The following is a 121,896-nucleotide window of genomic DNA, read 5'->3' as shown; positions in this document are numbered from 1 at the left end:
CTACCTCTTGCGGTGGTGCGGAAACGAGCATATGTAAGTTACCCAATTTCACTAAATTTCTTAATAACCATGATTTGTTTTTATTTTCGTAGTTTAGGTTGTAGTTGTGTAAATTTATTTAACCAATGTACAAAGCTTATGAATCATTTTTTATACATTTGATTTCATTTGTTTCGACCACTACAGTAGTTGCCCTCCGTTACAGTAATAATCATTCTCTCTATTACTCACTGCTTACGTGACGGTAAGTACGACAGAGTCGGGATCTGTAACCGAAATGAGTCTTACCATCCAGTTATGTTGAACATTAGTTCCACAAATATATTTCGTGTCAGAGAGCGCTAAGAAATTGGGGACGCGAAAAATGCGAGCGTGAGTTCTCTAGGCTTATCTCTGTTCGAAATGATTCACTATTTGTCTATTTACATTCAATAATAGTTATCAAAATTTACAGTGCTCAGCTCAAGACTTATCACGCTAAACTTAGAACAGTCGGAACTTTTACCCATTGAACAACAGCCATACGCTGAACGTGATTGAATGATTCATTATTGAAAGTTATCCATCTTTCGGTTCCTCACGAAACTGACTTTCGAATGCGTCCTACAAATAACTAGTCAGCTGATCCACACCGGTTGATTATTATTGTTCTGAGAGCCACGACTTGCAGGTTACTTGTCACTTCCAACAAAGGTTTGATACATTCACCACTTTTTACGCCTAATCTAAATTCTAAGTTACCTTCCTAGCATCTATCGCACTTATATGCTAAATCACATTATCGTATAAATTGTAGAACGTGATAATTTCGCTATGAAACGCTTGAATAACGATTCAATTCCAGCTGACACATTCCGTGCAGGTCATCGGTTATTGACCTCCGAAATAAGCATAAAAATGTCTTTCTTAGTCTTTTTTCTGCCCAGAGTGGTTTTAATGTGCAGCTGGAAGCAGCATACGGTTAGAATTCTTGCAAATATTATTTCGAACCTGCAAAACTGCTGATTATTATAGCTTGTTATTAAATAGTAAGTGTAAAATATTCACTGCAATCTTTTTCAAATCGTACCGGTTGTACATTATTAATATGCCTGCATGTTTCTTATCAGCAACAGCCAAGATAAGCGGTCAATAACATGTTTTTATCTGCTTATAACAACCTACTTTTCATCTCTCCATTTCACACTGACTTTTATGTCAGTTTCAAAACACGATTAACAGATTGACTTTTTCATTGCATACTGCAGTCGAGACTAGAGGACAACGAAGTCAATTTCAATTTTGTTGAAGACTTTACAGCTGCCTTATAAACGGTATGTGTGGAAAACGTATTTTTAAATATTCCTTTTTTAAACAGAATGTAAATGACAAATAAAAAGCAAATTTGTATTCTGAATAATAATGTAGATTAAAATACTTTATCTTCTTCAAATTTTCCAGAACTGCTAAAAATGCGTTTGGTAATTTGTGACACAGTTGACTACGTGGCCGAGTGGTCGGCTAAATATGTCATGAAAAGAATCAAAGACTTTAATCCTAATGAGAATAAGTATTTTGTAATGGGATTGCCCACAGGTATGTCAGAGTTAACGATGTGTGATTTTTATGAAAGTCTGATTATAAAAAGAATAGAACGGTTCATTGTTTGTAAGTATTTGATTTTAATAACTTTTTGAATAAAAACTATGCTTGCTTTTCAGGGGGCACACCGCTTGGTATGTACAAAAAATTGATAGAGTATTACAAGGCTGGAAAAATATCTTTCAAGTATGTCAAAACTTTTAACATGGACGAGTACGTTGATTTACCCAGAGATCATCCCGAGTCTTATCATTATTACATGTACAACAATTTCTTCAAGCACATAGACATCGATCCTAAAAATGCACACATATTAGATGGCAATGCGCCAGACTTGGTAGCCGAATGCGAGGAGTATGAGAGAAAAATCAAGGAAGCTGGAGGCATTGAACTTTTTATCGGAGGTAAAAATCCACTTTATCATCTTATAGATTCGTTCCTTCCACCTTTGTATTTGACTATTTTGAAAAGTTGATTTCCCATTTGCAAAATGAAAACTTACGACTTTGTTTGTTTTTATTCCGTAACAGTAACCATTAATTCAATACATTTATGGTTTTTCTGTACAATTCAACTCAGGTATCGGTCCTGACGGACATATTGCGTTCAACGAGCCTGGATCATCCTTGGTATCTAGAACCAGAGTAAAGACTCTTGCTCAGGATACTCTAGAGGCAAATGCTAGGTTTTTTGGTAACGACATAAACAAAGTTCCAAAGCAGGCGTTAACAGTCGGAGTTGGTACTGTCATGGATGCCGTTGAAGTGATGATTGTTATTACCGGATCTCACAAGGCGTTTGCTCTCTACAAAGCCATAGAAGAAGGCGTTAATCACATGTGGACAGTATCGGCTTTTCAACAGCATCCTCGTACCCTAATTATTTGCGACGAAGATGCGACCTTAGAGCTTCGGGTTAAGACTGTGAAATATTTTAAGGTAAAAGTCATGCTTCCTCATAATATGAGGGTCAATTTTTTTTCTACCTGTTCGTAAATCTGCACTGGGATTAACAACTTCATTTGTTGAGACAATTTGACTTTGGAATAAATCCATTGAATAATCTCTTTCTAATGCCGGATGAAGCCTTTACGAGCATTTCTTCAGAGCTATTTTCATTTGGTGTGTTTTTACGCTTATTGAAGTAGTCCTTGTAACTGGCACCATATTGTTTAGGCTCTGAGCGCGGTTCATCGCAAATTGATCGAAGAAGATGGAGCTGTGTTCCCTCGCCGATCTTTGAACGATGTCTAAAACGGTAGTTACTTATATCTATAATAATTTAACAATCAACAAACAATCCTGTAATAGATAAACACTTTTTGAAAAATATAAGTAATTTGCAATTGTCAATATTCAAGACAACGCCACTTCAGGGCACTGTTAACGATCACTGGTCATTAGTGTTTTTCATCTACCAGTCAAAATTTATATCAAGATATGTTGCAGAAGCTAGTTTGAAATTTGTGTTGTTCATTCCACGTTGAGTGCAATGGTAATTCCTAAACTTTTGATTTTAACGGTATATTTGTTTTTATTATTTCAGAATTTGTGGGGCATTCACAGTAAGTTGGTAGAGGAGGCCTCCATATTACCTGACTGAAAAAAATTTGATATTCCGACCTTCTTGGCAATGAAAAAAATAGACTGACCACGACATCTCTTTTAAATATGTACGGTATTGAAGATATACCGATTCTTGCCTCTGATCCAGCAAGCGAAAACTCAACGAATTGTTACGGATAACGAGACTGTGAGTCGAATCTATGGCAGTAGTTTATAACAAGTTTCAAAGATGGGATAGAAATTGGCCGTTTGTTTGTAAGAAATTGATAATTTTCACTGAAACTCTGAAAAGTATACAATTCTCAGTACTTCTATAGTTCTATATCGGCAGTATATCGTGCTCAATATAACTATTTTCTTCCAATAAAAAAGCCTCATAACTGGCATGTTACTCGCAAAATTTTTTTATTATCAACTATTACCATTGGATTCAGTCCTCGCTTTTGTGAAAACGATGAACAGAAAAAGAAGTAATTATACCTACTGTGTATAATGAGCAATACCAGTATGATCAGGTATAAAAAATACATACCTGTAAATATATCAGAAATTATATTATATTTTCAGATTTTTATCAGTTATATAAGCTTATATATATATAAGCAACGTATAATTTTTCGTTATTTTTATTGAATCATACTATATTATAATGATATATAATGTATAGTAACTATTTTAATGTTAACATTTTGTACGCGGTTATGTGTTCTTCTGGAATTAAAATATGAGATTTGCAAAAAATTTCAATCCTTGGAAAGTTTCCGGCACAACAGCTTTGTCTCCACCCCTTTCTCCTTCTGCCTATGTCTATATTCAAGTCCCAGTTTTTAGTGAGTAGAAGCATGAGAAAATCACAAGCTAACGACGCGTCAATATCCTCCAACAGTCATAAGCCACTTGCGGTAATGAGGCAAAGTGAAACTTGTGAAAAAAGCAGCGGACAACTGGAGCTACAGGAGGGGGAAAAGAGAAAGAACATACCGCGAACGAAGTTGCAGCACAGTGTAAGTTGCGAATGCGCAATGCGGCCAGCTACGTGCGACCATCAACCCGTACAATGTACCCTGCCTTTCTGCGTACGTCACGCGTTGCGTGAGCACGTGGATACCAGTGTGTATAAACAGGTGGAACTTCGTTTTGAACCATCCATATTAGCTCACAGTGGGCATTTCATTGATAAATAAGAGAATTTTCCCAGCTTCGCCGAAACCCTGCGCTCACTGTTCATCGTATGAACTAGCGATGTCTGATGAAGTAGCGAAACTTTGCCACGAGAAAATCGATGTCGTCCTACGTGATCTCGACGCTCTTCTACGGAAAAAATTCGGGGATGACCTCGTTGTCGACAGTTTTACAACGAGTAATCTAGTTCCTCCAGGAGAAAACTATGGAAGCTCGATGTTTAAGGTTGAGGCGATTGTCAGACGCGGTGGGCCGGGCTCGGAGCAGGAGAAATTGTCTCTTGTTGCTAAAATGGTGCCGCCGACGGAGTTCCAGAAGAAGATGTTCGACAGTCCGTTCACCTTCCGCAAGGAGATTTCCATGTTCAAGGTCATCGGACCGGCCTACCAAGCCTTGGAACGCGAATCCGGCATCCCCGAATCCGAAGTTTTCGACATACTGCCAAATTTCTACGGTGCAAGACTGTCGCTGAATGATACGGAGGACACGTTCGATCACGATGCGGTGATCCTGATGGAGAATCTCAAGATGAAGAACTACGCCTGCCTGGACAGAATGGTCGGCGTTGACTTGGCTCATTCGAAATTTCTCGTTGAAGCCCTGGCGCGATTTCACGCCTTGGGTGTCGCCATGAAGTTGAAAAAACCGGACTTGTTCAAGGTTCTCAAAGAGCGTGCAAAGTCGGTGGAATGCGACGAAGAAATGCCTGACGAGGATGAGACTGAATCGGTATTGGCTATTTTGAAGAAGACTTCTCTTCTAGTCCCACATCTCGACAGGATTGAAAAGGCGTTGCGTACTTTTGACACGGAGGCATGGACCAAGGAACCAGACGAGCCTTGGGGTACGATAGCGCATACAGACCTCTGGGTAAACAACGTCATGTTCCGTGACGATGCGGATGGCAATCCCGAAGACGTCAAGTTCGTTGACTTTCAGAATTATCTCTATCTGAATCCGATGTTGGATCTCGTATTTTTCATCGTCTCGAGTTGCGAGAAGAACGTACAGGATATTCACATGGACGAACTGGTTGATTTTTACTATGAAAAGTTCGTATCTCATCTTGTGAGATTAGAATGTGACGTGGCGTTGTTCTCCAGGGAGTCTTTCGATGAGCAATTCGAGGCCGCCGCCAAAGTCGAGTATCCGCACTGCATGTTTATGACCAGAGTTGTAAATGCAGATACTCGGAAAGACCTTAACATGAGTAGTCCTGAGCAATTGTTCAGCAATGAGATTACTGATGAGTGTGGGAAACGAATGACCGAGATCACGATCCAGTTTGTTGAAAGAAATTGGTTGTGAGCTATTATTATCGTTGCGAAAATTGGAATAGCTGCGTTTAGAGATTCGAGAAAATTTATCGAACCTTCGGCTTCACAGACACTATATTAGCTTTCAGCTCACGTGGTTAATGATCTCGTGGTGAAATCCGCAGAGCGAGGATTACGTGCATCTGATCATCATTTTACTGAAGAATCTAAAGAAAGAATTGCAAAATTGTATACCATCTGTTTGGTTTATTAACGTTGAACTTTGCACTGATAAACCGTTTTTATAATTCTGTCGAGATTTTTAAGTAGCCTAATCTCTTGAAGCTACATTTTTGATTCACCCTTGACTAGCTACGGAACATAATATATCAATTCATTTATGCAGTACTGCTGCATATAATATTTCTCATACTTAGATCGATTGGTGTTGGAGAAAAATTTCATGTATTCCCGTAAATCTATTTTATCACACAATATTTGTAAGAAATTTTACGCCTGTGCATATTTTATGTCCAATAAAATATAAACTTCGGACGGTTATCTGAGAAGCTTTTACTTTTCCCAAATTAACAAGTCAGCTCGCTGCAACTTGGCCAGCAAACGAGATATTTTGCGATTATAGAAAATTTGGTAAAGGTTTCGTATCCCTGCTAGTGAAATTTATAAAGTCAAGTACGGGGATTTAACAGGGAATAAAACATCAACCAGCAGTGTAATGTAAAGTATAATCTTGAATTTCAATTTATGAGGAGTGACTGTGAAATAGGTACAACCACATTCTGGGGCGAATAAGATCAGAGCCTCATGTTATATTCATGGTTAATTACCTGAAAACTACGTGTAAATTCCTTGGCATAAGAAATTAATGAGTGCAAGAGCATTATCGTGTAAAAAATGTGTCTCATTGTTGCACAATCTGTTTCGTAAGTAATTTAAAGTGGCATTCGTTAGGTACCAGAAGTTGATATTATTCAAAAAAGTCTAATATGAGGGAAACTGTTGACGTGTTGTGAGAGGAGCTGAAATGATTTGCGAAAACCTACTTAGAATGAATATTGTTTGGTGATCTTGATGCTTTTTTGCAGAAACAAATTGAGGGTGTATGATCTACTTGTCCTTGGTTTTATAACGAATACTTGGTACTTCCGGGTTAGAACTATATATGCACGAGAGTGACTTACCGGCATATCCTGGAATAATGCGTCAGGACAATATTTGAATTTTGAGTGTAATCAATATGATCTGTGGGTGGTATATTTTTTTTTTGTATACAAGTGGTTTGGATTTTCCAAGTTTTTCAGCCATTTGAAAATTGCCAGGTGACCGTTTCGCTCGCAACTTTCCGTATTTATTCCTGAAAATTAATATTCTAATCCATCATTCTGATGTTCATAAAACAGTCGATATTGTATTGTGCAATAAACGAGTGACGAGAAGAGAGGGAACTTGCAAGGTCGTCGAACGTTGAGAGTGGGAGGAGAAAAATAGCCGGATAAATTGGAAGCGTGGTGTTGGATTTAGACGCGGCTAGTGTGCGGCTTAGTGACGTCTGACGCTCTCGAGAACGTTAAGCTTTTCGCATTGGATAATAATATTCGCGAATTCAATGTAGATAGGACCGTGGTGATTTCAAAAGATAATCAGTTTTTGCCAAACAAGCCTCGATTGTTAATTAAAGGTAACAACATTGTGTACAGTTGGAAAGTAACGGGGCTAAGTCACGCGCACGCGCAACGCAAGTTTACGTAGATAATTACATCAGTCGGACACAACTAAGTTGATTATACAATCACGTGATACACATTGGCAGGATGACAAGTGGATACGTGCGATAGTTGGTCGAACCGAGGATATCAATTGATTTGATAATTACAAGGACGCCTGGACGTAGATAGACTGATATTACTTCTCGTTATTTGTTCCACTTTAACTTGAGTAAACGATGAAGGATGAATTGGCACAGTTTTCTCAGGGGAAAATCGATGTCGTTTTGCGCGACCTTGACGTTCTTTTACGGAAAAAATTCGGGGGTAGTTTAACTGTCGACCATTTTACAACGAGCAGTCTCATCCCGCCAGGAGAAAACTATGGAAGCTCGATGCTTAAGGTCGAAGCGATTGTCAGACGCGATGGGCCGGGCTCGGAGCAGGAGAAATTGTCTCTTGTTGCTAAAATGATACCGCCGACTGAGTTCCAGATGATGATGTTCGACAGTCCGTTCACCTTCCGGAAGGAGATTTCCATGTTCAAGGTCATCGGACCGGCCTACCAAGCCTTGGAACGCGAATCCGGCATCCCCGAATCAGAAGTACTCGACATACTTCCAAATTTCTACGGTGCAAGACTGTCGCTGAATGATACGGAGGACACGTTCGATCACAATGCGGTGATCCTGATGGAGAATCTCAAGGCCAAGAACTACGCCTGCCTGGACAGAATGGTCGGCGTTGATCTGCCGCATGCGAAATTTCTCGTTGAAGCACTGGCGCGGTTTCACGCCGTGGGTGTCGCCATGAAGTTGAAAAAACCAGAATTGTTCAAAATGTTCAGAGCGCATGCCAAGTCGATGTCAATAAACAACGACGGATTTGACGATATAATAAAATCGATGTTGACGGCCTTGAAGAAGGCTTCCGTTGTCCTTCCGGAAATTGGTAAGGCCGAAAAAGCGCTGCTTAATGCAAACGTCGATCTGGACTGGCTCAAGGAACCGGTCGAGCCCTGGGGTGCAATAGCCCATATGGATCTCTGGGTGAACAACGTTATGTTTCGAGATGACGCGAATGGCAATCCGGAAGACGTTAAGTTCGTTGACTTTCAGAATTATCTCTACCTAAACCCGATGCGGGATCTCGTATTCTTCATAATTACAAGCTGCGAGAAAGAAGTTCAGGATACGCGGATGCGTGATCTGGTCGATTTGTACTACAAAAAGTTTATATCTCATCTGGCGAGATTGGAATGTGACGTGACATCCTTCTCCAGGGAGGCTTTCGATGAACAGCTCGAGGAAGCCGGAAAAATTGAGTATCTGCATTGCTTGTTTATGACCAAAATTGTCACTGCAGATACTGAAAAAAACCCCAGTGCTGCAGATTTCAAGGATGTGTTCGGCACTAAGATTACGGACGAGTGTGGCAAACGAATGGCCGAGATCACCTTGAAATTTGCCAAAGAAAAGTGGATATAAGCTAGTGTTATTGGTATTAACACCCATTAGACTTGGCGGCTAAAAAGCATATTGCATTCGTTGACGATCTGATCGGTTGACCTTTGAAACAAGACTCCGGTCTTTTTTTTTCTATCAGTCATTCGAATGCAGTATTATAACATTTGCTGGCACCTCTTTGATTATATTTTTGCTTGTTATACGTGATGATTCCTTTACATTTTATTACGGTCCTGAAATAGATGACCATCTTACAGTTTCAGTTACTTCTTTCCGTACAAAACGAAATATGAATACCAAGGATACAACTTTTCCGTAGATTTAAACAAACGGCACCACAACATGCCTTATATGTATAAATCACCGAGTAATAAAGAATACAAACATGCTCTAAATAACGTTGAAACTGAGAGATATTGACGAAACGCAGACAAACTAAACGAGATATAATAAAAATAGTTTTCGTCCTTCACTGCCAGAAATGTGGATGATATGTTTTTAACATATATCATGGTAGCAAATATATGTATCAGCACAGTATTTGTGTTATAATTACAAACATTTTTATATTTTTTTATAAATGCAATAATTGTATTTATTAAATGTCTACCACTTGTAACAATCAACTTTCTTCCCTCGAATTCATACCTGATGAGCATTTCCAACGAGGGTGTTAATTAAACAGATCTTGTTGATGTTTCCTTAAATAATAATTTCGATTAGTAATCGTGACGTTAACCGCATATTTATTCAGATTCCTCGTCGATTTTTGACTGTACGGTGGAACTGTTTTTTTTTTTTTTCTTCACAACAACGCACGTTGCACACGGTTTATTTTTACTATTTCGTGCAGTAGGTGGTTGTCGAATTTTCCCTTACATGTGACTTATTATACGCACAAATAAACTGTGCTCGCAATTATAACGACTGCAGGAGCTTTTCCTCGAGACGCTCTCGTACGGTAGATAAGAACTCCGTAACGCACGAGTGTGAATTTAAACCTTAGACCCAGAAAAAAATTATGAATTATTTTCACGTGTAATTCAGCATGTCTCTCACAATCCGTTTCATATACGAGGTAAGTTTAAAGATAAAACGTATAATGTAGCTCGTGTACTCGCAGAACTACTTTATTACGCAATATCCGCATGAAATAGGGCTACTGTTATAATAAAAGAAAAACAAAGCTTGTATACAATAATCTAACAATCTCTTACTCGCACAAGTTACGACTTGGCCAGCGAGTAAAAAATTTAACTATTATGTGATGGATAACACAGGTCTACAACCATATCCTGGAATAAATTCTTAGCTGTAAGTAAAACACAAAAATATAAAATTGGTTGTTCGTTCAACGTTGTTTTCTACGTACAATCATCTTTCAATCATTTCAAACGGCGGTTGTACAATCTCTAAAACAATTCACAGTAGTATTTTTAAAGCTCAACGTGTAACGCGATTTGCCTATAAACAGGCGGATCCATGTTGTCTTTCAATCGTTTTTCACCTACCAAACGTCCCGGTATCTCCGCAGGTATAATCTGTACAGCTGCAGAGTATTTGCTTGCGTGAAAACAAAAATTGTTGATATGCAGAGCAGGTGAAGTACGCGTATTTGCTCTGTCCAGTTATCGGCTTGCTGAATACGAAGATCAAATTCGTCCTACCTTGCCAAAGCTTGCGTTATAATTTCACCTGTCCGTATAATCACCATTATCTGGGCGAGGTGAATTCGAATTCTAGTTTTACGAAAAACTGCTACTTGCCTGTAGTAGTCAGTAAACTATGGGATTTGCGGTACTGTGATTTTAAAAATTTGATGAAGTTTTTATATTTCTGGTAATCGCGTTTATTGAGGAAATATGAGATAAAAAGATTATCCATGTACATATATTTATAATCCCACAGAAGCATTACGTTGCAGTTTTGGTAATTACATAATAATTGAGTACAAATTACTTGGTATAAGAAATTCATGTTGTTGCATGAGCATGACGGCGTAAGAATTGTGTCTAACGGTTGCGTAATCTGAACTGTAAATCATTTCTGGTAGCATTTGTGATGTTCGAGAATAGAAGTTGATGTTATTTGAAGAGGTGAGAAAAACCCTTTGTTTGTCGTGTGATGAGCTGGAATGATTTGCGAAAACGTATCAAACATACATACCGCTTATTTGTAAATTAGCGGTGGATGTAAACGTAGAATTTTCATACCCCGACATGTTTGCCAACTAGTGTACACTATCAAGAGTGTTTTTTATCTACCGGTACGTCATACAACGGTGTGGTTTACAGAGGGGACTTGTGCAATAAATATGGGAACATACTTCGTTAACAAAATTAGTCGTCACTTCGCTTTTTGACGGCAGACCTTAGACGTCGTTGTCATTCGTGCGTGATACGTTACCGTCATGGGTGATGCAGAAGTGAAGTTTCCAGAGGGAAGAATCGAAGTCGAATTGCGTGATCTCGACATCCTTTTGCGGAAAAAATTTGGAGACAGTCTGATCGTTGACAGTTTTACAACGTGTAACCTTGTGCCTCCGGGAGAGAATTATGGAAGTTCGATGCTCGGCGTTGAAGTCGTCGTTAGACGCGACGGGCAAAGCTCGGAACCTGAGGAGCTGTCGCTAATCGCAAAGATGACACCGCCGACTGAGTTCCAGAAGATGATGTTCGACAGTCCGTTCACCTTCCGGAAGGAGATGAACATGTTCAAGGTAATCGGACCGGCCTACCAAGCCTTGGAACGCGAATGCGGCATCCCCGAATCAGAAGTACTCGACATACTTCCAAATTTCTACGGTGGAAGACTGTCGCTGAATGAGACGGAGGACACGTTCGATCACGATGCGGTGATCCTGATGGAAAACCTCAAGGCCAAGAACTACGCCTGCCTGGACAGAATGGTCGGCATTGATCTGCCGCATGCGAAATTCGCAATCGAAGAGCTGGCTCGGTTCCACGCCGTGAGTATCGCGGTGAAGTTGAAAAAGCCGGACGTCTTTGAAGAGCTTAAAGAGAACGCTAAGCTCCGCAACTTCGAGGCGGAGATGCTCATGGAGTTCATTACGTACCTGATCAATATCGTCAAGGATGTTCCAGTTTTGCATCCATACCTATCCAGGATCGAGAAAGCCCTTTCACGACCTGTTTCCGATATTTGGAACATGATACCGGAGGAACCTTGGGGTGCGATAGTTCACACCGACCTCTGGACGAACAACTTGATGTTCCGCGATGACGCTAACGGCAAACCGGAGAGCGTTAAGTTCGTCGACTTTCAGACGTACATGTACCTCAACCCGATGCGGGACCTCGTGTTCTTCGTCATCTCGAGCTGCCAGTCGGAAGTTGTCTCTCTGCACATGGCAGAACTCGTCGATTTTTACTACGAGAAGTTCCTCTCTCATCTGGCGAGGCTCGACTGTGACGTCAATTTGTTCCCCAGGCATTCTTTCGACGCTCAGTTCGCCGCTGCTGCTAGTTTAGAGCTCTTTCACTGCATGTTCATGGCAAGAATTATCTGTGCGGATGCCAAGAATGACCCCAGCGCCGCTAATCCGGAATTAATGCTCCAAGTTGAGCCTACCGATGAGTTTCGCAGACGATTAACCGAGATTACTTTAAAATACGTTAATGAGAATTGGATATAAATTGTCGGACTGTTGTTGCATTGAGGTATGAACAGGTCTCTGATTAATCGTTAGAAAATTTTACTGGCACTCAAGCCACGTAAGTCTTGCGGACCATTCAACGTCTGACGGCGTGAAGGACCATTGAGCGTTCAATAAGGAGGTAAAGCATGGAATAAAGCTCTTGTTCCGTTGACGACTCGAAAATGGAAAATCGTCATAAATTATTACAAGTACGCAGTTCTTCGCTGTGCGTTGTTTTATCAGTGTGAACATAATTTCTAAGGTTCCGTGCAGCTCTCAGCGAGATGTTTATCTCTCAAAGTTTCACATACTGTTTATTTATCCTTTAAGACTTTTTAATGTAATCGTGATTTGTTATCACTGCTGTTCTCGATGTCTAATGCTTATAGTTATATAGATCTGAGACTATACAACATACCTATGAGATATTATGTAAATAAACTTTTCGCCGAATGATGTTTACAAATTTACATGGCCCTGTATTTTATTCACTGAATGTAGTAGAATGGGTCTATCGTCGTCTGAATCAACGTTGGTGATGCGTAGGCTTGCAGAGTAGTCAAAATAAGTGACACGTACAGACGACAGAAATAAAGTTTTATTTCTCGATATCGACGATTTTCATGACCTCGTTAGAACCTATTACTCAGAAATCATCGACTCCCAAAGGGTTCACGAAATCTTAATAAGAAATTCGTAGAACTCATGCCGTTTCTTTGTATCTGCGTCAAATTAAAATGCATAAGAGTTTTTTTTTCCAAATTCAATCGAAAATGAGCGGCTGGTCGAACATTATGATTAATTCCGTGAGAATTGCATTGGTACGTGACGGGATTACTTGAGGAAAAAAAAAAGTTATGGACGCGACAGAAATTTCAGTTGACTTACCAGTCAGAAAAAAAGCACAGCTCAGTTAATATCTTGGATCATTTCAATATCGTTCACTTGCCGTTGTACGTCCCGAGATTGGACTTAGTCAAGCCTTAAGATTGTTTGTTAATTAATTGTTTAATTTCACGATTTCCCGCCGACCATAAGTTCGAGAGATATGATATCTGTAAAGCCAAACCATTTCAACCCGAAAGAATAAAGATAATGCACAAAAGGCAGCAGCCTTGGTGATGTACGTCCTGAGACGATTTGCAGTTTGGCAGATAAATTCAAGGTCCGTTAGGTTTGTCGCCTGCAAACGAAGTCCGTATTAGATTTTTTGCGTGTCACAAAGTCGCAATAAATTTCGCTGGGTACATGAAATTACGACTACAGTATAAATCAGTATCACGATGTAATCGTATGCGGCTTCATTCGCTTACTGATATTGAAAGTACATAAAGATATAATAACAAAATGAAGAAATTGAAACTACAATCAACTGTAAATCTTATTCCAGGCCCTGAAATCACAAATTTCAAACTCAAACCATTCAATTACAATTGTACCTACTTATATATTCGTAGCTCGATTCTCTACATCGTAAATTATAATTCCACAAGTATTCTTCGCGTTATCACTGAATAATGTGGTCAGATTTCAATTTCACAGTCTTCATCTCGGAACTCTGCTCGTAACAAGCAGTCGTGCTTTTTATTTATTGCCTAGAAGTACGTTGACGTCATCCACAAGTTAAACACGAAATATGTACAGCGATTTGATTGATTGGTTATACCTATGCAGTTTCACCTTTGCCTCGTACAAAATTCAAAATCCTCAATCAGAATTCCTCATACAGTACAAGTACAGTACAGTCGAAAGGGACCGTCTACTGAGCTTCGATTAACGACTTTACGGAATTTTAACAAAATTTTCACCTTCTGGCGAGAATAATATTTATTTCATTTTCTTTTTGCTATTCTTACATGCAGTACACGCATTAACTGAGTTGTACAATGACTGTTAAGACATTTTTCACGTTGCACTGTATTACGCTCCCGTGAATATTTATATTGAAATCAAGACGATCGACCGAGTGACAGCAAACGAATGAAATTTTTGCAATTTTTAAATTCAACACCTGTACTCTTGGATCTGCAGTTGCTAAAATCGCTCACCTGTACGTACGTAGATCAAGTATTGTCGTTATGTGGATGGCGATAAGTGCAGATAAAATGCAGGCAGTGATAATAATGTAATATACTGGCGTTATCCAACATTTACTTGTGATAATCTTGATATCTCAGCGTAGTACCAAGAATTTTCGGATCCTTTTCTCCCTTGAATACGTGATTTTTTTTTATATCGTTAAAATTTTCTCGACAAATTGGATTACTTTTTTTGTCAAGATTTTTTTCTAATAATTTACATTGCACAGCCGTTTCCACGGTCGAAATTTTTTTCTCCACATCGGTATATGATCAAGCGAAATCATTGGCTTTCACATAAAACTGTGGGCATAGAATATATTCCACGGATTTTGACTGATTGTGAGCTTTTCTATGGAATTACAGCTGCTGTTTCGTTCGTAACAATTATAGGCTGTTTCTGAACGAAAATACGCGGATAATATTAATTTACATCCGAATTGGCCTGAATAGCGTCCGATTTTCTTGATTTCGAGTAAGTTTTTAAATAGTATGTAGAGCCTATGAAAAAATTCATGGACTGGAAGTTCAAATCCTTTCCGAGAATAAAAATCAAAACCAGCCAAAATCGTATCAAGAGTCAGAAATGTTATATAATCTCAGTTGAATTCGTTAAGAATATCTGACAGACACTTGCAATCCTAATAGTTCTGAAATGTTGAAAACAAAAAAATTCGGAATTCTCCAACGCACGAGAGAAAAATATCTCTGCAACCTTGTGACCAAGAATTGCTGTTTAAACAAATCAGAGTCATCAGAATCACAATTGTTAAGGCCATAAAGATTGTAAATTTTTCTGTCGATTAACCCGTTGGTTTTTTTGTACACTACAGTGTACAATCTTAATTTTTTGTTTTCTCGAGATATACTGCATTTTAAATAATTATTAAATGTATAAAACAGTGATCAAGTGTTCTGACAAATCTATAGCCAATATTCATTTTGTAGAACTATTCTCACATTGCGAGGAAATCGCAAATTTTGAATAAAATACTCATTTTCCGAAACATGTCAAAATTGCCCAAAAAGTGTTTATGCGCTCAAATAAAGACGTTCCGAGTCAATATTTTCAGTTTCAAGTGAATGGGTAAAGATGATAATCTGGCAAATTATTCAACATTCATATGCTCGACAAAGACCGGAACGCAGAAACAATGACTGAGGCTCATTTTTTTGCATCCCAAAGTACGGCACTGTTCTATGCGGAAGATAAAGAAAATCTGACTAAAGTCACTCGCGTCGGGTGAGCCTCACTAGTGCATATATAGGAGTCTAAGCCGAATTTTACAATTGCCTGATTGTCAGTCGGCAGGTTTGTGCAACGCCACTTGGAACTGTCCAAGAATTCTCATCACCACGTCTATAATTTATTGGAGTGTATAAGAATTACGTGCAACGGCCATTGCACCCGATAATTTGATACCTTCAAGGCAAGGTCGACTGTATCTTAAGATATCTGGGATTGGAATAACTGCGTAGCCATTGTAAATTACGCAGGAATCTATAATTGGCCGGTTCAAGTGCAGAGTAATTGAATTAGACGACGCTGAATTTTTTACGATGGGAGTCGAAAGGGTGCAAACACCTCAGGAGAGCGAGTAATTAATCATCAGTTATTACTATTATTTAGCCTAGTTGCAATTCTCCTCCTGTTTCTGAAATAATTCCAGTAATGTGTTTGATCGCAGTGACTAATGATTCGATCGTTATTTATTTTCCAATATCATTTGAAATGAATATTTTCGCTGGTCACCTGGCATAGAGAAACCCATCCTGTGCTTTTTTAACTGCCGTCAGACTTTCTTGGCAGCGTTTACTGACTGATCCTTACTTATTCAGACAAGACAATGACGAGTGGATCGCGGCGAAGGAAATCGTGAGAAACTCGGCCGAGCGATTGAGGAAAGTCATAAAAAGCCTGTTCGAACGAGACTACGGTGAAAATGTAATGGTGGACGACTTTGAGGCAAAGATGTTGACACCCCCGGGTTCGAACTACGGCAGCGTGCTGCTCGCTGTGAAGGTGACGGTACGGAGGAACAAGTTCGCCACGCCGAAGGTGGTGAACGTCGTCGCGAAGATGCTGCCGAGCGAGTTCTTCCAGGACGTTTTCAACAGCGCCGTAACGTTCCCAAAGGAAGTCGCCGCCTACGAAGAGATACTGCCGGCGTATCAGATGCTTCAGCTGGAGAACGGAATCCCGAAATCCAAGGTATTCAACCACTTTCCCAGGTTCTTCGGCGCCAGGATACCCGATGATCTGAAGACCAAGGCCGCCGACGACGACGCCGTCATACTCCTGGAAAACCTCGTCGCAGCTGGTTACAAATGTGGGAACAGGTGGAAGGGCTTGGATCGGGCTCAGTCGGAGATGACGGTCCGCACTTTGGCGACCTTTCACGGCCTCGGGATCGCCTTGAGAAAAAAGAAACCCGAAGTATTTGCCAAGTTCGTGAAGAAGGCGGTTACCTTCAGCCATCCGTGGACCTCCATATTTCGTGCGGTTAAAAATTGCAAGAACATGGTCATGGAGAACGAGAGGCTCAATCCGTTTTACGCTCGGATAGCCAATGCTTTGGACAACGGCGTCAATACTATCAACACGCCGCCGACGAATCAGTTTGGGACCATATGCCACACCGACTTCTCGATTAACAACATGTTGTTCCGTGACGACAGCGAAGGTAACGTCGAGGCGGTGAAGTTCATCGATTTTCAGACTTACAGCCATCTCAGTCCGGTGAGGGATCTTCTCTATTTCCTAATCGCCAGCACCGCGGAAAACGTTTTGATATGCCACTTTGATCACCTGGTGAACATGTACCATGATCGGCTTGTCAGAACCCTGGAGGAGCTTAACTGTGACGTTGGTAACTTTGGGAGAAGCCACTTCTTGGCCGAGTGCAAAGAATGGGTTGGCGCCGAGGCCCTTCACTGCTGCTTGATGGTTAAAATCATTCTGTTGCCGGAGGCTGAGGCTGGAATCGAGGGGAACGGTCCTGAAATACAATCTGTCGACTATTTTGACAACCTTGATTTCGAAGCGTACAGGCAAAGGCTGACGATCATGTTTCAAAGTTTCTTGGAAAGAGACTGGATATGAAACTGTATTTGTTTTTACTCTATTCTAATCGCCAGTTTCATTCTACATGCAGATCATGTTATTTCATACTCAAAAAACTGCAATCCAGCAACTCAGTCTTGTCGTGCTACTTGTGTCAACAATATCGATCTATAAGGCATACGTGGATTATCTAAAAGTACGTTTTAACGATGGTAAGAATCTTTTGATTTAATTGTCTTCGTAGAGTTTTTTTTATTTTTTTTTTTATTTCAATCAAGTTGTACGAATTTTAGTGATTCGCGTAATTTACACATTGAACTTTTCAAATACTTGGATATCAAGCGTGCGTAATAATGTTAAGACAAGTTAGGTAACGTTTTGATAGAATCGAAAATTTCAGTAGAAAATGTTGGGTTTGAAACGTGAAAAAAAGATAATGAAAAAAATAAACGTACTTCGGCATTGCGATCTGCATACGAAATTATTCTACTTTGGTCTCGAGATTAAGATATCGTAATCATTTCAGTATACGGTTGCAATAAAATGGTGAATTTCTCCGGTCGGAATTTAATTACATCCCGGAAAAATATTAGTTAAGCTGAAAACCAGTTTTTTTATGTGCGTAAAAATTTGTTCGCCGATTAACGCAGTGTCTAATTGTAAAGAAAATGCTATCCCTTGCATACGCAGAGTGTAAGACTATCTTTACTTGCGATGAAAATCCAGAACTGGTACTTGGTACGGTATGCTTGAATAAATTTCGTCTGAGTGTAAAAGCAGCTTTCAGCAAACAGCCACATGCCATTTATTTCTGCCCGTTTTTCTCTATTATGATCGTAAGAATTTATTTTATTTACGCAACTGCGTTTTGTATAAGTCTGAGGAATGGTATTTCCTTTACCTGAGATAATATTTATCGTCAAACGCTAGCCTTAAATACAAGAATTTCGACGTATTAATACATCGGAATAAGTGAGCACGATTTTGCGAAAGCATTTTCGTAATATACATTTTTTCATCTCAATTTGAGCCTGCGGGTAGAGTAGTGATGTTGAAATATATCGTATAGCCACTTGCTGATAAGGTATGCACAATATAACCAGGCCTACAAATTGAAATAAGCTAATTACCTGATTTGAAGTACCAAAGATACGCATCCTTCTAATTAATCTACTATATCTGAAAGGGGCATACCGGGACATTAGGCGGATGCACACCATAAAAACCGATCTTATGTGAGCAGCTTCGAGTTTCGCCGGGGCGACATCGGAGTGCATGTGTACCCTGGATTACCTATAATTAGAGGTCCTTATCGTGCGCGTATATTTGCACTTATAGATTGTTCTTACATAATTCGGGCGTAAAGTGAATCACGTTTATTTGTCTTCCTGCCCCCCTCCCCCCTTCCCTTACCCTTTTTTGAGAAGCACTATCTATGTACTAAAGAAAGACTTTGTCTGGTACGAAGATTTAAACAAATTACTACGGTAGATAAAAATTCGATACGACAACCAACAGATTGTATGAATTTTGACCAATTCCGGCATGACCGAAATGGGAAGGAAAAAATACGCCTTTACGGTTTCAATCCTCATTAGCGAAGGTAAATACGTTGAAGTGGAATTACTCAGTCAGCAACCGGTGTATCTATGGTTAATCAAAATCGAATTCGCCAAGTGCGGTGCATAAGTAGATTGAAACAATATTCTGTGCGCGCACTGCTGCGCCTGATGAGGGTAAAACGGCAACCCAACACGCAGCGCGATGACGTCGCGGGTCCGATGTTCGCGCAGACTTCTGGCGCTTTTGGCAGAGTGCGCAGCCTCCGTAATCTTGCGGGCAGGGCTGTCAGGTGACGCATGGCGCGATAGTCGTCGTGGTGGTCGCGGAAATATGTCGGCTGTGTTACAAATGGTCGAAATCTAACCATGTGAAAATGCACTGATCCTGAAAAATTTTACTAATACCCATTCGAAAATGGTGTCAATAATTAAAAACCAGTTGTTGAAACACCTGTCGAGGTATGTTGGCTGTTTTCCTTCCTATCCGACAAATTCACCCCTGCGTCTGCATGTTCTTGGATATTTTCTAGTCACCAAGTTTTAATATTGCGCACCGCCCATGACATGAGCAGAGAATAATCACGTACATATGTCGTATGGCATATTTCACATCTATTTTAGAGACTTTCAACGTCAAATGTGCGAATACTCTTTCCATTAATAAAGAACAGGTTGAATTTCGAAAATATCTCATCCCTTGCCCGACGCATTCTTATCGTCATTACGCTAATTGCAGTTCGATCACGTCTACCGATCTTTTCTTACGTTGCAACCTGTCAAAACACTCTTTGTCCTTTTGATTATATTTATGCCCGCGATTAGATTGTGATATTTATTTAATAAACCTACAAGATCGAATGCATTTTGATTGAGCATTCATGCGTTTTTAATCTCATTACATGTATCTTAATTGTCGTTTTATCACGTATACGATTACGGAAATATCAGAGCAGGTCAAGAATACAGATCTATGTTTGACAATGCGATAACTCGTATCAATTCCCAGAAAAATTCAGATCCCTGATGATTACTGGTGAACTTTTATCCCTGAAATTGATTTAAAAAAAAAAAAGCCTCATCCAAAGTTCTTATCCTATAATCTATAATTATTATCATTATTTTACAAAGGTTCACCAAGAATTTATCCGCCGATAAAATTAATCTGAGCACGTTCAAGGGTGAGGGAGAACTCACTAACTTGGAACTCGATGAAATTGTACTAACAGACCTACTGGAGCTGCCTTCTTGGTTGCGACTCACAAGCGCCTGGTGCAATAGAGTCACTTTTAGAATACAATGGACCAAGCTCAAAAGTGTTCCTATATTCTTGGTAAGGGATTACCTTCGCCCTTTGTTTTCTACTCTTACGCGTGGCAGAAACTATTTGAATTTCTCATGGAAGGCTAAACTATGTTCAGACAGAATGAGAATTTGAAATTTGGTTTCATTATAGAGCTTGGACGAGGTTCATATCGAAGTAGAGACATGCGAGGACTTGAGGAGCATGTCAACGCCTCAAGGATTATCTTCCTATGCAGGACCTGCAAAGTATTCCTTCATTCACAAGGTGATCGACGGAATGACTGTTGCTGTTAATACAGTTTCTGTCACTTTCAAAAGCCCAGCGTTTATTGCCTCTGTTCAGGTACTAACTTTTCAATGATATCTATCAGTTTCTTTGCTTGGCATCATATATTTGTCCTATGGTAACCGACCAAATCTTATACAGATGTCTCGTATCATGGTGGAGTCTAAATCTCCTGAGTGGCAGCGATGCGATCTCAGAATGACACGCCTGAAAGATCCTGATAGAGGACAATTACTCATATTTAAGGAACTGGAATGGCAGACTGTTAGGATAGAGGCTTGTAGTACTAAAGATAAAGAACTAACACCACTGCGGCTGCTTACCAATCAAGCTAGGTGTCGAATAACTATTAAAAAGAGAATATCTGGTGAGCAGATCAGGAATAAAATACTTACTTTCAGTTGTTTATAAGAGATGGAGATAATTCATCTAAGCATATTTCAGAAATTGTTCGTAACAATGAATGTGTATTACAGATTGTTTTGTAATGGGATGTAGGCTGGTTGTTATACTTGATGATCTTTTGTGGGTTTTAACGGATTCCCAATTGAAAGCGGCGCTCCACTTTCTTGACTCTCTTGGTGGACTTGTTGAAAAGGCTACTGTGTTGGAGAGAAAGACGAAAGCTGCTAGAAAGCTAGAGGTACAGTACATGTCTATTTCTTATTTGGTCAATTGAAAAACTTCTCCTGTTTACAGGTTTTGCCAGAGTATCAAGCACAAATTTCTCAGCAATCCAGGACAAAGACTCAAGCCCATACTGCAATATCTAGACTTTTCACAAGATTTGACGTTGTCGAAACCTCCTATCACTTTCTATCTCAGAGAATTGACTTACATTTATGCGACGATCCAGGGCGTAAGTTTTGATGCATAATTTCATGTTTCAACGGCTAATTCTCTTCCTCTCTGGCACATGATGGAACTACATCATTTTTTTATTTCAATGTTCACAGCTGGCAGATCTTCATATCCAGAGCTCAGCGATGGTGGTGCACTCCAAGTATCTTTGGTCAAGTTTCAAATCGATTATTATCCGTATCATCTGGCTATGGCGGACAGGAAACATTGGGCCAAGTACAGGGAAGGGGCAACGCCGCACAACCAGTGGCTGCAGCAGTCTTTAAATGCCTTTCGCAGCCAGTTTATGGATCTCATTGACTCGACAAGGACGCAGCATTCACCTCTGACTAGAAGTCAAGCTAATGTTACAGGTAGATAACAAAATAGGTATAGATAATTTTTTATAAAGGCTTTATAAAGGAAAAATCAGTTTGTCTTACTCTGACGAGATCATGCATTTTTTTAAATACTTATATGTGGTTTTTAAAAACTTCAATTACTGATCTACAAACAGGTAACTCCGCTAAGGGCAGTTCGGATAATCTTGAAAAAAGTGCCCAACAACAAACGCAATCTGCCAGTGTCCAGGAACAAAAAAAGACTTTGAATCAACCCAGTGGTAATCCAGTGAAAAATTATGTGCTGGAACAATTGGCCAAGCTTATGACAACTTGTGTGATCATTAGAATAGACGATTTTACGCTTTATAAGGTGACAACGTCTGCTCGGAAACCTGTGCCAAAAGAATTCATCGCAGGTAATATATCTTGACAATTTTCAAAGAACATAAGAAAAATATATACTTATTTATATGGTATTTTCTATTTATTGTTCTGACGATTTCTTTGATAATATTTTTCGTTGGGTATACGTAGCTCAAACAAGGAAGAGGCATACTGCAGGTATAATTGAAAAATAGCTGTCTTATGCTTGTTCATAAATGTAGTGGTTACCATTTTTATTATATGTTGACGAATAATGAGAGAGTGGCCCAAGTAGATAATAGAAATGTACAAAGTTATCTTGATAAAGTCATTAGCCACCTTTGATTATAAGTATATACACGTAATAAGTATGGTTTTATGTTGACGATTGTCTGGTAGCCTTTAATGTTTGTGGAGTGTTTAGAAAATGCTGATTACGAAACACTTAGATAAAAACATTCATCAGTATTGCCCGTTGAAAGATAATGAAATGACGTTTTCTGAAACTCAAAAAACATTGTCTATGTAGATGTCCTGTTTTCAGTTGGTTTTCATCACAAGTGTGATGTATAAATCATACAATGGATAGAAATTCTTGTCTTGATGATAAATATCTGAGAATTTAGAGCAGTAGTCATTGTTTTAGGTCTACAATAGTTTGTGTGATCTTCCAGGCGTCTGTCGTTGAACACAGCAACATAAATCGAATAAAGAATTTTCAGGACATTTTCTATATGTGTACGTATACGAACGTGTGTTGATTGAACGAATTCAACCGAAAATCATCATTATAAAGTATTTTTCAGTAGCATGTCATTGGCACTTGTAGAAATTTTCTGAACACTGATCTCCTTATAGTTTTATTTTATATTAGGGGATCGAGACCGATTTTGCTTTCCGGAGGACGTGACTATTCTGCATGCGGAATTCACCTACTACTACTATCCAGGAGACATACCATTTCCACGTAGGTCATCATGTGCAATTTTGAATTTACAGTTTGCACAAACAATGGAATGATATACTTTAATTTGCATTTTTTCCAGTGCCACCACCGAAATTTTACGTACAACTCAATCCTGTTCAAATTAACTTTGATATTTCTTCCTGTTTGTGGTTCAACTCGTTTGCTTTGAATCTACATCATTCTCTGATAAACAGAAGCGAAGAAGCTCCTCCTGCTTCACCCAACTTGATGTACTTTGACGTTAAAATAGAAGCAATCCTTCCCAGGGTGAGTATTTGAAAGTGAAACCAATTCACAATGTGACAATTCACATAGAATAATTCGTTTGCACACAAGTATGCAATTAAAATGTGAATAAACATATGAATAGGTTATATTTGAAAGTCAACAAGACCACCCAAATCAAAGAGATCGTCCTAAGTCTCTTCATATCCAAACATCCAGAGCATCTATTACGAACGTAAGATCGACTGAGCGTTCTTCCAGAGCAGATTTGGCCCAGTGCCTGAATGCTTTTCAAATGGGTCAAATGTTTTTTGGTGCTGAATTTCCTAGTCAACCTGGAGACTACCATGTAGTTACCGACAAATTCCTTCGTCACTGTGCAGGTACTATCAGTTATTCAAATTGGGAATATGATGATTGTAAATTTTTGCTTGGGTGTCTTGGAAAATTTAAATTCTCATTTATCTGTCTTAAAAATTGTCTGGATGGTCTGCTAAGTCGAGTGCAAAAAGAATTGGAAGAAAACGACAATCTGAAATGGGCCGTAATCTTTCAAACAATATTCCTTAGACAGAATATTGTGCATTCGTGTTTATATTATCAATACTATTTCATATCAGAGCTAAGATCCTCCATTATTTGGTTTAGGTACGGATGGCATCAGGAATCCACCTCAGAATTTCAGTAGTAATTCTATTAATGAAATGGTTCGTCAGCTCAGCAGAGAGCTTCTCTGGATCGAAGCTAAAGACGTTTGGTGTTGTCACTTGGAGCCAGTTTGGGGTGATTTTCTTGGTGCTAGAGCCGTTGGTCAGAATCGGGCAGTTCCATTCCTGGATGCATTTCCTCTTACGCTTTGGTTACACATGAAAGTGAAATCGTCACCTGATGTTGAAGCTCCTCCCACTGCAGATATTCATGGACTTGCTTATATCAGCAATTTAGTTAGCGTACAAATTAATCATTATCAATACCTGTTCCTGTTGAGACTGGCTGAGATTGTGTCCGAAATGGCAACGTTTTTAGCAGTCGATTCAAATAAGATATTAAAAGTAGAGTCGGGAGGATCGTTAGTTATTGGCGCGCTGATACCGCAACTAGAGGTTACTTTCGTAATGCCGTCACAAACACCTGGAAAAGAAAACTCTGGGGGAGATTTGGAATCCGTTGTTCCCGACTCATCCAGTATAGCGGATGATCTCGGCGGATCTGGTCCGTGGCAGAATAGCGCTGTGAATCATAGAGTGGATTTTAGCGCTAAACGAATGAACACGTCGAATGATGTGGAAACTCCGCAAAGCGAAGTCTCCTCATCTTTATCCATGGACTTTCCACGAACTGATATTGTCACGCAACCTGTAGTTACCTTTAAACAAAATGGTACTGAATCTATCAAGTCTCATTCCGTACCCATTGAACAACAACTTATATCAATTGAAGCCCAACCAATAGCTACGAGTTTCCGAGTTCACGATCGTCGGAAAACCGAGGCGCAGACCGAACATCCACTGCCTAAACCCATACTAATCGCTTCTACCCCACCATTTATGCCAAATAATTTTAATGCTGGATTCTCATCGATGAAAAAAGGATTCAGCAATTTAATGACTTCAATTGATTCTGCCCTGAAACCTTCACCAGAGGATGGAAGTAGCGACACAGTTTCAATGCGAAGTGATGTCAGTTCGGATAGTGAAAACTATGTTGTTGTTAGCTTAGAGGAACAGGAAAGGCTCGACGCGGCGTTTGCCGTGGACAATACAATTCGAATCACTACCGTTGAAGAAGCAAGTGAAGTCGTAGAGGAAACTCCGGATACGCAGAGTGAACGTTCCATGGATAGTGTATGCCGAAGAAGAGATCTGGTAAATTACATTTTCTATTCGTGTTACATTGTATCAGAGTTATGTTTTTCACCCAATTTCCAGCACTGTGTTCGATATTGCATAGATGTCTCTTTGAGCTTCGGTACTTATTGCTTTTTATAAAAAATTACACATTCTTAAAAAGATATAATTGTGATTTACACAGGTCTCCATTGCCACGTTCAAACTTTCAAAAGTAGAATTCATCCAGCAGTCATCTGGTTTCGCGTCGGCAATCAAAGTTCAAGTGTTGAATGTAGGTAGCGAGGAATGCCCGTCGATACCATGGGATGAATTTCAGGTGAGACTATTTCTTGTAATTATAATTGCAATTAAACCGTTATAAAACAGGTACAGTTTTTTTCCAGTTATTTACAAAAATCAATTCTCTTATACTAAGAGCTTTACAAACTAACGCAATGGGAAGGTACATGTCACTAGCCAAACAACTTTTTATACTCGAGCTTGTTCAAATAACATTCATTCTACATCTACTTCGGAACTACATAACTGCTTTGACTACAAATTGTGTGATAATTCCGAAAAATGAGTCTGAATTGGAAGATTCGTTTAGTCGAGTGCATGCATTGGTGTATCCGTTCCTACATGATATACCGTTGCATTTTGAAATAATTTTCAAAGTAGTTATGTGGTAATGTTTGCGTCAAATCAAACTAATACTAATTTATAAGACCATACATATATATTTATACAAATTTTTGTCTCTTGACTTTTTTGCATGCCTTCTCCCGCGTCTCTCCCTCTCTTGTGAATGTTTTTGTGTGGCACTTGTGGCAGGCCAAGAGAAAGGTATTGGCAAATCATTTTATATTTTTACCTACCTTAAGCATATAAGCAATATTGCATGTGGTAGAACGGTTTTACAGATTAATATATCTTAATTAGAATCAGGAGTCTATTGTACATGGTAGTCCACCGCAAACTGATAACGACTCACTGATTTAATAATCACTATCCACTTATCTCATACTTTTGCTATAATTATAACGCAAAAGAAAGCCTCAGTTATACATCTTAGGCATCGAAGAAGTGCTTTACAGTGTCAGAAAATCTATTTAATTTCAAAGGTTCATTAACGACTTTTCGGAAGTTCATTGTTATCCGTATCATATTTAAATATTTCAGTTGACACTGATAATTAGTAGAGAATCAAAATTATCACAATTATTGTTAAAAATGGCCCATAGTAATCGTTAGGTCGGCATGCTTCATGGATTGGCATGTAACCATAGTAGTGCTCATTACAACAAGAGGCACAAGCTTAATCCGCAAACTCACACCACATATGGGCTATATAGCTTGTATAATAATTGCATGTCAGTTCCCTGGCTGAGCGAATAACATTGCAGAGGCGAATAATAATTTGCATGGGTTTCCCTTACTTTTTAAATTTGTCTCAAGTTATTAAATACGAATTTGCAGATTGATTTACCTACAATGTACATACATACAAAGGAAACATCGTTTGTTTAATCTCCCCCCATTTAGTGTTTTGTACCTTGTATGTAATTGTCGTAAGATAAATAATATGCTTGTTTGTAAATTTTTTAAAATCATCAATTACTGAAGTATTTTGAAATCTTGTCAAGGACTGCTATAATCAGCTCTGATAAAGAATTATTTGAATTATACGCGCGATACGATAAGGTTTTTGAGGTTTTTAAGAAACTAGGACTTGGTAGCGTAATTTTACCTACTTCAAAGGATATCCCGATAGTTCTGCTATTAATGTATTTTATCAAACAGACCAAGTTCAGCTCTCGGTCTCGGGGATGGATTGAATTACCCTGTGACTCTGACTGTAGATCACGTATAAAAGTTCGATTGGAACACGGTTTGAAAAATAAAGAAGACTATCGCAGACTTTCACGAGCCAGTCAAAGTACCAGCGGAAGCAGCAGACGATCCTCAAAGGATCGAAATGCACCTTTGGAACCTCAAGTATCTAGTGACAATATAGATATGCAGGACAAAGCAAACGTGATGGCATTGTTCGAAGATAGATTAGAAGTTAAAGTGGCGGATGTTCCACTGACGTTATCCATGAGCTCGGTTACTGGCCTGACTGACTTGGCAGAAGACGAAGTTATACCAAAGCCAATATCTATGCAGGTAAATTGACCACTTGGTTTTAGCTTGCCAAATACTAAGGATTTCTATTTTACATTACTCAGATATACTTGGAAAATATCTCGTTGCATCTAAACGAAGATCGTCCACCAAATAACATAACATCACCTGGACCGATTCCAATAGATTTGGATATCTCTAGACTGAGAATCTCGCGGGACAGCAGTGGAGTCTTCCATATTGAACCTATTGGTAAGTTGAGAGAAAAGACTTTGAATTTTCATTAGTGTCTACTTGTCGTGAAAGCCCTTGAGCATATAGTGGTAATGACGGTCCAGTAATTACTAAAACTTTTCTTAAACAAGGTGTGAAGGTAGCATTCACTCTTAATTTCAATTCAATTCTAAATCTTAGCTCTCATTTATGTCGTGGTTTTATGTTGAAACAGTATTTATACGTGTTTTCACATTGTTTATGTATTACATGTAATAGTGTAAAAGTAAGTTAATTTTGGAACCTCTGAAACTGATATGTACATATTATTGTAACCATGCGAACTATGACAAATAGTGATCTTCTCTGCCATATTCGCCATATCAAGTGGCATTTTCATTTGCAGTTATTGGTAATAAATGTTGCATTATTGTCCTGTGCACTCAGAAGGCCTCTCGAATGTGAGCATTGGAAAAACACACATTTAGCAATTTATAGCTATTTAGATGTAGAGCTTTCTTCGGCACAAATTCAGCAGCATTGTTGGGTCGTATTCAAACTTTTGCTGCTATCTGAATATTCTAGTGCATGTTGTTTTATGTCATCACCTTTTGCGAAATTTAGCGATAATAATAAAGTCCTCGTTTTTCGGTCATCTAGGATCGAATGGCAGCAAAAAATTAGTGCAGATTGAACGATAATACAACAGTTAAAATCGCGATACTCTAGCTATTTGCCGAGGACTTTCATCAGCTTTTGGATAGCTGTCAAAATTTCAAACTTATTTTCTAAATCGAAGGAGAATTTAACTATTATTGCACAGGACTTGAAGAAATTCACTGAAAAATATTCTCTAGCACGAAATTGTTTTAAAATGTTATAATCAATTTTACCAAGCAGTGATAGAGCAAGCATGGCATACGAGACTTTAGTATAATAGCTGTGCTGGGTCAGTGTGTTTTTTGTAGCTATTAGTTGCTTTTCGTTATAAACCGGACATTCCATCCAACAGTTGGTACTCTAGTGGAAAGCAGCTCGGCAGCTACGATATCGAATGGGAATATTCAAAGCGCCAAAGAGATAGAAACCGAATCGGAGTTGAGCAGTTTGCGGCAATTCACCCAACAACTTAAGTCTGATAATGAAGAATTGAAGCGTAGACTGGCTACGTTCGAGCGCTTATCCGCAGAAAATTCCAAATTGCGTCGTACCAAAGAAGAATCAGAAGTTTTGCGTTCATGTCTGAATGCTGCCCAAGAAGACGTCAGCGTTTTGCTGGAAGAAAAAAGACGTCTTCAAGAAACAGTGAGGGATCTCCAAAGTCAACTCGATCAAGGAACGGCTGGAAACAGTAACAGAACATCCTGGTCCATCAAAAGATAGCACACCGGCTGCTTTGACTGTTCCAAGTGCTGCAGTGCTGATAAATCGTAACGATTAGATAGTTCATCATTTGCCAAGTCGCACAATACGCAGCTGACCACTGACGTTTGGTAACTGTAGATTAAAAAAGATTCAACTCCGCGTATCCTAAAATACCATGTGCTTTTCCGATATTGAGAATATCATCCGGCTTTAAAATAAAATAAAAGAGTCCATTAATATTGAATGGGTGTACATTTGAATCAAGGAAAAATGAAAAGTACAAACGAAAGATGGTCCTCTCGTTACTTTTTAAACCAATAATTGACATTGCAATGACGAGTGACCATGTGGTCCCTGTATTTAGATGATATTAGCAAAGAAGAAAAAAAATAACAGGTAGAATATTATTTTTCAATATTGCGTACATAATGCTTGCAACATTTGTTGATGATATTACAATTGAATTTTTCGTGTAAATATAAACATACATGTACGTAGTTTTATAAGTAAGTGTAACGATAAGCAATCAAAATTAAGGCGCAACAGCAAATAATCAATCGACTTCGATAATTCTATCCTATAATTTCTCAGCCGTCCCGTTCCTATTTTGCGATTGACTTTTTCCCATTAGGTGATCAATGTAAAAAAGCATCTGTTACATTACACACCTTGTCTAAGGGTGCTGTTATTTATTTTCGAGCAAAGATGATAATCCTGCTAGTCTCAAATTCAATTTAGAAGTTTTTACTACCAATAATTGATCTTTTTGCTTTTGAGACATGCCAAAATCGGTATTGCACTTCAGCCATTGGTATTTTCAGGATCTGAAAACTGAATCTTTCTTAAATACAATCAGAATTAGTTAGTATCTATCTTCTACATGCTATAATTACCAAGTTAGTGACTACAAGGTAGATCTTTCACCTTTTAATGTTAACAGCGTGTTTGGGTTGTGCATTGCTAAATAATATATAATTGTTGTTGAATTCTGTGTTATAGGAAACTGAAAAGCGGCAATTAAGCGCAATAGTGATTTCTATCAATATATTTACTTGTTGAATAACTTCGTGGAGAAATTGAGAATAACAAGCCAAGACGTATTAGTTGAACAATATATGAAAATTTCATTTGCAGATTGTGCATGTTGGATATAAGAATTCCAGAGATGTGTGTTGAGATATAACATTTTCGTACATACATTGGATCTACTCCCTTTTTACAGAATATATTGAAAGGATATAGTGTATGAAAAATATATTTAAAAGACAAAAAATAGGATATATTTAGCTAACATTTATTGAGAAATTTGAGTTGCATCCAGAGCGTAGACAGAAAAAAAAAAAAATATGTGTAATCATTTTGGGGTTACTCATGTTCACTTTATTTCCTTAACTATTAGCTATTGGAATTGGGCTGTTGTAAAGCGTGAATTGAATCCACTAATTGTATATAAAAGAATGATTTAAGAATAGATTATACCTGTATGAGCGTAGATCATCATATGAAAAACTTTAAGAATAATAGAAATTAAACATGTTCACTATTTTACCTCTAAAAACTCCAGTATATTTGTGAAACATTAGAGGTAACTTCAAGCATGCCTTTGGTGGCATCATCTTGTTTGTAACTTGAACAAGTGGGCTACTGCCATTACAGAGAGAAGTGATGTGACATATTTACTTGCTTTGTCTTATTGCATTTAAATTTCATTACGTATAACAACGTATTGTTTGGCCATGATCAGTGACGTGGCTTGTGAGTTGAGACATTTCATTGCTAAAAGTTAATGTTTACATCAGATCATTATATCCTGGCTATTTTAACATTTTTTAATATTTTAGCAAACCATTGCAGTTACAGTTTTACATTTGTGTTGCTAGAATATGCACGCGGTAAGTTTTGCGACGAACTGATAGTGGATAACGAATATCGTGCAAGGACTATAGATCTTCTGTCGAATTGCAGTGGCGGTGAATTCTTTTTTATAATGAATACTTTAGGGAGTTTTCCTTCATATCATAAACTAAAAACTGAATATTTAATTAACTGACACAGTGTGTTATTTTTTAATACGGGAATAATATGTATGTGAATGCGAGGTATTTGTCGGGTTGTTTTTAAAAATGTTTTAAAACCTATTTAGGTAATCGGTTTTCTAAACTCATTTTTTAGAAGTTTACTTCTACATCGACTGAGTAGGCACAACGGGGCGTAGATTTATCAGGGAGAAAAAATTGTTATAAAAAAAAAAAATTAATAACCATTAGTTAAGAGAATACTTCCGATTAAACTCTAGTACGATTTTTCTTCAAATATTATCTATATCATAAAATATGCTTAAATATTCATATTTCGTATCCTAAATCTAGGCCGATATCACATATCTTCTTACAAATGATCACTTTTTTTTTTTACATCGTACAACTTAAAGGCCCTTTTCTAAATTCGTTACCCGTACTTGGATTTTTATATTCAATCTAATAAAATGGTTTTATAGGTATGTATAAGTGTAATATTTTCTTACGTAACAAATTTGTACTGTATTCGTACTGATATTCTTGTTTTGCCAAAGACATTGGAATTTTGTGATTATAATATTTTTAGGTCTGCAATTACTTTCAGTTATGGTTGTGTTGAAGGCAGTGGAGAGAGATCGAAGATATCAATTAAAAAAGAGTTAATATCAGATAACACAAAGTTTTTAATTACCTTGAAAAGACTATCGCTTTATTTGTCTTGTACATATAGTACTATAGCATTACTTCCTATCGTGTACTCTTTTGATCTTTTGTGTGTTTTATAAATCATTCTAAATACTTTTCAGTTTCAAATGCTAAGGAAAATTATTCGGTTTTCCTGTATGAGGTACCTTCCCTTTATTAGTTTCACCAGCAACCAAATATTTATATATAAGAATTTTTTAGGATAAAATGAGTTGAGCACATTAAAATCCAACCCAGATACTCTCTGTACGGTTCATTTGTATTCTACTTTTTTTCCATTTGCCGCAATAAGTCGTTTTACCATGATTGTTGAAAGTAGAAGAGAATTTGAGATGGGGTGGTAAAGAGATAACGCGCAGTTAAGCGATGCTGCTAAAGCAGTGATTATTATTTAAAGCATCACAGTTGACAATTAGTATTTTATTATTATCGATAATTGTACAAATTGTTAAAATTTGAAACATACGCTTTGTAGACAATTTATCATTTGGAAAAGCGAAACGGTTGTTATCAAGCGCATTTAATTTTACACAATTGATTCCTTATTACGCAGCGCTTCTTAGACGAGAAAATTTGTATCTATGTTTTATTTATAAGACTAATTACATAGAAATTCTGTATGGTATTTTTTTTATATAATATACATGATAACTACCTATACACCATGTTTTATAGGCTGTGAACTATTTATTCTTCTTCTTGTCCATATTGTGATAACTTTTTGTTTGTTTTTCGTAAGCATATCAATTGTGCGAAGATATATGAGCGTTATAACATACTGAATAAAATTGTGAGTAAAATCTGTTGACTGCATTTAAAAAAAAAAATACATTTTCACGTCTCATTGTAGGTGTACAACGAACAATCTCTTTTGCCGGTTCATTACAGTATATCAGGCAATTATTAATGATCGTGCATGTTTAATTAATTGACCAAATCGACAGGAAATATCGGTAATTCAATACCTCACGCATAATTGCTCACGCATTTATGACCATTTTACTTTTACGCTCGTTTCAAAAGTTCCCGCGTCGAAATTCTTTCAGTCTTCCCAACAACGCGGCCTCGGCTTGGCGAAAATTCGCGAACGTCAATTCGGTTCTTCGCCGTCCGAGTTCGTGTATTTTCGTGAACGCAGACGCCAGACGGGTATTCTCAGGCAAAGTGAGAGGGCAGAGAGAAGCAAAAAAAGAAGACATCACCCGACGCATCACGACTGGACGTAAGTAGATAAATATGACATATTCATAATATTGGTAATAAAAAATTGTCCTCAAGCTATCCCCTATCGTTTGCAATGAGTTTTTCGTTCGTTTACCCCACGAAATTCGGTACGAATTTCCAGTATAAATTTGACCGTTCCGAAGCGAAGCACGGGGAGTTGAAAATCACGATCATGTTTAGGACGAAATGGTAACTTTTTCATCACATATATCAATACCAAACGTAACGTTCGGCAGTTCGCAGGATAATACCGGGGTGGAAAGCCACAAAAGTTTCCGCATATTTTATCATTTTTCTTCTCTTTTACAGCAAGGAACACGACCACTCATCTTTTTACCAATTCTTGCAGATGGAGCACAGTCAAAAAAATACCGACTGCTACTTTTTCTACTATTCGACATGTTTAAAGGTAATATTTAATTAATAACGGCAACAATTATTATCTCCTTCATCATTCTACGAGCTATCGTACCCTGACGTTTTTGACACGCGCGATTCCATATTGCGTGAGCCAAACGAATTGTAAGGTTAGGTCGGCCATGTTGTAGCCATGTCGTATGTTTCGCTCTTGATCCCCTTTCACTTGTAACAAGAGAGTAAACGCCGGAATACTTTCGGCGCGTACGAAATATTTGTTGAAATTGGTATTATCTGATGTTGAAATTTTTGCTTTTAAATTCCACCGCCATTTACACTTGTCCTTAATTTTTTCCATCCGGAAATATTATTCTCCTCTATTTTATTAAAGATATTGACGAGATTTTCCCGTTTTGCACTCTTGTTCTGATTTTTATTCAGACACTGAAGCTAAATTTAGATTTTCTTCAATCCAACTCCACTTTGACTGAGCCTCGGTCAGTTCTTTCGCTTTTTACTTCTAGTCACTACCATCAGTTATAATTAATAACTAGTTTACAGCAATCCAAATTATGAAGTCACATACTTGCCAATTTTACATAGATATTTGATCAAAATGGTACCTGTTTCTACTCCCTCAGGGTGACGCTTGTGCATTTAGACATGAGCCCTCTGCCTTGGGTTGTGAGACGATGTGCTCGTACTGGCAATCGGGGAACTGTCTCAACGAGCATTGCAACTTCAGACACATGGAACTTAAGGTATCAATGATCGCACAAATTTTATAATAGGTTTTCAGTATTTTTTCGCCTAATTTCTTGATGCCTTGTAGTATCAAGGACTTTGCACAATTATCAAGCCTGTAAGCTTAATCAAAAGCGAAATTTTGTTCCAGAAAAATCGCAAATCGATTGCATGCTACTGGGAGACGCAACCGGGTGGATGTAGAAAACCTCATTGCTGTTTCATGCACAAGAATGCTCGCGGCCCAGCAACAGCCGAGCCAATTAATCCTGGCAGAAACAATGAGCTGACTGCAAAGCCTGTTAATCAAGAATGGTCCAACCGTCAGGGTATACAAATTATCAGCCCAAATCGATTTCCAATTAATTCATCTGAGTAATATACTCACTGTGTCCAGTCATAATGGAAATTCTCGAATTCTCGAATTATTATGGAGATTCCTCAAAAATAAATAAAAATACCTGGCAATATCAGGAAATTTGATTCCCGTGTCTCAGTTTTATTGTAACGTGAGCCTCAATTTATATGTCCATCATAGAATTTGAAAAAGTTACCTTCAACTTTGTGATAAATAAACTTTAACTTATGCATCCGACCGTATAGTGCATTTTTTTTCTTGTGCTGTTGAACATGATCTAAAGAAGTAGTTTGTTATTTTTACCTGTCAATCTGAAATTTCTGTGTAACTGTCGTGGAATTATTAGTCTCGATCCAACTGGACACTGTGAGGCTGTCATAAACATGTTAACAGTTCGTTCACAACTAATTGGTAATCTGAATGTGCGTGAGGTGTGACATTAAACAACACTCTATTGATGCAAATCAGAATTTGCAGCTTTGTGAAATGTAATAGTATTATTTTTATTAAAAATGAAGTGGGTATTTGTAACAGCTACAACAGGTCAAAACTTAAGTAGTTGGTAAAAGAAATGTGTACACAAAACTCATTTTTCCACTGTTATTAATACTTTCTGTATCCAACAGATGATGGCAAGTACGATTCGGATCCACGCACTACGCTCGATGGAAGCAGCACTGAATCTGATCAAGGCCGCGGAGGCAGCGAAGCTGGAAGCTTCATTGGCAGTCCGGCTGTCGACCCTCTTGTCGTCAACTTCGAGGAAGGTATGCGGCTTTACTAGCCCCCCCGCCCATCTTTCGACGTACACTACCTCGCGCCACGCGCCCTCTCCCTACCGCATAATCTACAAGCTAATATAAATCTGTCAAATCTGTCAACCCTGTCGAATTTACCAACTCTACCAAGCCTTTCAAACTCCCTTGGGATCCCTGGGATCCCAGGACTACCCGCCAATGTGCTGAATATTCAAAACAGCTCGACCAACGTTGGGGGAAATTTTAACATCCCGCGAGGTTCTGCCGCTCAGGCACAGGGAGGATGTCCTCCTCGTGTTTTGTCTTTTGCTCGTCGCTCAAATCTGCGTTCGTATAATCAAGGACAGTCATTTGCATCCTTGCAAAACGCCACCACGTCGTCGCTACTCCAGCGGCCTCCGTATACTTCGTCTCTTCGCCTGCAACAGTCGCAGCAGCATCAGACGCAAGCACCAACGCAAATTCAAACACCAACACAGACACAAACACAAACGCAAACACCAAGGTTTCCGTTTCCCTTCCTAGGCTTTGCGTCATATGGAAGGTTTTAAATGTTACTATATAATTCACGAGCTGAGCGGTGGGAAATTATTCACATTGAACTGCAAATATCATATTGTCTTTTGAGGGCGGAGTTTGAGGTAATGGTTACTCGTTAAAAACGATGTTACTGGTACTTGGTTGCGCAGATAAAACAGCGGTAGATATCTATGAGAGCACCGTTGCACTAAATTTACTTATTTTTTTTCAATTTTGTCTTTCCACCTCTGCAGGCAAATACTCTTTTTAGAGTTGAGACAGCGTTCCTAATTGTTATCCTTATTTGTTGGAAATGTAACGTGATCTCTAAATGGTAAAAATTATTGAGAAAACAATTACCTGTAGCCTGTAGTTTCCTGTTTCTACTTTCAGAAGAATATGATTTGAATATCAATTTAAATAACAACCAAGTCGAAAGTAAGGGGCGAAATGTTCGTATCTTTTTAATTCGTTGATTACTTGATGAAAAGATGCTGATAGCATAAAGTAATAGGAAGAAAAATGGCGTTGGATGTTGTATTAGTGGAGTGGACATAGTGGTAAATTTTAAGAATTCTATAGATACGAATCAATTTTTTCTTTTCCTTTTTTAGTGTCCTGCGTTTCAATTGTTTTAAACCGTACGTTCAGTTTCATTATTAAGAAGATGTATATAACGTTAATTATTATTATTATTAATATTATTATTCATATTCACATTCATATTACTGGCAACTAATAACCAAACATTGCAGAACTAGAATGCGCATTAAAATATTATGGTACATAATTATTCAATCGTATCAACTGTCACATGCAGCTTTTCGCAGCTAAATCGGTTTTATTAGCTTTACGAGTAATAACTGAAAGTATTCACGTAGAAAGTCTGTGGTCAGAGCAATGTGTACCATGCATGACACAGATGTTACATAGGGTGAAGATAGAAATTTATTAAAGAATGAAGATGAATGATTTGGCAAAAGCAAAATAAGAGAAAAAGAACAATCATTAAAATTGTTACACACATGCGGTGGTAACTAATTATTATATGCACGTCGGTTCGAGTCTGTGTTGTCAGGAAGAATAATTGAGCTCTGAAATCGTGTAGCATTTTTTGGAGAGCCATTATATGTAAAATTTACTCGATGTCCGGTACTTGGACGTGTAAATTTGGCTTATACGTTTAATACGAAAAACGTTCGATACATATTTTTTTTTCTCCTAAAATCCGTAAATCGAGAGTTTTTTTATCTTCTATTTTCCATGGCTCCGTCTATTGGCAATATTTATACATTTTTTTTTTTTTGTGTTTTTTTTCATATCTCGTTTCTTCCATTTTCATATTTTATAAGATCTGTTGGAAATAGTTCCGTTCTTGATAACCAACTTGATCTTGAGTTCGAAATTTTTTTTTTCTCCATTTTATTGTATTCGTTCTGTGTTTCAAACATTATGAAGAAACCTACGAAATATTCGGTAGCTGATTTTCTTTGAATTATGTTATATTAGTTCGATTGTTTTTAGAACTTTATTCTGTTATTACGATAAGTTTAATTAATTGTAAAAGGAAAATAAGGGGTCAAAGAGAGACACTCTTTAACTTGCAACTTCGTCTAGATCCTTCATTTCACAGCTAAAATTGTGAAGCTGCATGCTCTTTTGGAATTTTTTCATCATCTTTGCTTAAGGCGAAACTTTGTCCTGTATTGTTTCCGAACTACCTAAATGTTGGAATTTGACGGTCAAAACTTGTCGTACCCTCTTCTTGCATGCGTCTATATCGAAGTTAAAGCAGTACTCTCGTTCAGTGGTTGATAACCACCAAGGGCAAACTAAATTAGGTCTTTATCAATTAAAGTAGATTATCAAGCTTACTGTTCATTCTTCGTATTTGCAAGATCGATGGGATAGATTAATTAAACGTCACGCGCAAATATTGCGGCTGCATTATCATAGCAACATGGTACGTGGGATAAAATATCGAAAATCATTCTTCCCAGTTAGTCAGATTTTTGTTTCTACCAAAGCAATGCAAAAATCATTTCATATTCAGGGGGTAGAGAACGGATGAAAACAAAAACTAGATGTTCTATGGACAAGTATAGATATAATATAGACCGCTTGATGTGTAGCCGACAACCGTTGTCGTCATAGTTTAAGTAATGCACTAAAGGAAAGAAGAAGAAGGCATTAAACAAACGTTTATTTAAATTTTTTAGAATGCTTGAGACTCGATCGATTTCTAATCGCTCACCGTCTTTGCTACAAAGCATAATAAAACTGGTCATTTTTAATTAATTCTTCGTTAAAAAAAAATATCTATTCAAGAACCATTCTGGTTTTGTCACTCTGATTGGTCGAGTTTCAAGCCTGCACATGCGTGCGATCAGAACATCACACCTGTCAATATCACTCTAATTATTTAGGTCGCAATGTCGTTTCTTCTAAGCATGTTGAACAACGGCGAACTGTCCAACCATGTTTCAAGTTGTTTGAGAACAAATATTTACTAGACCCCAGCCTCTTTCATATATGTATATATATATACACATATACATATCTCTATGCGTCGATATATGTGTGTCTTTATATGCACAGTATCATATGTATACGCATCCACATATATAGCTGCGTATACGCGCTTGTGTGTGTATATTTATATACAAATAAATGCCTTCATATGTTTTGGCTTTTGACAAATTCTATACTCCGGCTTGGGATCGATACGAGCTAAATTTTTGTGTGCGGCATTGCGAAAGTTTTTCTCTATGTATTCGTAGATATATCGTATATCTCCCGTATATGATGATATAAAATGATGGAAAAAAAATAACAAAAAAAAAAAAAAAACGAAAAAAAAAACAAAACAAGTGAACAAAAACCAAATTGTAATTATAGAATTGTAATTGAAAAAGGTACGAGCATAAACGATTCTATAAATGTGTAGTCGTTAAAACTCGGTGAGAAGTAGAATTTACAACGTTTTTAGGCTTTAGTAGATAATAAATGAATGATAAACAAAAAAAAAAGAAAAGAAAGCAAGAATGAAAAGAAAATAGTCAACTATAAATATTAATTTGAAATTATTGAACTTTTAATATGAAATTTCTGATGCAATACGTTTTGCGAGTTTGACAGGCAGGTAGATACCGGAAAAAGGCATGCGGCATCGCGATATATATATATATATATATATCTATATACATATATATATATGCATACAGACATGTGTTAGTGGAAAATTGGAAATAGTCGAGATAGGTAATTATATAAGAATCTGTAAATTCGAACGCCGATTTATGTTTATATTTATTTGAATATTTCTGTTATATATTATTATTATTAATAATATTATGGACATTATTATTATTATTATTATTATTATTATTATTGTTCACAGTATATATTTGGAAAATTTTATTTACGCTGTAAGCAATTGAAGATCAGAAATGTTTTAGGCTATGCAACAATCAATAATCAGGTTTTGGGCGTGAATCGCGTTAAGCATTTTCATTTTTTATAAAATTGCGTTTAATTGCATTTCATTTAGTTGGTTAAAAGAAAGAAAAAAAACGATCTTTGCCCATTTCAATTAACTTTTTCCTCATTGCTTTCTGTTGCGTAAATGAGAAATAAATATTGATTATATTCAGTAGTTGCGGAATGAAGTATAGATTATAGCGAAGAAAATTAACAAAAAAGAAAAGTTTTTCTTTTCTCTTACGATACAAAAATAGCGTTCTGCGGTATACTGGTAAATTAATACCAGAGTTGTTGATTCTTGAGCTTTGTATTCATCATCGTTATACAATAACATTAGTATTGTTATGCCTCCAATGAGAGTATAACGCTTGTAACGTTACATAGTAAACAAGCTCAGGTGAATATGAATTCGAAATTTTTAATTCGGAGTCAGCACCTCAGGTCAGAACACCTATAATACGAAATAAGTAATGAAAAGAAAATTTGAAAGAAAAGGAAAACTAACAGAAAAAACGGAAAAAAACCATAAGTATATAAAAAAACAAAAAAAAAAAAAAAAAAGTAATGACAGAACTAGATTAGCCTGAAAGGAAATGGCCAACTACTATGTATATGTATATACATACATTATGTGTTTATATGCATGTACAGATAGCGTACACACTCAAACACATGTATGCACACGCATAGAATTTAAGAAAACCATACGCAACGGAGATACATTCATACAAAGACATTTTCGCAGACACAATCTTACAACACCACATAGGTAAAGTAATCATCTTAAATGCGAGGCGTATTAAGCATAACGAAATATTATATTTAATTATTAATAATATTTATATAACAAAGAAGAAACAAAATACGAATAAATCAATATTGATTATTACTAAAGCGATGCAACCAGGATAATCACTGAGAAACATTAACAACACATTTATTATTATCCATAGTCTCTTATCATAATTATTCAATCTTTAAACTTTAACATTTCATTTTCGTAACGTGATTACGCGTTGTGTTGTTGTGAAAAACGCATTGTGAATATCCTGGAATGAATCTGAGAAAAATTCAGACAGTAGATAGAGTCGCATCGAATCGAATTGAATCAAATAATATCGAGCCACCTGCAGTTAAATGACCAGATTTGATTGAAGAAATTGAACTTATTCGTTATATTCGAATCGTGCGATTCTATCTTTTGAAATATTTCATATTGGAAATGAAAAAGTTGGTAGTAGGTAGTGAAGCGAATCGTGTGATGATGCAGGTGTTGTATTTAATAATGCCCTATCAGCATAACTGTAGAATACATACCTATGCATACGTACGTAGTTATCATAAGTATGTGTGTATGTACGATACATAATGATTTATTAATACGCCCGTGTCTGTCATTTGCGTGGTTCAGATAAATCTACGTACGTAAACAGAAGCTTGTATTATACATATTATTGAATATAATAACGAGTAACCATAATAGGTATTTAAAACATTAACCAATCGAAGAGAAGTGATGGAGATGATATAAAAAAAAAAAAGGAATCATAGTTGGTCGAATTTCTGTACATAAATATAACATATATTGTATAACTATACGATTATCGAAGCATTTTGCGGCTTATCAGATTGCTTGGTTGGTTCATTGCGAGGCACGCAGGGATGATTACGTGTTGAAAGGTTATAGCGTATTTTTCTTTTTTTTTTTCTTCTCTTTTTCTTTGGAAGCGCCAAACATATTCGAAGAATTTACAAGTTGTAACTTACTGTCATATTTTCAATGACTCGATGCTATTCGACGATCTCTTGAAACATTTGTATGAATTGAAGTTTTTTCATTTTGTAATTTTTCTATTATTTTTGTCAGCAAACGTTTTGGTAAACGTCGTGACGATCTGGACTTGTTAAAAAACAAAAACAACAAACAATTTATCTTCCACATTATTTGATTTCACTCAGCTGAGAGTGTAAATACTCCGATAAAGAATAATTAGACATGCTTTATAATCTGCTAGAATTTTAACACGTAACATCCCAGGGAGCTCGCAAAATGCAATACGTAGTTTGCAAACTGTAGTTAGTAATCTTATCGTATTGCAAAAAGATCTTGTATATTTCAAACGCAATTTATCGCATATAAAAATAGAGAGAAAAAAAAAAGATTCAAAAAGAAACAAGAGAGATAAAAATATGGCTGCCAGTAGCATTAACCCGATTCTATGTCTAGGCAATGTCAATCCAATAGTTTGATTTCAGTTAACGATGACTTGAAAAACAAAAATTTAGAGTATGTAAATTCAGCTATCAATTTGTTTCTTTTTTTTTTGTTTTTCTTTTTTCGTTTTTTGTTCTGCCTTTTGATGACTGCGACGAACGAAAGGGTTATTAATGCTACCATGACAAATCTAGGCCTGTAGTTAGATAATATAAAGACTTTTTTTGTTCCAGTTTATTTTCTGCTTTCAAAATCGTTGGCATTTGTTGTTATTGTTTGTACTATTTGTATCTATTCCATATTACTTGTCATTATTTATTTTTTTTTTCTTCTTTCGATTCTCTAAATACGTGTAGCGTCATTCTCTTTTGTTTTTCCCTAAAAATTTTTATTTTCTTGCTCATTCTACAGTGTCGTCATTTTGGGTTCGACGACACGTTGTAATGATTTTCTTCCTGATATAATGGTTTTCGATATTTCTTTCTTCCCATTTAATTTTATTTATTTAATTTTTTGTTTCATTCTATATGATCTAGTGTTGGTTTATAAATTTTTTAATTCACTATCTATGTGACTGTTAGCGATGTTATACAAGTGTACATCAAAAGCATTGTACAACTCTGGTATTATCAATTGTATTTGCTTTTTACCCGGTGAGAAAGCTATCATTTTCTATATAATTAGCGTTTTTGTGTTTTTGGTAATAATTGATTGATTAATTGATTAATATCAACAATGACAGTTACACCTATGTAAAAGAACAAGAAGAGAGACAAAGAACCGATAGCAAGATAGCAAGAGAGTCAGAGAGAGAGAGAGTGAGAGAGAGAGAGAAAGAGAGAGAAAAAGAGAGAGAAAGAGAGAGAGAGAGAGAGAGAGAGAGAGAGAGAGAGAGAGAGAGAGAGAGAGAGAGAGAGAGAGAGAGAGAGAGAGAGAGAGAGAGAGAGAGAGAGAGAGAGAGAGAGAGAGAGAGAGAGAGAGAGAGAGGAGAGAGAGAGAGAGAGAGAGAGAGAGAGAGAGAGAGACCGACAGAGAGGGAGGAAGGGGAGGGGGAGAGCGGGAGAGAAAACGAAGAATGACCGCGAGCATGAGAGAAGAAACAGAGTTGGAAAAGTAGCTTCGGAAAGTTAGAAGCAACTGATAAAACAAAAAAAAAGATACGTTTACAGAAATCGAGGCGAGTCAGTAATTAAGAATACATCATTGAATTAAAAGAAAAAAAAAAAACACAACACGGAGAAAAAAATTAATTGATTAATTAATAATAATGAATATAAACTATAAGTGAGAAACGATCATAAATATTGTAATATTGGCGAATGCAGTTGCTATTAGATCGATTTCAACTTACTACTTCTGCTAAGAGATAATAAAGTAACACGAAACATTATTATTATATAATATATGATTGATGTAAGCAATGAAATTGATACTTTTAATTGAAAAACTATATTTGGATTTCAATAAAACTTGATACCTCGGAGAATATTAATATTTGTTTATGTTTTTTTTTTTCTTTCTACTTAGTAATCGTTTATTTATTTCATTATTTTTTTATTTTTTTTTTTATTTTATCGTTTACTCATATATTCTCATCATATTATTACTATTATACTTGTGTATCACATTTATACGACATGCCGCAAGTGTATTCAGTTTCTTTCACGTACATATATATGCGTCTCACAGTATAAGATATACTTCATACGCATATAATTGCGTGCGTACGTAATTATAATTATTATATACTATACGCATATATATCTTAAATACAGATATAGATGTATTATGTATATTATAAATATCATACAAGTAACGAGTTGTGTTTCAGATCAGGGTTTAACAACCCTGATTATCTAGTCAACGTTCATGCATCTATGGGAGTCGCACATTCTTTGGATACACGCAATGAAAGCAAGAACCAAAAAATAAAAAATTGAAAAGAAAAGTAAAACAATTTGGAATTCAAGGTAAATGCAATGCCTATTAAAAAAAAAAAAAAAACAACAAAAAAAAAACCGCATCGCTTTTCTCACAGCTATCAGCCAGAAACTCTTAACAACTTCTCGATATCTCCGAAAGACATTTTACGTTGCCCACGAAAGAAAATTCACGCTCTGCCGGAAGAAAGGATGGTGCCCAAGAAGACCTTGGGACCTTCTCTTGTCGTGGTTCATCGCTTTTTCTTCGTGGTCAGTGGTTAGTGGTCAGTGGTTTAGTGATTGGTGAACGATTATCAGTGATCAATGGATAAAATAAGTACAAGTATCGATAATGCACCTCGGTTATTTGTGAAGTGTTGGATTATTACTGTTTCATTCTTTCTATCTTCCCTTTTTTTTCCAAACTTTTTATTTTTTGCGTTCTCCGAAACATCGTTTCAAGTTGATTTCATCTTTGAACGAATAATGTTTGTTGGAACGTGTGATGTTATTGAAGAAAATTTGAATTTACCATATATCTTGTACTGTGGAGATTTCCGGGATGGAAAGAGACGGTGAAACGAATAGAGGAGCCATGAAAGAAAGCCAGAGAGAAAGAGAGCGAGCGAGTGAGAGTGAGAGCCAGAGAGCGAGAGAGCGAGAGAGAGAGCGAGAGAAAGAGAGGAAGAGAGAGAAAGAGAGATAGAGAGCGAGGAGAAAGAAAAGGGGAATAGAAAGAAGGAAGTGAAAAGGATATAAGAATAAAACGAGTCATTTGCCAAGAAACTGCAAGAATGCACAAAAGAAAATAATAGCTGTTCCTACCGGGTATGACACAGATATATGTATATATGACAGAGAAACGCTATAAAACCGTACTAAATCAGATCATCCAAACAGTTGATCAATTGTAAAAACATTTATATACATCGGATATATAAAGTATATTCATTGTACAAGCATGAGGCAACGGAGAATACATTGACGAAGTAATATGAAATGGAATTCTGGAATACGCAATTTGCCTGTCTCTCGGCTTTTCTATAATACAATTTAAATTCAATGCCAGATCCATTTCGATAAGAATTTTCAATTCTTATCGTTAAATCGATCGCATCTAATCGATCGGCATTCGAGTACAATGTGAATAGAAAATACTTCAAACGCGTACAAAACGGGACGGAAAAGCAAGAGAGAAAATAAAAAATGTAACAAACAGTCGCCGGGTCTCCTTGTGGTGTTATAATCGAAAGACAAATTTGTATGTATATACATATTTTTTTTTAAAGACGATGATGTATATATATAAAAAAAAAAAAAAAAAAAATAACAATCATCAGCACGACGCATAATAATTCAGCTCCCGTTTTCTTGGTGTGTTCTTGCAGAGTCAGACAATGAAAGCGTACCGTCGCCAACAAAGCCGCAATTGCGAATGCTACACGTTAAGACCCTCGAAGAGATCAAACTTGAAAGAATCCAGGCGGAGAGTGCGGCTTACTACAATTACACAACCGAAGAAACCGCCGGTGATTGCAACGTTCCGATGGTCGAGATCGGGGCCGGAGGCGGAGGCGGAGGAGTCGGCTCGTCAACCCTCGAACGGAACCTTCGCAACAGGTTGGCTAACCGGCTGACCGCCAGATCTTCGAGCCTCAAGACGAACTTGGACTTCCAGGTCCTGTCTCTCGACGAGATACGGAAACGGAGGCGGAGGATGGCGCCCTCGTCGCCGGCGGATATCCCGTCGGGAACGAAGGTTCCTCGCCTCGCGGACGACGCCTCGTCCTCCGCCGAGTCTCGAACAGCGGGGAAAACGAACGATCGTAACTGCTGCAGCGATTCGGAGACTGAGAAATCCGACCCTGCAAACCGGTGGCCGAGGACAGCCGTGACGGCGACGGCGCCGCCGGTCAGACTTCGTCGGGCGAACCGGACGACGCCGATGGAAACGTCGTCGTCTAGGAGAAAAGTAACCCGATATAACTCCGGTGAAATTATCCAGGAGCAACCGGAAATGACGAGCAGCGACAGCAGCCAGGATGCTGCCGTCGTTCCTGACCGACTTACCCTCGTCGCTTCCAGGCCTTCCCTTTCGGCGAGAAACGAAAGGAATCAGATCAAGATGGACGAGGAGGAGGATGAGGAGGAGGAGGAAGAGGAGGTGGAAGATCACGCCGCCGCGACCCGGCTGGGGGACCAAAATGGCATTTCTGTCCCGGAGGAGGGACTTTTTAACGGAAATTCGGCACCGAGGAATTCGGTTTTACGCAGTATTTCGGAGGACGATTATTTGATGATGGACGTTAACTCCGCCGTCGATCAATCCGTATCAGCTGCCGGGGCTGAGGATATTTTACAAGACATAGACGAGCTGCTCAACGATTGACTTCCCATCGTTTAGAAAATGTTGGACGAGAGTAATCTGTGTCCCTGCCTAGGTACCGGTGTATTGTACAAATATCCCTCTTGACTTACACAAATCGGAAATCTGATAAGGTCATGAGAAACTGAGAGAGAAGAAAGAAGAGAGATTGGGGAAAATTTCGTCTCTCAAGTCCGTTGTCGAAACCAATACGTTGGTTGTTTGTTTGTTTTTTTTTTCTTTTTGTTTGTTGTTTTCCCTTTTTTTTTTTTTCATCGTTGAAGAATAATGGTGTAATCATATTCGTCTATTTTTGTATTATTTTTTTTTCTCTTATTGCTGCCTTTTGTTCTTTACTTGTCGTTCAAACTCACATGTGCGTCGAGACTTTGTGTTGTTTCATTTGACTCATTTGTCCGTGTAATATTAAACCTGTAAGTTTTGTTATTATATTATACGTTTGTAAATGTAGTGTACGGCTCACTCACCAATTTACCCAATGCAAAGAGAAAGAAAAAGTAAGACTCGACAATCTGTTGGAAACGTTGTTATATTCGGAGCCATCGCGCTGTTGTTTCAATGATTATTTCTTCTTTTTTCTTCTTCTCTATTTGCTAATAATATACGTATACCATACCTATATTTATCGGATAGTTCGGAAATTAGGCAAAAAAAGAAGAGTAAAGTATAAGTTGACAATTCAATTAAATTGAATCGTTCGATATTATTCATCAAGTACACGTACGTATAAATGCATGATATTTAAAAACGCGAAACTTTGATAGAATTTACAAACTCTCACGCGATTTATCTAACACTCTCACACACACGCAAAATTCATTAAATTCATAACGTTTTATTAAAAATCATAAGATAAAAAATGAGTCCTTTACGTTGCTTGGATATAGTAACGTATTGCCATACATATATATACTGTATTTAGTACGTACGTATATATATATATATATATATATACATCGCATATATTATACGAAAAAATATAAGATTATTATATTTACTAAAAACTATATCAATTGTCACGTTTCTTGAATTTCCAAATTTTTTCATTTTACTCAATTGTTTATACCGTTAACTAGGAGTGTACGATTGAAATTTATCACAGGTAAGTAAGTTTTGTTTTCGTTTTAACAAACATTAACGCTTATTACAAAATCTTGTTTTCAGCAGGAAAGATGTTCAATTTTCACTGCAAGGAATAAAAGAAATTTGAAGAAATGTGATATAAAAATAGATAGGGTTAAGGAATTAATAGAATGCAAAGACGACAGATTTATATAATGTTAATTAAATGCACACACTATTTTATTTTAATATACTATTTTGTTTTTAAATACTTTTTTTTTTTTTTTTGCTTGCTTTTTAATTCATACGTTTGACATACTTGGCCTATAAAGAGAAATCACATTCGGGTTTTCTTGCATCGAATATAAATTACCGGTTACTTGGTAAGTACACTTAATAATCGTAATAATAACCATAATAATAATAATAATAATAATATATATATAACCATAATAATAGCAATAATAAGAATCATAATCATAGTAATTAATCATTTCACTTATGTATATAATATTTGTTGTGTAACTTGATACTGCACTGCCCGCAAGAAACTCCCGCAGCTGCAGTTATAGCTGTATAGCCCGACTTTTATTTAGGTAAGTTTATAAACAATAATAATAATAATAATAATAATATCTTCCTTATCAATAATATATATTTATATATGTATACGCGGCTAGGTATTTTGATACCGATAACTTACGGATTGAAAATTCCCAATTTCTCCCCTACTTCTTTCCCTCCTTCCCAATAATTGCGCCGATGTTAAAAAAAATTTTTTTTTTTTTTTTAAATTCCACATTTGATTAGTTTCTTTCCGCTTATTTTTTTCTTTTCTCTATATAAATATGATACAAAGATGTCGCTAATCGGAATGCTGACTGCGATGCGCACTTATGTATATTTGTATGCGTAGTTGCTTTGCACGCAACGCGTGAATATCCTTTTCAGGGACTCCCGTATTTCGTATTGGCTGTATAAATAACTTTATGAAATAATAATTATCTATTTATGTGGGGGAGAAGACGAATGCCATTGTACATGTTCAACGGTATATGTTTTTTTTTTTTTGGCAATTATTACATGTGCGGATGTTAAAATGTACGACGTAATTAATCAGGCGAATGGCATACGAACAGCGCGATGCTAACAATTTATTGCAAGCTCTGTATTATGTTTACCGATCAAGCTGTAAATCACCGGTATAACCGGTCGTCGGTCGTAGAATATTATTAATATAATAATAATAATGTTTAGTTGTGTTAAATTTCACACTTTACCGATTATTTTGTGTACTCAGCTGAATGATTTTTTTTTCTCTTTAAATTTGTTCGCCTTCTTTCATGACTAAATATAGAATTAACGGATCGTGTATTAATCGGTAAAGTTTAAAATTCAATGTTAAAATCAATTTCGGTTTCGGTATTGATGAAAGAAGACAGGTTTTTCACGTATATAGTCAATATATATATATATCATGGCAATTTAACGATCGTGCGTCGGCACGTCATCGTGCAATGACAGTAAAAATATAATAACGGGAGTGCTCGCTACAATAATAAACCGATTATTACGCTAATAAACGTATAGTTGAGATTTGCGGTAATAATGCGTGGCGATACAGAGTATAATTATAATAGTCGTATAATAATGTTAATAATGAAAATAATAATAACATCAGGATTTGTACCAACGTGTGCCGCTGGGGCCAAAAATACCATTCTATCTACTTAAGTACTGTGCTATACGTACAAGCAGGGCTTTTCGACCGAGTGGCTTTCGAATCCGTGTAAACTTCCCATACCATTTTCTGTGAAATTCGATAATTTCGTCCCCCGTTCGATATTGTCAAAGTAATCATGATACAAACAACTCGAGTTTCGATAAAAATTTTAACGATTATCGTGCGTAGTCCTCTTCCTTTTCTCCATTTTCCCCATGGATTAAAATTAAAATTTTTTTCCAGGAAAATAAGTTATGCGGTTGATAGTGAGAATGGTGTTCAAAAATTTATAAATCCTTGCGCAGAGTATTTCACAATTTTCTTCAATAATTAAGTCGTCCATATCACTGCGTATCATTAAACTGAAGCTAAAGTTACGTCGAAATACGCCTCCGTACTTAGCGGACCACAAAAAACATGTATGAAAAGTTGAGAGGAAATCACAAAAGCTTGACGTTGAACAATGTCAGCCACTTGGCATGAAAATGTTCGTAAATGTATGTATACTTTCTGGGTATTGTGTCCGAGTAATAATAATGATAATAATAATAATAATAATGACGATGATGATAATAATAATAATAATAATAATAATTAGACATACCGAGAAGTTTGAGCTCTGTCTTACAGAGGTATGTGTTTAATTATAATATAACTATGGTGTAATGTATATATATACATATTTCATATATCCCTAAGCGGAGAGTGAAAGTGAAAGTGACGGGAGTTACAGAGTGAGATAAGAGAAAAATAGACATGAAAATAGAGAGAAATAGAGAGAGAGAGAGAGAGAGAGAGGGAGGGAGGAGAGAGCATGGAGGAGTAGAATTTGAGCGAGTCGAGCGTGACTGGAGAGTTGAGCGTGGTGATATTATGATTGCATCTTCTAGTTCCCGATTTTCCCCGATCTTCTCTTCTTCTTTCCGAAGGTGTCGGAACTCGAGATCACCGCGAGATTACTTCAGCAGAGCTTCTTCTCGTCCCTCGACGATCTGATCCGTAGGTGGGATGGGGCTGTGGAGGTAGGAATGGCAGCGTGGCATTGGGGCGGGGCCTCGTCTCGCCTAAGGGCCGGAAGTCGACGTCGAAGCCCACCACGGTCACTGAAGTCTCGGAGACCAGTACTGGGCGGTCATATCCGGTGCCGGCTGACCCGGTACCGCGATCGGCACGCTAACTCCAGGCGAGATCAGACCTGGAAGGTGAGAATACGCCAAGATCGTTAGACGACCGATTGTCGCGTCGGGTTGTTGTAATATAAGATTTTCTTGTTGCAGCCGGTGCATCGGTGGTGTGATATTCAAAGAGTGGACGTTTCTTGTTGATGCGTAATCTGATACTGCAGTGTAGGTGAGAGTTTGACGATCTTTGGAGGTACGATTAATTATGGAATTTCCGTGAGTTTGATGCTTATTGTTTGTATTACTTATTTGGTGCAATTTATCGTGCTGATATAATGCAATCTTACACAAATCGTCTCGTGGTATAAGAAAAATTCGTTAATAACAATATGTATACTTGTGTATGAGTATGTAGAAATGAGTATGATACACCGTGGATTTGGAAGTTGATCTTATATAGTTGGAAGAGTTTCTTTGTATCAGGGTATCTTGAATCGGTATGATTATTACGGACTCGCTCGGCTGTGCTGAAAGTAAGACTAAGCGAGTCTAGAGATGGTATCACGGTGTAGCTATACCTACGCGCTGAGTCGAAGACTTTGCAAAGATCATGGAAATTCAGAAATTGCCTCATAACAGGCCTGACTGGCCGAGCCTGAGGGTAACGTTTGTTACCGGACAATTGAAACTCGTATAACCACTCGATCGGCTCGACTTTAACAATCTAGCAGAATCGTGCTTCACCTGATGTCGTATACCTCAAAGACAGATTACAGGCGAGCGTTACGACATCAGCGCGGTGTTCATATGCTGCTATAGTCGAGCCGCAATGTTTGTGTAGCAAAGTGTGACGTCATAATTATACACATGAAATCCGCTCGCAGGATAAGGGGACCTTAACGAATGAATCAATCAGTCAAATCATTACCGCTCAATAGTACGTTCCGACGGATCCGTGGTAGATCCAGCTCTCCTGTGGCTAGAGAGCGAGCAGCGAATGAAGGGAGTGCAGCGAGTGTGGTAGACACTCACCGGTCGAGCTGGTATTCTGGTTGTACTGATTCAGGCCCGCGGTGTGATAGGGCTGCGTAGGGCTGCAGGTCGGCCTCGCCCCGTAGCCCAGGTGAAGGGGCTCGTAGCTTGGCGGACGTGCAACGCCGCAGGAGTAACCGTTGTCCCGTTGCTGAAGACAGGCCCCGGGACTCGGGCCCACCGTCATCCCGACGCTCATGCCCATCGGGCCCATTCCGCCGCCGCCGGTCATCCCGGGGCCCGTGTGCTGGCTCTGCTGACTCGGCGAGGACATCGCGAAACTCGGCATCGACGTCATGGGGCTGGAAGAGTGAAGGGGGTGGCTCAGAATTTGATCTTTTGAACATCGGCTCGACAAGTTCGACAAACGGCAATATTTTTTTTTATAATAACCGCGAACTTCGACTTTGAGACGCGAAGAACTTATAATTATATGTGTAATATGGAGCAGGGATGGACAGCCTTTAGGTAAGTTTGTTCTTAAAGTACCCTGACAATGAGTAATTACATCAGTACTTAGTACTTATTGCATTGCTCAATACAGAATCCATCTGTACCGGGTAATTGATAATTTGAACCATACTAAGTAATTGTTTACTTATCTGTACTTTCAATTTGAAAAGTGCAAATATGCCCATCCCTGCTGTGGAGGGTAGAGGTAAGAAGGAAAATCTCCGTGCGTAAAAAGTGTTCGTAAATTAGAGGGAAAATCGAGGTGGCGTTGCTGCAGTAAAAGTTTCACAAAGCGTCAATCACGATAAACTCTATTGAACTCTGATTGCTAAGCGCCGATCGGATTGTGATCCTTCTGTTGTTTATGAGCACCATTCCGATGACTCGTTCAACAACTTTTTCACTTGTAACTCCGAACGAGATACTTCACCTTACCTCTACCCCTCGTATCACATAACTGATACCAATAATTTCTGGCACGGCGATATTTACCTGTAGGAATCCGGCATGCTGGGAATCCCCGGATATACGCCGGTCGGTGCGAATCCGTGATGGATCCTGGGCGGTGAGGGGGGTGCGTGAGGTGGTGGAGGCGGCGGGGGCGTCGGGTGACCACTGACCAGACCGACGCCTCCGGTGTGGGACTGCTGCGGGTTGTCCCTCCGCTGAGTGCGCAGCTTCTCCTCGCGCCTCCACTTTGCCCGTCGATTGGAAAACCACACCTGAGTTAGTGGACCAGACAGATTGACAGAGATCAATTGCTATACGAGCACGAAACGCCGCACGCAGAGACTGAGGTGGAGGGTTCGCCATCTTTCACGCGTCGTTCTCCACCCCTCCCGATTTTCATCCATCAAGCAGACGGACTCGGCGTGGATTTTGAGAACGATTTGATGGGACTCACCTGGATGCGAGCCTCGGGCAGGCCGATTTTCGCCGCGAGTCGTTCCCTGGCGAAGACGTCCGGGTAGTGAGTTCGCTCGAATTCCTTCTCGAGGGCGTCGATCTGCTCGTTGCTGAAGCTCGTCCGATTCCTCTGGAGCTTCCTCTTCAGCCGAAGACGGGCCTGGTCGTCCTCTCCACCCCCCGAGATGCTACCGGCGTTGCTGTTGTCTCCGCCGCTGTTTGTCTCGTCCGAGTGAGCACCGCCCTCCAATTCCGCAACTGTAATTAAGACCGGGATACCCGGGGCGTCACCGAATGTGCCGAAGGGTACTCCCAGAGGACGTGTCAATGTGCCACGAGGACGTAACGCTACTACGAGCCTTGGCTATTACAGCACCGTGATTGAAAGTTACACCCACGTGTGTCACTGTGGACTATGTTACGTAGCACATCCACGCCGTGCATCGGTATTCCTTGTTACGCGATGACAAAACGCTGAGCTTACTAAGTTTCACGGATTGTGAGAACGAGATACGCGAGGTTACGATTATACCTTTGAATAATAAATATTACGGTATAATAATTTCCAAGTCCCGTGACGCAGGATTTTTCTTCCACTCGGCCACCCGGCCAAGTGACCGAGAACTTAATGACGTGTTAACAACGAATCGGCACCCCGCGATTAAAGCTGAAAGGTAATTCTACAAAAATATCGCGAGACTTTGTTTGGCGCCTAGTTTGCGATACCAAATAGAATACATAAGTCAAAACGATTTTTGATCACTTTCGTTTATAAAATATAGCGCTTCGCCAAAGAACACTACGACCTGTCTACTTGTTTCGATAAATTTTTGCTCTCTAGGCGCGTTTCGCGAGTGTACAATTTGCAAATTTTCTCGCAGCGATTGAGACTCGTATCTAGACGGTTATGCGAAATCGCATACAGTAACAGTAGGCCGGCAGAAAGGCGTAGGCACTTAGGCTGCAAGCAGGCAGGCAGGCGTCGCCGGGCGAGTCTTATCGTTGGTTTCTGGGTGAGCGCGTCGCGGCGTCGAGGCGTCGTTGTTGGGGAAGGAAGGTAGGGGACCAGGGTATAGGAGGTGCGATAAGACGCCGAACGTCCCGACGCCACTGGCTGTCCCTCTCTCACCCTCCGACAAGGATAGCCCTGCGCGCAATGCCTGCAGTGTTCGGTGTTCATCCCTTTGCGCTAATGGAAACCTGATAACAACCCCCCCTGGCACAGTGAGGGAGAGGCGTTCTATCGTCGTCGGGCGATCCAATATATGCCAACCCCTGCCAAGAGTCAGTATCTATCTACCTTCGGCATGGCGGGAGGCGAGGCAGCAGCCACCCCTTTGCCGTTACACCTCGAGCAGTCAAAAACGAGAGGGGGCTCGATCCACTTTCTCAGATTTCGACGGAGCAAAGGCTGTGGGATATTAAATTCTTCCAATATTACACGCGCCGCATTCATTCGCTCGGTTGAAACATATTCGGATTACACACATGACGATGTTCACGCAGTAACAACTCGATTTCTTAATTCCGCGTCTGTTGTTTCGAGATTACGGGTTTCTAGGCAGAGGGTGCAGCAGTTTCACCGAGTTTGACTACGGGCTGTGTTATAATACATCGAGGTAGACAGAGAAGTGCGTGTAGGCGTTGTAAACACAATCGAGTTTGAGGTGAGTTTTGGGGAGACTCGAGGCAACGTTCAAAGTTACAAGCAGGTACGTTTATACATGTGCGACCGTAGGTAGGTAGGGAGGTATATGGGTACCTACAAGCAGAGTCGGAATCACGCTTTCGCGGCTCGAAACCCCCGCGAAGTCGGCAATAAACTTGATAAACTCGGTTTACGAGAACTTTGCGGTTAACTTTGCTCCCGCGCCTTGTCGCTTTGTACCACGACGCCTGGCTGTTTCCGTCGAGTCTTCGTGCACGCGTCTGTGGGGACGACGACAATCGTTCAACACATATCCGACATATCCACGTTTGAACGCAACTCTCACTTTACGACCGTACGTTGTATGGAGTTCTGTAATGAGGTACGCTGCAACCGCGTTTCCGGTTCTCGAGAGCAACACCGCCGGAAGTCGGGTTAACGAGTTGATGGCTGCACGTCTCAAGAACCAATTGAACCGCTGTCTATTACGACACGGTGAAAGATCATACTCGGTGCAATTTTCGTCGTCTCTCGCCGTGTTTCGGACACATCTTGAATCCGGTTACTTGAGAGAGTCGTTTTCTACTGACTCGCCGCGATAATTCCACGAGGAAAATTCAACTCTTACGATTCGAGATGCCAGATTTTACAAACGCGTAGCCAGATTCGGAGATACGAGTGGCCATTTTGCGCACGCGAAGAGATTCCGTCGAGCCTGAATCAGGTTTTCCGTCATGCCTCCGGAGACCAACGGCGCGAGAGATACCGGCTGGAGTGGGAATAGAGAGGCTGGATTTCGGTCCATGATCTTCGACCGCGAGTCGCGATGGCGGAGCGAAAAGCGAGCGTTTGAAGAGACCGTTTCAAAGTTAGCATTTATACCGAAGAGCCCTGAACAATTGTACTTATAGAAAGCGCAGATGCACCGAATGAAGTCGAATTCCTTGTTCGCGCGACACGCGATTATTCTTAACAGATTACACGCGAATGCGACGAGGACAATTGCGCGACACACGCGGCTGGTATCGAGGGCCGTTTGGTCGGAGCTTTGCAACTCGAACTCGTCGAGATCATCGAAGCCGCGCATTGAAAAGTTCGCGTCTCGTGAGCGTCGCGCTTGGTATAATCGGTCCAATAGCTCGAAAGGCTGTATAAGCCGAGCTATCGCATTTGTGTTCGAAGCGAAATGGGACTTGACTAAACGTTAAAACTTGAATTTTCATTGTTTCAATTGTAGCCCAGGAAACAATTGCACAACGGAACGGGAATAATGCCATTTTTACGCATTGTTGCGGCTCGAACGATTTCCTATAGTCTTCTCATGCGCACGGAGCACGTGTGTGCGGAGGCAGCGACGCGTCAAAGAAACCCTGTTTCAATTGTCGTGCCTATACGTACTTCGGTGTTCAGCTATAATGTCACGCCGGAAGAGTATCAGTTGTACGGCGGACGCGTGCCTCGGAGCTTTTTACTCCGTTGCAACGACGTACGGCACTCGTATACGTGGCCTAGCAGGTGGCCGCCGACACTCGACTCTTATACCTCGATGATTTTATAATATAATATAACACAATCAAGTTCACAATGCGTTATGTAAACCGACATAATACGTCGTGCGGCATAAGATCGAGTGCCTCTCGTGCGCCATTCCCAGCTCTCCCGTTTCTAAGCGCTCGCGCCAAGTTGAATATTACCTACAGTTGGTACGTCAACGCGTTTAAATTACACATGTGTGCACAGATGGATTCATCCTCTATTGGATCTGGTATGCCTGACTTCAGACAAACTTTTTCAGAAGCCCGAACTTGTAACCAAACTAGGCACAAGGTTTGAAACGTCAACTCATCGTTGAACGGGGTTTTCAAAATTTAAATCTACCGATATTCAAAAATAAAATGATCCAACGATCACTTACAGGGCTCCAAAAAGAACGCCCGACAACGGAATGGAATCGTTTTTAACGAACCCTAACGATTCGTGGCAAATTATAAACCGCATCGTGCGTCCAAAGTAGATACTAAACCGTGCGAATTTTTTTTATTTTCGAGCACTGTTTGCGGGGAAAAATTGGAATAAAAAAAAAAAAAATTAAACGAGTAAAAAAATAGTTTCAGCAATTCGGGGACTCCAAGTGTCAGCGCAGCAAACTAATAAACAGTTCGAGGACTCTTTTTGTGATCGGCAGAGGAGCGGAACCACTCGACATTGAACCCCGCGCACCGCGACTGATGGGCTTTCTTCGACAATCGACGCCCCTAAAACGTCCCTAAAACGGTCCTGCTCGGGCAAGGGCAACGATGATTATACAGATGTCAGCCGGGGGTCTCCCAGTTTCACGCCGCATACGGCATAACGCTGGAGCGTTTGTATTGCGAGTTGCGCGCGATATAATGCACGTGACGCAAGGTGTGCCCGTAACACGGGTTCTTACCCGCATCTCTACCTACATAGCCTGTCTACCTCGCGCTGCACGCCGCTAAATGGGGTGGCGGCCATTAGGGGATGCGGCGGATTTTTCCCTGGCTTTTTACACCCGGAGAGGGAGACTAGAACTGACTGCATCCGTGAATCCGGGAGACGGGATAGGCGCCCGTCGCCGAGGACAACGTTCCGCTGCAACACCCTTGGCCATTGATATTAGCCGTGGCACAATGAGCGCGCCGCCGCGCCGCTGCAAGCCCCTCTGGCGAATTATAATTCCCAGCTCAACCAGAAGACACCCCGGATGACACCGAGCGGCCATTCAAGCTGTTAGTAACGGCCATTCATTCGAGGCGACATCCCATCCCCCTCCCGCCGTCGGCTCGTCTTAGGGGGGCCAAATATCGCCGGATCTGGAGGTATTTATGTATCGTCGTTGTCATTTTTATTCACGGATATATATTGATATTGTGGGAAATAATACGAAGTACGTTATTCAAATAAATTCAACGTGCTACTGCTTCTTACATGAGCATGAAATTCCTACAATCGCTATGAATTCTATAATACTAGGTATGTGTAATCGCGTCTAATTGTTTGAACAACGACTAGCTGACGTACCAATTACAATCACGAATTTGCATGTATTATAGCGTCAGGAGCGAGCATCGCACAATCCGCAGCTGAACCTGTCTACGCTATACATCTGAGGGCTGTTCGTAATCTTAAATTCGAGGGTGGGGAGATCTGATATAAATTTATCCCCAGGGATTAGGCGTCGGGCTGAACAGGATTAAGCCGCGAGTTCTGTTATACACACATGCTGGTTGAGTGTAACGTAAAATGTATACAGCATGTGTAATATTACGTATATATGTAATATATACACATATACACAGACTGACGCGTAAGTAAATTCTACGTAGATAATTCACCGAGGCACCGATCGCGATGTATCCGTCATCCCGTTCCCGGAGCTCGATTTTCCCGCAGCGTAGATCTCATCTGATAATGCGTAATATCCGACAGATAGGTGCTCGAGTCTCTAGATTTCATTGTGCGTGTTCCGCCGCGCATTGTCCGTTCAGACCACTCGAAATCTAGATCGCCGGCTCTCCCCGCTTTGTAATGTACATTTTACACACAGTCCTCAATCCTCATCTATTGTGGAAGTTGAAAGGAGAAACGGGATCCCTGCACCTTGCGCGTTGTAACTTCGTGCTACAAGTTGTTGGAGATTCTGCTGTTGAATAATAATGTTCGGTTGAAAAGTACATCGCGTGCGCGGATGCTCGAGAAGCCGTGAATAATTGGTAGAATCGGCGAGAAAGGTAAAGTGTGCAGGTCTTGTTATTTAGCGGATGTGTGCAGCAAAGCTGACGGAGAAACACCGCCCCGCGCCCTTTGCTGCAACCGCATTATTAATATAACGGTTAAGTCGAGGCGAGAGGCAGGCGAAATTAAGTCTACACGCCGGCTACAAAACCGCTCTGCACTTTCCGACTTGTCGCCTCCGTGTTCCGTCGGCGCTTCTCATCGTCATCGTCGTCTCGCGGTCCCCGCGATAGATATTTATCAATCCTTCTTCTTGTCCTCGTGAAAATTGAATCGGGCACATTAAGAATCGTCGCTGAAAGGGGCGGGGAAGCGGCGTGGTAGGAGTCCCGATATAGTAACGGCTAAATTTGATCGAGTTTCGAGACTAAGTAGATTTGCAGCGCGAAACTCGCTCGAGCGTTTGTTGGCAAAGAGGATTGGGAGTCCTTGCGATGAGGAGCCGGGGAACGCGCACGTTGGGAAAACGGGGGCGAAGGGAGTTACAAACGAATCACGTAATAACCCCCCGTTCGGTATATATGTATATGTTATATACTATATACCTTTTCCGTACGCGAATACACGCGTGTACGAAAGAGGTGCATGTACAATGTCGGCACAGCCAGCAGGAGCGGCTCCTCGTCTGTATTCGCCGCCGCGATTCTAATAGAGTTTCCAATACGCAGGCCGCGTCGGCTCCCTTTTCCCTTTTCCATCCCGGGTATCGCGTAGCCGCTGCTCCTCCTCTTCCCACTCGTCAAACTAAACTCCGTCTCTCTCGCTCCTGCAGCATCCTATTCCGCTAACCCGATTAGCGATCTTCGGTAATAGCTGCGGCGAAGGTTAGACGAGAGGGAAAGCTCCGGGGGAGGGAAAATATGGTTTATTGATACTCCGAATACCGTCGCTCCCTTCGACCCGGCGGCGCGTCAAGTGCCCGGAATAATCCAAGCGTCTATATGCACGAGCACATTATATAAGCCGTAAGCAGGTCTGAAAACTGATATATTGTGATAGGAATCCATAACGGAAGAAGAAAGTTGCGTTACGCGGGTACGTCGCGCGTTTTAATCGAGGCTTTGCCGCGGTTTTATCCGTGTTTAAACGGAAAAAGAACAGTCGGCGAGAAAATTTTAGCAACCTTACGGAAGTTCCTCGACCGCAGGCTGGTGCAGGTTCTTCGAGAGGGGAAAAGGGGAGAACTTTATTCTGAAGAGTGATTAAGCGCGGGAAAAGAGGTTTCGAAAAGTTTCTCCGGAGTAGAAGTTTCAAGTCGAACCTGACTGCCAACGCGCGCTAATATTCCGAGCAAACTTGGCAGCCACGCTCACGGTTGGTTAAACTGGCAAACATTGACTGCCTGCGCGGGGGTGGGAAATACCCAAGCTAACTTTTCTCCTGCATCGTCATCCCTCAACCCTTACACACGTACCCTGCACCCACACCGTTTGTTCACACGAGAGGAATACGTTGGATCGTTAAATTCAACCGCGTATTCCTTCTCGCAGCCTAAATTCACCTGCAAATATGCGAGACGGGTCCGCTCAGCGCCATGTTGTCTTTTACTCGTACACAAATTTGCACCCTCTTACGCGGTATTTCCCACGCGCCAGACTCTCCCCGACGTAAAGTCCTTAGGGAGTTGGTACTCCGTGCACGCAGACTCCGTTCCCGCAGCTATTAGGCCGGACTCTCTATATCGCGGCAGACATTCGTACATGCGGTTTATACGTGCAGGGGTGGGAGAGCTCGGCTAGTTTGCCGCTGTTGAACTCGCGGCGAGGTAGATATATACCTAGCGCTGAACAAGTCCTCGGGGAGTCCGCAGGAGCAACTAGTTGTTAAACAGTTTGTTGGCCCCGTTTATCCCGCGGGAAAGCCGAGCTGCCAGGGGTGGTCCTTGGGCGAAACGGGATGATAATTTCATTGCGGCTACATTACAGCGTGAGCGTGCACTCTCTATACTTACAAGTATGTGCGTACAACGCTTTCGATCTTTAACGTTTACACGTTTCTGACCGATTTCTTTGCAGTTTTGTCACGCGCGTTGTAGTTTCTGGGCTACGTTCAACGTTTCAAACATGTCTTCAAGTCCGCGCCCTTTTCCCCCCGGCGGAGCGAAGGGCCTTGGAAAAGAAATTGGAAAACAATACCAGCGATAGTCTCGAGCGTCGTTGCTCAATGGTAGTCGTTACACCCGATGTTTTCCACTCGACGAATCGACCATATAATACGTATAAATTCACTTGCGCAAGGCTCTGCACGAGGCCTGTAATTGTCGATTATTCATGTACCAGCGAGTGGCTGCTGAATGCCGATCGTCTCTTCCTCACCTCGTAAATTACGTAACTGTTGCTCTGTCACATAGGCTCGGTTTTTTCCACATTTATATGCAAGCTACCCGCGCGCGGTACGTTACACGTTTCAGGGTTAATCGCCAAGCGAATCGAGGAATGTAGTTCATTGTCCTTTCTGTTGTCCAAGCTGCCCCCAACCGCCCGCTGCCCCCCCCCCCCCCTCCATCCCCCTTCATAGACAATTAATCCGGTTTGTAGACGCCACTAGGCAGGCATGGGGTGCGAAGCCCGGAGCGGAGAACCCGCACAAGAGCCCCCCGGGCGCAAAACATACCTCTGGGTATTCAATTATACCAAGACAGGCTTGACTCTCTGCGTTCTTCTCTCTTTCCAACTCCACGCGCCCGCGCATGCATACCTGTTATATGCCGGCGACGATGCTGATCTACGAAATTTGAACGCTTCGAAACTGCAGTTATCCTTCAGCGTGATCTGGAATTTTTGTGAACAAATACCGTTTCTACCATCTCCGGTTATACGGAGTTGGATCGGGGTAGAACGACGTTTCATAATTTAGGAAATGCAGGTTCGGTAATCCTTGTCGTAATATTTATTTGGTGCAACGTTACAATCCCTCGAATCACGAGAAGTAAGAAATCAGGTATCGGAATCAAGGTCCAAGCATTGTCGCACTCGGTTTGGCATCGGCACGACAAAAATCAGTAAATTACAGTTAGGCAGGAAAACGACTGTCACCGTTAGAAGTTCCTAGGCTCGTAAAGTCTCGATGATTTTTCCGTTTCGTCAAAGTGAACTCACGACGACGGTTCCCTTGAATAAAGCGATCGTCGGTGTTCTGCGAATGACTCGCAGTATCTACGCGATGTTTTGCCGAAGTTGGAACCCGGTCCCGTCGGATGACTTTGTAGGGTGTTGACGCGCACACGCGCTCTGCAGAGGGATTGTTGTCGGAATCGAGATTGGTGGGTATCCTGTATACGTGCGTGCAGGCAACGCGGTGCGAACTGCAGGGCCGTATCCCGTGGGTTCGAGCAACCAGCAGCCAGGAGCCAGCAGCTACTCGGGCTCGGCGATGCCTGCGACAGAAGGGAGAGGCATCTCACCCTTCTTTTGTCCCTGGCAGGACCCGATATTGAAATGGAGTCGTTTAACTGTGAGTAATTTGCTTTGCAGCGCTTGTACGCGCGGTATCTCGCCCCCCTTCTCCCCTTCCTTCACCCTCTCTTTCTCTCTCTCACTCTCTCACTCTCTCACTCTCGACTCGATCCCCAGGTTTCGCCACAATTCCTACTAACGTATTATGTGCGTATATTATGTCGATATGTACGTGCGGCAGACAACGCCAACTTAAATGTACAATATCACGGTCTTGCAGGTATTTTGAGAAAATTTTACCAAGAATTTATTATATTCAAGCGATAGAATATTGCTCGAAAATTTGTCGTACCGAATAATTAGGAGTTGAAAATTTTCTTTCTTTTTGCAGGTCTTAAGTCACGTTGTTCACTTTTCACGTGCATTTTTCCTCGAGAGGATATTTTTTCAAACCACACAGGCTAATTTTGAAAATTCTACTTGTAACCGAAGCATGGATGGATAACTGTTCCACCGTAGTATACTGTATGTATACAAGCAGAGGTTGTACGCAATGGGAATTCGAATCAATCGCGTAATCCTCTAAGACGACTGTTTTGTAGGAAACTGTAAGAAGGTTGATTCGATAATTTTCACCCCAGATCCAGTGTTCATCCCAATTATGACAAGAGAAAAAATAACTGTGCGTAACAAAATGAGTATACCGAAAGAAGAAGATACTCTGTATGTGAGTGGCGAGTTATTGCAATAAACGCGACACCGATGCGACGTGATCAAGAAAGCTATATCATCGCACATACCCAATTGGCAAAAGGAATCTGTTTGAATTTTGAGGGCCGTCATTCGGCCCTGATCAGCAATCGGTATTGCTGATCTTCGGACCCGCAAATAAATTTCGTTAACCCGAGGGCCGAGTTTTTTCTATAGTCATGTCGCGGTGCGCCTTGATCACTTTCATTGGATGCTGTCCGCGTGAATTGAGTCCAGCAGAATTATATTCACTTGTGCAAAGCGTCACGCGCCAAGGATGGACGTGAGTCGAATCCGAAGACCGAGTCTGTTGGATCGGATTTGAATCGCGTGCAGCGCGCCGATAAAATCGGCACTCGTTCTACGTGTAACATTTCCATCCTCGTTAGGCGAACTACGAAGGCGAACTTATCTCATTTCTGTATTTAGAACACACGAAAAGGAAAATCGAAGACGCTAACAGTACCATTCCTCCCCCTTTGCACAAATGTTTGTATCGGTGCTTCTCCTTCGCCCGATGATTATTCACAATCGTTTATTGTTGGCACCGATGATTCTTTTTTTTCCCCTCTTTATGCGATGAATAAAGATGAGATCGAGAACGGAGGATGACGACTAGCCGCGGCGTTGGCCAACGTTGGGGATTCATCGTCGTCGCATATCGTGCCTCTTTAGGAGGCCAATGTCACCGGACAGCGTGTGGTTGGTCATCGTTGAGAGCCCGGCATCCCGAAGGAGGACTCGCTGCGTACGTCTCGGCCCGTTTAACGATGCAGATCGCGCGCCTCTCGGTTGGGTATAAAACGACACGCGATGCTGTACAAATCAGTCTTCTGCCCGAACACTACAAGGCAGCTCGTACCAGTTTCCGACAATCCGGCACAGCGCACCATGAAGGTAGTACACCAAGCGTCTACATTCTCGATCAATTCCCTCTTCCCGTTTTCCTTCCAAATCCACGCCGAAGTTACCCTCTCGTTCGAATCGAAGAGCACCGTAGTTCTTCCACGACCACTCACTCTATCCACCCCAAATCTTCTTCCAGGTTTTCGTAGTTCTGAGCGTTTTGGTGGCTCTGGCCGTGGCCGAGCCCCCGGCTTATCGTGGCCAGAATCAGCAGCAGAGGAGGTACTACTTCGCCCGCCAAGAGGTGGAAACTCCGGCTCAAGCGGAGGCGGACGCGCCGTATCCACCCTCGGGATGGAAGCCGGCTGGTCCATCCTTCGAGCTACCCCAGAGGCAGCTCGAGGACTCTTACGGGCCCCCGAAGTCGTTTGGAAGTCCTATTTCCACCGATCAGCAGCAGCAGTACGACACTCAGGGTTCGAGGGTGCAGGGAAATCAGCAGCAACAGAGATTCCCGGTAAACTCGCCGCGGTTCCAGAGTCGTCAAGAGCAACAACAGCAGCAACAGCAGCAGCAATTCGCGGCCGCCCAGAACCAGGACCAGCAACGTCAATACCTGGCCCCGGTGTCCCAACCTCGCAACACTCAGTACGGCCCTCCCGAACCCCAGGAACAATTCCAGCCCCCGCGTCCCGACCAGGAATACGGTGCCCCATGGACGACGACCACGGAGGAACCGTCGACCACAACCGAAATCGAAGACGCCACGACGACCTCAGCACCGCAGACAGACTCCGAGGTGAGTTATTTTTCTCGATTTTGCTTCAGGTGCCTGACTCGGTCTTTTTCTTTTCATCGGTTGTTACCGGAGAAGTACCGACCGCGTATTATGTAAGATTGAGAACACGAAATAAGCGATGATCACCCGTGAAACCGGGAGGAAGAACGGCGTCTTAGGTCAAGTTTTTTTTTTCTGATTTCCGTCAGGTCGAGCCCGTCAACTCCGTCAACGAGCTGGACGAGGAGGGTGACTTGGACGAGCAGCAGGTCGAGGCGCAGCAGCAGGATCGCCAGAAGGGTCAGTACTACGTGGCTCTGCCCGACGGTCGTCTGCAGCGCATCCAGTACGTCAGCCGCCAGGACCTCGAGGCGATGAAATACTTCGCCAGGATTCAGGCCGAGAACGTCGAGCCCCTGCGGGGACCGATCTACTCCTACTCGCCGCTCCAGGAGCTGCAAATCGCCCCCGCAAGCCTCCGCTACACCCCCGTTTCACCCGCGGCGGATTCGGCGTCGGCACCGGCGAAGATCGAGCTCCAGGAAGAGGCGGCACCGTCGCCTCCACTCGCCGCCACCCTTCTTCGGTACTCTTACGGCGCACCCTCGCCCGTTGTTCCACTCTCCCGAGACTCCAGATATTCCGCAAACTACAAAGCCCCGAACCCCGAGACTCGGTATCTTCTCAGCTTCTAATACGGTAATTGAATCCCATCCTCCTCAAATTTTTCGATGCTCAAAGGGATGATTTTTTACAATTTACGCGAGTTTCGATGCGAAGAAATTTTTAATTTTCGGTGGTACAGCTTTATGTCTTGGTTCGATTTTTAGTACTTAAGATTTCACTTTGCAATGGTCTTGAACGCTATAACGCACCCTGAAAGTAACTTGAATTTTGTCAGTCTCGGTTTCTTCAGTTTCTGTTTCTCTTTGAGCAGCGACTTGAATCTATCGACGCAGAATCCCCGTGAATACGGTAAAAATTACCGGTTTTCATACCGCTCGCTGTCTTCCGACGCTCGGCCTCAAAACCTGCACTATACACTTCACGAACTTATCGGCGACTCGACAGTTTAAAAATTGTTTAAAAAAAGCAAGCGTTCACTCCGTTAACTCGCCGCGCTCTTCTCTCTTATATTATATCCTCTTATCCGTGTATCCGTAATCCCGAATATATGTCCTACTTAAATGAAAATCTTATAAAATATCCCCAATATACATACATACACACGTGTATATACATATAAATATATGTCTATAACTTCGTATAACTTATGAGAAATAAGAAGCAAAATGAAAGGGTAAAATAAATGTAAAAAACAATGTAACGGTTTTTTAAATCGCAACAGACCCTCGTATATAAATTCCCGGTATCCAAACTCCCGAAAGCTTCGCCCATAGGCCGAGTTTTGACAAATTTTTCCTCGGCAGCTTGGTAGAGTCGCGTGCGGAACAACGCAGCGATGGCGTCCTTTTACATGCTCTCAAGGTACGGACGCATGGCGCAGGCTTATACATATGTAGAAATATATGTGCCCGGGTACGTGTAGACATATAGGGAACCCGCAGGGTTCCTTCGGGGGTCGAAAGGGGGACCCGCTGGCACGTAGACGCGCGCGCGCGGCTACCGCACCGCAAAATTCCAGAAATTTAATATCGCGCTCATCCGGCGCGAAGGCAGCGAGGATTCGCAGGCGTTTCATAAGTTGCCTCCTAACCTTCCTCCCTCCCGGCCTCATCCTTATACCCCCTTACATCCCCGTTTAAATCAGTAACAGCGAGATGCTCGAGCTCGCAAAAGAAAAAAAGGAACCTGTATCCCCGCAATTTATTCGATACAGCGATTTCGTCGAACGATAATTTGCCAAATTTTTACATTTCTTTTCTTCGATCTAAACCTGAACAAGTATTTATTTATTACAGTCACGTGGCCGTAATTCATTTTCTACTTTTCGTCACCTTTGGTGGTACGGGGAAGGGTATCGGTTTCGGTCGAGAATCACTTTTTCTAATCTATACGAATTTCGACATTTTCGAACCTCTAGCATCCGAAAAATTGATTTTTAGTACAACTTTGGTCTGTTCGGCAAACTCTCGCGATTATCTCGGAAACGGCTCGATGAGAAAATTTGAAACTTACAGGATTTTACAATCAAATGACGGGCGTGAAAAATTGCCATGTCCCGTTTAATTTGAACTTTTCATTTTACCGGAAATAAATCTATATTCCACGTTTTATCGACGAACATATATTTTTCTTCCTTATTATTTTTTTTTTTTAAATAAACAATTATATTTTTCCCAGTTCAGATATAATTATTTTTCTTTTCCAATTTTTCTCTCAAAACTTCATTTGGCTGCCAATTCATATCGATTTTGTCGGACAGACCGACAAACTCTTTCTTTTTCACGGTGATGAAGAGTATCGCGAAAAATTTGTTTTTTTTTCTGCTTGTTTTCAATACTTTCGGATTCGGTCATCTCGACTCTGTAATCCGTTGATAAAAAAATATCGAAGTGAAATAGGTGTTTTTTGTTGTTTTTTTTCTTGTTTTGCGGTAAAAATCTCAAAGCTGATTATTTCAGTGCACTCGAAGGAAATGTATAACAAATTTCTAGCTGCTGTAACAGATAGTTAAATTTCAAAATTCATACCCTGAGCTCTAGATGCATAGCCAGAAGCAGACTTTTACAATCACCTCTCCCATTTTCTCTCCTTCTCTCTCCATCACTCTCGCGACTGAAACTCCTGCCGCACCACATCCCTGAGGATATTAATTTTTTCCGGAAGTTAGCTTCCGCAGAGGGCAGCAGATAGCGACTATATTTTTTCGCATCAATTTAATTAATAATTTCAACAAAATATCTCCCACCCCACTTACTTCGCATCACTTATATCTATCCTGGATAAAGAATATAATCTGTCCGTAGGTATAATACGGGTATATCGATCCTTCTTTCTGCGCCTATACATAATATCGTATTAAACGAAATCAAATTTCATTTTTATCCTCTCGACTGTGCATAATCCGTAAACACAACGTTTTTTCACTCTTCTGTTTTCTCGTCGTATTGAAAATACCGCCCTTCGATGGTTTTTATACTATAATTGGCTACGACGGAGTTTTTAACGTGCATAGTAAGTATCGGGAATAAACGCGATAACGATTCGAGCGGTCGATTCGTAAATTGAAATTTATACGTCGCGTATGAGTATTTTTCGAACTTGAACGAATATCACACCGCACAGGAGGAAAAGTATGAAAATTTACATGACACGCTGCGAAGTGAATCGATTAATTTTTCAGATTTCAATCCGTGTGTAATTATAAGAAATTGAAAACGTGCAGGCGGAAAAGTAATTCCCCATTCTCTGTACCCCAGCAATACGCAAATGCGGTAATACCGGAGCTCTTTCGCAGCGACGAGAAAAATAAATAAAAGAGAAAAAACGAACAGTGCAACGATCTTTCCCTCGATTCGACATCTGTCGCCGCGGCTCGGCGTCAGGAGCGTTGAGAGTCGGTGCGGCAGGAGTCAATCCTGCAGGCTGGAGGACCCCTGGAGCAGGAACGGGGACGCGATCTCCTGTTGTTTTCGGTTGTTTGCCTCGTTTGTCTCCTCTCCGAAAGGGGCTGGCTCTGAGATTAAGAAAATAGCGGGAGTCCCCGCGGTGTGTGGGAAAAGCGTCGACGCACACAGAGAGCCGAGAAGTTATCCCGCGGCCAAAGTCACCGCCGTTTCAAACTCCGTTTACAGGTATAACGCACTCACACACCTCAGCAAGGGCTTTCGAAGCTTCCAGCGAAGGGTTCGAGTGGTTTCTGGTTCAAGTCAAGTCTTCGCGCTTTTTCAAGGAACTTCTTTCCCGTATCAGGCTCAAGTTTTCACGATTACACGTATTATTCGTCTGATCCAGTGCAGGTTTTCCGAACTTGTTCGCGAGTGTTCAAGTTCAAGGAGACCGGGAGAGGAAGGATCGGAAGAGGATCGAATTCCGGAAGCTGCTCGATGCCCTCGCTAGCGAGTCTTTGCTGTTGTCGGTGTGATTGGGGGCCTCCCGCTGACGCATACGTCGAACTCTGCCTTTGGCGAGGCACCTGCTTTCACGGTAGCCTTTTGTTCTCAATTTGCCCTCTTTACCCCTTCCTTGCTCAAGCTCTGTTGTAGCCCGTCGAGCGAAGGCAGAAGCCATCGGGCCTTATTCGCATCCACGGGGCGAACGGACGACTCTGTGTGCCGCCTGTTATACGCGGAGCACAATCGCATGCCTACCTACACGTCGTACGCGCAAATAACTCGTCGATATCATACGCGTGCAACTATACGCAGTCGCATCCGTGTGTACGGAGAATACAATATACGCTCGCCAAAGTCGAACAATGAGTTTCGCAGGCCAACAGAGCTCCGCTCGTACCGTCTTAATCAACGATCCGATCGTGGGAGTCCTTTTTATACATCTACATGCATACCTACGACTTTGGTAGGTGTGCAAGGGTCTCCTCGGGAATTACGTCGCGTGAGAAATATACTTGCGTTGATGCGGTGGAGGGTTGTTGCAGTCAAAAGCCCGAGGAGGAAACTTGAGAGGGATTTGACGAAAGTTACGGTATTCGTAATTCCGGACAGTGTACTAAACTTTTATAGTCCTCGCAGAGCGTTCCGAAAATCAGTATTTTTTTCAAATGTTCTTACTCGTCGTTAGTTCATTAAAATGTTCGGTTTTGACGGACAAAGCAACGCCGTCATGAGTGAGTTTAAGAGATCGATATAATAATTACCTGAATTATTTTACGCCTGAAACAGAAGTATTTTAGTAGTTTCTACGAAAAAGTTTGTTATTAACACGAGTCGAAGGATTTCGTTGCAATTGCAAGATCAGATCTGCGTAGCAGACTCGTCAAAAAACTGAGGCTAGTGTCATTTGATTTTTACAAAAATTTCGACGTGTTATGAAAAACCTCGGAATCAAGTTTTTACCTGCACCAATGATTTGGTCGCGCTGATTTTACTAGATCTCATTATTTCACTAGAGATAGGATTATCGACGCGTCAAAATAAGTAAGTTACATTTTGTAAATCATTCTACGGCGTTAGGTAACTTTGTAAAAAAAAATAAAATGCCTACTATTCCTGTCAAACAAGTGAAAAGTTTTCTCCGACAGCAGGAGAAATCTCGGTCGGTTAATTTTCTCGAACGGAGTTGAAAACCGCCGCGATAGGCCGTGCGTACAAACGGAACGTACACAAGTCGAATTCCTGCAGGGCGTGCGTGGTGGAGAAATTTCAACGAATTCGGGAAATCCGTGGAAACAAAACGCGCAACGCAAACTTCAAAGCTCGGCGTTCGCGCTTTGCGGTCAGCATCAGAGTCTGGCACCGCGGGCGTTTATTTGAGGCTGAAATTCGGGAAAACCGCCAATGAGGGATTTGGCATTCGGCACTCCCGGCGGAGGGATTCACGGGAATGGGTGGATGTCGGGGGCGGGTCGGAATAATCCGGCTCTTTAAAACCATCACGTTGTGTTCAATGTGCGGCCAAGAATGCGACCGCATTCGGCGCGGCCCGTTTCGCAGCTTTCCACCTTTGTAGTTTCAATTAAATTCACCGAGTGGCAAAAGCAATGATGTTATTTCTTTTTTTTTTTTTCAAATTCGTTCCGCTTTGCTGATCCGTTCGCGTATGAATATTATGCATGCGTGTATATATGTATAAAAATACGACGCCTCGCGTCCTCGAGGCGTTTTGCTTCCGCTTCGACGTTCCACCTATCACGGATCATTCCGCTTACCTATAACGGATAGCTGTTTTGCGACGCTGTGGGGCGATACGCGACAAAGAGTTTCGCCGCAGGTTTAGGGTGCGGTGTCTTTTCTCATACTTATCCCCGTCCCCGTCGCCCTGCGATTTACCGCTGCAGGGCGAAGGGTGAACGGGCTGCTTATTCGCTTGGTAATGCCAATCGATACGCATCACACCCACGGAATTACTTCTAATAGTATGTAAGCCTGTCAAACACCGTAACTCACAATCAGCTTCGAGAGTAGCTAGTCACGCGTACCTTTACTGTGCGCGTAACGCTTTAGACATCCGAACGAAGGTTCAAGGTTTCATTGACAATGACTCGACGCTTTTTCCGCCATTATTCTTTGCCTATCCGCTCGTTCCACACGCGAGGATGCATATTCGCCGATCGAATCTTCGATCCACACCGCGCCTGCCTTGCAAACGTCATAAGAGATGCCGAGAGGCTTGCTCGAGTCCCCTCCTCGACAGTCTAATCGCACGACTGATTCATCGATCCTGCGAGTTACGCAGTGCGAAGTTATCGCGTAACGCGTAAAGGAACTGTTTACACCAACGATATAACTCGGATCTTCGTCTCTCACGCGGCTTGATCCTCATTCGACTCTCCGATCGTCACAGGAGGTTAATTCTTTCGCCGACGACGCAGAGGTGTAAAATAATACCCGCACAACCCTCGGCGAGCAGTTCCAGTTTATCGGACGACGCTCGGCCGGCTCCCACGACGCATCGATCGAGTGGATCTTGTTCCTCTCAGCTCGCCGTTCTTCGATATCTTTTTCTTGGTTCCTTTTATTTTTTCTTCAATTTTTTCCCCGGTCCCCGTTCGATGTTCTCCGTTTCTCCCCTGATTCGCGGGTCGGTGGGCCGTCGGTTCGCGTCACTCGTCGTCGTCGTCATCGTCGGTCACCCCGTCACTCGGCGATCGTCGCGCGTTAACATTTATCTCGGGCCTCAATCTTCCGACCTACCGCCACGTCTCGGGTTACCCACCGCTAGTCGGGGGTCCGTTCTACCTCCGGCCAGTTGGGCCAGTCGGGCCCTCGCTCCGTCGATTCGCTTCGCCTTCTCTTTGTCTATGAGGTTATACGTTTTTATCACAGCGTCTGTGTCCACAACCGGACTCTATCGAGTATGTATACCGATAAGATCTCCGCGCCCACCTTCACCTCCGCACACGTCTGTCTGGTTTGTCAACGCGTTCTTGAAGCGAGGCTAATTCATAGATCCGGTATGCGTCGAACAATCGACTCGATAATTTATTCCCCGGCTTATACGTACAAGTTTCGCTGGCGTTCTTTGGCTTCGCACTTATTGCAGAGGTTCGAATTCCGTGACTGTCCATCGCTTTCATCGAATGTCTCGGAAATTTCGATTCTCTATTGATATTAGCATCGAAAAACCAGTAGGTATATAGATATCATTGATCGAGAGTCGAGTGAAACCGTTGAAAAAATCCATCGCCGCGTATCGTTGCACGTAGACTGAGACCGTCATCGACGACCCTTTCGCGAGATCTCCCGTCGCATTTTCATCAGAAATAATTAAAAAAGCAGTCGGAACAGGCAGGACGTGTCGGTGTTTACGAACAAGGGCGTCAGTCTTTTGTTTCCATTCTTATCCGAGGCTGAAGCCGCATGTTCGTATCGACAGACGAACGTTCGCGGGAATGATGAGAAGTCGACCGGATGCGTCCACCGCGTCATCGAGACTCCGGCTTCCGCGACCTAGGAATAAGTTTCTTTTTGTTTTATTTTTCGTCGTTGCTGCACAGACTTTCCGCCGGAGTCTCGAAGGTGGAAAACAATAGTTGAGCACATCTCGTTGATGTAGGTACGAAAAAGTACGCCTCGCGTTCGCCGTTATGATCGCACAACGGAAACTCTCCCCTTTCTCCTCCGCAGGCCGAGAAAAATTTCGCTGTTCCCGCTGCACCCTCCGACAACGCGCCTCCATTGTCAGCCATATTATTCTTCTTCTTCTGCTTCGTCTTCTCGGTCCAGTTCCTGCACTCCGGTTAAGGCCGGTGCCTTCCGTCTCGACGCGATGCATCGCAATGCCAGAGGGTACCGGTAATCTTGATTGCGATCCACCGAGGCACGTTGCGTCTACGCGCGTGCGATACCAGCTGGGATTAATAAAATAGAAGCGAAGATTGCGATCCGTGCGTTTTCCAACTGCGATGCAGTTCGCCAACGTGAAAGGGCAATCAAACGTTCAAAGTTATCGGTGTAGCCGCGGCTATGATTGCGGGATAATCTGTTTCGCCGGGGTTTCTTTGACCCCGAAACAACAACGACGACGACGGCGACGACGACTCGACGCCCCGGGCACTCGAGCTTTCCGAGTGTGCAGCGGGTACGCCACCCACCCCGAATTCACAAACTCCTACGGCAAAGCTGCGGAACACCGGCTTCTGGTTATCCTATAAAACGATCCCGCTCACCGCGCCGCCGCACCCGATCTCAAACACCGCTGATAAATCCCCCCCCGAGGGCTCACGTGCTTCTGAGCGGTCGAAACTGTTGCCATATTTGATTGCCCCCATACCACTTTACTCGCCCCCTCAACCTCCAGGCGATATTCCCTCGTCGGATGCAGACGGGCGGAAGTTTCATTCGAATCTACGCGCAGGGCTTTTCTCCGCATCGCTAAACTCTGTATTATTTACCTAGCGTCGTTTCGAACATCAAGCTCTGAACATTTGCACTAGAATTCGCGATAACGCAAAAATAAAAAAAACAAAAACAAAAAATTCTTCGGGTCAATTCGCCACTGTTTATACGGGAGCACGAATTTATCGCGCGTTATCACCTCGATTCCAGTATTAATTTTGACCACGATTTTCGGGATTGCGTTCGGCCTCTCTGGTTCTGAACGCGTGGGGATGAAGCGCGGTGGCTAACCGCGCGTTAATAACCACCGCCACTGTCCGTGACAGACCCCCCCTCCCCCGGTTTGTTGGTGCGGGATAGAGAGAAAGAGAGAGAGAGAGAGAGAGAACGGAGGAGGGGGAAAAAAATTCCCCCCAAAGGAGTTCCGCGTTTGATGTGCCCCAGCACCGGCAAAGGGAACGGGAAACTGGGGAAACGCGGTCGCCGTGCCCACCAAATTACAATTATATTCCAAAAGCTCCGCCATGTGCACGCGCCCGACTACACGGCACGCACACCCACGCGTAGTAGAAATTATTCCACACTTTTCACCCGACGAATCGTGCAGCACGTTATACCCCTTGCACCTTCGGTCATTGTTCAATTGAAATCAATCCGTTCTATCCGCAAAATGATTTGTATAATCCGCACTCACCCTTTTTCGCGTGCAGAATGTCCGCCGTGTCTGGCGGCAGCGCTGAACAGTGACTTGGACTCAGGCTCGGCTGCAAGGACGGAAACGGACTCCCGGGACCGGAAGGGTACCTGAAATCGATGGACTTGAAGATCGCGAGGTCTGAATATTTTTTTTTTTAGCGCATTCGATTACTTCGGAAACAGATACTGAACATTTGCATTGTGGAGAAAAAAAGGCCTTGGAAAATAATTACTTCGCAAAGTTTGAATGACAAATCGGAAACGATTTGATAATCTTTAAATAGTTGCTATAATTGCATATGCCAATCAATCAACGTAGAACTGTGCGAACCGTTCAAAGCTGTTTCGCCCGTCTGACGCTACCGGTACCGTGACTACTTACCAAGGATTAGGTCTCGGCCAGCCGGTCGCCTGGCCGTTTAGTAGCCTGAGCTTGTCGTAGACGCTTTCGGCGGGACTTCCGGCTCCCACGCCAACGCCGACGCCGACGCTCTGCTGCTGCTGCTGGTGTTGCTGGGTCTGTTCCTTCTGGGCAGCGAGGTTCCTCAGCACTCTGTTGATAGACGATACCTGTAGCGGAGCGGGAGAGGAGAAAAAATGAGGATTAGATCTAATTTCATTGTACATAATTTTATTATTATTTTATTATTGTTGAGAAAAAAATAAATTTTTAAAAAAATTGGTGGAAAGTTGAAATCGTTACATGCCCCGCAGGCACTCAGCCTTATTCGCTGAGACGCCAACCTTGGGACGATGTTTGCCGATTGATAAACGTCTCCTGGGGTTTATTACGGGCATTAGCACGCGTGGATGAAACGCAACGCGTATGGTAATTAAAAAGAAACACGTTATTCTCGCTTTGCTGGGGGGGATTCGGTGACTCTTTCGCTTTATTCGCAGGCACATATTGCAGCCGTCGAACCGCACCAGGGGACTTTTACGGATACACTGCATTTCCTGTCGCAGTACGTCGGGGACTTGCGGGGATTTTCAAGCCAATGCATATTCTCACAGCGTACATCTCACACTCTACGGCAGACTGCGACGGCCTGCGGCTCAAATCTTCTCGCGTCACTCCGTGTATATTGCAAATTGCGTATGTACCAAGGTAATAAAACCCTTCGCCAGGTGCCGTTGTGTGTTGGTACGTTTTAATATCGGTGAAAAAGAGTTTTCCCGGTTCCGAGGCAATTTACTTAGTATACCTGTTATATGTACAGATACTACGCGTTTCGACAATTTCGCGGTTTTCGGAGAAAAATTTGTTTTCGGTCGGTGAGTTTATTCTTAACTTTATTTGTTATTACGGAATTGGAACTGACGTGTAAAATATGAGTGAGGCAAACTGCATCCCAGAGTATAAAATTTAACGTTTTGTAGACTTAAATTTTACAGTATTTTTATTCAATATTCAAACGATTGCAAAAATATATTTTTTTCTTCTTCCACAAGAATCATAACCGACTAATTGCTACAGGGTTTTAGATTTTCGAGACGAAAGAAAAAAAGAGAGACAATCTTTCCAATCTGCGAATGTTTCTTTTCTGTGCACAGATTTAATCAAGATCCGCTGAAAAATTGAAGAAAAAAAAACGAAGAGAAATTGTCACTCCGGCATTAAGGGATCAAATCTTTCCACTTCCAAAGTACTTTTCGTTAGGTGAGCATTCACCGCGCGAAGCTGCTGCTCGTGCACAGCCGCGTCTCTGATCGGTAATTCATACGAATCGCGAGACGCGGTTCTACGTAGGAAATAATTCTAAAAGCTCGAGAGCTAAGCGCTTCCGCGTTCCTTCGGCTCCTTATTTCCGCGTCTGATAGTTTGAAAAGTTTCATCTTCCCCGGTCCGTCCTCTACTCGTCCTATTATTTCCTTCTAATCTTTTTTCCTTATTTTTCCTAGGCGCAGTCTCCGCGGTCAGGATTCTGCAGCGTCACGTGATTGACCCCCCAGGTGTCCGGGAGTCAGGCAAGCTCTGGATTACATCTAAAATTGGTCAGGAGAGACGGCAAGCCGCGTTATCCTTCGGCTCCGCCTGCGTCGCGGCTCTCGAGGGCTCCTTGACGACGCTGTCCTGGCGTCCCGGCGCCCCGACGACCCGACGCCGAGGCGTCGCGGTGTCACCGGCCCACGGCGTTGATGCGACTCGACAGCCCTGAACCCCGGCCACGTTTTCACCCTCTCGGTATCCGCAACATCCGGCTCGTGCTGTGAGTGCGGTACGGAAAATCGAATTCGAATTATTCCTAGGTTCTAGATATTTTTTATGCCGCTACTCGTGCCTCGATGTTTCTGTACAACGCACCTTTTGTCAGAATTATATAACTCGATGGGAGTAAATTCATGGGCGTAGCTAATAGCGTATAAGGATTAGAGAAGAGAAGGGTCGCAATACCGGATTTCGAAAAACGCGAATGTCCATTTCATAGAAATACAAACTGCATGGAAATTGGGTCGAAGCAAAGAAGCAAAAATATAGAATTGTCAAATTTCACACTATGTTTCGGATTGGTATGTTCTTTAGATTCATTCCAGCGATTCTATGTTTTCGTTTTCGTTACTTCGATCCGTCTACGTTTCGACATTTTCACATTTTGTCTTTCTACATTTTCAAGTACGTTGTACAAGAAACAGATTTTCGCGTCTTTGCATATTCGACATAGCGACCCATTTTATTTTGCACTTACGGTAATTACAACCTATCCAATTTCGAATAGAATAATCATTGAAACCACGTGTATTATCGGTTACAGGAATCGAAGAGACTTTTACCACAACTCGAAATCACTTGAGACGATCCAGGGAGTCTTCGAGTGTTTTGACACTATACTTTGCGTAGCTGTTTAACGAACCGAACCGCGTCCCTCTCTACGCGTCGATATAAATACGGGCATGCGGACAATTAGGGAAAGCTGGACCACGCGCAGGAACCGAAAGTGCAGGTATGTGTGCGAGAATGGCAGGAACAGGGACGAAGGGACCGGCAGCCAGAGTCCCTGTACAAAGGGCTTATTTGTCACTGCCGTCAATCACCGGGTGACAAACGAAAGAACGAACGAATGCACGCGCGGCACTCGACGTCACTCGCCGAGTCGAGATCCACGTCAGTTCGTTCCTTTTTTTCTCCTTTCCGCCTTTTTTCATCCCATTAGGTCGCTCTAGCGCGCCGATCCGGCTGCCTTGGCTCAGACCCTAGACTCCGGACTCTAGAGTCTTTCGTGTGTTTGCGCTGCCCCGGCACTTGGGATTCACGAATTGAATCGAAGCGATCGTCGCGATTCATTGCCGCTTTATTGCCGCCCCTGTGCCGCCGGATCCGACGCTTTGTCGCGCAATTGGATCACCTCAATGCCCGTGAATGATGAGGAAATTGTAAACACCGCTAGCCGCAAGGATCCCTCAGCTGTGCGTGGAATTACATGTCAAGCTGGGCCGGAACTCGTGCTGCGGCGACGCTCCTCAACCCTTCGAGTCAGAGTGGTAAGTATTCTTACCACCTATTTTACATCCATTTTCTGCTTGTTTAGAGAACTGTGAAAACATTTTTGTTTCTATTTTCAACATTTGCGATAGTATACTAATAGGTTTTCAATTCTTGAGAGTAATTGTTGCCTTATAACGTAAATTATTATTGTTAGAAACAAATTGATTGAAAAAATCGTGAAAATTGAAGGAATAATTCATTTTCGAGAAAGTTACCCCTTCACACTTATACATCTTTTACATAAATTATAAGTTTTCGGAGTCGTTGATTACGAATCTGAAATCAGATTTTGAAAATTCAGTACGGCGAATCCAATCAGCGACTCCGAAGACCTTTGCATAGAGTTTTTTGACCGTATTCGATCACGTTTGAAATTTTCGTCCACAATATTGGATCCACCGTCTTGACTTTTTTTTAACCTGATTTCATATTCGTAATCAGCGACTCCAAAAAACAAAAGAATCTTATTATACACATCACACAATAACGTGTAACTCGAAGGGTTAACTCGTGAGGACAGTTGACATTAGCGAGCCTTTACCGTTGACTGTTTACATTTCACGTCAAGCCAAATCTCGAATCCTGAACTCTGGGTTCAGAGGGCGTAAAGCGAAGTTTAAACTCCCCGGAATCGCGGTGATACGCAAAGATAACACGCTTGCGAACCTCGAGCTTTCGCCAAGCTTTCCAGGAGATCTTTCTTCCACATACACGTAGCCGTTCAACTTTGTTACAAAGTTAAGCTTCAACGTTAGAGAGAAAAAGTGAATTCCGAAGCTGCACGCGTTTACCGATTTCCGTAAGTTTCGCCGAAACGTCCGTCCTCGAATATCAGCGCTGCAGCAAATGAAAAGCGTATCAGCCCCCTCGTCGCCCCGCGTTTTGGCTGCGAATAATAAGTCGCGGTACCCGCACCCCGGTGTCTCCAGGGCCTCGTAGGCTCGATCAATAAAATTAGCATGAAGCGTGAAGTGGTAAGTGCGAAGTGGCAAAAGGAAAAGCAGCGATAGGGGCGTCGGAGAGCCGGAGAGCCGGAGAGCCGGATAGAGACGTCATAATATTGTCTCTCTCTCCCCGCTCTGCCGGGGTAATAGCAGAAAGCCCGGAGGAAGAGGCGGGCGGAAACACGCGCTGTGACGGGGCGCATGCACGGCGTAAGGGCTCGCCATTCACCGACTTCCGGTTGCCGCGCGGGGATCGGATAAGCAGCAGCATCCCCCAGCCGCGGTGTATCTGCAGCCCCGTTCCATTCCTCACACGTATTGCGTGTAATCTCAGCCGAGTTCCGACTTGTACACTCCGTGCAATTCTCCGTTGATCCACGCTGTTTCTGCAGTCACGACGATGACGCGCGCTTCGGGAGTAATTGCTACGATGTTTTTTTTTCTTTTTTTCGTCAACTTTTCAGCCGTGTCGTTACTTGCTTTTTCTCGTTTTTCTTGGTCTCTGGACTATAGGCTAAAATCCGTGTCCTTCGTCGTCGTTGTTCGCGCGATAAAAATGATAAACTATTCAGACGATGCGCGCTGTACAAGAAATACGATCGCAACTTCGAAACTTCGCGAGAGACTCGGACGTGTTTCTTGAAATTTATTCAAGTCGCGGAGGCGTGGATAACACGCGGCACGCGTTTAAATATGACATAATCCAGGGATGGGAGGAATCGTGCGGGAAAGAAATCGAGAGAGAACGAGAGAGGATTTGAACGGAGGGTGAGGTGGCATAACGAATCGCGAATTACGATCACGGTCACGGCTTATAAAGCCCTTGACGAACGACGCGGCGTGCGGGAGAACGGGAACGGGACGGAATCGTTCCCGATCGGAATCAGATCGCAATGGGGGTGCGAATGATAGCAGGAGCACGTGTCTCGCCCTCGACTCGCAGGCTTGCAGGCACCGGGATCCCGGGTTTCGGGTCTGCAACCTGTCATTAGCCAGCCCCCGACCCCGACCTCGACAACGATTTCGACTACCCGCGGTAAGCGCCCGAGGAAATTGCAGGCTAGGTGATCGGCACCCCATCGCCTAACCAAATAATCAAAAACCCCCCGAATTTTTAGCCACCGCTGTATATTGCTCACCTCGCAAAACCTTTACCATGTAAACTGTAATTTTCTGCGGCCAATTTCAGTCGCCGGATCAAGCGGTGGGTTGGCCGCTTTTCAGTTTATTGAATCGGGCTTTCTGTGCGCAGGTAATTGTTCTTTTATACAGGAGGCGGGTTCGACGTCAATCGAGATAGTCCTACACTTGGCGCAGTTCCTCGTAAGCTACGAAAATTTCTAGGGAAAATGGAAAATGGTTGAAGATGTTTAGGTTGTAGAGTAATACTGTAGATATCGAGGATTCGTTTGTTGAAAGTCTGATAGATTCGTTCGATATCACGACTCGTTTTATTCGGAAGACTTTTTCCTACAAATTCACTGTAATTCGCTTATCTTATTATATCATTCTTGTATCGTAAAATAGTAGATTCTACATTTCGCCGATGTTGTTGATAATTACGATCAATAAATTAATAGCAGTATCGAATCGAATGTTGGTAAAAAAGAATAAATTCTGCTTCAGTGATCAAACGATCGTACTGAATTTTTTTAAATTTCGAAGCGACGCAAAACAAATCATCGATATCCAAACTTTTCCATACAATTCCACTGTTTTCCATTTCTAAATCCCTCAAGACATTTTCGTAGCTCAAGAACGCAACAGTTTGTGAGATAAAACTGTGTAAAATTATCAATTTCGGTCCAAGAACCTTCGTAATTTTTCTCAAATCCAATCCACCTTAATTCCCGCAGGTTCGTTTTTTCCAATTCCGATCATCAAATTCAAACTTGCGTTCGACGGAGGACCTCAACGACGTGCACAAATTTGCGGGAAAAAAGTCGATGAATTAGAGGGGAGGGAGAGGGCAAAATGGCAATTTTCCGGTAATCACCGGCAATTACACTCGTTACGCGGATCCGAAGCACGCGGCACGCGACTTGCAAAGCTTCCCTCTCGCCGCCGCTCCTGCAACCGACCCGCGTGTCACCCCGGCTCGTGACGCTCGAGTGAAGTATCGCCAGGACTTGGCCTCGGCGTGGGAAATCCATCCGGGTTAAAAATTCGGGCATCGGCTGCAGACCGCGACCCGGACGACGACGACTCAATCTCACCCCGCCATTTCTCTTCCCGCCACGATCCGCGTGTAGGATTGTAGCGAACGATACGACGTGAGTTTCGTCCTATTCTATTCTCCCCCTACAATATTAAGTTGTGGTGGTGTTTTTTCAGACTGTTTCGATGTTCGTTTATTCTTTATTTTGTTCACTTTATTTTTTCTGTAATTCAAGGAGTTTCAACATATATTCGATTACTCTCATTTCGATGTAATCATACTTTCAACTTCCATTTATCTATATAACTGTACTTTATTGTCTTCGTGTTCATTATAACCTGAACTTTGTCACCCCAACAGTTACATTATAGGCTTTTAATTCTCCCTCGCCGCCACTTCATGTGTAAATTGCACCCCGGAGAGATATCGTTTTATTATGTGTATAAAGTAAGGCGTCGTAATAACGAAGTTCCTGTTTCGTCGCGACGGAGAAACGCAGCCGCTTTGGTAGCGGCCAAAAGTGAGTATAAAAAAAAATCGAGAGGTCACGGGTGAAACACTAAAAACAAAAAAAATGAAAAGTGTTTCAAGATCATCGCGATGCCGGTTCCGCAGTGACCGCGAAACGTAAACCTCGTGCCGGCATAGCTGCTGGTAAAGAGTCGTTCACCACTGGTTGAACCGAACTTCACGGGATACAAATTAGATTTAAATAGAACGCGAGGAACGCGCGGTATTCGCAATTTAAACACAGAGCGAGGGAGATAGAGAGCGGTGAAAGGGCGAGGAGATACGATGCCGGGGGTGTATAATCGCGGATTTAAATCCGTTGCCAGCTGGCTCTCTCACTCTCGGTTATCCTACGGCTACGTACCCTCCGAACGCACACTTGCATAGACGGGGGAACATCGCTAAGAGTATTTAACGAAAGCACCCCAGGGGGTCAAGCCGGGGAAGTAAAAAGCGGGGGAAACGCGCCACGCGTCGCGCGATATTGCCTCGCTGGCTGAATGGCTGCTGCTGCACAATTCAAGTCCACCTACGTCGGGTTCGCGGCGTGGATTGATAGAAAGGCGAAAAATATTTCGTAACAAAGGTCTTCCTCCGATTCCGTAAGGTAAGCGTGCCGATTATTGACCCTTTTATTTTCCAAAATTATAAATTGACGGCGAAAACTGTGAATTTCTCGACGGCCGATGCCAATTGCTGGAAGGTTAGACACTACGAATTTATTTTTTGGTAATTTCGTAACCAACGATCGAACAGATACAATGAAAAAAGGTCAGCAATTGGGACAGGGTCAATAACTGGTACACTCAACTCATCCGACACGCTCACTCGCACTTACGCTTTTCTGCACCGTCCGCTTCTTTATCTACCAGCTATAGGTCGGCAGAACCGATACTTGATGGGGCTCGAGCTTTCGAAAGCTGAGTTGCTGTGATATGGATGATACGGACGCGACTCTGGGGCGGTACGATGTTTTTTTTTTTTTTAATTGCAGAACAAACTGTCAACCCTTCGATTGCTCACACGCGAATTCGCATCACGGTATAATTCTGACGATCCGCGTAACTTGATTTAAAACTGAACGATTTTCATCGATCATTTTTGAGAAATTAAAGATGAAGAGTACATATATTGATTACATAATCGGTAAAACGATCAACATCAGGAGGTGAGAAAATAATGCGATGTCTCGTGAAACTTCGAGGAATCGGTCTGCGTGAACCGGAGTTCCCAGAAACGAATTGAGATGGTAGCTACTAGATAAGAGAGGAGGGGCAAAGCAGCTCGGGCTTGATTACGGAGAGAAACTTCAGCGGCGTTGCGTGGGTCAGAAAAGGCTGCAGCGACGTGGGGCGTAAGTCGATACGTTTGATAGTTGGTTAAAATAATAATAACAACAAGAACGACAACAACGACAAAAATAATAACAATAATAATAAGAGAGGTAAAGTGGATCGCGGGTGTCCCTTCGGCTCGGTGAAATCGCGTTAAACGAGCCGCTGACAATGAGCCGTCCAACTCGGAGAGTCCGCACCGGGCCCCGGACCCATTTTTCTGACGTCGGGCCCCGTCGGGCCCCGTCGCGTCGGCTCCGCGTGTGCGTAACCATACACGCACCGTGAACCCGATGACCGGTGTAGGGTTGCAGCCCGCTCGAAGTGCTTTCGAGCGACTTTGACGTTACCCGCTCGGACAGCAGCTCGCCATCTTGCCTCCGCGTGTGGATAACAACGCGGTTTATCGTTCCGAGAGATCTTTCGGCCCTCGAGTCCTCCGCAGGTTTCGATTCTCGGACGGCGAGCCACCCGCCCGTTTTTGTACGATCTACCGCCTGTCTCCCTTCGTCTATCACCGTTTCTTACATACTCGACCGTTTAATCGCTCGAGCGTTCTTCTTTTATGTGGCGATCGGATCCTGGAATTTTACCTTGCTTCTTCATTTATTTATCCTGTAATTATTTCATATTATTATCGTATACACCGATATTGCGCGAAACTTTCGATCGGTGAAAAAAGGAGCTTTTTTGGCATCGGTATTGTCGAAGTGGTTTGGTTTCTTAACCTTTAGCTGGCACCTTGGGGTCAAGCACCGAAGCAATTTTATATTCTGACTTGATTTTTATTTTTTATTTTTTTTGGGTATTTACTCAAGTCTCTTTTACAAGATAGAAAAAACAGCAACAATAATTTTTAATTTCAAGATGGTAAAAAAAATTTTTACATCACAGAAACGTTTAAGAACGGCCCCAAGGTGCCAGATAAATGTTAAGAGAGAACCTGCGGCGATTATTCTCGATTTGGAAATCCCTGCGGACTAAGGGTTCGAAAATCTTACGCTCTAACTAATTCCATTGGATTATACGGTTCATTCGTTCCTTCCTGCATTTTACGTCCGTTCTCAGACCTGGTAATTATTCACTGCGACAAAGCTCTCGGAGATGCGAATCTTACGATAAAGAGTCTGAAGATGGTGTCTAAAAAAAAAAAAAATGATAATTTAAAAAATGTCGGATATCCGGTTCAAACGTACGGTTGAAAACGGCGCAAACTCTCCACGTGAGTAGAGTGAATCGTTCTCTGTGCCGTATGAGGGGAAGGTGGTAGGATTTTTTCTTATGGCAAAACAGCGAACGGTTTCACCCTGCGTAAATCAATGCACCCCCGTTACGATACGAAGAACGATCGACGAGGGAGCCTCGCGGGTTTCGAGGGGGAGAGAGGGAGAGAGTATCAACTCTTCTCTTCTCTCGGCTCTGCCTCCCGCGTTGACTCTCTTTCTCTCTCTCTCTCTCTCACTCTCTCTGCGCTTCTCGGTGACTTGGTCCGAGTCAGAGGGTGTCGCGCGTAGACGTCCGGCTTCTGCATTATGTATTTTTCCCGGCCGAGCTTTGTCACCCCGAAACTCACCCTCACAAATCGAGCCCCGCTAAATATATTCGGTTGCTCAGATATATCCGCGAGCGAGAAAATCTCTCTTTGTCTCTAAGGCAACGAGTCGTAGTAGACCAGGTATAGCGTATATAGGGGGCTATACGCCCCTTTCCCCTGATTTATGATACTCGAACGACGCGCCTCGTCCCACTTTTGCGGTCAAGAAATACGCTCGAGACTTGCGCTTTATTATTTTCCCACTTCGCCGTTGCAAACGCCGACTTTCACCTTCGATAGTTCTCCACACCTGCGTGGAAACGACGATTGTTAAAGCGTGCAACTGTTCCGTTGCGGGCGTCTGCGAGGGAGAGAAACGTTACAAATGCAAGTGTTTCTTTCGAGAGCGGAAAAAAGAAAGGAATGATAAAAGAGGTTCAATCGTTCTATCGTTTGACAAGAATTGAATCTAATCCCACGATTATACTGCGAGTGTGTTTGACGCCCCTGGAGCACGCGGATGGAATACGTAATTGAACGTATAGCGCGGGACAAACAACTCGGGGTTCGAACGGTGTCGAGATAAACCGCGATGCGAATGTACGTGTAGTGTAGTTAAGGATGAATCGGCCGGGGACCGTCCGAATCAAAAGTTGGGAAGAGAGGAAAAACTGTTCGGAAAATATACTATGGTATCAGCTGCACGAATGATACAGCGAATCGTAATACGAACTATGGAAACAACATCTCTGTTTTACGCTAGAGAAATTAATCTGAGAGGATTCCCAAAACGCAAGCTTAGATGTCGACAATTTGTCGAGAGGTTTTATAATTAGAACGTCCGAAATTATTCAACTTCCGTGTCTTTGATCCGATTTTGATGTTTTTTGACTTATTTCGCTTGCCGACAATGTCCTCACAGATTGTCTGCATAACGTTGCAGGAATACACGTGAGGCGGAAATATGTAAAACAATATATTGACAAAAATCTGTTGTACCGTACTTGTACAAATATATATTTCTTATCCAGTCTGGTGACAACTTACAGATTTGTATAAAACAAAATTTCAAGCAATCTCTGGAGATCTGTATCTAAAATCGTTAGAATCGGCTGATAAACACGAGAATTCAATCACTCCGAACGTTCTAATTACAAAAAATCGTTTCTCAAGTTACGCGTTTAACCTTATTATTGCAGCTCGTGTCATTCGCATTTGTTAAAATCCACATCTATTACCTACACGTAACAGTCGATGTGTTTCGATTCGCTTTCACCGTCATTATCGCAGATCTGAACATTTTTCAACCACTTTTCTCTCCTCTCCGAACTTTCGATTCGGACGGTCCGGCGAGTTTCATCCCTATTGCTAATACATCACGGAGGAGCGCGGCGTAAAACGTGGGCAGCACTGTCGGAGGAATCGGAGTTGCGGTCGAATCGCGCGGGGCGCGTCAAACCGTTTAAATCGTTTTTGCCGTCCTTCGTCCCTTCACCCCTTCACCCATCGCTTACCCGGGTACCGGACACTGGCGACAATCTCGAACGTGTAGAACACGAGCCGAGGGCGTGCGTTACATGCCTCCGCAGTTGTTCGAGGGTGCGGAACGCGGCCCGGCCGAGGACCTCGTAACGCAGTCCAGCGGCACGCACGGATCCCACTCAGTTAAACAATTCGCGAGGAAGAGGAAGAGGAAGAGGACGGGGACGGGTTTGCCGGGGGTGTCGGGAGACGATTAATTTACGCAGTGTCCGCGCTGCGTCGAAATGCCGCCCACGCGGAACCCGCGTTCCGCTCCCCCTCCCCCTCAGTTTCCCTTCCCGGTGTCCCGGGACATTATTGACATGAAACATCACGCCTGCACACCGAGGTTCGCTTGGACAACTGTAATCTTCCCGAACAGCGGTGCTCCCTGGAATTTGTACCGGAACGCGGTTTAAACGTTCGGAAATCGTCGATCAAACTTACACCGTTGGAAAAGCGTCGTTATACTCGTATTTCAATTTTGAAACGTTTTTTTTTTGCTTCTCTCTTATAAATCGATAATATTCTCGTAGAGAATGACAAGCGGGTAATATTAAACGTCTTTTTTTCGCCGATAACGCATCTCTGCGAAAATAATTACATAGCTGTGTGTAAAGTGTTATACCTATTATAGGTATGACGTTAGAGTCGAATGAAATAAGTTTTATTTTACATATTTAATATATTTATACCGCGACCATATTTTCTAAATACAGTAATACAGAAGTATATATAAGAGGAATGTACAGGTATATCGAATTACGAACACACTTGGCGATGCTAAATTTATCTCCGCCTGTTTCTGTTTTCTTCAAATGCAGCAGCCCGCCTTCAAACATCTGGATATTATATAATAATACCGCGGGATTTGCCTGGCGAAGTGTCGACGGGAGTTTGGGCACGGAAAAAGGAATGAGAGCCGCTGGATTTAAGCCAGAATCAGTGACGCGGTTAAACCAATAACGGTTCGGCTCCACCGCCTGGTGCCAGATTCAAATCCGGGTACCAGAACGGCGAGCTGGACGAACGTAACCCCGCCGTGCCGCCCCGCTTTCCTGATGCCGGCGGCAACACCCGGCGCGAGCGATCTGCCCGCGTCACTGGATTCAAATTTTCGCTAGAAAATTGCGTGATGATACAGTGGAAAGAGCGCGCAGGTTATGCGGGGCGAGAAGTACGACGAGAAGAAAAGGCACGATCGAGAGGTTGAAGGGTGCGGAGAAATAAACGAATTTCGGGGCGAGTCTCAGAACTGATTGGAAAACACTGTACGCATGCCTGTTTCCAGCTGTATATGCTGCAGTCGTTGGAACGTAAAAATTGAGAAAGGCGGTAAGATATGCGCGAGATGAAATACGTCAGAAGCTACAGGGAAAGAAATATATTGTAGATTTTACATTTTTTGGTGCTGCAGCAATTTGTGGCAGGATTTTTACAAATCCGATAATAAGAGTCAAGGAACCAACGGTAAGAGTTACGTTATGCTTGTACGTGGATATACCATAATTCGTGTACATTTAGATGTAAAATCTGCATTACATTTTTTTCCGTGTATATGGAGGACTAAAACTCGATTTAGAAATAGATCGGCTAATCGAGATAATTCCAAAGCGATCTGTACACACTCTGCGATCATGTCGCGTAGACAATGGAGGCTTCGGCAATAGTGCCGGAAGCCAGAGAGAGAGAGGGAGGGAGGGAGGGGGGAGAGACGAAAGGAGAAAGGGAGAGAGGGAGGAAGGAAAGGAGAAGGATGAGGTGAGCGCTCGGGAAACGTATTCCGAGCGAGTCCTCGTGATTGGGGGAAATTTCATTATTCTCAGACATTACCCCCGTTATTGTAATGCCATCAAATTGGATACGCTTCGCAGCAGCAGCAGCAGCAGCAGCAGCAGCAACGCTGCAGGTGCCTGTCCTCCTGTATACCTTATACCTACCCCGAGTTACCCAGATTCTCTCCCCTGATTTTTCGCTGTTTTTACCACCTTGTCACCCCCCTTTTTCCCCCCTCCGCCCACCGCAGCCTCTTATAAAATTTTATATTTAATATCGCATCCCGCAGGAACCCCTCGACTTGAACCCCGTACCTATTCACGTGTGCAGATTCGCTATCAGACCGAATTCACGATTATCTCCAATCAGCCACTTCCTTCGTGGTTTTTTCCATCAGGAAAAATATCGACTGTGTATAAGGTGACGGAGAGAGAGAAAGATAGGGGGAGAATTTTCGAATAATTATAAAAAAAAAAGGTAAAAAACAAATAAGAATCCGAATGAATTGAAGGATCGGTCTCGTTACCGCGAACTAGAAAGCCCGACGTACGTAACTCTTCTACGTAACGATATTATTTCTCAACAATATTGACGTTAAGGTGAATTTCAGCTTTGAACAAAGAATTGTATATCGTGTAATCTAGCGGCTTCTTAGGCAACTCAAGAGGCCGGCTCGCGTATACTTAGCGGATCATTACAGCCTGGAGGCCAACGATCGCGAGGAAACCCGATATCGGTATATTAATCGAAAATAAGATGTATTTTGCGAAATCGCCTGTGACATTCGGGTCGAACTTCCAGACCTGAGCCAGAACCATGCTCGTAACAACGGTTTCGAAACTACGTCAAAAGGAATTTACACTTCGTCGTTAATTGTGACCGGTGCACAGCGTGAGTTTTTTTGCTACTTGATCCCCCCCCTTCGTCTCGCATCTCTCGTAGGTACAACCTCGTATTCCCGTAATCTAGATTCCAACGGATAGAAACCTCGCGACCATCCCTCCCTCTGGAACACCCCGCGCCGCGCTTCTTCCGTTTTTTAACTCCTCGCTCCTCGGAGCTCCTTCGAAGCCATTACGGGAGGGCGGCTGCAGGGGGAGTTTAGCGACCCTCTTTCTTCGCCCCGTTCGCCCGTCCTTCACCCCATCACCACCCACGCCATCATGGCGGAAGGGAGCGGGCGAGAGCCCCTTAGCCACCGTTTATTGGACGCATGCAAATAACCATGGCAACGGCCGGTTCGCGAGTCACGGACACTTTTATTCTTCTCGCAGCCCTCCTCTGCCTTCATTCTCTCTTGGTCTCTCCTCCGTCCGGATCCGCTCTCTCTTCGCCTTTCTCATCACCCGCCGGCAGCCGCCGCCTCGCCGTTAACGTTCCGAGCCTACGACAGACCTTGAGACGCGACCGGAGGCAGGATCAATTTTTACCTTCCCCCTTCGAGCGGGACGTCACGTCGGAGAGGTTGTCTCACACGTGAATAACTTCAACGAAACGCGGATTCGCCAAGGCGTCAAGGTTCGCCGACGAAAAAATTTCACCCCCTTATCGGCGTTTCCTCGACGCCGACGCGCGGTATTGTTCGAACAATGCAATCGTACTCACGCTGGGTATATTGTCGTTGGTACAGACGCCTTCCTGGAGCAAACGGTCCCTGATTTCCCATGCGAAAATCGAGGGACACTCCCGCTTGTAGAGGGAAATCTTGCTGACAACTTCAGCGGTGGCCACTCGCGGTTTACTACCGCCGATTGCACGCGGTCTTATCGAGCCCGTCTCATAGTACCTGCAACAATAAGAATTTTCGGTACAATTTAGTAGACGGAGATAGAGTCTGTGAATCTAGTGCGCGCGTATAACGCGCGTTGCTCCCGAATTCCCCGTAACTTTCTCTTCGTCTTTTTCCCCTCCCTTTAATTTACTTTGTCTACTGATTTTCCACGGCACAGGATTATCTCCTCTTCGACCTCGCGGATATAACCAGCCTCCGACCTCCGAACCCCCCGAATCTCGGAACCACGGGCGGAATCGTTTGTCCGACTACGAACAGAGCTAATCTACTTGATACCGGTGGATTAACCCGGGCCGTGACTTCGTGGCAGTGCTGAGCCAGGTTGTGGCCAACGGTTTCGAGGTCGGAGGTAACGAGGACGAAGCGAACGATGAAGGTATCAAGATTTTCGCGTGTACGCGGAAGATTTTCATTTTTTCTGCTATTTTGGTGTTTTTTTTTTTTTTCTCATATCGTTACAGTCGGAACGGTTTTTCCTCTCTATTTTTCACCTCGAACTCTCACAGCTTCGTGGAAAAAAATACTCGAGCTGGTACACAAGTTGGAAAAGGCGAGAGCAGCTTGTCTCCGCATCGACAAGGTCAAGCGGAAAACCTAATTACAGTCGCATCGGCGAACCCGCAAAACTGACGGGTAAAAAGAGGGGAGTTTCTTTGACGAAAAATATCGCGGTTAAAGATGCGTACATTTCATTGCCTATGCTCCGTTGATTAGTAAAGGAGGAAAAAAAAAGAAAAGAAGAAGAAGAAGAAGAGAGAGTGAAAAATCAGAAGCCTTTTTCTAAATTATAATTATGTCGATTTTTAGCGCAGCGCGTGGTTATTCGATTGTGTGTGTGTGTGTGTGCGTGTGTGCAGTATTTCAACCAACCTGCCAAGGATCTTTGAGACGCATCCGTTGCTCACTTGAAGTATTCGCGAGATGTCACACGGCCTCGCACCCGAATGCGCCAATTCGACAATCTTTTGCCTCGTTGAGTCCGGTAGAGGTCGACCTCCGACAAAGACTCCTCCTAGCTGGTTGACCCCGCTGTGTCCTGTAACAAGACATTGGGATAGATAGATAGATGGAACCATGTTTCGTTACACGAGGGTGGTCATCCGTAAGTACAAATTAGCAAGTATACGGAGAAAGCAAACTTAGAATTAGATGGAGAGACTCGAAGAGAGCAAGTCGAGGGACGAACAGACTGCGTACAAAATGTTCGCTGATCGAATCGTTCATTACAAGGAAGCTTATCATCCATCATCAAACCATGCCGGCACATGGCTGATCGTTGAGTGTATTTCGACCGAAGTTACAGCCACGATTGTTAACGATGAATTATTTTCACTTTTATTTTGGCCGTTTGATCAGTGATTTTGCCGTAAAAACTGTAAGCTTGCCTTGTTATTCTTATCGCTGTTTCCGATCAGTGGTTTCTAGTATAACTACGAAATCTTCGTTTCACCATTGCTCAAAGTCAAATCACTTAGCTCCGTTGTATCGATCAATCCTATTCGGCGTTTGATTCAACGCTATCTGGGATTAACGGATCCTTAAAAACAATATCATCGTGGCATCGTTGTTCTTGTTCGACAACGTTCGTTTCTCGTCGGGAAAGGTGTTCAAGCTTCGAATCGAGGACCGAATAATACGGACGGCTAAATCTCGCCTTCGCCGATGCTTTGCTCGAGTGAAGCTTGCGGCCGGCAAAAACGAGGAATGAAGAATGGCGATCTCGTACCCCATGAAAAGAAAAGTGATAAGTTCCTTTTCGATTGAAAGAAAAGTTGGCAAAAAATCGCTAAATCAGTTTCTGCGCAGCGGCAGGAGAGGCGAGGAGAGCGAGAGGCTCGGAGGCGGGGGGAAAGGGAGCGAGCAGCGTGGTCCCTGTAATAGATAACCTCGGTTCATTGTGTCCTTGACAAGCCAGCCACGGCGGCGAGGCGCACAAGCCATTCGAGAGAGATTCGAGCGGCTCCTTGCCGGGCGGTTCATTCAAGGCGGCTGTATCAGGCTTCGTGGCCGTCATCCTCGACGACTTCGCAGTCCTTATATTATTCAAAAGGGAGTCTCTTTTATTCGGTGTATAAGATCGCGGCTGAGCGGCCACGCCTATTCTGCCGGTGTCACTCCGAGTCGTTCTTTTCCCGGTTTTACCACTCGGTGTAAGGGCGCTGCCGTCTCTGTGTGCGTCGGGACGCCGTTCCTCGAAGCTTGGGGGTGGAGCACCGGCACCTCGATTTCTCAAACGCACTCTTCCCACCAGGCTTCGTATCATTGTTCGGAAAACAGTCGCACGATATGAACTTGCGCTCGATCTTTTTCTTCCTCTGCATCTTCGCCAGGTCGCGACCTTCGCGCCGATACCCGAGTGATCCTGGTGGTCTCGCAATGAGCTTTTCACAAATTGCCTAGTCATCCTTCAGGCGTCGGGGGGGTGCTGCCGAGCAGATGGGAGAGGACGTCTGACGTCCCGCGACAGACGAATAATCACGGCTTCGATGCTCTGTGTGTGTCACGCAATAAACTTTGCACGGAAATATGGAAAAATTATGGTAATCACTCGCGTCGCAATAAATGCCCGATACACGCTCCATTAACTCTTGGGAAATCTGTCGCTTTTCGTACTTACTGGAATTATCCTGCGTCAACAGCTTATACATATACTGTATATATATATACATGTATAGTCTATTCGCACACGCGATAAGTTGAGCGTGTAAAAAACGACCTCGCACTGCGTTATACTTTACACCTTACACATGCATACCCTGATACAAAAATATTCATCTAACTGAACGTCGACATTTTTTTGTCCGTCCTTACTTACGTCCTTTGTAGCACGTGCTGAATAATTAAGATCGGTATTTCGGTACGTTTATTAAGGAATTCGTTGAAATCCGTATATTCGATTTCACGCGTACGAAAATTGTACCGTAAAACCGCGAGATGAGGAGTCAAAGAAGACAGCCATTACTGTACGTTACCACCATCACCTGCAAGTCTGAATGCAGGATAGTGTAATAATTATTGTTATTATGAGACGTAAACACGTTGAGAAAATGTCGGGGTGAATCGTGGGGTAGAGGAAAAACTCTCAGATACAGTATACCTACGAATACGAATCGTGTTTTCCGATCGGTATGTCGGTTCCATTGTGTCTATCACGTATAACGCACGCGGTAGAAAAGCCAACGCTTTCGAAAGGGGGGATCGGCCGCCCTAGGAGGCTCGGCTCTAGGTTGAAATGAGAAGGAACGAATCGAAGCGAGAGAAACATATACCTATGTATAGGGTATATACCAGGCTATTTAGCGCTCGGTGCGCTGCTGCATCCGAGGGGTGTCTTCAAGTGGGCATTCTGACGCGCGCGTTACGTGCGTTAGAGTTGTTTTGATATTGTAACGTTTGCATTTAATATCAGCCCCGCGACCCTACCTTACACAAGTACCTTATACGTACGCTGTGAAAATGTGTGCAGGAGACTGACTGGCTATTCCGCAGCCCTAATTCACCACCCAGAGCCCTTTTTCACTCGGGTTTACACCCGTACTCCGTGTGTATAATACGCGTGTATGTATGCGCCCGTCATGAACGACCATTACGACTTCATTAGCCTCGCAAATGCTGCTGCGTCCGTCCCTCGGCTCTTCCGCCTTCTGCAGGAGCGGATCACGCGAGAGTGGAACCTTGCTTTTTTTTTTTATCTCAAAATTTTTACGCCTTAGTTTGGCCGAATTTACAGGAAAAGACTGATTAAACCTTTTTGCATCCTCAGGCAAGCAGTAGCGAAGCTCGGTAATTATGTTTGCGTGTTTTTCTGTTTTTTTTTTTGGTAATTTCTCCTATTTTGGAAGAAAAAATTGGGGGGATAAAAATATGGAAACCGTTCGATCGATCCAGAAGCGTTTTGGAAAATGGTTCGGGGAGTTTTGACGCCGCTGAAAGGCGCGATGATATGTATTATATGCGATATGCGGAAGAAGGGTGGGAGGGGGAGGGGGAGGGGGAGGGGGAAGACGGAAAGAAGAATAAGAAGAAGCCGGAGGTGGATACATACGGTGCTTTACAGACACGCGACAGAGGTTCGCTGACGTAGCGACTGACGCAGCACATCCATCATCCCCTTTTCCCCCCTTGACGAAAGAATCTTTTTCTTCCCTTTTTGTATATTTTTTTCCCCAGTCTCTCTTTCTTTATGTATTCCACTTTTTCTTTTTTTTCTTTTACTTCGTCTTTCTCTTCTTTTTTTTTTTTTTTTTTTTTCTCACCCTCGCGCACACATTTTTATCCACCCCTACCCCCCGGACATATCGCGTCCCGTCGCGTTCCGAGTTCTTCACTTTTACTTGTCACCGTTTCTCCCGTGGATAACGCATACGCGTAAACCATTCCTCCCCATTTTGCTCTTGTTATCTTCTAGTCTCTCCTCTCCTTTCTGTTATAACGTATCATTCACGAGCTAAAGAGCTCAATTTTTATATATTAGGAATCGCACGATGATATTATACAAATTTCGAGATACGTAGTGGAGTGGATAATCTTTCGTTATGCACGATTCGAATGTCTATCGTGTAATCGAATATGTGTTGAAATATAATATAGTCTTCCTATTCGCTTATTCGTTAAGGTAAGTGTACCAGTTATTGACCCTGTCCGAATTATAGAATTTTTTGGTTGTATTTGTTTGATCCTTAGTTCCATAATTACGAAAAAAATAAATTCGTCGTTTCTAATCCTCTAGCAATCGGTTTTAGTCATCGATAAATTTGCAATCAATGCCATCAATCTATAATATTGGAAAATAAAAGGATCAATAACTGGGTTTAAACCTGTCAATGACTTCTTTCTTCTGGATGGTCAAAAAACCATTGAAAACCTAATATACCACGTACGAACGAGTGCAATATTATCCAGATTTGCTGTGAGAGTATATGTACGTATGTATACATTGTGCGTTCAACAATGGTATTCAAGAAACGCAGGCATAGCTCGAGTTGTACTGAAAGGGAATTGAGAGATCCCGAAGAAGTCGGAAATATCAGGAGGCATCATCGTCACAAGAGAGGCTCTTCAGCCTGACAAAATTAGCCGTGTCGTCGCAGGTCGCAGAATGCACACCGCGTTCCTTTGTCGCACCCATACGTATAAGCGGCGGAGTAAAAAGCGGGGCAAAAGTCCCAGTATATAATATATAAAGTAGGAAACCCGGCGAGTTTCTAAGTACGGTAAACACAGTTGCATCGATTGAAACGACATCCCGGGCGGTTGTCCGATTGTGAGCTTTCACCTCCGCAGAACTTGCACTATATGTATACCCACATAGATATCGTAAGCACTCCGCATCGGAGTCGTCGTGTGCTTGTGTTGTAGGTGGTTAGCGTCTCGTCTCGATCGGTGGCTGCGTACACACGTACATACCTATGCATACCCTTCAGAAGTGGAGTTTCCGGCCGATGAATGAATTCCGGAGGAGCCATTTACCGCGTACCCTGCCGAGAGTCCCACCCCATACACCCTATTCTCCCAGGAACACACCGATCATTCGGATACTCAGCGCTCAATACCCGCTCGGCGGCCTTCAATAACGCGTTCGCGACGTGCCGCGTTTGAAAATTGGTACCCGACCTGAGACGCCTCAACGCCTTCCCTCCGCCTCGCCCCTGACAACTTTGCGCCCTCCCGTAACGCGTCGACCCTCTTCGATATGCCCGAGACCATAACGCTCCGCTGCTGCTGTTTGACAAATTTCAAACGATGAAAAGGAAAATTGCTCCGTTCGGATCCCTTTATTTCCTTTCTCTATCTCTCTCCCTCTCTCCTCAGACTATTTATTCTCCCAATATATATATATATATATATATATATATATATATATACATTATACACATACCTTTGTGTTTTTCACGTCCGCATTAATCAGATCACGATCTCGTATTCTTATCGAGTATAATAGTAGGAGCTTTGTTTTATCGAACGAATCTAGCCTGCGCTGACGATCGATCGATTTTTACGACAGGACCGAGAATACTTGCGGTGAACTTGAGTTAGGTCTACGTGACAAGGAGAAACTCTATAAATCTCACGGTGTTTTGTATTATAATAACACTTATCCTCTCAATTTCGAACCGTTCGCTCGAAAGATGGAACAAGAGGCCGAAGTATCTCGGGAGAGTGAAAATTGCGAGAAAAAGGAGCGTTAAATAGCTGCGGGATCGTTACGGGGTGACCAGGTGTTGGATTCGTATCCGGGAATCCTGGATCAGAAGTAGGAGGAGCTGTCGGTGCGGCGTTTGAGGGAAAAAATATATCCGTGAAACGGGGGAGACTTCACCTCGTGAACGAAGGGTCAGTAGAGACGAGGACTCGACCTGGAGAGACTCCAGTCTATGTCTCGCGTCCTATATTGAGATGCTCCTGTGGACGACGTGACGAGGGTCCGGTCTCGCTGACCGTCCGCAGGTATATAAACCGGCGTTATGGAAGGGCGGCGAGATGGGATATATAGGAAGAGAGGGGAAGAATGGGGAAGAAAAAAATTTGTATAATAATCATACCCTCATTGTTGCGGACATGTTTTCGAAAATCCGAGGCCTCCCTAACTTTCCTCCTGCGATCCTCCGCAGTGCCGACCTCGTAGTCCGGAGATATTCTGACAGCGGGCTGCTGACAATGCCGACGAACGCGCAGAGAAATATCCTCTATTTCTACTATTTGCCGAAATATTTGTTGCGTTTTGTTATTCCCCCTCCCCTCCGCCTTTACTTCTATAGACACCCCATCATCCGTGCACGGGTACAACACAGGGAAAAGAAGCCGCTTTGACCCGGCGCCCGATTCTCAATACATATAATACCTTACACGCCAATATTTCTTTTCTTTTTTTCTTCTCGCAACACCCAATGTATTTCAAGTTCTTCAAAATATTCGACGGTTATTAAAGTTATTAATGGCAACCTTTTCACCGTATTTTTTTTTTTTTTTTTTTTTGCCCCCATACTCGCAATACATATTTTTTTTCACTCCCTGCTTTTTTCGAACTCTCGATCCTAGCCACTTTGCCACGTACCGCGTATAAGAGAAGAACTTTTCATTCGATTTAACCCCCCCTACTCGTCTGAAAAATCCGTAGGTATCTCCGCTCCGTTAACTGCTTCCTTGATTTCAGCATTTTCTGAAAATACTACAGACCGAGAGAGAGAGAGAGAGAGAGAGAGAGCGAGATCCGATCGTCGAATGCCTCTTAAAAAAACACGGCTCAAAACCGCCCGTACAAAGTCGCGCGCCGGTTCACATTTTTTTATCCTGACTTTTCTGAACGCGGCCTTTATAGGCAGGTATATGTATACGTGTGTGTGTGTGTATATGTATATATATATGTATATATATGTATGAACCTACATACATCCCTGCGACAATCACTCGATAAACTGTCTCGTGCCGGAGGCGACGTGCGACGAGAAGTTGCAGGTTTGCAATTCGGCTAATGGTTGAGAACATTGTGAAACGAGCGGCGAGGGCATACGGCGGTAACAAATACGGGAAGTGGGTGAAGAAGGGTGGCGGGAGGGGGTGAAGGGTCGGGGATGCGGTGCATAACGTAGCAGCGAACTTACGACGGGCGGTTGAATCGCGGCTGCAGAGACGCTGCACTTCAGACCGTCGACGTTTTTCCTGCACAATTTTCCGTCTCCTCTCGGTTCGCTTGCCCCAATGTTAAATTCTCATCCCCACGTAGCGAGAAATTCCCGCCCCGTATCGTCCGCGGTTATAGCTTGTAGGACATGCACAGGATTTTTCTACTTTTCGATCCGCGTTACCACACTGCACGCGTTTGTAATATCGAGCTTTGAAAAGCGCATCCAAGTCGAATGTAGCGGCGCTAATTTTCAGGAACCGGGTAAATTGAGCGTGCGATCGGTAGACGGGAAGTATTTTTCGGGGGTCGGGTGCAATGTGCAGGCATCTGTGATACCTTCCCTTAAAAATCATCCCTTATTACAGCTAACCGGGGGCCTCGAAGACGGACGATTATCCAATTACTACCGGCTACCGCTTGTTACGCCGCCGCTTAAGAAACACCCGGGAAATTCTCCTCGTCTCGTTTGTCCGTCGGCCGGTATGATCTTCCGAGCAAAAGGCGCTCCTCGAGCCTCCGAGACGAGTTCGGAGCGCCGTACGGACAAAGACCTCTCGTAAACGCGTTATTCCACGCCAACGGACATGTCAGAGCCGATTCTACGACGAAAGGATCCGCTACCAGGTATCCCGGCCACGAGGTGCCTCCGAAAACTCTCCGAGTCCGCGTGCGGCGCGATTTTCGATAAGGAAACTCCCTGACGGACTAGAGAGATGAGCGATTTTGAGTGGGACATGTCTGCCAAGTTGATTTCGTCGGGTGGTAGATGCGACCAGAGCAGATCCTTCGTCCCAAAATTGCGTCATGAATTTGTACAATATAACAGCTGATCATCGTGGCTTCGCCTGCGTCGAAATTTAACGATCTAATCTATAACCGAACCTGATCTAATCCCCCGGTTGAAAAAAATTAATCTCTGCATAGCTGTGAAACATCTTCTCGACAGTAAAAATCAAGTTGTTGAAAAATTGTACCACAACTAACAGACGCACAGAATAATGATGTAATGTATACTAAGATATTTCACAGCACAAGTAAAACCGCTCATGGAATTCCTCGGAATGCACTCGAGTTGCAGTAACGGGATGAACGAAGCGCATCGCAGTTATTGCCGCATCCAAGGAGGTTGCATGCGACCAAGATTCGGATAACATCCGAAGTTCCGAAAAGCTCGGCCAGTTCATTCCAAGCGGTCCGTGATAACCGTCGAATATAAACAGAGCGAGCGTCCGTGTTGACATGATGCGAATGTCGATTGTGCGAGGTCAAAATTAAGTCGTAATCAGTCGGCGCTGCGACGTCGCGTCGTCAACATCGGTCAGAATCAATCCGTACCGCGCTTCGCAGGATAATAAATCCTGCGTTTAATTCGCATATAACCACTCGGCGTTTTAACTGTTACGTAAATTCAAATATAGTCTTAAAAGTGCAGTGTCTGTGCCTGTGATTTTCACAAACGGACTTTCGAGATGCGATCCTCGAGGGTGAGTAGCGATATTTTTTTTTTTTGTATTGTTTATTTTACTTTTGTGAGTGTGACGTGGGGTTCTTGCCCCCCTCCCTTATTTTACTCGTCAAAGCGAGCCGTAGAAAAACTGGCCTTCTTGTCTCGACGCTGCTACTGTGCTGAACGGAAATGCAAGGTGCAGCTTGCGTGTACGGGAGATTAAAGACGAATCGGCCGAACAGCCTGAATCAAGAGTTAATGTAAGTGTACCAGTTATCGACCTTTTTTGTTTGTATCTATACGATGCTCAGTTCTTAAATTATGAAAAAATAAATTTGTAGCGTCTAACCGTCCGGCAATTAGTTTTAGTCATTTAATCATCGAGAGTTTCACAATTTGCGATATCGATTTATAATTTTGGAAAACTAAAATGGTTGTGAATTTGTTCTAAACGCGTCAATAACCGGTAAACTCACCTTACGAGAAGTGAGAAAATATATTCGAAAAACCAGGAACGAAACAACATCCCGACTAAAGATACGCCGCGTGCAATAACTTTTCTCTTTTCCTAACTTTTGGTTCAGACGACGCGCCCGGTTCATCCTTAAGCCGGCTCGGGGTCGAGACACCCTGCGCACGGTGGGTTTTCCGATATTTTTGTAAAACGGAGGAATCCGAGAAGCTCCCCCCTCCCACCCCACCCCGCCGATCGTCCGCCTCGCAGGGGAATTTCGGCTTCCGCGTCGCTCCTGCAACCCCTGCAGGCGGTCCAGGCTGCCCCGTTCGCTCTTAATAAGGATCACAATCACTCGCGATCGACGTGCGCTGTGCGAGCACAATGCAGCCTCCACGAATATCCGCACCAGCTTCACGCGCATAACATAGGTATGGCTATTGTGGTTCGCCGACCACGTCGCCGTGCCTCGGATTGTCCCATGGGAACCGATCCCCGGGAGACCGGGGAACCCGGAAAACCAGCTCGTAATTAGGATCATATCGGAACGAGATCAACATGTGGGAATATTGTTAAGCGCGGGTTGAGAAGCCTCTCTGCCCTTTACGACGAATTATGCGGCATGGAAAAGTTGGTTATAACGCGTTCGTTTGAAAAATATAACTCCGGTTGAATGGGCTAGATTTGCGACGTAAAAATCTATCCTTGATATCGGAAGAAACCAGATAATTTAATTAAACGCCGCAGATTTATGTTAAGAACATTCTGTTCTTTTATCGTTTCAGAAAAATTACATTATTGATCCTGATTATTTGCTTTCTAAAGAAAATTCGTGCAAATACGTTGACAATGAGATTGAATTTTTTAGCTTTTTTTGTAAATAAGGCCCGAGTTTTTTTTTTATTGATTTTGCGTAGAACGTTTTTGCGATCAGCAGATGAGCTGAAAAATGTTTTATTCATCTTTGGCTGTTCGTAGAGAAGACATTTACGAACTGAGTAGAGTAATAATTTTTTAAAACTTTACGTATACGGTACGATTTTGGGATTCTCCTAAATTATATCCTCGCACTACTGATTCTTGCAATTTTTCCGCATGTAAATTCGCAGGTTTATAAAAATTATCGCGTCGATGAGACAGCGTTCGGCAATAGGTACGACTTGATTGCACGCGTCAAGTCAGATCGTCGGAAAATATTGTCTTTCGAAACTGTTCAATCGTAGCTCCGCTCAATCGATCGCGTTGAAGATCAAACGTTCATCTCCTTTATACAAATGGCAAATTCCTCAGGAAAATATAACAAACCGCATGAAAAGTGAAGTGAAAAGTGGGGCGAGTTAGGAAAAGAGGGAAAAATCCTGGATGGCAAGTTGAGGTGAGGCCGAAGGCCTGCGGCAAGGGTGTGTCTATAGGTATAGGTAGTTAGGTAGGTAGGTAGGTGTATACATAAACGGTTCTTCAGAGCGTTCGCTGCACAGCGGCAGTCTGGCAGGCAGGCGGAGTTGTGACTTTCGACAAGGTAATTGGCCCTCTTCCCACTTTTTCCGGACGGAGGACCGTAATCCCATCAGAAGTGTCACAGCTTATTTGGCCTTGTTACGAAGATGAGAATATGGGTCAGCTTTATGGGGACGGCTACGAATATCCGCTACCTCTCTCTCTCTCTCTCTCTCTATCTCTCTCTATCTCTCTCTAAATCTTTTTCTCCTTTTCTCTTTCTCTCTTCCCATAGCGACCCATGGATCCCGCAGCCTACGAGAAGAGGCGGCAGGTGTGCGCTCGCGCACAACCATTGTGCGGGGGCGGTCGTTCGTTCAAGTGCCTCTTGAGAGGGCTTTTCAAGATATAGTCCGGGTAAATCTTGGACCGAGTGTGTGTGTGTCTGTGTATAACGTCTCTCTGCAAGGGTATGGTATATTCCATCTCCGCACGGTGGTAATGTCCTGGTGAGAGAGTAAAGACAGAGAGAGAGAGAGAGCGATGGAAAGAATCTTATGGTAGAAAATAAAATGAAAAACAAACCTGTAGAAATGAAGATGAAGATAAAGCAGTGGGAACTAAGAAAAAAAAAAAAAAATCGGAGAGGGTGCACGGTTTTGTTTGTCAGAGATTGTTATAAGAGAACGCAATACACGTACGATGAGCTCGCTTTGGTTAGATCCTAGACTAAATTGTGTAAATTTCTTTCCCGCAATCTCACATGTATAATATGTGTCTATACTGGAGTTTTTTTCGTGTGATTTTTTTCGGTGTTTGAATTTGTAACTTCACGTTCGATTTCAGCTCTGGGTTTGAGCAATTGTAAAAGCAGATGCATATTTTTCTAAATTGAATCAATATTTCAAAAATAACACTTTCTCGCAATTACTCACGTATATCGAACTGAATATTTTTACGTCTGGTCACGTTATCATTTCGCAAAATCTCTCGTTCAAGATTCTCGATGCTACTAATTTTTTCCAGAAAATTAAACACGGTTAAATAGAGCCTCGTTTTAATTTGAATACGGTTTCTTTGACCCAATCGCACTTTGAATACGTAAGTCACAAATATTTCGCTTCAAATCATCAAATTTCTATAAACCAACAGTCAAATCTAAGCTTTTCTACGCAGGAAAAGAAAACAATAATTCAATATTTGGCTGTGTATTCTCTCTCCAAAACAAAATGGCAATTTGAAAAATAAGTAAACGCTACTTTTTAGGATAATGGAACAAAATCATTTACGCGTTCTATTTCTATGCAACCAACTGGTGTGTCTCACGCATTTTTCTAGGTAAAAATAACTCGTATTAGGTACACTAGGTGCTTTATATCAGTAGACATCGGAGTTTGAGTGAACCTATCGCGATTGCGAGGAAGCATGCGCGCAAATAGAGAGAGAAAACGACACGTTTGTATTCTCCTCTCCTCTCCTCTCCTCTCCTCTCCTCTCCTCGCCCTTCGAACATGTGTATAAGCGGAGAGTGTACAATGAACAACTGATGTAATCTCCGGAAACATTTAGGGGGAATTAGGCCGACAGTTGCTGCGTACCCACAGCGCATAGCTATAGCCCTAAACCTAGAGACTCTGGGACCACCGTAGGGCCCGGATCTAAACTAAGTAAGAATATATGTACCCTGTTGTACACAGGCTACATGTGTGCGCTTTATTATTATTATACAACGTACGGATACGTTGGGCAAAACGGAGGCTGTGAAAGCAGGCCAAGGCTCTCCCTTACTTTGTCAAAATATTTATTTAGCCCAGATGACATGTTTTTTTCCCTCCCTTTTCTCATTTTTCCATACCTTTTTTCCTATTTCATTCGCACGCGCGCGGCTCGACTGCGGTGCTAGAGAAATATTTGCGCGGGAAAATGACTCGAAACGTGATAAATTTCACATCATAGAATTTTTTCTGTCTTTTTTTTTTTGTCTTACCAACAACTGTAACAGGTACGTAAAGTAAGACAAATTTGAAGAATAATTTTTAATTGACTCCAGCGAATTTATGCTGCTCGGCAGAAACAATAACATGTAAATTTACAGACTAGTGAAAGAAAAATTGCATTTGTTCAAACCGTGCCTGGTCATTTCACAAAAATACCTGCAGCATGTTTTTCATCGTTATTCTATACGCGAAAATGAGTGCTCGTGTTTTTACTTGCTTAAACATCGATCGATGGTCAAGTTTTTAGATTGCAAGAAATAATTTAATGGCAACGATACGGAAGTCGTATGATATATTCTTATCGTCATCTTTCGCCAGGCAGGCTCTGTATAAAATTTTTTTTACGTACTCAGCCTTATAAATAGAATAATACATAATATTGGCTACGTTCATGCCGACGAATAATAAGTCTGAGCTTGCAGGGCGAGTATTCGAGTAATGAAGTAACAACTGTTCGCCACAATAAGTTATTATCATTTCGTATTCCGGGAGACAAAGGGGAAAGATGGCGTCTAGCTTTTTGCCGTCACGTCGCTGCAAAGACGCCTCTCGAGTAAACTTCTTGCCACGACTTCGTAACGGTTTTTTGCACATCTCGTTCCACCCTCGCGGCCCGCCCTTATATAAGTACTATATATACCCGAATGAAAGATGGCTGCACCCCCGCCTTTCTTGCGTACATCAAACAAACGACTGACTGTTCAATGTTCGCCGACACCTTCTTGTTGCTATTATTGTTATCGTAATAATAGATCTTCTCGCGTATACGCGGAATGTTTCGTCAAATTTTTACGCGATCGCTCGAGCAGGATGCGAAGTCCCGAAGGTTGTATTTCGCCCTATAATCAACGGCGATAAAATCCCGTACGAGACGGGATAGCCGTGCTGCGTCGTGGCCGCAATCTAATTCCTCTTTTTACGTCGCAACCGAGGGGGGGCCTTAAATCAGCGGTGGCGAAAGGCCCGACGAAAGGTCCTTTCCGATTCGCCTGCGTGACGCTCGAGCCCGTTAAAATGCATTAAATTGCCACTCGGCATTATTTCCGCGACGCTATTACGACGTCCACTTGTCTTCTTGTGCTAATCAGTTGCCGCGTGTTATAGGTATACGCTTTCACACCCTTGCGGCTCCTTTCTCTCATTCGCAATAAACCCTCTACCGGTCGTATCTCTCTTTTCGCGCCTGTTTCTTCTTGTATACCGACCGGAAACAGCCAGGTTCCACATTGCGGGCAGCATCCTCCCCCCCCCCGCCCCTCCTGCTGTTTCCGAACAACGACCGCTCAGATAAATGGTCTTTGCAACATCGTACAGATACTGTGCAGACTGCAGAAACTGCACGTGAATTTTTGCTCTTGTAATATTTACGGGTAAAGTGAAGGATCAATCAACGGATCGAGACGATGCGTAAATTATAACGAAATTTTGTAAATCACGAGGAGATTTGTGAAATTGGAAACCTGAAGGAACGTTCAGGGAATTTTTTTTTAACAATTTTTTTTTGGATGCATGTAACGTAATTACGAGCGAATGTTGTTGATTTTTTCAACGTTTGATACAACTTGGAAACCAGAGAGCGAAAAAAAAATAAAAAAAAAAACAAACGAATAAGCGTCAGCTAAATCAGTTTTTGCGTTACCTCATCTTTTCGCGGAGTAAAAATTTCTCTACAACACGGTGAAGGGTTCGGTATTCTTGGTTGTAAGGTCCGAGTTGTCCCTCGGAAGGAAATCGACGGCCTTCTATATACGTAGGCGTAGTCCCGAGGGATCCAACTCGCCAGCGGGGTGCCGATTCTGTTTGAAGAGCTAAATTTTACAGTCGAATTGACGCGGATGCGAGTTACGGAGTCCCCCGCATCTCCGTGTCCCGAGACCGCCTTTTACCGAGGCAGGACACGTCCTCGGACACTTGGCTGGAGAACGCGAGTAAAAGAGAAAGAAAGAAAGAATGAAAGAAAGAAAGAAAGAAAAAGGGAGAAAAGGAGATCCGGGGGTGGGCGCGTGCCGCGCGGTGGTCGAAGGCGAGGAGAGCTTCGTTAAACATGTCAGAGAGCAGGGAAGAGCGCCGAGCTAACCGAGCTCGGAAGAAGATGGCGGGCGGGGGTGAAAAAGCTCCCTCACGTCCTCCGCCCTCCGGCCTTGCGGGCTCCTCGAGTGTGCCGGGTAAAAGTTTAATTGGAGAACCGAGAGGGAGTCAGAGCTCTGAGAGAAAGCTCCTCCGGCTTGAGCTACCGGGGTAAACAGCTCATTGTCAGTGCTTCAGGGTTCTTGGCACGCGTGCAGGTGGATCAGACACTCTCTCTCACGCTCCTTTGAAGACTTCGCCACGGCACTCAGTCTGCTCTTCTTGCTGCGGGTAGCTGCTAGCTGCCGCGTGATAAATTCGCCATCACGGACAGACACACGCTTCGTTTACCTGCGCTTCAACACCGTTTCGACGACGGTCCTTTCGGTGGATGCCTATTTAATTAACAATTATACGGGTACGCGAAAGATTTCGGTTGTTTGGATAAAGTCGGCTATAAAACTGGGCGCGATAAAAACACCCGTTATATGTACATGCACGCAATATCGATGGTAAGCGTAACACTGTCGAATTAACATGTTCGTCTCTGTTCGATTCGGCGAATCTTTTGCTTCTGAAACACGAAGACGTTGTTCAGAAATTATCAAACTGAATAATTCATTGTTGTGAATTTTAAGCTTACAAAAGTTGGCAAAACCGTTTCGGCTTACGCGATCGCTAAGTGCGGATCACAAATATTTCGTGTTTTTTAAACTACCACGCTCATCTTCAGATTCATAGAGTTTTTGCGAATACCGAGATTTATCAATTTGAAATTGTTTTGAGCGAGTGATCGAGAAGCCGAAAGTTTAAAAAGTAAAAAACGTGAAAACTTTTGTCACGTTATTGTACACTAGCTCTAATTTATTTTTTCTAAAAAATTAGGAGTCGGATATTTTTTTTACCGCGACAGACAAAGGAAAAGAAACTGGAGGGCGTACAACGATGCGAATAATATATTTTCACCTTCCAGAGAACCGGCATAAATTAATTGAATGTAGCGCGTCCGGAGGAGAGATGGATGGGTTGGAGAATCTCGCGAGGTAGGCTGTAGAGATCAAAAGAGGTTGGCTCGCCTCTTGCTCTCGAGCTTTCACCTTTTCTCGTTCTTCTGCTCTTTTGCATGGAACGGAGGGGCGGAAGAAGATATGTTTTTGCAGCGGAGCGTGATAGGCCTGCGAATGTGTGCCTGTTGGCTATACAAATACTTTTACCTACGCGTACACCTACAAGTACGACATGCACGATGCCTGCAGGATAGATATCGTCGGTCGGTTTTTCCCTCTACTGTGAGAAAACAGGCGCGGTACGCGACTCGACGCTTTGCCGGCACACTTTTCGCGAATATACGAGACAGAGAATTTCGACCCTCTCTGTGTATTATACTCGTACTTGTACAAGCGCCTCGCATATCCACTTGGAATTCAGAAAAGCGATCAATGCTCGGGGGCTCCTTCCTTACCCTTCCTTGTTCCACCACATTCTCATCCTCCGCGTCGCTCTTCTTCGCGTCTCTGATGGCTTAGCTGACAGCCGACGTCACTCTTCTGACGAGCGTCATTTAACGCTTTGGAATAAATTATTCATCCATCCATAGTTTTGCGGTACCGGCACTTTGTCACCATCGTCCTTAATCGACCGATATGCGCGACTTCTTGCTCGGTATTACAAGATCCGGTAACAATGACGATGCCTGAGCGTATGTATCGCTTCCAACCTGCTTTTATTTATAGGTATCTGTTTCTCGATTTCAGCAGATCTGGAAAACTCCTCGGAGCCGTTAGCAAAGCCTTCGTTGACGGCATATCCCCGAACCCGGGTGTCTCTGGTTCTCTGTGCAAGCTGTGGTTGACCGCCGTCAAGATGAGTAAAGATGCGACGAGGGCTGCAGATAGGATACCCGCGGTGTGGGTGCCTCCTTGTCATCGGCTTTGTCCCGGGACTCGGCGAGGTGTGAAACTCGATCCGGTGGTTGGGCTCGAGCTCCCCGGTTGGCTCTTGGCGGGCCGGCTGAGCGCCAACTCGAAGGATTCGTGGCGGCGTTAACTCGAGCGCAAACACCGAGACCGAGCCATTAGGCATTCGTTGCCCTCTGATTGGCTCGCCCGCTTCTTCTCTTCTCTTCTCTTCTCTTCTCTTCTTCATTCTCCACCGTGGAGGAGAGTTCCAAACGCCAACAGGTTGAGCCCGTCACGACTTTCGGATACTCGAGTGCACGCACCGAGGATGCTTCGAACATCGAAAAGTTCTCCAGCTTTGGTAATTATTCGACAACCACTGTAGGTATCGTATTTTTTGTGATATTATTGTTCCCGGGCTGCTCGATACTTTTCTACGACTCGAAACTTTTTCCTCAATTTAAACACACGCAGGACATTCATATTGATCTCGAGCTTGACGTGTACGACCGGATGGCAGTGAGTCTACTTTACGACAATGTTCGAATTCATTGAATTCCGTGGTATCTAGAAAAGACGGTGACCAAGGACCTCAGCACGAAGAACCTCGAGACAGAGAGGGTCGTTTGTCCGAGTGATTGATCAAATGGCCGAGAGTCGAGCATTGTCAGGTAAATTTTTAGGGTTCAGTAAACGTCAACAATAACCTTTGCGGATGATTTCAGAACTGGCGAACCATGAGCGGTGAACTCGGGGGTCTCGGAGGCTTTCTTAGCAAGGTCCTCCAGGATGTCTGAACCCGGTACCCGTGGTCCCGTCTCGACGACGAGTTCCTCGAAGACTCTCTCCGTCACCGTGTGAGAGAAACGCGGAAATCAATACCAAGTTGACCGGGGGTGCGGGCGGGCTGCCGGTCGTCTTCTTAACGTGGCGGTGCGGAGGAGCCGAGAGGAAGGAAGGAAGGAAGGAAGGAAGGATGAAACGGCGGAGGGGTGGATGGGGGGACGTTTTAGAGGAGAGCTGCCAGACGCGGAGAGTCACCCTCCGATGGTACACGGGGCGTCCCCGAAACACCCCCGAGTCTCGAGTCACCCTGGAAGTCGCCGCTAAGAGGAAGAGACGACTCTCCTCTCCTCTCCATTCAGGGCTAATGGGGTTAAACGCCCCGTTCGCTCCGCAGCGTGCCGCTTCGATACTTTGAATCGCGTTTTGCCCGCTGAGGATATTCGACTTTTGTAACGCGGATTCGAGGAACGACGGAACCCTTCGAGTTAACGTTCTTTCCGTTAATTGTGTAACGCATTGCAGCGGACCTAAACGGCGACTGGACTTCCACTCGATGGGCCGAAAGGCTGCTGGCGTAGATTTATATTCCCTTTGGTGGGAAGGGGCGGTCGAACCGGCCGACGGCAATCCCTAGGAAAACAAATAACCGCTCGAGTTATACTTTTTCTCTCCCTCGGTCCTCCGCGCAATCTTCTTATTCGATCCGACGGCGTTCCTTTGCAGGTCGGCTTCTTCGTCCCTCTGCAGATACCTTATATATAGATGGTACGGTATACCGTACGATGTCGTATATCATTTTCCAATCTGACGTTCGATTACGACGATGGTTCGACCGTCCCCCCTTCATCCACATATACAACTCACGCCGATTATGATAAAACCCGTATGGACAGGGTGCGGGACAAACTGTCAACGGTATATAATACGAGGTACATGCGCCGCGGCTAAAACATCTGTCCGCGACTTACTTTCGTCGTAAAACCGAAACGCTAATCTTGACGGTGTTTGTACGGTTATTGCCGATAAATTATCATCAGCCGACTGGCAAGAATCGCTCTTGCTATCTCTGACGTTTCGTTTTTCCTCTGCGTCACTCTCGATTTGACGCCTTATTTTTCATGGGAGGGAAAGAAAAATTCAGAATACGTTTGAGATCCGTCGAAACGCAATTCTTCTTACCTTTGTGAGCCATGTCGTCAGCTGTCACCGAGGCTAGGAGGCCGGTGGCGCCCGGCCATGGAGCGACCGCAGCCCCCAGCTGCTGGGAAGGCAGAATCTTCGGGCCTTTCGAAGCCTCCGGGTCTCTGTCAACAGAAATTAAACCGATCTTGAGTCAAGTGGCAAGAAACAAGGGAAACGCAGACGACGGTATTGAATTACCTCGGCTTGAACGTTCCGAGTACAATTTACTCTGCCCTTTTTGTATCCTTCTGTCTTATCGTACTCTCGATTCGATTAAAATTCACCTGAATGGATTGAAAATTTCTTTTTCGACGGGAATAATTTTGCTCATCGTCTTGCACTGTGATTTCTGCTCGTTCAGGATTACAAGAAATTTGAACTTTCGAAACGCATGTTTGTAGGAAGCATGAAGACGTTTTGCTTCAACTTACGAGTACGTATGTACAAACAAATCAGTCGACCAGTCGTCGTACTCTGGCTGTTCTACTTGTTAGCTCGATACAAACGTTCGAACTCAGTACGCGGTGAGCTTGTTCCAGCTGTCGAGATGCAGGTATATCGTTGTCGTTATTATACACGCGTTCGCGAGGTGCAACATCCGACCGCTATTTTAATTAGTAAAGCATTCGCGTGCGTATATGCGTGTGTGTCTGTGTGTGTGTTCGGTCCTGTTTACCCAACTCCGCCTGATTGTGCAATTGTACAATTGTACAATTGGGTAACGAGGTGTATCATGTGTGCGTTCATCCCGCAACGCCTTCGCGTTTCCATTACTCACCGACACACGATCGACGATCCGAAACTGTACGCGCGTGTATATATATACACAGATGCATGTATCCTTGATACCTAAACGCGTCACAATTGTCACAATTGGCCCAGCTGGTGGACCTTAACACTCTATCGACGACTACGCTTGTACCAGATATGTTTACTCGCTATTTTAATGCTTCGGTGAACTCGTCGGGATCAGAGTAAAGAATCGTCAAATGATTTTACGAAAAGTAGCGAGCTTAGACAACAGTAATCGAAATATCGTTTCAACTTCTCACCGTTGATCGAGATCGATTGCGCTTTTCAATACCGAATAGCAAAAAATGCAATCGTCAGTAAGCTTGGAGAGAACGAGGAGAATCACTCTCGTCCTCTTTTCGACATTCTCCTTTCCTTCGATATTAATACTTTTTTGAGACGTGTTTGCAGGTGTTACACGGATACCGGGCTTCCGCATTTAGTTTACTCCGAGTTCGTCGGTGATGCAGGATCAGGGGCGAGGGAGGATGGGAGGACTGTATACCTGGCACCGTCATCGGGGCACTAATTATCGCACTTTGCCAACGGCACTTTGAGAGGCTGCATACGTGCACGAGGACGTCGAGTCGTCGTGCCGTGCGTGAAGCAGGCTGTAGCAGCACCACCGGGACGTTTATAGATTTCCCGAGCTTTACGCTGCACCTCTGTGCACAAACACACACACACACACTCACTCACATTCATGCGGTGCATAGCTATAGCTCACCACTGCATCTTCTGCACTGGGAGTGCACCGCTGCAACGCGGAGAGCGATAATTGCAACACTCGACTTTCTCGATATACGTATTATACGTACGTACATGTTGCGGGTTGCAAGGTACACCTTTTTACCAGTCATACATACCTACCCTTATACCAACGCTTGCGAGTACTCGAAACATGGAATTGAACCCGGTGGAAATTGGTCTCTCAGCGACGGCTGTAGGCTCCGTTAATTTTTTTCGTATTAAACGGTCAAATTCTCTGTACAAATCTAACGATCCTGCAGTTTTTGGGTGTATAATAATTTAGCGAGATTGAGCGTAATTATGTATGCGATGATTGATTATTCAGGGAGGAAAATTGTGACGCGTGTAATGCCGCTGTCCGCGGATCGGTTGCTGCGACGAAGAAGCCCTGAAGCGTACGGCTCGATACCTGCAGCTACTCTTCGTCTTACAACCCTTTCGACGACGAATCTGGACGACTGCACTCGATCGGGCCGGGCACGACGGACGGATTATCGGATGCCCTGCAAGACTCGTTTCCCGCACTATTTCCGGTCCGTTTACGGACATCATCAGCTTGTGTATACACCGAGTACTCGAGAGCCACGGATTTCCGTACGATACGTGGGTGATTGCTGGAATTAATAAGCTGCTGCACAAGACATGGACGAATCTAGAAGGTGAACCTTATTTTCAACTGCAATACACGCATATTTTTTGCACGACATGGGTAGATATTTTTTCAGTAACAGTTCGGAGCATGGGTATATTTTAATTGGAGATTTTCATGTCAAATCTAACGTTATTTTATTTAATTCTATGTAAATAATATATTATTATTGTTATTGTTATTATTATTACCTCCGTATTTAAAAGAAATTTAATAATTTACGTAGGAATAACAAGTGCATAATTGCGCGTGTATTTTGCACCGAATTTACGATATATTGATTCGACGCTTGAACCAATGCTTATGAATGTGAACATTTGAAGCTTGTAAAATAATTAGATTTCTCCTCATGCCTGCAAGTATAATTACAGCTTACACAGTCGGGGTATTAAGCGCGCAAATTTATCTTGTTTTAGCTTTTGTCACGCAATCTGCGCGCGAAACGTGTCTGCATATAAGCGGATTTTAAAACATTGCGGGGGAGGGGGGGGGGGGGGGGGGAATAAATAGATATATAAGGATAAACGCGACTGACAACAAGTAACAAAGATCATAATTAACGTCATAGAAGCGCAAAATTGTATGAGAAAAAAAAACCTAATTAACAAAAAAAAAAGATGAGAATATAACTGAACGACACCTGAGGCTGGAAGCGCGTTGCGTGCTTCAATGACAACCCCCCCTACCAATGCTAATGATTATACATGCTAATTGTATCCTCTATCCTTGAGAGTATGAACCAAACCCGACGAGAGTTCTTGCGTAGTTTACTGTCAATTAATATTGTATCAGCTTGCGCGTACGCGGGCTTATACGAAGAACGTAAAAAGCTGGCGTCGTTCTGCCTTTTTCCTGTAGGGTGGAGCGTTGGCGGAAAAACTTGCATAATACCGTTCGCGTATCTGACAACTTGTACCGCGTGTCGTCGGTTTTTTATTTTTTTTAAGCAGTGTGAATTACGTTGTGACGCAGGGCTTGGAATAAAACTCATTATACGTGTAATACCTCATACCGTGTTATTTGTACGTTAACGCGTTTAACATGTATGACGATACGACACGTTTAGGCATATATATGTGTATGTATACGAGTATACATGTACGTACACAATTTAATTTCCTCTATCTCGATATTCGTTTCTACATAATGCAGGCGGGAATAAACGCTGTAGGGGTAATTCTTCGCAGCTCGTTCGTTACTTTTCAGGACGCGTGTATGTATGCTTATACGTATATTCCACGCCAAGTAACGGTGAGTCATTCGGTAGATTTAAATCTCGTCGTCACGGTCCTGATTAAATAAAAGCTCTCGAGATCTCGGGCTCTTCGCAAAAAGTCCGCGTCCGTCCGCCTCCCCCTCCCCCATTATTCCCTTCGCACACTGCAATCCGGTCTTAAGGATAATTCGAAGTACAAAAAGCTCGGCTGCCTCCGGAGGCGTTAAGCCGTTAAGCGCAATTATAGAAAAGCTTTGTATATCACGGTCTCGTCGACGTTCGATGCTCACTTCTGTTCGTTCGTTCGCTCGCTCTCTCGCTCGCTTGTTTGTTTGTTTGTTTGTTTGTTTGTTCGTTTGTTCGTTTGTTCATTCCGAAACGCAGAATAAGAATAAGCAGGAAAATAATAATCGTAATTTTTGCACGGCCAAAAGAATAAAAATGAAAAAAAAAAAAATAAAATAAAGAAATAAAAAACAGGTCCTCAGAGCGGATCAAGAACCGTGAACAAAATCTAGAATATAATTTTCGGCTCGCGCCTCGCATATTGTACACTTAGGCTCAAGGACCTCGTCGCCATTGTTCGTCAGCGGCGGGAATGCACATTCAGACTCTCTTGACGATCATTCAGGCCGATTTCACGCGGCACCTTTTGCCTCGACGACGCTGCAGGTGTCTGCCGAAATAACTCACGTGATCACGCATTTATAAATAAGCGAATACACGCAGCTTTTATACCCTCAACAATGTTCCTACGGACGTATTCGGCTGTCCCGGAGTCGTTAGTGCCGCGTATTGTTGACGTTATTGACTAGACTTTGCTGAAAACGAAATATGTATAATGTACCCGACGGCACAATGAGCTGATTGCGGGGATTCGGAATAATCGGCGGATTGTATATTAACGTGCGGACTTTTACGCGTTATTAACTTACGGCGATGAACCCTCGTTGATATTTTTTCCGATTCTTCCCCGTTAGCGTCGCTCGTCGATTCGATACGCTCCCAGCTCGCTTTCCTTTCTCTCCGCGTGTCTCCGATATCTCTTTCCCTTTCCTTTTCCTCTTTTCTCTCTTTCCCTTCTCTCTCACTCTCTCTCTCTCTCTCTCAACGGAGGCGGAGAAGGTCGCCTCCTTTTGTGTTGCAAATCGTTTCTCGCCCACAATAGATATCTCTGCGGCACCACCCTTCACCCCGAAACTCGGAATCACGTCCCATGCGTCGGCTGATTGTACGCGCGTCAAATCTGTTTACGGCTCGATTGGCCTCTTCTCCCTGATTTCGAACCCCCCTACCGATCCTCTCACGTACTCAGCGAGCCGATTTATCTCTGTATTCGCGAGTAAAAATGAAAAAGCTCGATTCGGCTACAGACTTGCAGAGATAAACAGACGCGTGCTTGGACCCTCGCGCGCTTCTTCACTCGCACACTCGACGGGCCTCGCCGTCTGATCACATACCGTCTGACTCTCCTTGCCACGTTAGCTGATTCACTCCGCTTCGCGTCGCGAGTCCGCGCCAAGTTGCGTAATTCGTTTTCACTACTTTAGGGGTGATTTTTCTTTTTTTACCCGTACTGCAAAAACATATTTAACGGAGCCGTGTTGGATTAAAAATTGATTGTGGAAAAATAAACGGATGTAATATAATAGGTGTCTATTTGTGACAGGTGCAGAATTAGTAATGCGTATGTATGATCGATTCTAAACTCCGTCACGTGGATATATTTTCTCGTATTTCGGGGGTGCATTGAGAATAAGTTAAGCGACGGACTGACCAATTTTAGTCTGGGCACATACTTTGAGGCGTAATTTTTAATTGACCCGTAATAGGTACGTACCAATTTACTTCTCCCGTCGGACGGCGATTAACTCCTTGTTCCACTGCTTTCGAACACCACTGCGGTTATGTACGTGTGCAATATTAGTTACGAAGGGCTTGTACGACGACTTCGTGCTGCGTGAAATTTAATTTTTTTTTGCTCGTAATTTAGTTGTAATTTTTTTTTTTTCTTTCTTGATTTCTTTTCCTTTTACACTTATTTTGATGAACAATTTTTCATCCCGTGAATATGATACATATTATGTGTACAATTCGGTGCATAAGTCCATGGTTCGTTTATCAGTTTAACGCGAAAGACGAGATTCACTTTTGAGAGATAAATGATTATTGTCACTGCAGGGATACTTGCGTACATGTATGCGTTTACATGTCGCGCAGGTTCACTGTGTTGGTACAAAAACGAACTTGAATAATCTAAAGAATAAGTCTGTTTTTTTTTTCTTCTTATTCTTCTTCTTATTTATCTATTTACTTTTCACTGGCGCGAAGAAAAACATTTGACGATAGAGCAAAAATTTTTTCATTACGATCACTGTACATAAGGTATGACTAAATCACATCAGCTGTAGTTGGCGAGTTACAACAATTTCTCATGTTCGTTATAGAATTTGAATTATAAAAAAAAAAAAAAAAAAATTTACACCGCGCTTGTATGTATAATATGTTACATATATATAAATATATGTATATATATATATATATATTTTATAACAAATACCGACACTCGTCTAGGTTGATTTTTTTACGTATACTTTGTGAGCAAATTTACGCATACGTGTATAATATATAATAAAGTGTGCGATTCATACGGTAGTTTCGGAAATCATCGAGGCACGTTCGGTATAATCAAATCGTCAAATGCGTACATACATAACATAACCTACACGTGCACATTTTGTGAACCATGCGCTGCACGATATACAAATAATACACATACGGTATCGACGTATAATACTTTTCAACCGCAGCCTGCATACGTGTAATACATGCACACAGGGAATTACATACAGAAACAGTAAATACCGCACAACGAACGTAACGTAACGAATCGGTTAATTAATTTACAATAAAACTGAAACGGTGACTTTTGTTTTTATACTTTTTAGCGGGGATTAAAAAACGGGCGGCCGAGACGGAGCGATTTAAACGCAACGTACCGCGTGCGCTCGCGGCGTGAGTGGATGTGACGCGGTTCGCAATGTTCTAGTCCGGCTCGCCGCTCTTTCCACGTTATAGGTAGAGGTGCTCGGTCTTTGGGCGCGCGCGATGTTCTTTGGGGTTTGAGAGCTCGCGAAAGCTTTCGAGTTTTACGCCGGTGCCGGGGGGCTGGGGCTGGGGCTCGCTTTCGTCGAGGAGGTGGGACGTCGGCGGTCGTCGGGGCGGCGAACGGTGGGGAGGAGGGGAGAGGGCGTTGGGGGGAGTCGGCGTCGCTCGCACCTCCGAGGCCTCCGCCGCGCTATCTGCGAGCGCAGAGCGCAGCAAGCGCTCGGCTCCTTGTCCCTCGAAACGTACAGCCGCGCGCTCAGACTGACTCGACGTCCTGCGGGGCGCGGAAAGGGGCTGCGGGCCACCCTCTTTCGGAACGAAGGGATGGGGCGACGCTCCCTCGACCAATCGCAGCGCCGACTTCAACCCCTGCCACCGATCGCGAGGATCCCTTGCAGGGATGCCTAACCCCTCTCACGTGACATCATCGATTCTGAATGGTGGAAATGCTCAGCGATGCGGAATACCCACCGGCTGCGGAGGGGGCACCGACGCTCCCCAACTTTGTCCGTACTTACGTGTATATGCGTGTACGTTCGTGTATGCGTATATATACGTACGAATATGACTGCGCGCGCGCGTGCCTGTGTGCGTACGTATACGTATATGTGGTGCAGCTCGATCAGGGGTGCAAGGCGCATGCGCTCGTTTATGTATTACAACGCGTAAGAAATTATTCCTCGCAAGCATCGTCGAATTGCCCGATGTTTAACGTATCCGAACATGTGTATGATTGTGTAGATTATTATCGTACGATTACTGAAACGCGGTGTGTAAAGAATCGATATACATTTATATCGATCGATGAAACTCACGGATCATCGTTTGCTTTGCGTAAAACAGTACCTAACATTACCAGATCATTTCAACGTGTAAGTATAATGACAACACGCGTTGTAACGTTATATCCGTATTGTTATCGAAAACTAGACGCAATTCAAATTTTTTACATAATAAAAAATATACCCACCGAGTTCAGGGGGATGCGAATCGTCCGCAGTTATATTATACGAGGAGTTTTCGAAGTTTCCCGCAGAAACGGGGACGAGCAGAAGCTGTGCACGGGTTTCTTACGCCGGACTAGAAGATATATTAAAATATAATTGGCATTTTCCCCCCCAGGAGGTCGCCGCGCCTCCCGCGAGTGCAAAATGTGTTTCGGGGGAGGGGGTGCCGGGAGTCGAGTCGACGAGGGGTGGCTGGCAGTTCGCGTTATGAACGCTAGAGTGCGCTGGGGGTGAGTCACTCGCTCGCGGCTCGTTCGACGCGGAGCTTCGGAGGGTGGCTCGAGCTCGGCGCTGCTCGCCTGCAACCCCTCGCTTCGAGCTCGTCGCCCTTTCTCCGTTTTTGCCTCGGCTCCTCTCTTCTATCCTCCCTTTCTACGTATCCCCGTGTATCCCTGCACTCGTCCCTTACGCTTCGCTTCGGAGGTCCGCGTCGAGCCGGTTCGACACCGTCGAGTTGTTCCGACGGTGATGGTATTGTACAGGGGCTAGATATACTTACCAGGAATACAACGAAACGGGCATATTTGATCGATTTTAAAAATCAACAACGTCTGCGGAAATGACGGTATACATGTCATAGATGCGAGCGTATGTCTATGATTATATCGCGCAATTGACACCCAGATGTTTGCCCAAGACCTTGCGCGTTCATCGGTAAAGTTTTTTATTTTTCATTTTTCTTTTTCTCTTCCCACTTAATTCTCACTCTTGTTCTCTTTTTCTCTCGTCCGCGTGTTTTTTTCATCGGCTCAAGTTGGCTCTGTGTGTAACTTTGGTTTACACAATCGACGTTAAGTCAAGCTTGTTCACTTGGATTTACATTGTACACATCGCTGTAACCCGTCGAGCGTGGTATTCACACGTAGGTATAGGTTTCGCTTGGAAATTTTGGTAAATTACTCCTGCACGGTCACACTTGTTCACGTGTCTAATCGTTATCCTCCCCGCGATGTATAATCGCGCTTAAAAGGGCTATATTTAACACGCGACGTAGCGCCGGGTGGGATTTGGCCAATGATCTCTTCGTACGCGTCGCAAACTATTTTACATGTATCCTATACTCGGTACGTAATGTACTGCAGCGGCTGAAGTATAAACCGTGTAAACCCGGCTTTAGGAAATCCAGGGGGTGGAAGTAACGCGATTCGATTTTGCGTTAGCTCAGCTACGCGTGAATCAGCCAAGGTCAAGTTGTTCTCCTCCCCTCGTCTTGTATCACTATATATATATATATATATAATCTTTGAAGATAGATAAACGCCCAGGGTTCGATGTACCTGAAGAATACCCATCGTCGCTGCGTCTTCTTATTCCACGTTTCACTAACTTGTAATACACGAACACCTCACCCACCCCTGATCTCGCGTAAATGTTAGCTACCAACTTTTCTACCTAATAATCCTCGCTGACATTTGTATATAACTTACGTCTGATACGTGGATTTGATGCCTAGCCAATATCAGCGTATCCAAATTTTTCTTATCTTGTTAATAATTATTCATGCGTGATAGGTGCAAATAATATAACCTCCAGGGTTGTTATTTTTTTCATTTTCACGGAGTCGTTGACTGTAAATGTAAACCGTTGTAATATTTTGCGGTACGCTTCGCTTGTACATAACAAATAACTCTCCTTACATACCTTTAACGCGCGTCGAACGTTTAGTATGATAAAACATTTCGTGCACGGATACCTTGAAGGTGGCCACTTGAGCACACAACGTGTTCACACAAGACCGTGTTAAACTCCGGTCAAATACCAACGTTACACCTATAAAGGTACACCTATAAAGGTTTGACGCACATGCTTTTGTGGATTCAGCTCGGTCAGGAATGACAACTCCTTGACAAGTCGACGACAACTATCGTGTCGCCTCTCGTAATATTCGACGGCTGATTTCTGTTTTCAGGTTTTACTTGAATTGTAACGTACAAGAGTTGGAGAAAATTAGAGATTAATTTTTTCATTCAATTTTTTCTCATCTCGAAATACATTTTTGCGACACAAAGTAAGCAAATTAAGCTGGGTTAGCACGCAAAATGTTCGGGAACGGAAGTCAGGTGAAATCGTATAATTAGACGATTGGGCGCCACTGGAGTCTTTATTGTTTTTATTTTTACAGTTGTCCTGACAATGTTACCGAATATATAAAACTACATACGAGTACATGTACTCAATAGTCAATGCGGCTTATCGGGAGCAAATATTGTCAGGAATTTTGTAACGACGTATCGTCCAAATATAGACCGAATTCTACCGTTTTCACGTACTTCTCAGCACACTGTATTACATGCCTATTCCTTGTGCCTCCGCGTTCGTGTAAGGGGAACACTTTGTCAAGTCGGTGAAAAACACCTGCGCGTTAATACTCACGTGTGGAGAATAGGCGGAATTTTTTGAGTGGAAAATTTTACCAAGCGTACATATAATTATTTACGTGTAAAAATATTGGCGTAGTCGGACGTTGCGAACATCTCATTGGGATGAATTCAGTCCACAGACTCTGAACCCTAGATCATCTTGCCTGATAAAATTTTCAAATAAGAATATCACATGTTCGATGTTCTACTGTACGTAATTCTGCACTCGAGGCTGACGAAGGTTAAATAAAAATGGTTAAATAAAAATGTGACCAAAGAACGTAGACGAAGAGCATGTCACGGAGGGATAAAACGTATCTGATGCATGGGATGACGGTGTAAACGGTATCACCATCAACTTCGTGAAAAAAGGGGGGAGGTGGACGCGGAGGAACACGGATGAGCATGGTAATCGGCGCGACCACCTTGCCATCCCGTAGTTGAAGGTACAAAACCGCGTCGTATGTATACAATCCATTTCCTCTCTGCCCGTTAGCCCGTTAGCGCGTGGTGTAATTTTTACGTCGATTACCCCCCTCCCCGTCATCCTTTTCCCCTCCATATCTCTTCGAGTCTCCCCACCACCACCGCCGCCGGAATAGTCGCCGCCTCTCACGCGATCGCCAATTTGACTTTTCCTCAAGCGAGCAGCTGAGTACGCGACACTTGACGCGAATGAAAATTATCTGTCTGGTAGTTTCGACCAGTCTTATACAGGTAACGATAAACTTAACATCGACTCTGAGAATAGCGATAATCCACCGAAAGAACAGCTCGAATATTCCAAGTTTGTTTGACACGTGGTCGTGGCTTCTCGATACCGTTTTTGGTACGTGTCGTACATGGTACGGTATCTGGCAGGCATATGCACGTAGGTACGTTGTACGTACGTACCACCTATACCACGTTAAATGTCATGCAGAGCTTTTTGCGCCACGTGAACCATGCTGGGCGGCGACTCGGAGGCCACGCCTAACCCCGGCACACCCATTCGCCCCCCTCCGTTTCCCCTATTTAACCCCCACCCGCGGCTCCGGCATTGTACCTTTGGTGGAGCGGTGACGTCACGAGAAAACCACCACCGATCACCCGGCATGCAACAGGCGTCTCCCTCGAGGAATTATATACTTCGCGCCAACTATTTTTTCGATGGAATGCAACCGGTCCAGAGTTTTCCTAACTGGAGAACTGAACGTACAGAAATCTTTCTCCAGTTCCGAGCGCGTGCTACGAATGATCAAGGATCCATGATCTATCGAACTGTGCAAACTACAGGCATTTCGATGGCGATTGTCAAACAGATTCTTTTAAACTTTTGGCAGCAACAGCACGCGAGATGTGTGCGAGTGATTTCGAATGATCGAGTTACTCGAATTTTGGCCGAATGATATCCGATGCCGGCCTGCGAATGAACCGTTGACGTATATATAACGGTATATATTTTGGGATGACCTGTGGCGAAGTAGTCATGTCGAAACAGAGACTGCGGAGAGGAAATCCCGGAGGCAGAACTCCCCGCAGATAGAGGGAAATTCATGCTTTGATGACGTGGCGGTGGTGGTTACTGGTTATAACAGTTCGCCGTCCACCGGACCCGGTGATCAAAGTTGGCAGTAATGGACCGTGAGAGAGGATACGCGCTCGAGGATACGAATATAACCTACCTGTTCGTCGCCCGGTTCAACCCTACAGCGTTTCGGGTCTCTGCCCGACAACATTGCCGCGCGTACGAGACTCAGAATAGCGGTATTCTACTTTTTCACGATTATACAATTCATCGCAATTTTCGCACAAATTGATGCAGCCTTTCCTGACTTCGATCGTTACAACTTAGGCAGAAGATTAATGCTAAAGTCACCGGATCTCATCGACTCGGACCTTTTTAACGGGGGTGGGGATTCTGCTTCACCAATCGATAAATCTGCAAAAAAAAATTGTAATCAAAATTTGTTGTAAGTAATGTACAGGGCGTTATACGAGACGATCGCCTACGATCTTAAGAGTCAGTGATCTCTGGATCTTTCCGTTGCGGCCAAAAATCTGTTGATCTTGATCGTAATTCCGGGGGGAAAAAAAAATCTCTGCAATTTCTCCGCAAATAATACCAGCAACGTGACTGTAACAAATCTTTATAATTTACCTCTCAACCAGTGAAAATGCTGCCCTGTTCGTAGATTGTCGTATAACGTAGGATGTATATATATATGTATATATATATGTACAGGCGTCGTCGGTAGGCAGCGTTGATGCATACTACTAGTTAACAGAGGGGTGCGAGGAGGGCGGGGGTGGAAGGCGTGCTGACGTAGGAAGCGCTGACGCGCCATGTAGTATAAGGTCGTAAATTATTACCGCGTCCAGCATCAGCTATACACTATCGCGGTGTAGGCGTTGAAAATTTCGTGCCATTAGATACGAGTGACTCTGATGGTGTTTATGGGGCGGGCAAGAGTGCTGCCATAGAAGTCCGGCGATGGCCGTTAGCGGACGCCGAGCCGCGTTGACGTCTATCTACGGATTCGGCAATTAATTTATCCGTAATTAAACGGATTTACACGCGAGCTGGCCGAGCGGAGTTTCTCGTTCGAGAATAATCTGCAAATGCTGAGATTGTGTGCGTTGCAGCCATTGGGGAGGGAAAAAAAGCATAAAAACAAAAAGAAACAAATGGAAACGGAATTGTAAAAGAGAACACAGAGAATCAAAACCACGCACATGGACATTCGAGCATTGGTTGCATCCCATTGAAATTTTGCATGTTCACCGGCGTCCCTTTCCTTTCACAAGTTCCGCGTGTCCTTTCAGCCTCGACCGGGGGTGAAAAAGTGTAATAAAGCTAGTTCTACGCGCCGAACAGTCGAGTCGCAGTCCACGCGTCCAATGCACAAAGCCTTGCGACCTTTCGCGCAGGGGATGCTTCGACAGGAACATCGGGGTCAGCCGGGTCAAGTGTGGCCCACTAATCGTCCGATGAAAATATGCAAGCTCGCCTCTTTGGTGATCGGATATTCGCCATATGTGCCGGTAAAGAACTCGCAGTGCCAGGCGACGATGCATCTCTGGCACGCTAAATTCCTGCTTCGGGGGTCAAACGCGTGATTAATGGCACCCTGTGTGATCCGCTCCGGTGATCAGTCGCTTCGTCAATAAACCGACCGTTGTACAAATTTCGTTACACGGACGCCGGCTTGCTGGATCCGTAAAAATCCTCGATCGTAGAATCACAGGGAAACGAGCTACGGGGACAAGCACGAAGAGTCCAGCACTTGAGATCTAGGTTTTATTGCGGGAGAGAAATGAGCCGATCCGATTGTCATCGTGGTTGTGATCGTTGTTTATTGGCAGGATTGTTGCGGCTGTATTATACGCGGTTGCGTGGACTGAGCGCATCGACGCATATCATCGAGTGCTTTGAAGTGTCGCCTCACCTGTGGCTCGACACCTCAGTCATCGATTCTTGTCACGAGTCTTCCTCCGTTCACCCAGGGAGTGTTCATCCGGAGAAGAGATACCGCGAAGCTGTGTAACGAATGTGAATCGGATGCTGGTTGGTAGGATACTTAATCCGTTCACACGGGGAAAAACCACTGGCAGAAGGGAGTCGAGGGGCAGGAAAGTGTAAGGACCCAATTCAGTAACGCGATTTTGTGCGGAGGTGGATCGTACGCATTCAAAGACTCGCATCCATCCATCCATCCGTCCACTCGCTCGCTCGCTCGCATTCTCGCTTGACGGATTCCCCGCCGTTGCTGTCCCTCCGCTGTCACGGCTGAAAGAGCTTCAAAGGCACAGCGGTCGAACGTGTCTATAATAACGCTGCGGCTTACGCCTCACGATCAAGACCACGAGCAAGACCGCGGGATGCAGTCACACGACCGCAAGGACCTCGATCCGTCCTAACCTGCACCGTGCACTCATCCTCCGGACGAGTTTATAATCCTTGGGATCTCACGTGCACGGCCACTCCATTTTTTCTTTCTTTCTTTTTTTTTTTTTTCTACCCCCATACGATCCCATTGCGAAGGGATACAGGGATTTCCCCGTCTTACGTGCGGGGGTGAAAACCAAGAGAGAGAGAGAGAGAGAGAGACCCTTGCGTTGGTATTTACACTCGAGGCTCAACCGACTCTTCCATTGAAATGTTATCCGGCTTTTTTCGTGCGATGGAAGAGGAATGATTTTTTTTCTTATTGTCATTGTTGTGAAACTCTCAATTTAGGATTAGGAATATAATCTCACCGCGAAAGGATCCGCGATTCATTCAAATACTCGACTCGTACTTCCCTTGGACGAAATTCCTTGTACTTATCCTTCGCGAGTATAATCTCTCGTGGCCTGTACCTACTGTGGAAAAAGTACATGACCAACAGCCGCGTACGCCACATGTGCAGAGTTTCAAGATAACGATGAATTTTTTTTTTTCTCGAAAACTCCTGGCACCCGGATTCCCAATCAATTCCCATGACGATGCGCCGAACTAAGCGCGTCTCGAAGACACTCCGGGACTTCAGGGTGGTCCATTTCCCAGCTGTACGTCAGCTGTCATGGACTGGGTAAAACGACGCTCCGATGTCCTGCGAATAAGCGGTCATTCTATCCTTGACTGGTTTATTACACGCCTTGTACAAGCGGACAGGTTCCACACACGGAGTACCGTGGGTCAGGTATATGCTTACATGTTACACTGACTGCCGTCTGACTCGTATCCGTATCACGAACTCTCTCTAGTTCGCCGTTCGGTATATGTGTGAGAATTTGAAAAAGTATACCACGAGCGACGGGCAGGTGCTCGGGGCGAGCCTAGGACACTGTGTACCAAGTTACATTTTTACCCGTCGTACACCTACACATCCTTCCATTCGCTTTCCGGGACGTCGAATACTCGGCTAGAGTTACGCTACACTTGGGTGGTGACAACTATTCGGAACCGTTGAGACGATCGCGGTATTCGCTAGCGCAATCGACATCGATTCATCGGGTCAAGGTAGCTTTCACCAAATGCTCTCTTTAACTTTATAAATCGGATCAATTGCCGTTGGAACGAGGTTGGTCATGTCTGAAACAACCTAAGGAGGTCTCCGATATCCAATGGTGAAAGTTTCCACTTTAGAAATAAGTTTTAAGCCATCGAGCGAAGATTGTATAAAATGGAATACTCGAGAAACCGTCGAGATTCGACATTCCACTTCACCCAAATCAATCGCAGTCGGAATACTTCATCATGCGTATTTAAAACTGGAACGGTAGGATCGACCATCGGATAAGTCGAACTAATTCTTCTTCCGCACGAATCTGTACAACTTCGCCGTTAAACGGAACCAAAGAAGGATCGTAGGTGACTGATCCGTAGCGATCAGGAAAAGCGCAGAAGCTGTTGACGTAGAATTTTTCGTGGTTCGTTTGAGTTCGGGGTGGGTTATTATAGGAGCGAGTGATCGGCATGATCACCAGGTGATCGATGGTCAGCTGTGACCCATGAGTCAGCGTTTGTAGACCTTTCCAAAGAACACACGTACCTACACCCACTTATACCACCTACTCCTGATCCGCAGCAAGAGAACGTGTAATTGGCACGCGTCCTTTCATAGGTGTGCACGGCTGCGGTGGCGAATGGTTTACACGCGCAGACCCATATATAAGTGTCGGTGAGTTGTTGATTGGGTCTGCGGAGTGCGAGCGGACCCCGAATTTGTTTCAACCCTTCGAGGGAGCACGCGCTTGTTTTTGAACAAACAGACAGTTTCGCCCTCGCACTCGTGACTTAGCGAACGGTTCGAAATACCCCGAAACGGTTGTC

The 121,896-nt window shown here is 43.1% G+C and overlaps 8 protein-coding genes across 20 annotated transcripts; 7 read left to right on the top strand and 1 right to left on the bottom strand.

Annotated features, from left to right (window-relative positions):
• The first annotated feature begins 331 nt into the window (after nucleotides 1–331).
• LOC124184476 (glucosamine-6-phosphate isomerase) lies at nucleotides 332–3,529 on the top strand. Of its 4 annotated transcripts, XM_046574196.1 has the most exons (8): nucleotides 332–372; nucleotides 455–693; nucleotides 1,248–1,313; nucleotides 1,441–1,575; nucleotides 1,701–1,985; nucleotides 2,161–2,519; nucleotides 2,757–2,838; nucleotides 3,127–3,529. In XM_046574196.1, the coding sequence occupies exons 4-7, from the start codon at nucleotides 1,452–1,454 to the stop codon at nucleotides 2,832–2,834; spliced, it is 846 nt and encodes a 281-aa protein (XP_046430152.1). In that variant the 5' UTR covers nucleotides 332–372; nucleotides 455–693; nucleotides 1,248–1,313; nucleotides 1,441–1,451; the 3' UTR covers nucleotides 2,835–2,838; nucleotides 3,127–3,529. The 4 variants fall into 4 exon arrangements, with proteins under 4 accessions (XP_046430152.1, XP_046430154.1, XP_046430151.1 ...); XM_046574195.1 differs by lacking the exon at nucleotides 332–372 and having other exon boundaries at nucleotides 384–693; XM_046574197.1 differs by lacking the exons at nucleotides 332–372; nucleotides 455–693 and adding an exon at nucleotides 782–1,028.
• An 810-nt stretch (nucleotides 3,530–4,339) lies between these two features.
• Nucleotides 4,340–9,393, top strand: LOC124184817. The gene is made up of 2 exons (XM_046574921.1): nucleotides 4,340–5,633; nucleotides 7,545–9,393. The coding sequence occupies exons 1-2, from the start codon at nucleotides 4,389–4,391 to the stop codon at nucleotides 8,793–8,795; spliced, it is 2,496 nt and encodes an 831-aa protein (XP_046430877.1). The 5' UTR covers nucleotides 4,340–4,388; the 3' UTR covers nucleotides 8,796–9,393.
• Nucleotides 9,394–10,667: 1,274 nt separating this feature from the next.
• Nucleotides 10,668–12,902, top strand: LOC124184475. The gene has a single exon (XM_046574193.1). The coding sequence runs from the start codon at nucleotides 11,185–11,187 to the stop codon at nucleotides 12,427–12,429; it is 1,245 nt and encodes a 414-aa protein (XP_046430149.1). The 5' UTR covers nucleotides 10,668–11,184; the 3' UTR covers nucleotides 12,430–12,902.
• A 2,887-nt stretch (nucleotides 12,903–15,789) lies between these two features.
• On the top strand, nucleotides 15,790–18,371 carry LOC124184886. The gene is made up of 2 exons (XM_046575061.1): nucleotides 15,790–16,108; nucleotides 16,350–18,371. Exons 1-2 carry the CDS (start codon nucleotides 16,071–16,073, stop codon nucleotides 17,611–17,613), a joined length of 1,302 nt encoding a protein of 433 aa, XP_046431017.1. The 5' UTR covers nucleotides 15,790–16,070; the 3' UTR covers nucleotides 17,614–18,371.
• Nucleotides 18,372–19,419: 1,048 nt separating this feature from the next.
• On the top strand, nucleotides 19,420–30,410 carry LOC124185485 (UHRF1-binding protein 1-like). 5 transcript variants are annotated; one of them, XM_046576315.1, is made up of 19 exons: nucleotides 19,420–19,595; nucleotides 20,265–20,466; nucleotides 20,590–20,781; nucleotides 20,866–21,091; nucleotides 21,201–21,367; nucleotides 21,424–21,583; nucleotides 21,681–21,938; nucleotides 22,082–22,324; nucleotides 22,443–22,469; nucleotides 23,146–23,238; nucleotides 23,318–23,505; nucleotides 23,609–23,846; nucleotides 24,112–25,328; nucleotides 25,495–25,629; nucleotides 26,127–26,138; nucleotides 27,096–27,461; nucleotides 27,524–27,671; nucleotides 28,080–28,093; nucleotides 28,645–28,794. In XM_046576315.1, the coding sequence occupies exons 1-19, from the start codon at nucleotides 19,552–19,554 to the stop codon at nucleotides 28,654–28,656; spliced, it is 3,942 nt and encodes a 1,313-aa protein (XP_046432271.1). In that variant the 5' UTR covers nucleotides 19,420–19,551; the 3' UTR covers nucleotides 28,657–28,794. The 5 variants fall into 5 exon arrangements, with proteins under 5 accessions (XP_046432271.1, XP_046432267.1, XP_046432270.1 ...); XM_046576311.1 differs by lacking the exon at nucleotides 28,080–28,093 and having other exon boundaries at nucleotides 19,422–19,595; nucleotides 28,645–30,410; XM_046576314.1 differs by lacking the exons at nucleotides 20,265–20,466; nucleotides 28,080–28,093 and having other exon boundaries at nucleotides 19,422–19,595; nucleotides 28,645–30,410.
• Nucleotides 30,411–32,818: 2,408 nt separating this feature from the next.
• On the top strand, nucleotides 32,819–46,382 carry LOC124185486. 3 transcript variants are annotated; one of them, XM_046576319.1, is made up of 6 exons: nucleotides 32,819–32,942; nucleotides 33,254–33,353; nucleotides 33,943–34,062; nucleotides 34,197–34,374; nucleotides 35,030–35,170; nucleotides 44,689–46,382. In XM_046576319.1, the coding sequence occupies exons 2-6, from the start codon at nucleotides 33,294–33,296 to the stop codon at nucleotides 45,687–45,689; spliced, it is 1,500 nt and encodes a 499-aa protein (XP_046432275.1). In that variant the 5' UTR covers nucleotides 32,819–32,942; nucleotides 33,254–33,293; the 3' UTR covers nucleotides 45,690–46,382. The 3 variants fall into 3 exon arrangements, with proteins under 3 accessions (XP_046432275.1, XP_046432273.1, XP_046432272.1); XM_046576317.1 differs by having other exon boundaries at nucleotides 32,835–32,942; nucleotides 33,294–33,353; XM_046576316.1 differs by lacking the exon at nucleotides 32,819–32,942 and adding an exon at nucleotides 33,003–33,133.
• Nucleotides 46,383–47,038: 656 nt separating this feature from the next.
• LOC124185488 (paired box protein Pax-6-like) lies at nucleotides 47,039–112,875 on the bottom strand. Of its 4 annotated transcripts, XM_046576321.1 has the most exons (11): nucleotides 112,276–112,875; nucleotides 111,465–111,849; nucleotides 106,215–106,339; nucleotides 88,196–88,361; nucleotides 87,139–87,319; nucleotides 72,655–72,842; nucleotides 72,271–72,380; nucleotides 51,982–52,241; nucleotides 51,570–51,799; nucleotides 50,625–50,926; nucleotides 47,039–49,666 (listed from the first exon to the last, which is right to left on the bottom strand). In XM_046576321.1, exons 3-11 carry the CDS (start codon nucleotides 106,225–106,227, stop codon nucleotides 49,572–49,574), a joined length of 1,545 nt encoding a protein of 514 aa, XP_046432277.1. In that variant the 5' UTR covers nucleotides 106,228–106,339; nucleotides 111,465–111,849; nucleotides 112,276–112,875; the 3' UTR covers nucleotides 47,039–49,571. The 4 variants fall into 4 exon arrangements, 3 of the variants coding, with proteins under 3 accessions (XP_046432277.1, XP_046432276.1, XP_046432278.1); XM_046576320.1 differs by lacking the exon at nucleotides 112,276–112,875 and having other exon boundaries at nucleotides 111,465–112,084; XM_046576322.1 differs by lacking the exons at nucleotides 111,465–111,849; nucleotides 112,276–112,875 and adding an exon at nucleotides 106,416–106,697.
• Nucleotides 62,331–64,478, top strand: LOC124185489 (transcription factor SPT20 homolog). The gene is made up of 3 exons (XM_046576324.1): nucleotides 62,331–62,429; nucleotides 62,578–63,177; nucleotides 63,366–64,478. The coding sequence occupies exons 1-3, from the start codon at nucleotides 62,346–62,348 to the stop codon at nucleotides 63,849–63,851; spliced, it is 1,170 nt and encodes a 389-aa protein (XP_046432280.1). The 5' UTR covers nucleotides 62,331–62,345; the 3' UTR covers nucleotides 63,852–64,478.
• Nucleotides 112,876–121,896: the final 9,021 nt, after the last annotated feature.

This window comes from Neodiprion fabricii, chromosome 6, assembly GCF_021155785.1.
Source record: "Neodiprion fabricii isolate iyNeoFabr1 chromosome 6, iyNeoFabr1.1, whole genome shotgun sequence".
Lineage (NCBI taxonomy): Eukaryota > Metazoa > Arthropoda > Insecta > Hymenoptera > Diprionidae > Neodiprion > Neodiprion fabricii.
The sequence above is the reverse complement of the archived record's forward strand: the minus strand, read 5'-3'. Positions and strand labels throughout refer to the sequence as shown.

What these genes read in the sequence shown, in the direction of transcription:
- LOC124184476 (XM_046574196.1), top strand. Translation starts at nt 1,452, where the DNA reads ATGCGTTTGGTAATTTGTGACACAGTTGACTACGTGGCCGAGTGGTCG. An exon ending in TGTAATGGGATTGCCCACAG is followed by an intron (nt 1,576 to 1,700) that starts GTATGTCAGAGT and finishes CTTGCTTTTCAG; the next exon opens with GGGGCACACCGCTTGGTATG. An exon ending in CATTGAACTTTTTATCGGAG is followed by an intron (nt 1,986 to 2,160) that starts GTAAAAATCCAC and finishes AATTCAACTCAG; the next exon opens with GTATCGGTCCTGACGGACAT.
- LOC124184817 (XM_046574921.1), top strand. Translation starts at nt 4,389, where the DNA reads ATGTCTGATGAAGTAGCGAAACTTTGCCACGAGAAAATCGATGTCGTC. An exon ending in TTGTTGAAAGAAATTGGTTG is followed by an intron (nt 5,634 to 7,544) that starts TGAGCTATTATT and finishes TAACTTGAGTAA; the next exon opens with ACGATGAAGGATGAATTGGC.
- LOC124184475 (XM_046574193.1), top strand. Translation starts at nt 11,185, where the DNA reads ATGGGTGATGCAGAAGTGAAGTTTCCAGAGGGAAGAATCGAAGTCGAA.
- LOC124184886 (XM_046575061.1), top strand. Translation starts at nt 16,071, where the DNA reads ATGGGAGTCGAAAGGGTGCAAACACCTCAGGAGAGCGA. An exon ending in CAAACACCTCAGGAGAGCGA is followed by an intron (nt 16,109 to 16,349) that starts GTAATTAATCAT and finishes TTACTTATTCAG; the next exon opens with ACAAGACAATGACGAGTGGA.
- LOC124185485 (XM_046576311.1), top strand. Translation starts at nt 19,552, where the DNA reads ATGGTGTCAATAATTAAAAACCAGTTGTTGAAACACCTGTCGAG. An exon ending in TATTAAAAAGAGAATATCTG is followed by an intron (nt 21,092 to 21,200) that starts GTGAGCAGATCA and finishes TGTGTATTACAG; the next exon opens with ATTGTTTTGTAATGGGATGT. An exon ending in CAAAGCCAATATCTATGCAG is followed by an intron (nt 27,462 to 27,523) that starts GTAAATTGACCA and finishes TACATTACTCAG; the next exon opens with ATATACTTGGAAAATATCTC.
- LOC124185486 (XM_046576316.1), top strand. Translation starts at nt 33,018, where the DNA reads ATGAGTTTTTCGTTCGTTTACCCCACGAAATTCGGTACGAATTTCCAG. An exon ending in TCAGACACATGGAACTTAAG is followed by an intron (nt 34,063 to 34,196) that starts GTATCAATGATC and finishes ATTTTGTTCCAG; the next exon opens with AAAAATCGCAAATCGATTGC. An exon ending in AGAATGGTCCAACCGTCAGG is followed by an intron (nt 34,375 to 35,029) that starts GTATACAAATTA and finishes TGTATCCAACAG; the next exon opens with ATGATGGCAAGTACGATTCG.
- LOC124185489 (XM_046576324.1), top strand. Translation starts at nt 62,346, where the DNA reads ATGCTGTACAAATCAGTCTTCTGCCCGAACACTACAAGGCAGCTCGTA. An exon ending in CGGCACAGCGCACCATGAAG is followed by an intron (nt 62,430 to 62,577) that starts GTAGTACACCAA and finishes ATCTTCTTCCAG; the next exon opens with GTTTTCGTAGTTCTGAGCGT. An exon ending in CACCGCAGACAGACTCCGAG is followed by an intron (nt 63,178 to 63,365) that starts GTGAGTTATTTT and finishes GATTTCCGTCAG; the next exon opens with GTCGAGCCCGTCAACTCCGT.
- LOC124185488 (XM_046576321.1), bottom strand. An exon ending in CATTCTGCACGCGAAAAAGG is followed by an intron (nt 52,242 to 72,270) that starts GTGAGTGCGGAT and finishes TCTTAATTACAG; the next exon opens with TTGCGGAATTGGAGGGCGGT. An exon ending in CCAGAATACCAGCTCGACCG is followed by an intron (nt 49,667 to 50,624) that starts GTGAGTGTCTAC and finishes CTCACCTTCCAG; the next exon opens with GTCTGATCTCGCCTGGAGTT.